The 126072-nt window shown below is 44.2% G+C and overlaps 4 protein-coding genes, 1 long non-coding RNA gene and 1 pseudogene across 14 annotated transcripts; 2 read left to right on the forward strand and 4 right to left on the reverse strand.

Annotated features, from left to right (window-relative positions):
• The first annotated feature begins 2562 nt into the window (after positions 1-2562).
• On the forward strand, positions 2563-41540 carry LOC112909334 (T-cell-interacting, activating receptor on myeloid cells protein 1-like). Of its 2 annotated transcripts, none has more exons than XM_072758526.1 (6): positions 2563-2692; positions 3652-3817; positions 38558-38848; positions 39118-39414; positions 40656-40841; positions 41213-41540. In XM_072758526.1, exons 3-5 carry the CDS (start codon positions 38602-38604, stop codon positions 40835-40837), a joined length of 726 nt encoding a protein of 241 aa, XP_072614627.1. In that variant the 5' UTR covers positions 2563-2692; positions 3652-3817; positions 38558-38601; the 3' UTR covers positions 40838-40841; positions 41213-41540. The 2 variants fall into 2 exon arrangements, with proteins under 2 accessions (XP_072614627.1, XP_072614619.1); XM_072758518.1 differs by lacking the exons at positions 2563-2692; positions 3652-3817 and adding exons at positions 35909-36030; positions 38392-38427.
• Positions 9555-26850, reverse strand: LOC112909395 (V-set and transmembrane domain-containing protein 1-like). 3 transcript variants are annotated; one of them, XM_072758541.1, is made up of 8 exons: positions 26685-26850; positions 20999-21034; positions 20587-20871; positions 16717-16755; positions 12996-13088; positions 12604-12631; positions 12421-12458; positions 9555-10048 (listed from the first exon to the last, which is right to left on the reverse strand). In XM_072758541.1, exons 1-8 carry the CDS (start codon positions 26716-26718, stop codon positions 10044-10046), a joined length of 558 nt encoding a protein of 185 aa, XP_072614642.1. In that variant the 5' UTR covers positions 26719-26850; the 3' UTR covers positions 9555-10043. The 3 variants fall into 3 exon arrangements, with proteins under 3 accessions (XP_072614642.1, XP_072614653.1, XP_072614631.1); XM_072758530.1 differs by lacking the exon at positions 9555-10048 and adding an exon at positions 11946-12316; XM_072758552.1 differs by lacking the exon at positions 12421-12458 and having other exon boundaries at positions 9559-10048.
• A 1696-nt stretch (positions 41541-43236) lies between the features above and the next one.
• On the forward strand, positions 43237-94543 carry LOC112909427 (uncharacterized). The gene is made up of 4 exons (XR_012001718.1): positions 43237-43412; positions 54117-54205; positions 81030-81139; positions 94393-94543. It is a non-coding gene; the product is annotated as an uncharacterized lncRNA (long non-coding RNA).
• Positions 54841-58383, reverse strand: LOC140596072 (T-cell-interacting, activating receptor on myeloid cells protein 1-like; annotated as a pseudogene).
• LOC112909418 (T-cell-interacting, activating receptor on myeloid cells protein 1) lies at positions 82013-92944 on the reverse strand. 3 transcript variants are annotated; one of them, XR_012001716.1, is made up of 7 exons: positions 92335-92453; positions 92146-92238; positions 91268-91558; positions 90702-90998; positions 86985-89457; positions 85648-85723; positions 85488-85569 (listed from the first exon to the last, which is right to left on the reverse strand). XR_012001716.1 is itself a non-coding variant. In XM_072758934.1 (5 exons), exons 3-5 carry the CDS (start codon positions 91515-91517, stop codon positions 89294-89296), a joined length of 711 nt encoding a protein of 236 aa, XP_072615035.1. In that variant the 5' UTR covers positions 91518-91558; positions 92335-92453; positions 92791-92944; the 3' UTR covers positions 84696-89293. The 3 variants fall into 3 exon arrangements, 2 of the variants coding, with proteins under 2 accessions (XP_072615025.1, XP_072615035.1); XM_072758934.1 differs by lacking the exon at positions 92146-92238 and adding an exon at positions 92791-92944 and having other exon boundaries at positions 84696-89457; XM_072758924.1 differs by lacking the exon at positions 92146-92238 and having other exon boundaries at positions 82013-89457; positions 92335-92473.
• A 5019-nt stretch (positions 94544-99562) lies between the features above and the next one.
• Positions 99563-115496, reverse strand: LOC112909415 (osteoclast associated Ig-like receptor). 5 transcript variants are annotated; one of them, XM_072758783.1, is made up of 11 exons: positions 115450-115496; positions 114698-114883; positions 111453-111488; positions 110520-110810; positions 109954-110250; positions 103189-103233; positions 102697-102780; positions 102566-102593; positions 102101-102165; positions 101583-101620; positions 99563-100008 (listed from the first exon to the last, which is right to left on the reverse strand). In XM_072758783.1, exons 2-11 carry the CDS (start codon positions 114738-114740, stop codon positions 99865-99867), a joined length of 1071 nt encoding a protein of 356 aa, XP_072614884.1. In that variant the 5' UTR covers positions 114741-114883; positions 115450-115496; the 3' UTR covers positions 99563-99864. The 5 variants fall into 5 exon arrangements, with proteins under 5 accessions (XP_072614884.1, XP_072614903.1, XP_072614890.1 ...); XM_072758802.1 differs by lacking the exon at positions 103189-103233; XM_072758789.1 differs by lacking the exon at positions 115450-115496 and having other exon boundaries at positions 114698-115160.
• Positions 115497-126072: the final 10576 nt, after the last annotated feature.

Here is a 126072-nt window from a genome sequence, read left to right on the forward strand (position 1 = left end):
TTATGTATGAACTTCGTGTAAACGGAATCTAACCATGTCTATTTTCCTGTGTCAAGTTTATTTAGTTATTTAGTTATTTATTTAAAAAGCCTGAAGAAGATTCAAACTCATGGCGAGAGGGACAGATAAGACCCACAGATGTATTTATTTCACCTTCGCGATGTTCACAAAGTTATTTACTTATTTAATCGGAGGGAAATTCATACAACGTAAGATTAACCATTAACCATTTTTTAAGGAATGTACTAAGTGCATTCTCAGTGTTGTTCTGAGACATTTTATGCTCCAAATGGAAACCCTGTCTGCACCAAACAACTATTCTCATCTCCCCCGTCTTCCTAGTCCCTACAGCCACTAATCTATTCTGTCTCTGTGGATTGACCAATTCTGTGTGTGTGTGTGTTTTAAGATTTTCTTTATTTAGTCATGAGAGACACACAGAGAGAGGCAGAGACACAGGCAGAGCGAGAAGCAGGCTCCCTGTGGGGAGCCGGATGCAGGACTCCATCCCAAGACCCTGGGATCATGACCAGAGCTGAAGGCAGACGCCCAACCACTGAGCCACCCAGGTGCCCCAGGACTGGTGTCTTTATAGAAGAGACACTAGAGCTCCCTCGCTCTTTCTCTTTCCCCTCATACAGAGAAAAGGCCACATGAGGACACAGTTGAGAAAGTAGTCATCTGCAAGCCAGAAGAGAGATACCATCAGAAACCAGCCCTGCTGGCACCTTGATCTGAGATTTTTAGCCTCCTGACCAATGAGAAAATAAGTTTCTGTTGCTTAAGCCACCCAGCTATGATACTCTATGATGGCAGTCTGAGCTAGTTAACACATATGTATATGCCACATTTTGTTTATCTATTTGTCCATTGTTGGATTGCCTCTGCCTTTCTGTTATCCTGAATAATGCTGCTGTGAACACGGATGTGCAAATATCTGATACAAATATACACATTTGAATCCCCTGCTTCTGATTCTTTCGGGCCTAGGCCCAGAAGCAGAAAGACTGAAGCGAACAGCAATTCTGTTTTATGAGTTGGAATCTGACGGTCTGAATTTTTGTTGTGTCAGTGAGGACTCACAGTGAGAGAAGCTGAGTGGGGGATGGCTTTTAGGAGTGTGATGTCGCAATAAACTATATCTCATTTCCTGAAGGGTCAGCAAAAGACCAACTATGGGGTAGAAGACAGAGCAGGGGAGAAAGTGTGGCCTCCCCGGCTTTGCTCCCTTTCTCAAGCTGTAGAACTAAACGGGGGTGGGGGGTGAGGGTGGGGGGGTGGCGTGGGGGGGTGTTTCTGGAACAGGACAAAAGGGCTCCCCCAAGTGTGGCTCTTGCTCTGCTTTGGGAAGTCTCCTGGGACTGGGCAAATAGCTTGAGGCTGAAAATGAGGGTATTGGTGTGGAGACATGCAGGATGGGATTGGGTTTCTGTAAGGAAATCACCGTTACAGTTCCAAGTGATGTCGTGTTGGACATTAGACTTCAGGCGAGAGCTACGAGTGCCTTGCTGCTTCTCCATCTTCCTTTGGCTGGAGACAATCATTGGCCGCCACCTAGCTGCAAAAACTGGCATCAACAACCTAGACATGGAGCCTAAAGAACATAGTTGCCTGCTCCCAGGGCTGATTCTCTGTTCAGGCTAGCCATTGATTTGTACCCAGCCATCCCAAACTTAGTGACATAAAACCACCGTCATTTTATCATGCCTGTGGATTATAAGGTTGGGAATTTGTGTAGGGCACAGTGGGAATGAGGGTATCTGCTCCACAACATCCCAGCCTCAGCTGGGAGGACCTGAATGGCAGAGAGAGAAGTGTCAGGGTATAGGCATGGGGCAGCATCATCCTCAACCTGCTCCCAGGCCCTGCACTCATGGTGCTTTCTCTCACCCTCTAACAAGTAAACTTTTAATTTAGTTTTAATTTGGGGGGATCACTTTTAATTTTAGATGGTTTTAGATTTTTAAACATTGCAAAGAGAGTACACAGATGCCCATTTATTCTATGACCTGTTACCAGTATTCTACATTGTGCGGTCCATTTGTCATAATGAACCAACACTGATACATTACTGTTAACTAGAGTCCATGCTTTGTTCAGATGTCCTTAGTTTTTACTTAATGCCCTTTGTTCTGTTACAGGATACATGCCACTGATACATCAGGCCTCTTCTTGACTGCAACAGTTTTCAGACCTCCCTTGTTTTGAGTGACTCTGATGATTTTTGAGGAGTGCTGGTCAAGTGCCAGGGTTGGGGTTCACATTCACTTGAAGGTTCAGAAAAGTGGTATTGGAATTAGAAGAGTTGTTTGGTTTTTGTGTGTTTGCTTCTAAGAGCTGTTTGTGCCATGAGTCCCCACATAGTTGGGTAGCAAGCATGCCAGTTTCTCAATTCAAGCTTCAAGATGGGGAAAGCTTCCACTGGATCACTCAGAGCACTTGGTAGGGGTCAGGGAGGTTCAGAGAGGAATGGGATCCAGCTCTTGTTTGAAACATCTCAAGGGCTCAAGATTGTGGCCAACAGCTCTGCAGACATTTAGGACAGAATGAATGAATCAGGTCTTTCTTGCTTTCCACCAGCGCCACCTGGAGGTGGAACGTGAGCCCCGCAGAGAGGCTGGAACTGTACAGATGGACCCCGCAGACAGAGCAAGCCAACCTTCCAGCTGTGCAGCTGGAGGAGGGACTGCAGGTGAGAACTGTGGGGGAGGGGAGAGGGAGAAGGGTGGAGTCCAGGGGGACTGCAGGTGAGAACTGTGGCCTGGGGATGGCAGGGGAGGAGCAGAAGTTCCAAGTGGGAGGAAATAAAGAAAAAGCTGACCATGCTCACTGCAGCTGCAGGCAACCTGCCAAAAGCATTTCAATTACTGAACTATTTTTCCCTTGCATGTGACTAATTGGACACCTTTATTACCTAAGATGACTATGAAGGGCATGAGGCTTGCCTTAGATGTTCCCCAGGGGCACAGGTAAAGAATGAGACCTGTGAGGCAAGTGTGGGAGGGTAAGGGGGGGTGCGGGAGGAAAAAGCCAACGTACTTATCACCCCCCCTTACAGCTCCTACGCTTACAACGAAGATGACAAACAAACTCACTCATTCCTGTTTGCCCAAGGCTTTCTCAATTTTAGCTCCCACATGGAGGGGCAGCCCCCGCCTCAGTCCCAGTCCTGGGAAAATGGGGATGGGGGGGTCCTACTGCTGGCAACAACCCCATCAGATATCTGTCTCTCTTTATGGTGATGACACGGAGTCCTGGCAATTTTAAGAAATCTTCCTTAGGTTCACGTAACCTGGACGTATTTCCAGTGCCATATGAAAACAAAGGACACCCCCTTTCCACAGCTTGCCCCACATGGAAGACATAAGTTAGGAAAACAGCCATGGGAGACCCTCGCTACTGCATATGGAAGTTAGAAAATAAGCCAAGTCGGGAATCATTTCATGGCAATGAAAGAGGTACTGTAGTGATTTAGGGTGAATACCGGAGTGGATGTCCATAAATGATATGTTAGGGCCGTTGATTTTAACAAGATTTGTCCAGACTCTCCTCAACACAAAATCTTTTCTTAGACAAGCTCTGACTTAAAAAACTTTTTTGGGTGTCATTTAATTTAATTTAATTTAATTTAATTAATTTTTTTTCTCTCAGAGGTTTCCAAGAATGATTGAACAAGAAAGCTGCATGGAGAGAGGGGGATGCTGAGTTTTGGAAGCAGTCAGAAGCAAGAAAACAAAAGCTGCAGGCACTCCATCTCCTCCGCGGATGCTCTGAGTCATCTTCTGGTTTCTTGTTAAAGACCTGCTTCCTCCACATGGTGAGACAGATGGCCACCAAGAGCTCCCAAGTTTTAAAGAGAATGATTTCCCCGACGAGGGAACAGAGGCACTGCTCCCCCATCCAGCTACTCCCTCCAGCACCTTGTCAGCCAGGGGGTGTGCAGGGAGTGGAGGGGGTGCTCCTCAGACGCAATGGTCCTGAGAGCTGCTGGCTGGAGCCGGGGTGCCAGCTTGGCCAGCTCTAAGGGCATGTAGGGCATGCAACCAGCAGGGCCTCACATTCTGCAGGGACCCTGTTCTTGGGGTTTCATGCTCAGCACTCACCATCTTAAAGTTCTTAACCTTTATCTTGGGAGCTTTGTGTTTGCTAATGAATTCCTAAGGGACAGTGCAGCATATGTCAGGGGGCTTACCTCCTGCTAGCTGGCCTCCTGCTACCTCCCTAGTAACCCTATAACAAAGCAGCAGAGACTAGGAGGGTTTAAACAACAGAAATCTATTATCTCATGGTTCCGGTTCTGGAGGACAGAAGTCCAGAATCAAGGTCAGAAGGGTTGGTTCCTTCTGTCTCAGGCCTCTCTCCTGGCTTCTGGTGGTTCGCTGGCAATCTTTGGTGCTTCTCAGCTGGTAGATACATCACCTCGATCTCTGCTTTCATGTGCAGTTGGTGTTTCCTCTGTGTGCATCTCTGTGCCCAACTTCCCTTTCTTTTTTTTTTAATTTTTATTTATTTATGATAGTCACAGAGAGAGAGAGAGAGAGAGAGAGAAGAGAGAGAGAGAGGCAGAGACACAGGCAGAGGGAGAAGCAGGCTTCATGCACCGGGAGCCTGACGTGGGATTCGATCCAGGGTCTCCAGGATCGCGCCCTGGGCCAAAGGCAGGCGCCAAACCACTGCGCCACCCAGGGATCCCCCAACTTCCCTTTCTTATAAGAACAGAGTCATATTGGATGAAGGGCCTGCCCTATTCCAGTACGACCTCAGCTTTTAAATTAGGTCTGCAGTGATCTCTCCAGATAAGGCCACATTCTGAAATACAGGAGGTTTAGGCCTTAAACATGAATTTTGGGGGTAGGCAAAGTTGAAGCCACAAGAGTGTGAGTTGGTATGTGTGACGTGCATGTGTAGAGGGTCTGTGTGACTCTCTGTGGATGTCTGCATAGAATAGTATGTGTTATGGACTGAATATTTGGGAGGTTTTTTTGTGTGTGTGTTTTAAGATTTTATTTATTTGACACAGAGAGAACACAAGCAGGGGGAGTGGCAGAGGGAGAGGGTGAGAGAGACTCTCTGCTGAGCAGGGAGGCCGACGCAGGACTCAATCCCAGGATCCTGAGATCATGATCTGAGCTGAAGGCAGACACCCAACCCACGGAGCTACCCAGGTGCCCCTGGACTGAATATTTGTGTTTCTCCAAAACTCATCATGTTGCAGCCCTAAACTCCAGTGTGGCTGTATTTGGAGATGGGACCTCTAAGGAAGTAATTAAAGTTTAAATTTAAACAAGGTCATAAGAGTAGGGCCCCGATCTGATAGTGTTAGTGTCCTTATGAGAAGAGCTACCAGGGAGTTTGCTCTGTCTCTTTCCACCCACTGAATGAGCACAGAGGGAAGGTCACGTAAAGATGCAGTGAGAAGGTGGCCATCTGCAGCCAGGAAGAGAACTCTAATCAGAAACTGAGTTGGCCCGCACCCCATCCTGGGCTTCCAGCCTCCAGAACTAAGGAAGTAAATGCCTTTGTTTAAATTACCCAATCTATGGTATGTTAATGTGGCAGCTGGAGGTGTGTGTGTGTGTGTGTGTGTGTGTGTGTGTGTGTGTATGTGTGTGTGAGAGAGAGAGAGAGAGAGAGAAAGAGAGAGAGAGAGAGAGAGAGAGAGAGACTCTTTGTAGAGTCTATACATGCATCCTGTGTGCCTTTCATGGAAATCCAGACTATTTCTTCTCTTTCCCTTCCTCCAACCTTACTGACCACTCACTCTCCTCTGCTTACTTTCCTCACCCCCACAATGCCCCCCTCAACCCACACAGAGGGAGCAGAGAGATGACACACCCAAAGGAGGTGTGAAAATCTGGGACAGGCCAGGGCCCCAAGATTCAAGAGGCCTCTCTGCCCTTGGACTGCTTCACTCCCTTCCCAACCCAGTTACCTTGACTGTACTTTACAGACTAACTCAGATCTATAAGGCAAAGCCACAAGCTTCAAAGTTCCTGGGAAATGAGCCCCATCCAAGTTGCAGGGTCTCTTCACAAAGAGATGTTGATTGGGCACCCCCTTAGGCAAGACCACAACTGTGGTAGGATGGATGACCCCAAAGGTTTAGCACATCAAGACAGAGAGGAACCCAGAAGCCATCCTATCCTGCTCATTTCTCACTTTTACAGATCTGAAAACTGAGGAAGGGGCAAAAAAGTCTTCTATTGCATCTTAGAACACATATTCCCTGGCTTAATTCAATTCTTACTCTGGTGATTCATTCAGATTTCAAAAAGCATTGGTCTAGGACAGGTGTTGGCAACAGGCCCATCACTTGTGTTTGTAAATAAAGTTTTTTAGAACAGAGATGCTATGGTCCACAGAGGCTGAAAATACTACCCTCTGGTTCTTTTCAGAAAAAGTTTGCTGACCTCTGGTCTAGGACTTGGCAGACGTGGGTTTTCTATCTACTGTGTAGATATATGGATGAAAGATGCTAAACTATATTCCCTGTTATTATTCCTGATAAGGTGGGCGTGCATCAGCTGAAGATAAGACCTTGAGGTTTTCTTCTTTATGTATTAGTTTAGTAATGTGTGAGTAGAAGCTTGGCCTTCTCAACTCTGTGGTTGTGCTGAGGCGTAGGTTATAAATGAAAGGCAAGATAAAGGCTTGATTTCTTTCCCCTGTGCTTAAAACTTTTGTGAGTGGGTTTCTAGAATGTTCCAAAGGTAGCCAGTAATATCTTGTTCTAAATTGATTCAGTAAGTGAAAACCCCCCTTACCTCTTTAGCTAAAAGTCTGCGAGGCTGTGAGCCTAGAATTGTCACTGTCAGTCCCAGACTCCTCAGGACATCTGGTCTGAATAATAATGATAACACAGAAATAGAAATAGGGATGAAAGATACAGAGAGGAAAAGTCTAAATGATATTTGAGCCTGTGGATGCAATTGTCTGAGATACCTCTAGCTCTGTATTTTCCTTAGTTAGGTTATATGACTCAATTTCTTTTTTCCTTTCCTCCTTTTCTTCTTCTTCTTTTTAAAAATGTGATCTCTAGGGGCATCTGGGTGGCTCAGTGGTTGAGCGTCTGCCTTCAGCTAAGGTCGTGACTCTGGGGTCCTCGGTTGGAATCCCACATCAGTCTCCTCTCAGGGAGCCTGCTTCTCCCTCTGCCTATGTCTCTGCCTCTCTCTCTGTGTTTCTCATGAATAAATAAAATATTTTAAAAAAATAAATAAATCTTTTAAAAAATGTAATTTATAGGGGCCCCTGGTATCTCAGTTGGTTAAGCATCTGCCTCTTAGTTTCGGCTCAGGTTGTGATCTTAGAGTCATGAGATTGAGACTCTATGCTCCTTAGGGAGTCTACTTGAGATTCTCTCTCTTTCCCTCTCCATCTGCCCCTCCCCACCCACTTGCATGTGTGTGCTTGCTCTCTCTCTCAAATAAATAAATAAATCTTTAAAAAAAATGTAATCTCTACAACCAAGGTAGGGCTTGAACTCATGACCCCAGGAACGAGAGTTACATGTTCTATCAGCTAAGCCAGCCAGGCATCCAACCTTTTTCTTTATTGTTTTTGAGTGTTTTCTTTTCTTTTTTTGTTTGTTTGTTTTTGAGTGTTTTCAAATTAGATTTCTCCTTTTGTTGTTTCCAACCAAGAGTTTGAACTATGCTAATTAATAATGGAAGGCAGTGTAGATGAAATAGAAGTGAGCCTGTTTCATCATATTGAAGAAACATTTTTTAAAAAGATTATTTATTTATTTATTTATTCATGAGAGACACAGAGAGAGAGGCAGAGACACAGGCAGAGGGAGAAGCAGGCCCCACGCAGGTAACCCCATGTGGGACTCGATCCCCGTCTCCGGGATCACACCCTGAGCCGAAAGTGGCGCTAAACTGTTGAGCCACCCGGGCTGCCCCATTGAAGACACATTTTGAGTGAATGAATATGAATGGGTCTTTCAATAAAGGGTACTAGAGTAATTGGTTATCCAAGTGGAAAAATTAGATCCTTACCTCACACCTTAGACAAAAATTAATATCAGATGCATTAAATATGAAAAACAAAATTAAAACAATTTTTAATTTAGAACATATAGGAGAGTATATTCATATATAAAGCTAGTCAAGACGTGGAGAAGTCCCTCAACATATAAATTAAAAGATGAATTACTTTGAGTAGCTAGCATTAAGAGATACAGAGGGAATGAAAACATGTCATAGGCTTCTAAGAGATGTTTGCAGTGTACAGATTATGAAGGAAAGGTGCACCTGCTATTTGTATAAAAATCAGAAAGGAAAAGACCAACAGTTCAGCAGAAAAGTGAACAATGGAATAGAAATCATCAATTAAAAAAAAAAAGAAATCATCAATTTACAGAAAAGAAACCCCAAATGGCCAATATAATATGCCTCACTCATAATCAGAAAATGCAAATTAAAGCAGCAATGAGATATCTTTATATAGGCAGCTTAAAGTGGGTTATGAGTTCATCTATTTTAATCAGCAAAAGTTATCAAGTTTAATATATTTCTGAATTGGCAAGGACGTGGGGAACTGGGAACTTATACATCCCTGGTGGAAGTATAAATAGGTAAAACTACCTTAGTTTTCAGTTTGGCTCTCCTAGTGGTATTAAAAGTGTGGACATCACAGAAGACAGATTTTTTACTTACTATGCCACCAATAGATCACACTTATCAACAGGAAAGCAGGTGTAAGATGTCTGTTGTGGTATTTTGCTGATAGTAGAGCCATGAAAACAGCCCAAACATCTAGCCATTAGGAAAGAAGGAAGAGAAGCTATGGTTTGTGCATACAACCAAGTTCTTTTAAAATTTTTGTTTTATTGAGCTATAACTCATATTCCATAAAATCTATGCTTTTTTGTTTTTTTATTTTTTATTTTTTTTTAAAGATTTTATTTATTTACTCATGAGAGACACACAGAGAGAGAGGCAGAGACACAGGCAGAGGGAGAAGCAGGCTCCATGTGGGGAGCCTGACATGGGACTTGATCCTGAGTCTCCAGGATCATATCCTGGGCCAAAGGCAGCACTAAACCACTGGGCCACTGGAGCTGCCCTGCTTATTTTTTTTTTTTAAGATTTTATTTATTTATTCATGAGAGACACACAGAGAGAGGCAGAGACATAGGCAGAGGGAGAAGCAGGCTCACTGCAGGGAGCCTGATGTGGGACGATCCCAGCACTCCAGGATCAGGCCCTGAGCCAAAGGCAGGCGCCCAATTGCTGAGCCACCCAGGTGTCCCAAAATCTATGCTTCTAAAGTGTACAATTCAGTGGGTTATTTTTATTTTTTTAGAAATATTTTTATTTATTTATTCGAGAGAGAGAGAGAGAAAGCATGAGCAAGGGGAGAGGCAGAGAGAGGAGAAGAAGGCTCCTCGCTGAGCAGGGAGCCCAATTTGAGGCTCGATCCCAGGACCCTGAGATCATGACCTGAACTGAAGGCAGATGCTTAACTGAGCCATCTAGGCGCCTCTCAGTATTTTTTTTAAAAGTATATTCACAAGGTTATGCAATCATCACCAGTTTATTCTTTTTTTCTTTTTATTGGAGTTCAGTTTGCCAACATATAGCATAACACCCAGTGCTCATCCCATCAAGTGCCCCCCTCAGTACCTGTCACCCAGTCACCCCAACCCCTGCCCACCTCCCATTCCACTACTGCTTGTTCATTTCCCAGAGTTAAGTCATCACCAGTTTCTAATTCCACATTTCCATCATCCCAAAAAGAAACTCCATAGTTGTTCTCCTTTCCCTCAGCCCCTTGGCATGCCTGATTCATGCATAAACTTAATTTTATACATACTATGGATTATGAGCTAAGGACACAGTGACCTGGTTTCCATGTGTCCAGTCATTCCCAGCATGTTAACCCATGTTCTCCTTCTCCAGGGGTCCGGCTGTTCTTCCTTCACCTGCCGCACTGCACATTCACAAGATCCTGGGGACTCCTCGGTGGGGCACAGAAGCTGCCTTAGGTGGTGCCTTGGGGTTTAGATCAGCATGGCTCACTCCCTGGGGGGGCTTTCAGTCTTTGAGGAAGAGAGACGGGATTTAGAGCTTAGCCGTCCAATATGGTACCTACAACCCACATATGGCTATTTACATGTAAGCAAATTAAAATTACATTTAATTTAAAGCTCAGGTCCTCAGTCACAGCAGGTACAGTTAGTGTGTGCAATAGTCACGTGTAGCCAGGGGCTGTTGTATCAGACAGCACAGCCGTAGGACACGTCCCTCATTGTGGGAAGGCCTACTGGACGTGCCATAATACGAATGGCTGTGTCTCAGGAGGATGATGGTTTTGGCTCTAGTTTTAATAATACATACTTCAAAAAAACACACACACACACACACACACACACACAAAAATAATACATACTAATAACTATGACTGGTATTAATAACAATCATTGCACATGTTTGAGAATGAGAACTACCATCCTGTAAGAATTCTATTATTTATGTAATATTATGCTATTTTAAAAACAATTTTATTGAGATATAACTTACATATCATGAAATTCCCCTAATATAGATATGCAATTTGATGATATTTAGTGAATTTGCAGAATGAGGTAGCCCTTGCCACAATAAATTTTAGAACATTCATCGCTAAAAAGTTCCCTTGTGCCTGAGTGCAGTGATAACTGCTCTCCCCACTCCAGCCATAGGTGGCTATTGATTTGCTTTTTCTGGAAATTTCACATAAACAGAGCAGTACCATAGGCAGTCTTCTGTATCTGGCTTTTTTTCACTTAACAAAATGTTTTTGCAGTGCATCCATTCACCACATGTATCTACCACTAGTTTCTTTCTTTCTTTCTTTCTTTCTTTCTTTCTTTCTTTCTTTCTTTATTTATTTATTTTTTAGTTTCTTCCTTTTTTATTGCTCAATAGAATTCATTGTATGGAGATACCACATCATAATATCATGTTATTATATTATTATTATTAACAATTTGCTAATCCATGTCATTTATCCAACATTTAAAATAGACCAGATTTGTTCATTGATGGCTCATTTGTGAACCTGTGAACTATATGTTTCCATACCTTTAAAAGATATATGTATCTAAGTGAATGCCATGTACATAAATATTTTTTAAATATGACAGTGAATAATTAGCATCTTTTGCTAATGCCACTTTTTGCTTGCTTTGGCATAAAGAATAAGCCAAAGAACCTTTGTGTCCTATGGAAAAATGTATAAATGTCACCTGGTAATTGCTCTTAGAGGTAATGCTAATTAATGTTGACTCACAAGTAAGCAGTATTTTAAATAGAAAAAAATGATTAATGTACATCGATTAACATTTGTTAATTGTTGCTTTCATGCCATCCATCCAACATTTAAAATTTGCCAGAAATTCCAGCAAACCCTTTATGTTTAGCCCATCACTGGATTCACACAGGCCTTTTCATGGGGGATTTTGATCCCCATTAGATATGGGAAGGAATGAAGAGTCCAAATCACTGGGTTTTGTGAGTTGTCTCGGATCATACTAGCCATAAATAGCAGCCATGGGGAGTTGGAACCCAGTTACTCTGGAATTCAAAGCACATGTTTCTTTGGTTGATTTATTGAGATATATTAACATATAACATTGTATGAGTTTAAGGTGTGCCACATATTGACTTGATACATTTATATGTTGCAACATGATTACCACAATAGTGTTAGCTAACACCTCCAACCCACCACATAATTATCTCTTTTTTGCAGTAAGAACAATTAAGATCTAGTCTCTAAGCAACTCTGAAGTTTATCGTATGGCAATTGTGAACTATAATCGCGATGCTGTGCATTACATCTCCAGGCCTTACTTATCTACTGGTTGCAAGTCTATACCCTTTGACCAACATCTCCCCAGTTCTCCCACTCACCGGAAACCACTATTCTACTCTGTTTTTATGAATTTGGTCAAAGCACATGCTTTTTTTTTTTTTTTTAAGATTTTATTTATTCATGAGAGACACAGAGAGAAAGAGAGAGAGGCAGAGACAGGCAGAGGGAGAAGCAGGGTCCATGCAGGGAGCCCGATGCGGAACTCAGTCCCAGGACTCCAGGATCACGCCCTGGGCCTAAGGCAGGTGCTAAACCTCTGAACCACTCAGGGATCCCAAAGCACATGTTTTTAGACACAATGTTATTGGCCTCCTGTCAGTTGTATGAGCTGGGGATATACTTGTAACTAGAGTATGGGCTGAACTGGGAGGCAGACAAGGTCAGCATATGGTGATAAGTGACCTTGTGGGGAGAACTCATGAGACACGTATCCTTTCCAGGTTGGATAAATCTGCATGTGAGTAAAAGGGGGAAAAATCAGCTCTCAGATTGCAGAAGTGAGACTTATTCTTTCTATCCCGTTGTTCCCCTGTGGTTTCTTCCCTTACCACTCACCTGCAGCCTCCTCCTTGGGAAATTTGGAATGTCTGGTTCTAAGAGACAGAAACACATTAAAGCATGGGATCTAAAGACTGGGGAGGAGAGAAGGGCTTTGAAGACTAGAGGCATGGGAATCATAGATGTGCAGTCAGGGTCTCTGAGGAAGGGAGAGGCACGAGATACATCAAGTATATCTACCTTTTGGTGGCTTCTTCATGTGATGAACCTACAAAACAAAAAAACAAAGGGAGGAATTTATATTTAAAAAAATTTTTTTTAATTTAAATTCAATTTCCTGACATAAAGTATAATACTCAGTGCTCATCTCATCATGTGCCCTCAGGGAGAAATTTATCTAATAAGAAAATCTTTCATTTCATCCCCCTTCCCCAGTGTTTAAAAACTGTGCTTTCCTAGGGTGCCTGGGTGGCTCAGTTGGTTAAGCTTCTGACAGTTGATCTCGGCTCAGGTCCTGATTTCAGGGTGGTGAGTTCAAGCCCTGCATTGGGCTCCACGTTGGGCTCCATGCTGAGGTCCATGCTGGGCATGGAGCCAACTTATTAAACAAACCAGTCCTTCCCCAAACTCACCATGCTGGGTGCATATGTTGATGAAGAAGATGGAGAGGAAGAGGAGCAAAATGGAAAGGCAGGTGAACGTAGCAGCAAAGATGAATCTGGTGGCTAGTGGGAGAGGAACAGGTAGGAGAATCAGTTTGGTTCCTGAGACACCCTGATCAAGCTTAGCAGACAGGTGCCAAGAACCAGATAACCTGGTTTCCAAAACTTTGCAGCTGCCACTTCTGAGCTGGAACTTCCAATTACTGCAGGAATTTCCTTCACCTCCCTGACCTTTTGTTTCCCTGTTCAAAGTGAGGACAAAAACAGTAGCTGCTGGACTGGATGGAGCTGGGGTTAACTGGGTGGGTCCTGGCAGAGAGGGCCTCACACAAGGGAAATCCCCAATAAGTGTTTTAGCCATAGTAATAATTCCTATTATTTATTGTGAGCCGCCCTGTGCTAGGCGCTTCACACATGTTCTTCTCATCCTGACAGAGGCCCATGAGATAGCTTTCCTGTTCCATTTCATTCCACCATGAATGAAGTATCCAGAAGTTAAGGGGATGGCCTGGAGTCACACAGCTGGGATGGGCTTTGTGTCCTGGTAAGTGTAACATTTTAGGACCGCCAGCCACAGGTCAGGCTAGCTTTGTGCTGGCCTCTGGGTATGGAAACACCAGAGAACTGAGCTCACCATCTGGGAGATGCACATTTACCTGAATAACTGATGCTGCAGAGGAAGCAGTAAGTCCCATCTCAGATGAATGAAAATTCAAACTCTCTCCCAGTTCAAGAGTCATTTGAATGGTATGTATACTCAGATATTATTCAGCCATAAAAAAGTAGAAAACATTGCCATCTGCGACAACACAGATGAACACGGAGGGCATTATGCTAAATGAGACGAGCCAGACAAAGACAAATACTACATGATTAGATTTCACTTATACATGGAATGTGAAACAAAACAAAATTAAAAACTGAACTTATAGAAGCAGAGAGTAGAGTGGTGGTGGCCAGGGGCCAAGGACAGGGGAGGTCGGGAGAGGCTGGTAAAAGGCTACCGGCTTCCAGTGAACCGATGAATTCTGGAGATCTGATGGATGGCATAGTGACAACAGTTGACAACACTGAAATTTGCTATGAGTAGATCTTAAGCATTCTCACACAAAAACCAAAGGCAAATATGCAAAGGGAGGATGTATTCATTAACTTGGTCCTTCTACGGTGTACACGTGCATCAAACCACCACATTGTATGCTTTTGTCAATTCTACCTCCAGAAGGCGGGGTACAGAGGAGAGGGGTGGGATGAGAATCCCTAACTTGAAGAGCTGGGTAACGATGGAAGACACTGGCTTCAAAGCACAGAGCCTGGATCTGACTCATGATGTAGGATAATGAGATTGCAGTGATAACGATTATTCTCTCTCGCGATATCCCACCCACACCTGTCTCCCTCTGTAACAGATGATGCCAGTGCGCCACACTGCTTGCCCAGATCCCTTTGCCATTTTAATGCGCTCTGGATCATGGTTTATTTCACCTTCCAATGCGGACACTTGCCTCTCTTTTTGGGGGACTGCCAGGAAGGACCCAAAATGCCTCGGGATCTATGTATTCCAGGGACATCTCTTTACCATGACTGCCATTTGTGGAAGCATGAATGCCTTAGTTCTGTTGGTCACCAGTTGCCAGGGTGTGTGACCTTCTATGTCTCCTCTACTTTCCCAGAACCATGCAAAAGATGCGGTGGAGGGATGATTGCTCAGTCCTTTACTTCTCAGCCCTCTTTCCCCTGTACCCCCTACAATGTTACATTCACATTAATACTTATTTGAGTCTTCTGGTGGCACTGAATCCAGGAGACCCTCAAAAGCAGCAAACTCTCTGCACATCTCCAGGGACATAAGGAAACAGGATGGGAGCAGCTGTTCCCAGACTAGTAGGACCCTCAATGGGAAGCAGAGAAACATTAGCCTCTGGCTTCTTCCACAGTGACTCACTAGAAAAGAGAAGTAGACTATTACAAGACTTTTCCGCCTTCATACGGCCCCACAACCTGCTGATCTGAGTTCACCCTGAGATGTCCACATTTCCTGGCCAAATTTCATATCACTCTTTACAAACTGCCAGAGTAAATTACAAAGTCTCAGGTGTTGATGTAAAGGAATCAGGCTGAGCAGTGGGACACAGCTTGACACGGGGTGTAAATGAAGTCACTGTCACTAGAGAGGAAGCCTGGCCTTGTGTGCACGGATACATCCGGATATGGGCCGGGGACATCATATCTGGGCTGAAAGACTTTATTCCGTTCAGAATTGCCGCAGTATAAATTTGAACTCAGAAAGTACATCTTCAGAAATTATATACACACCCACTAGGATGTCTATAATAAAATAAAAGGGAAATAAGTGTTGGCAAGGACGTGGAGATATTGGAACCCGCATGTATTACTGGTGGGAATGTAAAATGTTGGGGCCACATTGGAAAAACAATTTGGCAGTTTCTCAAAAAGTTAAACATAGAGTTACCATATGTCTCAGCAATTCTACTTCTAGGTAGATATCCAAGAAAACTGGAAGCAGGGACTCAAACAGGTACTTGCACACTGATGCTCAGAGCACTATTACTTGCCCTACCTGAAAGGTATGAACACCCTAGATGTTGTCATGGGTATGGGAATGGGGAGAAACTGCTTACAGGGTAGGAGATTTCATTTGGGGGTGATAAAAGTGTTCTGGAATTACACAGTGGTGACAGTTGCATAACCTTGTTATATACTAAATGCCACTGAATTGTACACTTATTTAAAAGGGTAAATTTATGGAATGTGAATTATGAGTCAATAAAAAAGAAAGAAAATAAATAATGCAAGAGCTAAAAACATGAATGCACCTCTTCCTCTTCCCTGTCTCACACAGCACTAGACTTCCTGCCTTATTTCAGATACTTCCATGCTCCTTGACTCTGTCAGATTTCAGGTCTCTCCAAGAAAACATTCCTGGTGTGAATTATGTTCATAAAGCTGAAGTAGAAATCATTTCCCAAGTCTGCTAATACTGAATAAAAACATTTTCAAAGGCTATTACTTATTTTGCAAGGACATTTTGGGAGATACCTTTGAAAAAAACTGGTTATGACAGCCTTGAACAATTTTGGCTCTTTGGAGTGGATTACAGGGAGGTTATGAGTTGCAGAAATTAAGGATGAGTAAGCAACTAGATGCCAACTTATGTTATATATTTGGCCATTAAAATCTGGATGAGCTCCCATTTTCATCCAAAGATGCCAAAAGCTCTAAATTTTACAAGCATCTCCCAGGATAGAATCTTAGTCAATTCCTCATTGAAAAGCAACACCAGAGAAAATAACTTAATATTCACCAGTTTTTTAGAACTTTAAAGTTTTAGCAAATCCTTGGTCAGACACATTCCCAAAGTACCTGGGCTCCATGGGTCCCTATCCTGCTGCCCAAACCAGACAGCACAATCTCATCCCCATTCTTCACAAAACTCCACCATCGTTTTTCATTATGTAAAATGATAAATGACGCATCTGTAGCTGTTTTACTCATCAGCTTTTCCTGAACCCAGGAGGAGCTTAGCGGTCATCTGCCAGAAAGGCAGTCATTCTCCCAGTCACATTGAAAAAGCAGGCATCAAGATTCCTTCTGTGCCTTTTAATCACAGGGGACTGCCTGCTGCATGAGGTAAATATAATTTGGAAAAACATCACTCAAATTATCTTACATTTTTTTGCTGCAGGAGCTCCACGTCCATTGTCGTTATCTAGGAAACAGGATGCAAGAAAAAATAATCATAATGATTGACTGAGTGGAGAACCTTGGGCACTTAGGTCCTCATGTTCTTCTTATGGACTTTAGCCCCTCTTTGGGAACTGGAGAATGTCTTTTCTACTCTTGGGATGTTCACTGGGTCCCCAAATCAGGGCCAGAACATTAGATAGCTTTTTAAAAAAGATTTTGTTTGTTTGTTTATTTATTTATTTGAGGGGGGGAGAGGCAGAGGGAGAGAATTTCAAGCAGACTCCATGCTGAGCAGAGAGCCTGACACCAGGCTTGATCTCACGACCTCGAGATCATTTTTTAAAAAGATTTATTTATTTATTTATTATAGACATAGAGAGAGAGAGAGAGAGAGAGGCAGAGACACAGGAGGAGGGAGAAGCAGGCTTCATGCCAGAGAGCCCGACATGGGACTCGATCCTGGGACCCCAGGATCGCGCCCGGGGCCAAAGGCAGGCGCCAAACCACTGAGCCACCCAGGGATCCCACGACCTCAAGATCATGACCTGATCAAGAAATCAAATGCTCCTGAGCCAGCCAGGTGCCCCCACATGACTCTTTTAATACCTCTGGGGTTTGACATTATTTTTAATAACAAAAATATTTATAAATGACCCAGCTAATTTCCCCCCTTCCATTCCTATTCCTTGTCAATCTTCCTGTTCCACCATTTTGCAAATATTTTCTCCCATTTCGTAGGTTGTCTTCTTATCTTACTGTTTCTTTTGCTGTGCAGAAGTTTTTAGCTTGATGCAATCCCACTTGTTTATTTTTGCATTTGCTTCTTGTGCTTTATGTGTCATCTCAAAAAAAAAAAAAAGTCATTGCCAAGATCATGCAAAGGAGGTTTTCACCTCTTTTCTTCCAGGAGTCTTATGGCTTGGGGGCCTACATTTAAGTCTTTAATGTATTTTGAGTTAATTTTTGTGAATGGTGTGAGAAAGGGATCCAATTTCATTCTTCTGCATGTGGTTATCCAAATTTTCCAAAATCATTTATTGAAGAGATTGTTCTCTCCCATTGAATATTTTTGGCTTTCCTGCCTAACAGTTGATCATGTATGTGAGGGTTTAATTCTGGGCTCTTGATTCTGTTCCATTGATTATGTGTTTATTTTTATGCCAGTACCATGCTATTTGGATTACTATAGCTTTGTAGTATAGTTTGAAATCAGAATTTGTGACACCCCCAACTTTGTTCTTCTTTCTCAGTATTGCTTTGGCTATTCAGGATCTATCAGTTTTTTGGTTGAGTCTTTAGGATTTTCCATATATAAGATTATCTGTAAATAAAGACAGTAGTACTATGTTGAATAGGAGTGGTGAGAGTGGATCTCCTTGTCTTGTTTCTGATCTCAGAGGAAAGCATTTGACTTTTCACCTTTCTTTCTTTCTTTCTTTCTTTTTTTTTTTTTTTGAGAGAGAGAATGATATATATATATATATATATATATATATGAAACAGAACCTTGTATGTATGTATATATATGTATGTGTATATATATATATATAGAGAGAGAGAGAGAGAGAGAATGAGTGGGGGAAGGGCAGAGAGAGAGAGAGAGAGAGAGAGAGAGAGAGGGACTCTCTGCTGAGCAGGGAGCCCCTTGAGAGGCTTGATCCCAGGACTCTGGGATCATGACCTGAGCTGAAGGCAGACACTTAACTAAGCCACCCAGGTGCCCCTGACCTTTCATCTTTGAGTACGGTGCTAGCTGTGGGCTTGTTGTGTACGTCCTCTGTTATGTTGATGAATTCCTTCCATAGCTTATTTGTGGAGAGTTTTTAATCTTGAAAGGGCATTGTATTTTGTCAAATGCTTTTTCTGCATCTATTGAGATGATCATATGATTTTTGTCTTTCTTTCATTAGTGTGGTTTATCATATTTATTGATTGTGTATGTTGAGCCATCTTTGCACCTCAGGGATAAATCCCACTTATCCATAGCATATGATCTTCTTAATGTGCTGTTGGATTTGGTTGCTAACATTTTGTTGAGAATTTTTGCATCTGTGTTTATCAAGGATATTGCTTTGTAGATTTCTCTTAGTGTCGCTATCTGGCTTTGGTATCAGGGTAATGCTGGCCTATGAAACGAGTGTAGGAGTGTTCCCTAGTCTTCAATTTTTTTAAAGTAGCTTCATGCCCATCATGGGGCTTGAACTTGTGACCCTGAGATCAAAAGTCACATGATCTACCAACTGAGCCAGCCAGGCACCCTCAGGTCTTCAATTTTTTTGTGAGGGTTTGAGAAGGATTGGCATTATTCTTTAAATATCTGGTGGAAATCTCCAGTGAAGCCATTTGGTCCTGGGCTTTTCTTCAATAGGAGATTTTTTATTATTGAGGCAATCTCCTTATCTGTTATTGATCTGTTCAGATTTTCTATTTCTTCATCATTCAGTCTTGGTTTATAAACTTCCACACAGATTTTCTTGTCATTGGTGATTGCCCAAGTCTCCAGGTGCTTCCAGACCACAGCCAACAGGGCCTAGAACTAATTTACAGTCTCCTGCAGGTTCCACAGCTGGCACTGAGATCTGTCTGCCTATTACTCAATGCACAGGCGAGTGAGACTCCTCTCAGGTCTCTTGCTGTACGGTGCCAGATCCCACACTTTTACAAAGGCACTTTTGTTTGTGGGTGTATGTCAAATTTCTGTTGTTGAAGTGGGGAAGGCAAAAATGAGGGATGTCTTATGGATTTTTCTTATTTTCTCAAATTGTAGTGGTTCTGGAATCCCTGTTTTCAGCAGAGCAAGAGCAATATATTTGCGTCTATTGTATGGAATCAGACATCAGAGTCTCGTACTGTGACCTGGAGTCATCTCGGGGTCTTTATTGAGTAAGAGGGAAGGTTTTAGGAGGGATTCTGAAGAGGACAAAGCAACAGGGGTGAAGAGAAGTACCAAGGCTTCCACATTTCCAATGCACCTGGGGTCATTCTTACCCATCTCTATATTAACCACATCTTTTATTTTCTGTATTCAACACTTTGATATCTTGGGACCTTGCTGACCCTAGAGATATCCCCTCTCAAGGTATCCACTTCCTAGAGAAAGGAGACAACTTTCCCTCAAGCACCCTTCTTTTTTTTTTTTAAGGTTTTTTCCCCCAAAGATTTTATTTATTTATTCATGAGAGACACACAGAGAGAGGCAGAGACAAGCAGAGGGAGAAGTGAGCTCCCCAACCAACGCCCCACCCATGCAAGGAGCCAGATTCAAGCACCCTTCTTAAGTGCAAAACAACCAATCCAGAGCTCATACTTCCAACCACCTCCTCTATGGCTCTCACTCTCTGGGCCAGGGTTCCCCTGCCCTAATCACTCCAGGGCCAGATACCAGACAGTCAGGGACAGCATCTATACCCCATAGCCAATCCTAAGCCTGTTCCTTCTTACAGAAACCACAGTAAAGGCTCTTGCCTAGTCTTATCCCTCCCTCTGCCTCCTCAGTGACCCTGATACTTCTCTATATGGCCCTGTATGGCATGGCATACCCCTCTTCTTGGGAAGTCTAACAAACTATCTTTTTTTCAATGACAGTCATCTCTTCATCTTTGACCATACTGTACCTCAAATTTTCTATTGGCATCTATCTTCTAAAACACTCTCCCACATCCACCTCATTGATACATACTCATAATGTTTGATGAGAGCCTGTCCCCACACTCACTTCCCATTTCTCCCATACTTTACACCCAAGTGGTCACACCTGTCTTTTTGTTTCCTGGATTCTTCTTTCACCAACCAGGCTCCATCACAAGAAAAGGACTATATGCCTCAAGAATAAACCTGAAGCTGCCTTTCTCACCTTTGACTTGCAGCCACAGGTGTTCACTCTCCTCTGACCACTCCTGGGAGACCATTGTCTTGTAGGCACAAAAGTACATCCCAGCATCCTTCGGTTGCAGGTGAGTGAGGAGGAATTCAGCCTCATGTCCTGTGGATCTCTGCTCCTGCCTGTACCCAGAGTCCTGCAGCTTCCCCAGCATGAATGTCACATTCTGGAAGTGAGACTGGCACCTGAGGCTCACGTTGCCTCTGTGTTCAACCATGTTGCTGGGCAAGGCACTGAGCGTGGGTTTGGGAAGCATTTCTGGCAAAGAATTCAGAGTTAGTCTGACTCTTCATCATGACATCCACCAATGCCCTCCTAGAATTCAGAGGATTAAAGAGAAAATATAGGATGCAGGAACAGATAGAGTTTATGCGAGAAAACTCACCATTCTTTTTCTCGTCTTCAAAGCCCAGGGAAAGCCCTGGAAGAGAAACCCTTATGAGACATAAATTACATACTCGTGTTTGAGTACGTATCAGGCAGTACGTATCAGGCATGACTAATTTGTTAAAGATCCATCTTATTTCTTTTTTCTTTTAAAGATTTTATTTATTTATTCATGAAAGACACACACCGAGAGAGGCAGAGACACAGAGAGAAGCAGGCTCCATGCAGGGAGCCCGATGCAGGACTTGATCCTGGGACCACAGGATCACACCCCAGGCGGAAGGCAGGCACTTAGCAGCTGAGCCACCTAGGTGCTCCATCCATCTTATTTCTTGAAGGCACTTCTTTGGGTTGATTTTTAAAACCTGTTACTTATGTCCCATTGTTTCTCATTTTGTATATTAATTTATATACAAAATTCCAGCAACCTTTTCTGATCTATCATGTTGCTTTCACGATCAGTCTTTCACCATCTAAATATCATCACATATTTACTTGTATTTTCCTCTCCTGCTTTCTATGACTGAACTTTTCACTTAGATAATGCAATGGTTATTTATTTTACTGTGGAGTGTGAGCAGAGGGTTTCCTCTCTGATTCAAATGGGGAGAAACCACTCTCTCTGCCCAGGTTCTTCTTTTCATGAAGAATTTGAGACATTCATGGTCCTAAATGCCCTTTCCATGTGGCTCTGATCTATATAAATGTTAGACCCTACTTCTCCTGTGTTCTGTTCTATGTATTTCATTCTGGAATAGAAAGGTCATCTCATGAATGGAAATATGGGAAACTAGTCTTGGGGTATGTCAAGAGGTGATGTTAGAATTTCTCTAGATGCGAGAGTGTCTCAGGATATCTGGCCTTTCTTTAAACTCAGGAGTCAACTCACAACATGGACCCTCAAACTTCACCAAGAAGGAAGGAGATGGTGGCCTGATGATGCACTGAGTCTGAGCTTGCAGTAATAATTGTGGGAATTTGTAGTTGGAAATCTTCCTCTGGGTGGTCAGGGGGTCGTAGGTCTCATGGTCCCTTTTTATTTTAATTTTTAAAAGATTTTATTTACTTGTTCATGAGAGACACAGAGAGGCAGAGACATAGGCAGAGGGAGAAGCAGGCTTCCTATAGGGAGCCTGATGCAGGACTTGATCCCAGGACCCTGGGATCACCACCTAGGTGTCCCTCATGGTCCTTTTTTAGTTCTTTCCTCAGAAACCTGCTTTTAGACTCATGTTGCCTCAGCTCTGCTATTAGCCAATATTCTGCACAGTGATTCCCTTAAAAAAAAAAAAAGCACACAGGTGCCTTGAGTTCATTTTGCATTGTGAAACCCTACTGGAGAATAGGTTGTGAAAGTGAGGGAGGAGTTCTCTTTCTTTGATAAATAAAACTGTATATATTTAAGTTACACAACAGGATATATAGAGAATATGATATATAGAGAAAATGATTACCACAATTAAGCCAGTTAACACACTCATCAGCTCATAGTTACCTCTGTGTGTGTGTGTGTGTGTGTGTGTGATGAGAACATGGAATTATTAACTACAATCTCCATGCCATGCATTGGATTCCTTAGAACTCATTCCTCTTTCCCAAAAAGGGACCACATTGGATATAGACAAGGAGGGCTAGCTGCACAGAGGAAACTTTAAGGGGAAGGCAGGATAACTTGAAAAAAGCACTTCTCAGGAAAGAAGTACAATAAAAACCCACCAATTGGGGCACCTGGGTGGCTCAGCCAGTTAAGTGCCTGCCTTTGGCTCGGGTCATGATCTCAGGGTTCTGAGACTGAGCCCCCGCATTGGGTTCCCTGCTCAGCAGGGAGCCTGCTTCTCCCTCTCACTCTGCCTGTTGCTCCCCCTGCTTGTGCTCTCTCACCCGCTCTCTCTCTCAAATAAATAAATAAAATCTTTAAAAAACACCCCACCAATTATCAAGAATCTGTCACTTGGATAACTCTTTACAGACACTGGCCACTTACATGTTTATATTATTTAGTAGATCCTTGGCAGACAGCTGTCATCTCCCCTACAGCTACCATGTTCGCCTGCTCTGCCAGATATCCTACATTTAACATTCAGAACAGTCTCACATGCATCAAACAGAGAGCCGGACAATGTCCAGCCTCATTAGGTGCTAGCACCTTCCACAGAGATAGGAAGGAGTGGGGACACTCGAAACCACAGCTCCCTAAAAACGAATGTGATACTGTGATTTATGATAAGAAATATACATTTGATCTTTGTCCTGGTTCCTGGCACACAGCTCCTAAAACCACATTTTCTTAACCACATTTTAAAAGTTTATTTATTTATTTATTTATTTATTTATTTATTTATTTATTTATTTATTTTAGTAGTTTCTACATCCATCATGGGGCTTGAACTCATGTCCCTGAGATGAAGAGTCCCATGCTCTTCTAAGTGACCCTACCGGGCACCCCCCTCTTGGAATTTTTCTAGGCATTGAATGCAATAAAAGTCTTTCATTATGTTAATGAAGTGACATTTGGACCACACTTAAGGATGAGGGCTGGTTGCCAGGGGAACCAACCATATGGTGACAAGGTTGGAACTTTCATTTCCATCTCCTTGACTTTTGGAGAGGGGAGAAAGGCTGAAGATGGAATCAATTGCCAATGGCCAATGGTATAATCAATGGTACCTATGCAATGAAGCCTCTATAAAAGCTCAAAAGGATGGGTTCACAGAGCTTCCAGTTTAGTGAACATATGGAGGCACAGGGAGAGTGGTGTGCCTGGAGAGGACATGGAAGCTCCCTGCCCTTTCCTTCCATACCTAGCCCTCCACATCTTTTCCATCTGGTTGTTCTTGAGTTATATCCTTTTAGAATATACTGATGATCTAGTAAGTTAAATATTTCTGTGAGTTCTGCGAGCCTCTCTAGCAAATTAATCAAACCCAAAGATGGGGTAATGAGAACTCCTAATATATAGCCAGTTGATCAGGTGACAATACGGACTTGCCATTGGCATCTAAAATGGAGTGGGGGTAGTCTTGTGTGACTGAGCCCTTACCTACAGGATCTGATGGTAACTCCAGGTAAATAGTGTCAGAATTAGTTAAGTTACAGAACACCCAACTGATGTTCAAGAATTGCTTGGTGGTGTCAGGGCCCCACGCTCACACATTGGAATTGGGTGCCAGAATTGGACCTCCAGATTACTGTTAAATTACAATTTAACAAGGGGCGCCTGGATGGCTCAGTGGTTGAGTGCCTTTTGCTCAGGTTGTGATCCTGGGGTCCTGGGATAAAGTCCTGCATCAGGCTCTCCACAGAAAGTCTGATGCTCCCTCTGCCTGTGTCTCTGCCTCTCTCTCTCTGTCTCTCATGAATAAATAAATAAACTCTTTAAAAAATATTATAATTTAACAGATCTTTTGAGCTCATCATCTGGAGAACTTAAAATTTTTACATAAAATATTAAGATTATATTGTATTATACAAAATATTATCCGATTCTGTTGTAGAAAGAAACATTGCAGTGATACATCATGATGGACCTTAAAAATATCATTCCAAGAAAAAGAAGCCAGATATGAAAGGTCACATGTTGCATGATTCCATTTTCATGATATACGCAGAATAACTAAATGGAGAGACAGGAAGTAGATTGGTGGCTACCAGGAACTGTGGGAAAGGGGATGGTGAGTGACTGCTTCATAGGTACAGCATTTCCTTTATGGGTGATGAAAACGTTTTATGGTGGTTATACAACACCGTGAATGTTTAAAATGCTAATAGATTGTATACTTTACAGTGTTTGCTCTTATGTGAATTGGACCTCAATACAATTTTAAAATCTTATGTGAGTTAGGTATGTTTACCTTCTGTACTAAAGATATATAAAGATTCAAATATTAAAAGTCTACCCAAAATAAGATTAAGTGGAAATGACTAGTTGTATTAGTTTAGGGAAGCAACCTCCGTTAAGTGCAATGGTGGTTCTGGCTTCCAGAGCAGCCTGACCCAGGGATTTAGTGCTGTTAGGGTCTTTTTTCTTAGCTGCCATGTGTCATTCCCTCTGAATGTTGTCAGGACAGGACCAGGAGCCTGGAAGCAGAGCTGTAGGCAGCTAAAGATGAGCATCTCTGGGAGATTACACTTATAGAGGACCAAAATTTATCTGTATCCCAATACCAGTAGAGAAATTTCTTGATAGAGCTGGACTGGCTTGCTTTGCAACATAGATCCATCCCTGGAATGATGATTATGGCCAGAGGGGAGGACGATCATATGGGTTGATTTGTGTCCCCAGAAAGATATGTTCAAGTCCTAACCCCAAATACCTGTGAATGTGTGAACTTATTCGGAAATAGTGTTATTTCAGAGTAGGCTGGTCCCATAATTCAGGATGGCTGGCATCCCCATTAGAAGTGGAGAGACATCGGGGATCCCTGGGTGGCTCAGTGGTTTAGTCCCTGACTTAGGCCCAGGGCGTGATCCTGGAGTCCTGGGATCGAGTCCCACATCAGGCTCCCTGCATGGAGCCTGCTTCTCTCTTTGCCTTTGTCTCTGCCTCTCTCTCTCTCTGTGTCTCTCATGAATAAATAAATAAAATCTTAAAAAAATAATTTAGAAGTGGAGAGACGTGGGGACAGACACAGAGGGAAGATGGCCACGTGAAGGCATGAGGGATTGCAGCAAAGTGTTTGCAAACAAGGAACCCAGCCCTGCCAGCTGTCCCCAGAAGTGAGGGGAGCTTGGAATGAATTCTCCCTTGGAGCCTCAGAGCACTCAAGAGGAATTAACTCTGCTAGCACCTTGATCTTGGACCTCTGGCCTCCAGAACTGTGGGAGAGTACATTTATGTTGTGTTAAGCCACTTGGTTTGTGGCACTTTGTCACAGCAGCCCTGGAAATGAATACGGGCAGAGTGAGGTGGTCTCTCGACTGCCCAGCTTATTCTGCTCTGTAGCTGGAGAGCTGGAGGTTTGGTGCATAGTGACTGACAGACACCCCTAAAGCTCAAATGTGTGTGTGGGAGGAGCATTACCCCAAAAGAAGGGCTGTATTGCAGAAGGAGGAAGGAACTAGGGCAAATGACAAGTCCTGATAGCCTCTACACAACCCCTCACCCCCAACTCACGAAAGAAGAACCAGAGTCTTGGTCAGGGGAGCTGCTGGTTCGTAGTCTAGGGCTCCTATGAGATCAAGCCAAAGTCATAATCCCAGGTCTTCATTTACAGGCTGAGGTCCCTTTGATTACATCATGTTCAAGTTAAGAACAGTTAAAAACCAATCTGAGGATAAGGCTGGTCAGAAAATTTTCTTTTCATTCATTGTCCCCAGACATAGCCCTTTTCTGTAGTCTTGGTCTGTACCCAAACCTACAGCTCCACACCCTATGTGCCCTACCCTCCTATATGCCAACAAACATTCATGGCAAGACTGATTTTGGACAAATAAAGTTTGGAGAACTCATGGGAGCTCTGCATTTCTCAGCTGAGTAAACAAGGGTGTCACCCCACGTCTCTGAACCTCACTTCTCCATCTCCGTGTGCGAGCACCAGAACAGAGGCATGTCATACTACAGCCCACAAAACTCTGACAGGTAGCATGTGTCCAGTACACAGAAGACATCATTTCACATCAACCCCCGCTTCACCGTGAATTTTCTCACCCACCCAAACCCATCTGTCCCAGTCCTGGAGACTCACCAAGGCAAAGCAGGGACAGGAATTCTGTGAGCATAGTGTCCCTTCCACCCAGAACAAGATCCCGTCTTCAGTTTTATAGTTCAAAGGAAGAAGGGGGACTGGGCGATCGAGGCTCCCTCTTGCCCACCTTGTCTCCAAGATGTGTGGGTAAAGGTTTTACCCTGACACTTGGTTCTCCACTGCCTGGTGTACAGTTTCCTTTTCACAATCAAGTCAGGAAACCATCGGTGACAACATCTCCCTCATAAATCCGGTGTGTATGGCTCCAGCTCCACCCACCCTGAGACCTGTCCTATCTCATTTGAAGTCTTGACCAAGACATTTTCTTTAAAAAAAGATAATAACTGTTTTGGAAAAAGTCTTAGAGTTGCAAAAGAATAGTACAGAGTTGCCACATACCCATCAAGCATCTTTCCCTGATGGTAATAGAACTACAGTACATTATCAAAAACAGAAAATTCACATCAGTGCAATATGATGGCTGGGTGAGTGCAGGTAGCATCTAAAATATAGGAGTCTCGGGCAGCCCAGGTGGCTCAGTGGTTTAGCTCGGCCTTCAGCCCCGGGCGTGATCCTGGAGACCTGGGATGGAGTCCCACGTCGGGCTCCCTGCATAGAAGCAGGCTTCTCCCTCCACCTGTGTCTCTGCCTCTCTCTCTCTCCCCTCTCTGTGTTTCTCATGTATAAATAAATAAAATCTTTAAAAAAAAAAAAAAAAGGAGTCTCTAGTACAAGCTGAGGACCCACTGCTCCTGAGAGCAGGGTGCTCAACAAGAAAAAAGAAATGGATGTCTGTCTTTGAGGCTGAGTAAGCTTCTCTTTTAGTAAATCTTGACAAATGGGTCACACAACATCAGATTTTTTTTTGCTGTGCTTTCTTTTACAGAAGAGAAAGTAATCAAGGAATCTTGATTGTAATCTCTCTTAGAAGAGAAAGTAATCAAGTAATCAAGGAAAGTTTCTATTCAAATTTTTTCTCAAACAGGAAAAGTGTAATCCCATTTTCCAGGAATGAAGGAGGAAATATTGATGAATTAAGGGAGCAAATTCCTCTCTAGAAGTACAACAACAATCTTTTCTTCCCAGCTACTCATTGCTCTCTGAGTCGTTTAAGAACTCTTGTTGATTAAAGATTATTTCATATAACTGAAAACACTAGGGTTGTGATGAGTTCAAGACATGAGGGGATCCAAATACTGAAATAATGGTACTGGGAATCTGTCTTTCTCCAAGTCTAAGTGCCACTTTCCATTGTGTAGACCTCACTCTCAGGCTGATTCTTTTCATGTGCTGGGAAGATATCCACCAGCATCTCTAGACAGAAATAATGTGCTTGCACTAACACTTGCAAGAAACTCATAAGGCAGACTCAACATTGCTTGATCTTGGTTTGGATGTCCATTCCTAAGTTGATTGATGTAGCCAAGGTGATGGATTGCACTAATTGGCCTTTCTGAGACATATGAGCACACCTGTAGCTAGAAAGCTAGATCAGTCTCATTTAACCAGAGAGTAAGGGATAGTTGGCCAATGTCCCAGTCAAGATAGTCATACTAGGATGTACTAGATATGAATAGTTGGACATGCAAAAAGTAAATACTGTTCACTATGTGTCTTCATCCACCCATGTCAGGCAAGATTTTGTCTCCATCTAAGAACTAATCTATGATTCTTCTTTCTCTTAACCACGTCTTTAACCATGAGATTGCTGAAATCATGTGCAGATGCCATAATGGCTGGATCAGTTTTCTAGAACTATTTTTTAAAGATTTTATTTATTTATTCATGAGAGACACACACACACACACACACAGAGGCAGAGACACAAGCAGAGGGAGAAGCATGTTCCATGCAAGGAGCCTGACGTGGGACTCGATCCCGGGTCTCCAGGATTAGGCCCTGGGCTGAAGGCAGTGCTAAGCCGCTGAGCCACCTGGGCTGCCCAGTTTTCTAGAACTGTTAAATCCCCTGTCTGGAGGTATGAGAGGTGGGAGGAAACATGGTTATCTGCTGATACACAATGTTGCAAGGGTTTAAAAATCGTATACTGCATCTCAAAACAGATGCCAGCACTTCAGATACACAATACCCTAGCAGAGGTAACACACAGCTGAGCAAGAAACTGAAAGTAGATTCTCATACATTCTCTGAGAAGGCAAGATAGATCAAGTACCTCAGGTGGGATTAAAATAATTGGAGATATTAGGACTGGAAGGGAAGACAGAGTAAGTGGGGAAAAGCTTCAACTCTGGACCTCTACATGTCTATTAAAGACACTTTGTTTGAAGCTCATCACCTTGTGATTCAACCTCAACCTTTTCCTGCAATTATTTTTTAAGCACGACTTTTCAGAAGTTAAGTTTCCAATAGAACACCAATGGGAAGTGAGTCCTGATTTTTATTAAAGTTTGAAATCACTAAGATTCAACCCTACCTAGTAATAGGAATGTGTGTGAATGCACATTGTGCACACATGCTCTCCATATCTCTCAGATCCACTTATTTCTTTATTTAAAATAAATTTATTTTTTATTGGTGTTCAATTTGCCAACATATAGAATAACACCCAGTGCTCATCCCATCAAGTGCCCCCCTCAGTGTCCATCACCCAGTCACCCCCACCCCCCATCTACCTCCCTTTCTACCCACCCCTAGTTCGTTTCCCAGAGTTAGGAGTCTCTCATGTTCTGTCTCCCTTTCTGATATTTCCCACTCATTTTTTTTCCTTTCCCCTTTATTCCCTTTCACTATTTTTTATATTCCCCAAATGAATGAGACCATATAATGTTTGTCCTTCTCTGATCCACTTATTTCTATCCAGTTTTTTCTGCATTAAGATGGGGTAACGTGGCTCCAGTTCACATGTCCTTCATCTTCCCCCTGAGAACAACGTGCTAGCCCTCACATATTCTTTTCATGGAAATGGAAGATGCATAGGGGCTAAATCAAAATATGCCATGCCCCCTGAAGACCTGGGCTGGAGTTAAAATATTACCACTCGCACCTTATCCTGTTGACCAAAGCAAATAACATGGCTGAATCTATAATCAAAGAGCTATTAATGATCTATTGCATTACAACTTCTTGGCCACAGTATTCATATCCATCCCATGAACTAAATATGCTCATTCCCATCCCAGGATCTGCCCCCTCAAATTTCCATCCAATAATGGCCCCAGGCTTTAAATCTAGATCTAGTGATCATTATCAAGTCTATAGGTGGCTCCTTTTGACCCAGGACTCATGAACTAAAAAACAATGTAGCTTCCCCATACATCTATGATGACAAAAGAGAAGTGTGATAACCACAATACTCTCACTTCAAAAAGTTTCTTCTCTGTGTGTGTAGAAGATGTACAGCAGTTACTGGTTTACAGCAACTTCAAAATCACTCTGGGAAAATGCTGCTAGAAGCCACAATTATGGGAGTGGAAATGTTCCTTCATAAAGTTTCAGTTCTGTTCTCTATGAGGGGACATGTCTATGTCCCATGCCCAGCCCACTGTCCTGTGAGGTTTTTTTTTTTTTTTTAAGATTTTATTATTTTTTTAAAAAGATTTTATTTATTTATTCATGAGAGGCAGAGAGGGAGAGAGAGAGAGAGAGAGAGAGAGAGAGAGAGAGAGAGGCAGAGACACAGGCAGAGGGAAAAGCAGGCTCCATGCAGGGAGCCCGACGTGGGACTTGATCCCGGGATTCCAGGATCATGCCCCGGGCCAAATGCAGGCACCAAATCGCTGAGCCACCCAGGGATCCCCTGTCCTGTGAGGTCTTGCTTCCTCCCTGTGAGATGTCTTTCATCAGCTTTCCTGTCCACATCTGAAGAGGACCTTGGAGAATATGACCCTGTTGGTTGGATGGCCCAGTTTCTCAGCTTGCTTTCTGTACATAGAAAGTTGAACCTTTAAGTCTTTGTATAATTTCTTTCTTTAAACAAAGATTTTATTTACTTGTTTGACAGGGAGGCAGGGAGAGTGCAAGCTGCAGGGAGGAGCAGAGAGAGAGAGGGAGAAGCAGACTTCCCACTGAGCAGGGAGCCCAATGTGGGGCTCAGTCCCAGGACCCCAGGATCATGACCTGAATTAAAGGCAAACCCTTAACCTACTGAGCCACCCAGGCTCCCCTTTATAATTTCTTTAAGCTCATGCTGGCAGCAATTTTGCCAGCGTAGCTCTCAAAACCATTGTGGCTTTTGGGACATCTGGGTGGTTCAGTTGTTTAAGCCTTGGAATCTTGATTTCGGCTCAAGTCACGACCTCAGGGTTTCTGGAGCAGAATTCAGTGATTTCTTACATACAACACCTAGTGCTCATCACAACAAGTGCCCTCCTTAATTTCTATCACCCATCCAGCCCATCCTCCACCCCCTTCCCTCCATCAACCCTGTTTGTTCTCTATCATTAAGAGTCTCTTATGATTTGCTTCCCGCTCTCCTTTTTTTCTTTTCCCCATTCCCATATGTTCATCTGCTTTGTTTCTTAAATTCCTCATATGAGTGAGATCAAACGATATTTTCCTTTCTCTGACTAACTTATTTCACTTAGCATAATACACTCTAGTTCCATCCATTGCAGATGGCAAGATTTCATATATATATATCTCCAGGTGCCCTATTCTTAACTTCTTGAGGAACCTCCAAACTTGTCTATGGAGTGGCCATACCAGTTTAAATTCCCACCGACAGGGGATCCCTGGATGGCTCAGCGGTTTGGCGCCTGCCTTTGGCCCAGGGTGTGATCCTGGAGTCCCAGGATCGAGTCCCACATAGGGCTCCTGGCATGGAGCCTGCTTCTCCTTCCTCCTGTGTCTCTGCCTCTCTCTCTCTCTCTCTCTCTCTCTCTCTGTCTTTCATAAATAAATAAATAAATAAATAAATAAATAAATAAATAAATCTTAAAAAAAATTCCCACCAGCAGTGCATGAAGGTTCCCCTTTCTCCATATTCTTGCCAACATGTTGTTTCTTGTGTTGCTAATTTTAGCCATTCTGGCAGGTGTGAGGTGGTATCTCATTGTTGTTTTGATTTGTATTTCCTGATGATGAGTGATGTTGAGCATCTTTTAATGTGTCTATTGGTCATCTGTATGTCTTCTTTGAGAAAATGTCTATTCGTGCCTTCTGCCCATTTCTTAACTGTATTATTTGTTTTTTGGGTTTTGAGTTTGACAAGTTCTTTTTTTTTTTAAGATTTTATTTATTTATTCATGAGAGAGAGAGAGAGAGAGAGAGTGAGAGACAGAGGGAGAAGCAGACTCCATGCAGGGAGCCCGATACGGGACTCGATCCTGGGATTCCAGGATCATGCCCTGGGCCAAAGACAGACGCTCAACTACTGAGCCACCCAGGCATCCCGACAAGTTCTTTATAGATTTTGGATACTAACCCTTTATCATATATGTCATTTCAAATATTTTCTCCCATTCTGTAAGCTGTCTTTTAGTTTTGTTGACTATTTCCTTCACTGTGCAAAGCTTTTTATCTTGATCAAGTCCCAAGAGTTCATTTTTGTTTTTGTTTCCCTTGCCTCTGGTGACATGTCTAATAAAAATTTATACAGCGGAGGTCAAAGAGGTTGCCGCCTGTGTTCTCCTCTAAGATTTTGGTAGTCTTACAATGTCCTGTCTTACATTTAGATCTTTCATCCATTTTGAATTTATTTTTGTGTATGGTATACGAAAGTGGTCCAGGTTCATTCTTCCGCATGTGCCTGCCCACTTTTCCCAACACCATTTATTGAAGAGACTGTCTTCTTTCCATTGGATATTCTTTCCTGCTTTGTCAAAGATTAGTTGACCAGATACTTATGGGTCCATTTCTAGGTTCTCTATTCTGTTCTGTTGATCTATGTATCTGTTTTCGCCAGTACCATACTGTCCTGATGGTTACAGCTTTGTAATACAGCTTGAGGTGATGCCTCCAGTTTTGTTTTTCTTCTTCAGAATGGCTTTGGCTAGTCAGGGTCTTTTGTGGTTCCCTACAAATTTTAGGATTGTTTTAGCTCTGTGAAAAATGCTAGTGGTAGAGATTGCATTAAATTTGTAGATTGCTTTGGGTAGTACAGACAATTTAACAATATTTCTTCTTCCAATCCTTCTGGATCTTTTACCTCTTTAGTTGATTTATTCCTAGGTATCTTATTGCTTTTGGTGCAATTGCAAATGGGATTAATTCCTTGATTTCTTTTTCTGCTGCCTCATTGTTGTATAGAAATACAACAGATTTCTGCACATTGATTTTTTATCCTGTGACTTTGCTGAATTCATGCATTAGTTCTAACAATTTTTTGGTTGAGTTTTTTTTTTTATTTCTACATAGAGTATCATGTCTTTTGCAAATAGTGAAACTTTGACTTCTTCCTTGCCAATCTGGATGCTTTTCTATTTCATTATGTGGTCTGATTGCTGAGGCTAGGACTTCCAGTACCATGTTAACTCGTAAGGGGATATCCCTGTCTTGTTCCTGACCATAGGGGAAATGCTCTCAATTTTTCCCCACTGAGGAGGATATTACCCATGGGCCTTCCATATATGGCCTTTATGATGTTGAGGCATGTTCCATCTATCCCTACTTTATTGAATGTTTTTATCAAGAAAGGATGCTATATTTTGTCAAATGCTTTTTCTGCATCTTTTGAGATGATCATATGGTTCTTATCCTTTCTTTTTATTAATGTAAAGCTCATCTCCTTTAGGAATGTTTGGGGTGATATATAAGAAAAATTTCTGATATATGTATATAATATATGTATATACATATATATGTATATAGCTCCTATACTGTTATCTTCTTTTGTCACAAACCAATACATTTTATTTTATTTTTTTTTAAAGATGTGTTATTTATTCACGAGAGACACAGACCGAGAGAGAGAGGCAGAGACATAGGCAGAGGGAGAAGCAGGCCTCCTACAGGGAGCCCAGTGTGGGACTCGATCCCAGATACCAGGATCACGGCCCAAGCTGAAGGCAGGCGCCCAACTGCTGAGCCACCCAAGTGTCCCACAAACCAATACATTTTAAAGAGTTCCATGCCAATGAGTACTTTCTCACAACATGGTTCTAAATTGCTTCCACAGTGTGATTTATTTTTTAAACTTTAAAAAAAATGTTGAGGCTCTTTTTTTTATATTTGTATTTGTGTATACACACACACACACACAATATATATAATCACATCTTTTTAGAAAATTGATATTTTATTTTTAAGCTCCATAATGTGATTTAAATTGATGCATAGGCTTCCCCTCTATGGAAGTAAGAACTTGTAACTAACCAGTCCTACTTCTGCACATTTATATTGCTCCCAACTCACTTGCTGATATAAACATAATTAAAATTAACAACCTATAAATCTTTTGGATAACATTAATTATTCCTCAGAGTAAACTACTGAGATTTAAACTTCCAGATGGAAGGCTATAAATGTGTGTGGCGGGGGGGAGGCAGATTAGCTTCATAACCTAGTTGCCATTTAGTAAAGAATATTGATTTATCATTCTGAAAACTGATTATGCATATGAAGTTTTCCCAGATTCTAATCAACATTACATGTTAGCATTAAAACCTTTTTGTAAAATAGAGAGTGAAATGGCATCTTTTCTCGTTCCTGGGTTTGATTGCTTAGAATAGTGAAAGTCTTTCTTTCCTTTCTTTGTTTTGACTTGTATTTTTTTTCATGTGGAATGTAGTCACTGAGAAAGATCTGTTAAAAGGTAAAATGTGATTATAGGTTTATTTAAATCTAATAGTGTCAACAATTGTTTTATGGATTTTTTTGTATCTGTTAGTAGATGCATACAAAGTTAGGATTATTATGTATTTCCCTTGCATTGACTATTTTATCATTAGGAAGTATTCCTGTGGGACCCAGGAAATTGAACAAAATCCCCTACCCCTGGACAAGCAGAGCAGGACTGACTCTATTTTGGGCTGCACCCGCCTTGTGCTGACCTGCTTATTACTTAGGGCACTGCCCTGCCCTAGTCAATGACCAGGACACACCCTAACCGGAAATCCGACTCAGTGGACCAGCATGTCTGTGCAACTTTCTGCGATCCCATTGGCCACTGGCCCCTATAAAGTTGCTAAGCCTCTTAGTCTCGGGGTTCTCGGGGTCCAAGTCCCTGCTCTGCTGCTTCGGGTATACTTGGTCCCAGGCTCGAGCTTGTAAATAAACCCTCGTGTGATTGCATCGGTGTCGGCTCCTTGGCGGTTTCTCGGATTCGTGATCTTGGGCACAACATTCCTCTTCATATCTAATGCCATTTCTTGCTTTAGAATCTACTTTATGTGATACTAATATAGGCCATATCACCTTTTCTGTTGCTGGTGCTTGCATGTTATATCTTTTTGTTTTTTTTTTTTTTTTTTTTTTTTTGCTTTCAACTCATCTATGCATGTATCTAAAGTATTTCCCTTTATTTTAAAAAAGTGTTTATCTTTAAAAAACAGTATATATTTAGCTCTTTTAAACATCCAGTCTAATAGTATTTTAAATGATTTTGAACCCATTTACATTTCATGTAATTACTTATTTGTAGGATGTACATTTATCATCTAGCTAATCCTTGTATTTGTCCATCTTTTTTTTAAAGATTTTATTTATTTATTCTTGAGAGACACAGAGAGAGAGAGAGTAAGGCAGAGACACACAGGCAGAGGGAGAAGCAGGCTCCACGCAGGGAGCCCAACATGGGACTCGATCCCAGGTCTCCAGGATCAGGCCCTGGGCTGAAGGCGGCACTAAACTGCTGAGCCACCGGGGCTGCCCATGCGTCTCTTTTATGTTTCCTCATTTCCAATCTTTTTTTTTTTTTTTTTGAGGGAGAGAGTGCACGTGCGTGTGAGTGGGGTGGCAGAGAGTGGCAGAGGGAGAGGGGGAGAGAGAGAGAATCTTAAGTAGGCTTAGTGTGGAGCCTAATTCAAAAGTAGTCACTAACACTGACTCCTTCGTTCAGTTCCAAAGTCCAGTGTCTTTCCTATAGGCCAGAGAATCTCTCGTAGTCTCTGCACCAACCTGTTTCCATCTCCTCAGTGGAGTCATTTGGGTCCAGGTTTCTAGCATGTCTGGCTCTTCTAGGTGGGTTAGAGTTTGAGCCCTGAATTCATTCTGTTTGCAGTGTTTTAATTATGACCTGGTGGAGCATTCTATTCTTTCTTGTTTCCTGAATGTGGTTGGAACACAAAAACCTGTGGGTTACATGAGAGGAAGGAAGGGAAGGGTTGGCCAAAGATGCCACCGCCCACATCCAGCTTCCCTCCCTGTTGTGGATGAAACCAAAGAGGGGCCCATAAAGCAGGCTGCAGGGCCAATATGATCCTTGAATTCCTTTGCCTCCTCTGCTTTGGTAAGTTTCTTAGGCTCATATAGTGGGATTAGAGGTGAAGGTGGGTGGAGAAAGACTGACCACTAGAACTGGAAAGAGAAGTAATAATATCTGCTTGTCTTTATTGATCTGCTTCATGTGTGTCTGGAACCTTGGGAGGCTTTGGATACATCTTACCCATCAAATGTTTTCCGGTATGCAAACACTTACATTCTATGCTCATGATCTGTCCTGTATGCTTGTATCATCCCTACTTATTGAAATTTTACTGACTCAATAGCCTTATTTTATCTTTCTTTATTTTTTCAATATCTTTGTTTCATTTTTATTAATCTATTTTAAAATATTTTTTATTCACTTGAGAGCTAGAGAGAGAGAGAGAGAGAGAGGAAGAGAGATAGTGAGAGAGAGCATAAGTGGAGGGTGGAGAGAGAGAATGTGTCATTTGATCCCAGGACCCCCGGATCATGACCTGAGCCAAAGGCAGACTGAGCCACCCAGGTGCTCCGATATCTTTATTTTAAACAAGCACATTCATTTGAAGATGGAAACTTTATGCCAAAAGCTTAAGTAAAAAGCAAAAATTTAAAAGAAAAGCCAGGGTCACTTACCAAAAATAGAAGGTCATCATAAATACATACACACTATAAAGGAAGACATTAGGACATTGTATCTGGGCTGTTGGCCATCACATTTATGAGCCCATGGCCAGCTACTTCCTTATTTTTATTTATTTATTTTTAAACATTTTTTTTTATTTACTTGAAAGAGAGAGAGAGAGAGAGAGAGAGAGAATAAGCAGGGAGAAAGAGACTCCCTGCTGAGCAGCGAGCCCAATGTGGGGCTCAATCCCAGGACCCTGGGATCATGACCTGAGCCAAAGGCAGATGTTCAACCGACTGAACCACTCAGGAGCACCAGCTACTTCCTTATTACAAAGGGCAGTTGGCCAGAGTCAGTTGTTTTTTTTTTTTAAATATTTGAACTCTGGTTTTCCTCTCTTGTGTCACATGTTTTTGTGATCTGGGATTTTTTTTTTTAATTTTTATTTATCCATGATAGTCACAGAGAGAGGGGCAGAGGGAGAAGCAGGCTCCATGCACCGGGAGCCCGACGTGGGATTCGATCCCGGGTCTCCAGGACCGCGCCCTGGGCCAAAGGCAGGCGCTAAACCGCTGAGCCACCCAGGGACCCCAGAGTCAGTTGTATAAGGAGATTGATCTCTAGCTCAAGAAATTCTTTGTTGTGATTAAAGGAGTAGAAGTGATTTGAAAGGGTAATGCCGTTCTGATGTTCTGATCAATGCTATCGAATACTACGTCACAGCAAAAACCATCTGTAGAGCCCCGCGGTTTGTATCCCATTATGTGAGAAATACTGCTCTGACCCTTGCCAACAGTACTGCATGATGGAGACACACTCAGGGACTGACAGTTCAGGGATCTTGCTCAGGGCTATACAGTGAGTGAGCAGAAACCTCAATATTCAAACCCAGGCCTGTCTGGCTCCAAAGTCACAATTGCTTTCACTTGGTCATATGGAATATGAAGAGTGAGGCGTAGAATCTTCATAATGGTAAAGTTCTTGAGGTGTGTGAGCAAATGCCAGGTTGGGATCATTGAGGCCTGAATTCAAAGAGATGAAGGAGATGAAAGAAGAGTACTTTGGAGTGTCCAGGGACGTAGAGCTGGGGGCATCTCAGGCCAGCCATTTGCTGGTGCTAAGAAAGCCTGATTTCCACAAATAGGGACAGTATGGGTCTTAGCTTGATTGGGTCCCAGTGATGTGATTGGTCTTCACAGTAGTCTCTGATCCCTAGATTCTAGGGTAATCCATGGACTTTCATTGCCTTTGGGCTGGTCTATCTGGTGAAATGAGGAAAAGATGTTACTATGACTTTGAATTTTTCTATCATCCTTGAAATATCTGAGCCACGCTTAAATTAGGGCATCTCTTCAGTTGGCCAATGTGCATTTGTTTATTCTTAACTAGGTTCCAGGATTGTGTAGACACTGCAGATACTAAGGTGAACAATACAGAGTAGCTACACCCCCCCCCCCCCCGGTGTTGATAGGACAGTAACACCTTGTGTCTCCCATAGGGTGACTACATAAGCTCTCTTAAGAATTACAGGGTTTGTGGAACATCTGTGGAACCAGGACCAGTCCTGGGGCCACCTGAGGTGAGAGCCACACAGGAGACCTTCCTGGAGAAATGGGGCAGGAGCTGAGAGCACAGCTGCAGCCACAGTCCAGTGAGGGGAAGTGAGAACCCATGTGCATGATCTCCAGGGTCCATTCTCAGCAGCAGCCCCCGGCCAGGAGACCCCTCGGGACGGGCCTCCAGGCGGGTGCTCGTGTCTCATGGACGGTTCTCTCACAGGGCTGTGTGTTGGCCAAAGTAGCTGGATGACTGATGGTGAGTTCCTTCAGTTAGACCCTCTCTCTCCTTCACTCCAAACTCCCCATGTCCCTTCTCTTTCCTTAAAGGGACTTCTTGAGAGCAGCTCAGGGCACCAAATCCCATCCCCAAATCTGCTTCCTTCCAGAGACCCTTCCCAAGCCCTTCCTCAATGCCTGGCCCAGCTGGATAATGCCTCCCAAGAGCAATGTGACACTGCAATGCCAGACTTCCACCAAGAACATCAACTTTGTTCTCAGAAAGGGAAGAAATATCTTAGAGTCCTTGCAATCACTGGCTTCCACAGAGGGCGTGGCTGAATTTCACCTCAATGACCTAAAAACCCGTAACGCTGGACCGTACACCTGCGAATACTATAGACGAGAGCTCCCACAAATAAGTTCACAGCCCAGTGACGTCCTCCTCCTGCTGGTGACAGGTGAGGAGGGTGCTTTGGAGTAATAGGGACAGGTGTGGGGGAGGAACCCCCGGGAGGTGGGGGGGGCGGGGGGCGGGAAGGGGAGATGGAGAAACACAGCAGCAGAACGACTTGGCTGGGCATCACCCAGGGCTTGTAGTCAGAGTCAGAAGAGAGTGAGACCAGGGATCTGTCATCTCTCCCACTTGGCGGGACCCCTGCCAGGAGAACAGGGTGGGTGGGGGATCTCAGGCTTCTCCCCGTGACCTTGGAGCCCTCTTCTCTTCCAGGAGAGTTCCCTAAACCTTTCCTCCAAGCCCACCAAAGAGGTGTGGTGACCGCAGGAGAAACCGTGACCCTGCAGTGTCAGAGGCCAGACAATATTTTCATGCCTATAAAGTTCGCTCTGCTGAAGGCAGGAGCAGCAGAGCCCATACGGGTCCAGGATCCAGCAGGGAAGGAGACAGACTTCTCCCTCAGGAGTGTGACAGTCAGTGATGCCGGGAACTACAGCTGCGTGTACTTCCAGATAGGGGCCCCTTTCTTGACCTCACAGCCTAGCAATTTTCTGGAGATCCAGGTGAGAGGTAGGTTTTGTATGATTCTTAGGACATTTTAAAGTTTTAATTAATCGATTAATTTCTTTTTATTTTGGCTATTTTATTTGTTTTCTCTGGTTCTGTTGACCTATATTGACTCATCACATTGCATCCATTTCAGGTGTGCAACATATATATTTTTTAACTGGAGAGCATTTCTTCTGTTATTTTCCAATTCCTGTTTCTCCTTTGTTTTCACGGTCATCTCCTTTTTAAGTCTCTCCTTTCCTACTTTCTAGTCTTCAGCCTTTGTTGTTTTGCCTTCTTGGATAACATCTCAAGTTGTTCCTCCAAAGGATCCATCCCGCCACCACCAGGGCCCCTTCTGCCACCTGTGTGTCATCCCGGTGATGGCAACGTCATGGTGGTACCTTTGTCATTCTTAGAATGTGGTGTTTTCCCACTCGCCTGCTTTTGTGGCACAGATGTGGTGTCTTTTAAACTGATCTTCTGTGTTTGGCAGAACGTTACTTCGTTGGAGGCCATGCCATGCTTCCTGGGTGTTTTAAGTGTTTGTGTGTGTGCCATGGTCCGCAAACATCCTGTAGTTAACAAGCAAGGTCCGGGTGGGCAGCCCTGAGAGGTGCAGAGGGCATCACGGGGGTCTCCCTGCAGACTCTGCCTCCAGGGAACATTGCTGCTGATGGTCTTGGACAGGAGCTCTGCACTCATGGCATGTGTGGGTTGGAAGATGCAAATGCGGGTCCTCTCTAGGAACCAGGGCCAATGCCGAGCCCTGGCTCTTCTTGGGTGAAGCTGAAATGAAATGCATGGTGGTCCTGATGCTCAGCCTCTAAGCTTGAGTCTCCTTGAGCTCCCTGGCTGCAGTAAGTCTTGGCAGGAGGAGGGGAGCAGACGCAGCCACTGAGGTACTTCAGCGCTCTGTGCAGCAACTTGGGTTGTGGGGGTTCCTCCTAAGCCTGATTCCTACCACAAGGAGGGAGAAGGGGAAATGGCAGTGTGGGAGGGTGGAAATGAGATGAAGAGCAAAGAAACACAAGAAGAGGGGTAAAGCAGAGAGAACACAGAGGGAAGAAGGCAAAGGAAGACCCCACTACAACTCTCCTGAAGTCTCACGTTGTGTTTTCAGTGATCCCGACGTCAGGGAAGGTACAGCTGACCACTGGCCAGGAAATACAAGCAGGTGCAGAGAGTCACACTGGGCAGATCCACTTGAGAAGGAAGGATGCTCCTCTCCTGGCTGGCGCTCATCCTCTTCTCTCTCCCAGCTCCTCCAGGTGCCACGTCGGGGGATTACACCACGTCGGGGGATTACACCAGGTCGTCGGGGGATTACACCACGGACAACCTCATCCGCCTGGGTCTGGCTGCCATAATTGTGGTGATTATGGGGGCTTTCCTGGTGCAAGCCTGGTGCAGCCAGAAGGAGCCTCCACGTGGATCCGTGTAGAACAGCTGAGTGCTTCTCTTGTTCATGGGTGGTATAGCGGCACGGGGTTCTCGAAACACCACTCTGCTGGGGGGACTTCTTGTGTTTCTCAACATGGATACAAATGGCATTTTTGGTGGGGTATTTCTTCACCATATGGGACTGTCCTGTTCATTGTGGGAACATTTAGCACGCTTTCTCTTTCCCATGAAGAAACCCCAATTAGTGCGGGAGAAGATAACAAGCGAGGACTACTGTACTTTTTCCAACACCTCTAGATGTGGAGGATGGGGGTGGGGTGATGTTCCCCAGTGGAGAACCTGTGTTGGGAGGCCAGGAGAAATATTCCTTCTCTTTTACCTTTTTCTGATCTCAGGTCTGTCCTTCCATGCATAGGCTCCTGGTGGAATGATGAGTCCTTGATCAAGTTGACAGCTTATGAGATCTTCTGGCTCTCCTCCTCCCTGGGACAGAAGGCACACCAAGGAGGAGATTTGGGAAGCTTGCAGATGAGATGTGATCTCACTTATTTCCTGACATTACCTAAGTCGCAAAGTGGTCCCTGCATCTTCTGAGAGTATCATCTGGGAGAGAGTGACCGGAAACTGTGCTCCATATTAATGGCTTCTTGGTCCTCAGGATGACATAAATAAGATAGAATCATTTGGTTGTAAAATTTTTTTTCTGTGTCAAATTCAAAATTAATAAAGTATATGGCACCAGGCTCCTTTTTACTGGTACTAGGATATGGAAAAGGTGGAATTTAAATTTCACAATAGTTAAGTGTGATATAGCATTCCACAGTGTTTTAGTAAAAGTAATACAGCATGACTTCCAGGTGTTCCATGACCTTATAAACTTGAAAATAACTATCTTTTACTTAACTGTGATCTTAGTTTCTGAAATCAAAAGCTAAGAACAAATGTCCTGGAAAAGAACTTTCTGAACTGTTGGTTTATGTCTAATTCATTGAAAGCCATCAAAACCATTCTCATAAATCATCTGTTGCTCTCGAGACCAAACCCCAAAGCATCAACATACTCCCTTTAGGTCAAGAAAGATTTGGGTCCTCTTCCCTTGAGACTTCTGGTATACAGAAATTGAATAAATGCCAAAATAATTTACAAAATAGTATCATTTTGAAAGCTTATATCTACTCACTAGTTAATGATAAGATTTATACCAAAGTGTATCGATTTTTAAAAATATTTTATTTATGTATTTGAGAGAGAAAGTGAGAGAGAGAGAGAGAGAGAGAGAGCAGGAATGGGGTGGAAGGAGAGGGAGAAACAGACTCCCTGCTGAGCAGGGAGCCAGATGTGGGGCTTAATCTCAGGACCCTGGGATCATGATCTGAGCTGAAGGCAGATGCTTAAGTCACTGAGCCACCCAGGCGCCCCCAAAGTGTATCCATTCTTAGAGTAACAGGCCATGAGGTCCAGAAATTGCAAACCAGCCGTGAGATGTTTCCTTTTATTGAAGCCTGAAGATGCATCTCCCTGCTGTGGAGGGAAACTCCAAGCGGAGGTCACTTCTGAAAGTGAGGCCCAAAGGCACTGGTGACCACTTCCCCACCTGGTTTGCTCCCTGCTCTCTGACATAAACCTTTCAGTACAGCCAGACCACACTCCTTTATACTCCCTGCCACCTCTGCCTCATCCAGAACATTCAATTTTTCAAAACGTGATTGGAATCCCACATCCTCCGGGAAGTCCTCCCCCTCCCCCGCCTTCTCTGCCCTTGTGTGACCTTTAAGGGCACTTCCAATTTGTGGGTTTTCTTCCTTACGTTCTTCCTTGCAAGGTCATCCTTCTGCTTAAGCTAAAGTGGGTGCATGTCGGGCTCCCTGCATGGAGCCTGCTTCTCCCTCTGCTTATGTCTCTGCCTCTCTCTCTGTCTTTGAGTGTCTCTCATGAATAAATAAATAAAATATTTAAAAAAAATACAGTGGTTGCGAGCTCACCTGCTCGCCACCAGTCCCAGCAAGGTGTTCAGCATACCGCATGCACTCAGTAAGACACGTGCACCCAGATCGGATGCAAATGAAGCACTGCTCTCCAACGCTGTGAAACAGAGTGATCCCCAACCCTACTGATTCCCAGAGGGGGTGGCTGATGCGTCGGCCCCGCCCTGGGGAGTACAAGTTCCAGCGGCCCCGCGCGGGCCTGGCTCTGTTCGCGGGGGTGGAGAGTAGGGGGCGCAGGTTTTTCCCACTGAGCAGACCTCCAGCTGGACTAAGGACTGGGGCCTCTCACAGGGCGGGGTTCGTGAGGGGCAGTTCGACATTCCCCTGAAGGCGCTGGTACTGTTGCTGAGTCTGGGCAGGGGACGCGACCGGGAGAGGCACCTGCGGCCCGACCCGCGCACCGCCCTCCGCGCGCGCCCGCCCTCCCTCCGCAGGACCGCAGGGGTGGGGGCTCGCCCCGGCGCCCCTCCGCGCGCAGCCCCAGCGTGCGCGCCGCGTGCGCCTTGGGGAAGCCTCGGGGCGCTCCATCTGCGCCTGGAGAGGCCTGACCGCGGCCGTCCCGCCGGCGTTCCGGTGCCGTGGAGCGGGTTGCGGGCCGCGCCCCGGGAGGACGAGCGGTGTTCCCAGCGGGTGAGTACGGGCCGCGAGCTCCCTGGCGTCGCCGGTGGACGCTCCCGAGCCGGCCCTAAAGAGCGCTCCCCGCGCCCTGCGGTGCGCCCCTACACCCGGGGTCCTCCGCGGGGCCCTCCTGCGCTAGCGCCCCACCCCACCGCCGCCGCCTCGTAGCAGAGGAAGGAGGGTTCCTGGATTTCAGGCGCTGTGGGTGTGGCATCTCAAAGAGCGCCCTAAATATGCAAGGGGGTCTTTTTCTCTCCAGGGCTTTCCATTAGTGTAACCAACTTAATACTTTGAAGCCTTAAAATAGGGCATGCCAGGCATTTTTGTATTCTTACTGAATACGTTTGACGTGTAACATTGTGCAAAATTAGGGTGTACAGCTGTTAGTTTGATACATTGATATGTTGTGCCATGATTGTCGCAGCGACATTTGTCACATTGTGTACTTATGATATTGTCTATATTCATTATGCTGTGCATTAGATCTCTGTGGTTTATTTACTACTCCTTACAGGTTTGTACCCTGAAAAACCTTAGTCTAATCCCTGCATCCTCTGCTAATCACCACCTACTCTCTGTTTTACAGGTTTGACATTTTTAGATTTCACATATAAGTAATACCAAACATTACCTGTCTTTACATTTGACTTATCTCACTTAGTATAACGTGCCCAGGGTCCATCCATGTTGTTGTAAATGGCAGGGTATCGTTTTTTAACATTACGTTGTGTATATTGTATTCCTTTTTTTTTTTTTTTTTTTTTTTTAGATTTTATTTTCAAGTAATCTCTACACCCAACAAGGGGGTTGAACCCAAAATCTGGAGATCAAGAGTCACATGTCCAGGGACAGCCAGCCAGGCTCCTCTGTACTACATCTTTTTATCCATTCATCAGTTGATGGGTATTTGGGTTGGAAATATCTTGGCTGTCATGAATAATGCTTCAATAAGCACGGGTGTGCAGAGATCTCATTGAAATCCTGTTCCTATTTCATTTGAGTATATTCCCAGAAGTGGAATTGCTAGATCATTTTTTAGTTCTATCTTTAATTTTTTGAGGACTCTCCATATTGTTTCCCATAGTGGTTGGACCAATTTACATTCCCACTACAGCGAACAAGTGTTTGTTTTTTGGTTTTATTTTTTTTCACCACATCCTTGCCAGCATTGTCATCTCTTGTGTTTTTGACGACAGTCATTCTGACAGTACGAGATGACATCTCATTGTGGTTTTGATTTTCCTTTTCCTGATGATGAGTGTTGAGCATCTTTTCATGTATATGTTGACCATCTGGATGTCTTCTTGGGAAAAATGTCTACTTTTGCCCATGTTTTGGGGTAAATCGGGTTGTTTTTGTTTTGTTATTGTTGTTACCAAGTTGTGTGAGTTCTTAATCTACTTTGGATGTTAATTCCTTGTCTGATAATTTGCAAAAATTGTCTCCCATTCTGTAGGTTGTCTTTTCATTTTGTTGATTGTTTTTTTTTTTTTTGCTTTGCAAAAAAGCATTTGAGTTTGATGTAGTCCTGTTTGTTGATTTTTGCTGAGAATTTTTGCATCTGTATTCATCTGGGATATTGGTCTGTGGTTTTCTTGTGGTATCCTTATCTGGTTTTGGTATCAAGGTAATGCTGGCTTCATAGAGTGAGTTTTGAAGTATTCTGTGCTCCTCAGTATTTTGGAAGACTTTGAGGAGGGTTGGCATTAATTCTTCTTTAAATATTTGGTAGAATTCATCAGTGAAACCATCTGGTCCTGGAATTTTCTGTATTGAGAATTTTGTTTTTTGTTTTGGGGGTGTTTTTTTATTACTGATTCGATCTCTTTACTCATTATGGGTCTGTTCAGATTTCCTGCTTTTTCCTGATTCAATTTCTGCAGGTTGTGTGTTTCTACGAATACATTCATTTCTTTAAAGTTATATAACTTATTGGCGTATAATTATTTATAGTAGTCTATGATTCTGTGTATTTCCGTGGTATCAATTGTAATGTCTCCACTTTCATTTCTGATTTTGAGTCTTCTCTCTGTTTTTCTCTGTCTAGCTAATGGTTTGCCAATTTTGTTTATCTTTTTAAAGAACCCAGTCTTAATTTTATTGCTTTTCTGGTCTCTCTATTTCATTTACTTCTGTCCTGATCTTTATTAATTTCTTTCTTCTGTTCGCTGTGGCTTAATTTGTTTTTTTCTAGTTCCTTCAAGTGTAAAGTTAACCTGACTATTTGCGATCCTTCTAATGTCTGAATATATGCATTTATTGCTATAACTTTCTTCTCAGAACTGGTTTTGCTGCATCCCACAAGATTTGATATGTTGTATTTCCATTTTCATTTGTTTCAAGCTAATTTTTAATTTTCTCTTGATTTCTTCTTTGACCCATTGTTTAGAAGTGGGTTGTTTAGTTTCCACACATTTGTAGATCTTCCTGCTTTCTTCCTGTTGATTTCTGTTTTATAATCACTCTAGTCAGGAAAGGTGTGTTTTTGATCTTCCTAAATTTGCCGAGGTTTATTTTGTGGCCTATCACATGATCTGTCCTGGAGAATGTTCCACGCGCACTTGGGAAGAGTGTGTTGTGCTGTTGTTGGACAGAATGTTCTGTATATGTCTGTAAAGTTCATTTGTTCTAAAGTGTGGTTCAATTACACCATTTCCCTGTTGATTTCCTGTCTGGATGATCTATTCATTGCTGATGGAGGGTACTGAAGCCCCTTGTTATAATTGTACAAGGTCTATTTCTCCCTTAAAATCCATTAGTATTTGGGGCACCTGGGTGGCTCAGCCAGTTAAGCATCTGCCTTTGGCTCAAGTCACGACCTGGGATCAAGCCCACATCATGCTCTTTGCTCAGCAAGGAGCCTGCTTCTCCCTCTCCCTCTGCCTGCTGTTCCTCCTGCTTGTGTGCTCAGCACACACTATCAAATAAATAAATAAAATGTTTTTAAAAAGATGTTAAGGGATCCCTGGGTGGCGCAGCGGTTTGGCGCCTGCCTTTGGCCCAGGGCGCGATCCTGGAGACCCGGGATCGAGTCCCGCGTCAGGCTCCCGGTGCATGGGGCCTGCTTCTCCCTCTGCCTATGTCTCTGCCTCTCTCTCTCTCTCTCTGTATGACTACATAAGTAAATAATAATAAAAAATTAAAAAAAAAATAAAAAGATGTTAATAGGGCAGCCTGGGTGGCTCAGCGGTTTAGCGCTGCCTTCAGCCCAGGGCCTGATCCTGGAGTTCTGGGATCGAGTCCCACATCAGGCTCCCTGCATGGAGCCTGCTTCTCCCTCTGCCTGTGTTTCTGCCTCTCTCTCTCTCTCTCTCTGTGTGTCTCTCATGAATAAATAAATAATCTTAAAAAATAAAAAAGATGTTAATATATGCTTAATGTATTTTGGTGTTTGGGTGTTGGGAGCATATATATTTATGAGCATCTATCTTCTTGATGTACTGACCTCTATCATTATATAATGATCTTCTTTGTCTGTTGCTAACTTTTTTGGCTTGAAGTCTGTTTTGTCTGACATTAGTATGGTTTTGCCTGCCATCTTTTGGTTTCTGTTTGCTTGGAATACCTCTTTCATCCTTTCACCTTGAGCCTGTCTGTGTCTTTAGAGCAGCAATGAGTCTCCTGAAGACAGCATAGTGTTGAGTGGGTTTTGTTTTGTTTTGTTTTAATCCAGCCAGCTGGTCTGTGCCTTTTGATTACTGAGTTCAATTGATTTACATTTAGAGTGATTATTGCAATGTAAGGACTCACTACTCTCCCTTTATCTTTTACCTTCTGGTTATGTTGTCTCTGTTATTTCTTTTCCCTCTGTCTACCTTTGTAAGTTGGTGGCTTTCCATCATGATTTGCTCAGTCTGTGCATTTTTTCCACATGTCATGTCTTTGCTCTAGATTTTTGCTCTCTGGTTACTGTGAGGTTTGCATCAAACAGCTCATAGATAAAATAGTCCCCTTTATACTGATAGCATATTATCTTCCTTTGCTTGTAAAAGTCCCATCCTTTTACTCCTCCTCTCGTATATTTTTGATGCCACAATGATCTCTTCTTATGCCATGATTTCATTACCGAATTGCACTGGATATGGTTTTTTTTTTTAAGATTTTATTTATTTATTCATGAGAGACACACACAGAGAGAGAGAGAGAGAGAGAGAGAGACATAGGCAGAGGGAGAAGCAGGCTCCCTGCAGGTAACCTGATGCGGGACTTGATCCCAAGACCCTGGGATCATGACCTGAGCCAAAGGCTGACATTCAACTGCTGAGTCACCAGGTGCCCATGGTTATGGCTATTTTTAATGCTCTTTTTCTGTAACCTTCATGCTATATGTAAATTTTAAATATACTATTCTGAAAAAGTTATACTTTTCTAATGCTGACTGTTTAACACCTTAATCAGAATTTTGTGTATTTATGTCTTTGTGGTGCAGCTTGAAGAACTCCCTTCAGCATTTCTTGTAAGGCACATCTAGTGGCAACAACTCCTTCAGTTTTTGTTTGCCTGAGAAAGTCTTTACTCTCCTTCATATCTGAAGAGTCGTCTTGGCTGGCAGTTTTTGTCTCTCGATATTTTGAATGTGTCATTCTACTCTCTCCTGACCTATAGACTTTCTTTAAGAAACCTGCTTATAACCTCAGGGAGGTTCCTTTATAGGTTACTACCTTTCCCCTCCTGGCTGCCTTTACAGTTCTGTCTTTATTACTGTCTTTTGACACATTGTTGTAGTGTGTCTTGGAGAAGGTCTTTTTGCCTTGAGATAATAAGGTGTTCTGTTAGCTTTGTGGATGTTTATGTCTAGTTTCTTCCCGGGGTTTGGGGAGGTCTTAGCTTTTGTTTCTTTTTTTTTTTTTTTATTGCTTTTGTTTCTTTAAATACACTCTGTACTCCCCTTTCCCTCTCTTCTCCTTCTGATATACCCGTTAATCTTGTGCTGTTTCCTCAAATGGAGTCTGGTCATTCTTGTAGGGTTTCTTTTTTTTTAAGATTTTATTTTTTTAAGTAATTTCTACACCCAACGTGGGGCTCAAACCCACAATCTCCAAGATCAAGAGTTGCACACTCCACCAACTGAGCCAGCTAGGTGCCCCTCTTGTAGGGTTTATTTGCTTTAAAAATCTTAGTTCCCTCTCATTTTCCACCTGAATCATTTCTAGATCCCTTTATTCGGGTTCCCCTGTTCTTTCTCCTAGGTGATCTGCTCTATTCCAGCGCTTCCTAATGTGTTTTCCATCTTATTTATTGAGTTCTTCAGCTCCAGAATTTCCATTTTGCCTTTTTTTAGAATTTCAGTCTCTTTGGTAAGATACTCCTATTCATTAATTTTATTCCTGAGACCGTGGTACTGACTTTCTGAGTTTTCTTGTAGTTCATTGAATTTCTTCATAGCAATTCTTTTGAATTTTTTTTTAAAGATTTTATTTCTAAGTTGACTACACGTCCAACTTGGGGCTCGAACACACAACCCCAAGATCAAGAATTGCATACTTAATCTACTGAGCCAGCCAGGTGCCCCAGCATTTTGTTTGTTTGTTTAGGAGAGAGAGAGAGAGAGAGAGAGAGAGAGAGAGAGAGAGAGAGAGAGAGAGAGAGAAGTGGGCAGGTGGGGTGGTGGGGGTGGGAAGGAAAGGGGCAGAGGGAGAGAGAGAATTTTAACCAGGCTCCATACCCAGAATGGAGCTGGATGCAGGGCTCCTTCTCAAGACCCTGAGATCATGACCAGAGCTGAAACAGAGGGTTGGACACTTAACCCACCCAGCCAGCCAGGCCCCCTGCCCCAACTCTTTTAAATTCTTTATCAGATCTCAATATTGTGTCTTTGAGTTTGGTTGGTTGCTGGAAAGTTGTTATTTGATTTTTATGATGCCATACTGTTATGATTTTTCATAGTGTTTGATGAGAAGTATCCGTGCCCCGGCACTTGAAGTAGCGAGTGCCTACTGATTTGGGTTAAGTTCTGTTCACTTTGATTCTAATCTGTTGGTTCAACAGGTGAGTCAGTAGGAGCTTTTCTTTTCTTTTCCAGAAGGTGGCGCTAGGGCACAATCTTGGTTTCTCTTGCTCGCGGTGTCTCCCAGCTCGCCAAGCCTCCCACGTAAATTCGAATATGCACGTTGGGGGAGAAGGTGGGGCCGGGTGGTGGTGGTGGTGGTGGGGAGCTATGCGCTTAGCACTGCTGCTTCGGGTCTATCTCTGCTGGAGGGAGTCCTTGAATAGGGGGGAGGGGTCCCACTGCTGCTCCTGGGCAGACAGGGAGATTGTTCCTTCAGCTCTGCCTGTTCCGTCTTGGAGTTCTCTTCCTCCAAAATAGGGGTGTTGCTGAAGAGCGGGGGAAGGGGGCGTCCCCCAGCTGCAGTCAGGCATGCAGACTTTCGCACCCGCCCTACACTGTCCCCCACCTCCACTGTCAACCCTGTAGTGCTGTAGCGGCCTGCGGGTCCCAGCCACCCACCTTCCACACACAGAAGGATGGCTCCCTGGTGTCCTGTGGGGCTGTGCAGAGGTGTTTTTGTTCAGGTACAGGCGTGGATTTGTTGTGTTTGAAAGGCGATAAGAAAAGGAATGACACTTGTCACCATGATGCTAATATCACTCTGGTATAAGATCTCAAACAAGTTTATAACAGTGCATGTACTTCATGCCACGGGAGACCAGATGTCACTCGCCCCCAAAGCACCTGGGCATCCCTCTGTGTACACAGGTCCTGGCACATGGTAGTGCCTCAACAAATGCACAATGGCTCACTGACAAGATGCCCAGTGTAAGCACGACTCACAAAGATTTTTTTCAAGGATGTGAAAAGATGCAAACTCACCATAACTCACCGTCTTCTTCCCACCCAGTGAACACGTCTCTTCCAGCATCACACCGTGGTCACCCACAGCCACCTGACAGGATAAGAGCTGGCTCGGAGATGGAGAAAACCTTTTCATTGCAGAGACCTACATGTGACAGCCTTAGCTCTAGCATTGAAAGTTTTTGAACCAATTTTTGCCATCGTCTCTTTTCATTCCTTGATACTCCAAACTGGACGAGGTTGTAAAACAAACCTCAAAATTCAAGTGGATATACCAGAAGAGGGAAGGCATTCCTCCCCTGAACCGGTTGCTGGTGAATTTGGAGGTGTCGTCGTTAGCTCAAACTGCTTTAACAGAACACCATAGACTGGGTGGCTCAACCAGCAAGTGTTTTTATTTCCCACAGTTCTGGAGGCCGGAAATCCTCAGATCAGGGTACTAAGTTTGGATTCTAAGCGAGGGCATTTTTCCCAGTTTACAGACTGCTGCCTTTTCCCCTGGATCCTCACATTGTGAAGAGAGATCATCTTTCTTGTGTATTTTATAAGAAGAGGCTAATCCCATTCATGAAGACTTAATCCCTTATGACCTAGTTATCTTCCAAAGGCCGCACCTTTGAACACCATCACATTAGGGATGCAAACTTTTGGGGAACACAAGTATTCAGTCCATAGAAGGAAGATATTCCAACTCAAGTGTTCTTATTCTTGGCTCCTCACTGGCTCCCGTGGAATTAAAAATAGTTCAGAATTCTAGTATGCAGAACTGACAACTCTGGCCCCGAGGATTTTTCTTTTATTTTCTTTTTTCTAAAAGATTTTATTTTTATTCATGAGAGACAGAGACATAGGCAGAGGGAGGAGGAGCACGTTCCATGCAGGGAGCCTGACACAGGACTTGATCCCAAAACTTCAGGACCACGTCCCGAGCTGAAGGTAGATGCTCAACTGCTGAGCTACCCAGGCGTCCTACTGAGGATTTCTTTTTTAGAATCTTTTAAAACTACAAATTCAATTTTTAGATAGAGTTACAGAACTAGTCAGGTTGTTTCATACTGGATGAATCTTGGTGGTGGGCTTCAAGGAAATAGTCCACTTTATGTATTCCCTTGTTACCCATTGCATGGCTGCAGGATTTGTAGTGATAGTCTCTGTTTCATGCTGAGTATTGTCAGTTTGTGTCTTCTTTCTGTTTACCTTCCTTTGTATTGCTAGAGGTTTGTCAATTCTCTTGATCTTTTCAAAAAATCAGTTTTTAGTTTCACTGATTTTTGCTGTTTTTTCCAACTCTATTGACTTATTATGCTTCTATGTTTATAATTTTTCTTCCATTTTTGTTTTAGATTTTTTTCTTAAGGTGTGAGCTTAGACCATCCTTTCTAACATGAGCAGTGAATGTTCAGCACTGATTTCTCTGTATCCCATTGTTTTATGTTGTATGTTTATTTTAATTCTTTTCATTGCATTTTAAAGATTTTTTTGAGACACCCCCCCCCCCTTGACCCATGGATTATATAGAAGTATGTTGGTTTAGTATGCATGTTTTGAGCTTTTCTTGTTGCTTCCTGTTACTGATTTCTGGTTTGATTCCATGGCAGTCCGAGAACATCCCCAATGTTATGTCTGTTTTGTGACTCAAGGTACAGTCCATCTTGGGGAGGACCTCAGGGCACTTGAAAAGAAAGTGCATCCGAGTGCTGTAGCAGGTGTTTTACATGATATCAGTCAGCGTATTGGTGGATAGTGTCATTCAGTTCTCATATGTTTGCTCATTCTCTGCCTGGTAGTTCTATCCAGTATGGAGAGAAGTATGTTGAAGTCCCCAAATACAATTGGGGATTTGTTGAATTCCTCCTGAAGTTCTTTTTTCCTTTCTTCAGGTATTTTGAAACTCTGTTGTTTGGCATATCCACACTGAGGATTGCTCTATCTTCTTGGTGGATTGACCTTTTATCATTATGTAATGTCCTTGGTTATTTTCCTTGCTCTGATACCAAAAGATACTTTACCTGAAAGCAGTGTAGCCACTTCTCTTTCTTTCTTTCTTTCTTTCTTTCGATACATATTTATTGAAAACACTGTAAGGGAGCCGCAGGTAAGACAGCAAAGGAGAGACATTTTTCTGATACATCTTTCAAAAATGAGGGCAAGGTATCTTCTCAGAAAAACAGAAAACTGAGATTTCCTACTCATGGGTGGAAAATCTGCACTGGGGGTGCCTAGCTGGCTCAGTCAGTGGAGAATGTGACTCTTGATCTTGGGTTCCAGCCCCACATTGGGCACAGAGGTTACTCAAAGAAATAAAATCTTAAAACACAGTTTCAAGTTTATAAAATGGAAAAAAAGAAAAACAAAAAATTACAGTCAATACAGTATGCTGTAGATGAAAGGATAGACAGGTCAGTGAAATAGCATAGAGTCCAAAAATCACCTGTTAGCCTATGCTAAGTTGATAGTTTTTTATTTTATTTTTAAAGAATATTTTATTTATTTTTAGAGAGAAAGAGAACAGACGGAGGAGCAGAGGGAGAGGGAAAGAATCTCAAATCTCAAGCAAACTCCTTGCTGAGCGCAGAGCCTGCTGCAGGGCTCAATCCTACGACCCTGAGATCATGACCTGAGCCAAAAGTGAGAGTCAGATGCTTAACCAACTGAGCCTCAGGTGCCCCTAAATTGATTGATTTTCTTTTAAAAATGCTAAGATATTTCAATGAGGGAAAGAATAATTTTTTCAAGATATGGTGCTGGAACAATTGGGTATCTGTCTGTTGTTAAAAATGAACAATGGGTGGCTGGTGGCTGAGCCTGGGTGGCTCAGTTAGTTGTCTGACTCTTGATTTCAGCTTAGGTCATGATCTCAGGATCGTGAGATGGAGCCTCCATGTTGAGCTTCATGTTGGGCATGAAGCTTGCTTAAGATTCTCTCTCTGCTTCTCCTGTGCCCCTCCCTCTCTCACATGCCCACATGCTCTCTCTCCCTCAACCTCCCACAACATGAACCCTGACTATGATTATGTTGAAGTAGATTAAGACCTAAATGTAAAATCTAAAACTATAATAGTTATATAAGAAAATGCAGAGAAAAGATCTTTGTGACCTTGGGTAAAGCAGATTCCTTAAGACACAAAAGCTCGATCTGTAAAAGAAAAAAATAATTCAGGGACTCCTGGGTGGCTCCTGAGATTGAGTCCTGCATCGGGCTCCCTGCATGGAGCCTGCTTCTCCCTCTGCCTGTGTCTCTGCCTCTTTGTGTCTCTCATGAATAAATAAATAAAATCTTTTAAAAAAGAAAAAAAAAAAAGAAAAAACGTATTTGGTTAACTTAAGCAAAGTTTACAACTTTTGCTCTTTAAGAAAGGTTTAAAAATAAAAGTCACAGACTGTAAGAAAAATACCTGTAAAGGAGATATTTGTTAACAGACTTGTGTCCAGAATATGTATATATTCTTACAGTTCATTATTAAAAAGATAAACAATCCAATTAAAAGCAGGCAAATATTTAATCAGATACTTTATCAGGAATTAAAATAAATGTTGTATAGTGACAGATGGTGACTGTGTATCATGGTGTGTATCCAGTAATGGACAGAATCATTGAATCAATATGTTGTGTGCCTAAAACTAATACAACACGCTTCTCTGATTGTGTTTTGATAAAAAATCTCAAAAAGACCAATAACACATGAGAAGGTGCTCAGCATCATTAGCCTATCAGAAAAATACCAAATCAAGACACACCAAATAACTATAAGAAACAGGTACATTCATACATACATTTATGGAAATTCATACATTTATGGAAATTCGGGGTATGACCCAAGTGACATGTTGTATCGGTGTAACAAAATACAGACTGTTCAGCATTGCATAAAGTAATAATTTGTTGGATAAATTTTTATGCCCTATCCTGTCCTCTGCCCCAGGTGAGGAGTACAGAAGAGGAAACCATCATCTTGTCCTGAGTGGTTCTCAACAGAGGTGAGAATGCACATTCCACTGGAAACCATTCCAGGTCAGTGGGTTCAGTGTCTTCAACACCCATCATTCCCCTCAGCAACTGTGAGACCTGTAGGTGGAGACGGATAGAGAAAGGTCAGAGGAGGGAGGAAGAAAAGGTTATTTCTCCTGGTCTCCAAACATAGGTTCTCCATCAGGGGAAGTCTACCCGCTTCTCCTTCTCCATATCTAGGGGTGTTTGAGAGAGTGTGGAAGTGTTAGTTTGTTTACATGATGATTGGGGCTTCAGCTGACTTAGTGAGAGATGAAAGAGATGCTGAATGTTCTTGCAATGACCAGACAGTCCTACATGATAAATATCCCACTGGAAATTCCAGTCAAGCCACTGTTGAGAAACATAGGAGGTGGGGCACTTGGTGCCTCAGGGGTTGTGGTTGTGTGTCTGCCTTTGGCTCAGGTCGTGATCTCAGGGTTCTGGGATGAGTCCCACCTCAGGCTCTCTGCAGGGAGCTTGCTTCTCCCTCTGCCTGTGTCTCTGCCTCTTTCTCTGTGTCTCATGAATAAATAAATGAATCTTAAAAATAAAAAAAGGAAAGAAAAGAAACACTGGAGGTCCCCAGAAAGAAAGTTTGGTATTTACAGTGCCCCCATACTAGGACAGCCCATGAAAAAGAGATGTGTTTGGTTGTTTTACTTGGCTCCACTTAGAGACTCGTTGTGGCTATGCCAGGTTTTAGGCAGGACACCCACCATAATAACCAGAAACGAGGCTGCCAGACCCAGTCAGATGAGGTTAACCTTGGTGTGATTTCCTGGTGCCATATCTGAGGAACCTGCAAGAGACAAGTGCTCAGCGCTGGCCACAGAGCACCCTCACTCCTCCTAGTCTGACTGTCATGAAGTCAAGGCCTGCTTGTGTCTCCCAGTCAGTGGATAGCCGAAACTCCCAAGCTCAGTAATCAGAGAAGAGACACAGAAGCACCTGGACGCAGATTACACTGTGTCCCATTGTCTCTGGGCGCGACGGTTTCTTAAAATTCCTAATCAGGGCAGCCCTGGTGGCGCAGCGGTTTAGCGCTGACTGCAGCCCAGGGTGTGATCCTAGAAACCCCAGGTCGAGTCCCATGTGGGGCTCCCTGCAGGGAGCCTGCTTCTCTCTCTGCCTGTGTCTCTGCCTCTCTCTCTCTCTGTCGCTCATGAATAAATAAATAAAATTAAAAAAAATTCCTAATCAGTTGACAAAATATAAACGCACATTAGTGAGGGCCAGGGGAGAAACCTACACGTGTGATGCGTCAGGACAAAGAAGAAATAATGCGAAGAGGAGAATGGATGGGGACGGAGGGGAATCTTAAAACCCCCAAAGACACAGATCACTGCTAGTCACAGGTTAGGTCACGTGGGGGAGAAAGCCACTGTTCTGCCTCCCAGTCTGTGCACAAGCCTTCCTTCTGATGTGATTCTCTGCTCTTGCCAGCTCCCAGGGCCTCAGTTCTGTCACTGTGACATCGAGAACGGCAACTCTGTAGAGAGAGAGTTGCACACATCGGCGAGCACTCTGATGCTGGAGTCCCTGGTCCCTGTGTAAGGCCAGGTCCCTGCTACAAGATTTCCCCAGATCAAAATGACAAAGTTCTTGAGAAGATTGGGAAGTCCCCGATCTACAATAATAGTGAGTAAAAGTCCTGTAATTCTTGTTAGATTTGAGATGGAAATGAGGTCACTCATTTCAAACTGGAGAGGCCAACCCATGAATACAGAGAATCACAGCCTTCCGGAGTAGAAACCCGCAAGCCAAAACCTCCATGGGAATTGGTGCTGGGTGGGCATGTGGGGTTTGGACAAGTCTGAGAGCTAGAAACTCTGGGGAGCTGATAATGGGGGCCTGGTCATGGGGTCTGAGAGTTTCACCTCCAGGATCTCCTTGTGAATAGCCAAGAAAAATCCCCTCCTGCTTCTGGCAGGGGAAGAGGAAAGGAAATAGCGCTCTGGTGAGCGCTGTGTTCTTTTTAACAAGGCCAGAGAAAACTAGTTAACTGAGCCTGACCTGCTGGGGTTTTTCAGAGTCTAACTGACCTATAGAAAGAGAAACACTCAACCCCAGCCAGCTCTGACCACCCTTCCCACCACGGCAGGGGGTGCTGAGAAACCCTGTGAGGGTCACACTCTGGGGGCACAGGCTCCCTGCAAGCTGGAGCCCTGATCCTGGGACCATAGGAAGCTCCCACCCCTTCACTACCAAGTCACTACAGGCCATTCCTTTGCCCAGCACATCGTGGCTGGTCATCAAGCACAAAGTACTGGGTGTGCCAAAAGCCAGAAAAACCCAACAAGCAAAAAACAACAACAAAAACCACCAGTTTGAAGAGACAACAGCAGCAAAATCAAATGTAGAGATGGCAGAAATGTTGGAACGATCAGCTCAGGAATTTAAAACAATTGTGATTCACATGCTGAGGCTCTTGCAGCGAGCAAGAACAGATGGCAATGTAAGCAGGAAGATGGAAATCCTACAAATGACTCAAGAAGAAGCTCTAGAGACTGAAAACACTGTGGCAGAAATGAAGAATGCCCTTCAGTGGGCTTGTTGGTGGCCTGGACATGCCGAGGGGAGAGCCGCTGTGCCTGAGGATTTGTCCACGGAAGCCTCCAAAACCATATAGCAAACAGAAAACAAGACTGGAAGAACACAGAACAGGGTATCCAAGGGTTGGGGACAGAGGTGTAACCTGTGTGTAATGGGATTAACAGGAGGAGAGAGAAACAAAAGAAATTTAAGAAATAACAACTGAGATTTTTCTCCAAATGAACATCAGACATAAAACCACAGATCCAGGAAACTCCGAGAAGAGCAAGCAGGATAAACATCAGAAACAAGACAAAAACTACCCCTATGCGTGTCATTTTCAAACTAAAAAGTAAAGATTCAGAAAATCCTGAAGGAAGCCAGAGGAGAGAGCACCTCACCTGTAGAGGAGAACCAGTAGGAATCCTATCCGACTTCTTGGAAACCACGTGGGCCGGAAGAGAGTGAGCGAGATGTTAAAGCATTGAGAGAAGAAAGCCACCGACCTGACACCCCGAAAAATTATCCTTCAAAAGCTAATAAGTAAAGACTTTTTCAGACAGACAAAAGCCGAGGGAATTTGTTGCCAGTGCACCTGCCTTGCAAGAAATGTGCAAGAGGGAAGGTGACACATATCAGGACCTCGGATCTGCGTGGAGAAAGGCAGAGCATCACAGAAGGAATAAATAAAGGTAAAGATAAGCGCTTCTCTTTTTCTTGCTCTTCAATGATCTAGCAAGTAACTGTTTGAAGTGACCGTAGCTACACTGTATCTGACTGGGTTTGTTCTGTACACATATGTGTGTATGTGTCTATGTGTCTATGTGTAAGTGGAATGAACCCTGGCGAGGCTGCAAGGCATGCAAGGGGGTTGGGGTTATTTTATTCTAAAATCGTCTCAGTTGTTACCTGTCACCCACAGGTCTAAGCTGTTGCTGGGCTGTGAGGCCCAGAAAGGAGCGTTGATTTGGTAGTATACACATCTGTAACTGCCATTGTCCCCGACTTTCACAGTCCAGAAGGTGAAGCGAATCACATCCCCTAATGATCTCTGGACATCTACAGGTTCAGGGGTTCCCTGCTTCAACAGAGCAAACACGATAAATGCAACCATGAGGTCTGTCTTCTGGTACTGCAGAGTCACAATGTCTCCTGGTCTCACCGTAAGCCTCATCTGAGCCAGGAAAGGAAGGTTTAGGTAAGCTTCCTGGAAGAGAAAGAGGGTCAGACATCATGGGGAGAAGCTCAGGGTGCCCTTCATCCCTGGTGTCTTCGAAAAGTCTTTTCTCGGGGCGCGTGAACCCAGGGGGTACCAGGCCCACCTTTGCCCAACTTTGTGAGCAAAGTCTTGTCGAGGGATCAGGATTTCCCTTTCATTCATTCCTGATAAGACTAGTGCCCTCAGACTGCTCCTGCCATTGTTGAGCCCTATGTGGGAGAGGAGACAACCTAATGTCCTCCCTTCTGAGTCCCTCTTGAGCCTCTTACGCAGGAGGGGCAGATAGATCAAGCCAGACTCTTTCTGGGACACTTCCTTCCCATCTGTAAACACAAGAAGGATGTCACTGGCTGGGGAACACTGGTGGGGGAGCCTCTGTCTGGCAGTATTTGCAGCTGTATTTCCCAGAGTCTTGCTGACTCAGGTTGACCAGGTGGACTTCAGCCATTCTACTCAAATGATCCATGGACATCCAGGGTAGTTGGATTCACCCCTTGCTGAGAGTAAACTCTATGTTCCTGACAGGAGTCCAGTGTCTCAGGGTCACATTAATCTTGGCAAGTGCCAAAAAGCTGGATGAGGCACTAAGGAAGGGTTTGCAAAGCATCTGTGAAAAGAAGAAGAGCCCAGGGCTGGATTTGATGAGCTTGTCATCAAATGACAAGGGCTTGTCATCAAATGAGCCCTTGGAGAAGAGCTCATGAGGTAACTGTCAGAACGGCGCTTGGCCAGAAAACAAGAGACAGACAGCAGGTGTTGATGAGGATGGGAAGAGCAGAGATCCCTGTGGGCTATTGGTGGGAATGTAAGTAGGTACAGACACCGTGGAGAACAGTGTTGTGGTTCCTCCAAAAGCAACAAATAGAACTGCCTTGTGATCCGGTGATCCCACTTCTGGGAATATACCTGAATGAAGTAAAAACACTATCTCATAAAGTTATATGTGCCCCCATGTTCTCTGCAGCATTATTTACAACAGCCAAGACTCATAAACAATCTATGTGTTCACTGATGAGTGAATGTATAAAGAAAATTTGGTGTGTGCATCTATATGATGGAATATTATTCACCCACAGAAAAGAAGGAAATATTGCCACTTGTGTCAACATGGATGGATCTGGAGATCTTATGCTAAGTGAGATGAGTCAAACAGGGGAAGACAAATACTGTGTGATGTCATTTATATGTGGAATCTAAAAAAAGGAGGGGGGAAGGGAAAGAAATCATAGATACAGAAAATGGATGGTTGCCAGAATAAAATGGGTGAAGGGGTCAAAAGGTACAAATCTCCAGTTATAAAGTTAGTCCTGTGCAGCAGGGGGGACTGTACTTAATACTGTGGTGCTTATTTGGAAGTTGCTAATAGATCTTAAAAGTTCTTGTAACAAGAAAAAAAATGACCAAAAAATTGTCAGCTGTGTGGTGGTGTTAAGTACATTTATTGTGGTGATCATTTCCCAATATCTACAAATCTTGAATCATGTTGTGCACCTGAAACTAATATGATGTTATATGACAATTATATCTTTAAAAAAAATGGGGCACCTGGGTGGCTCAGTGAAGCATCTGCTTTTGTCTCAGGTCATGATCTCAGGGTGCTGGGATCGAGCCCTTCATCGGGCCTCCTGCTCAGTGAGGAGTCTGCTTCTCCCTCTGTCCCTACCCTCTCGCTTGTGCTCTCTCTCAAATAACTAAATTAAAAAAAAAAAAAAAGAGGACAAAGCCTCTGCCCCTTGATGAGACCTGGAGAAGCAGCATCGATGCTGCAGAATGAGGGCAAAGAGGATACCACCGAGCAACACTCACCATCGGTCATCTTGCTTCCTTGGCCAGCACACAGCCCTGTGAGAGAACCGTCCATGAGACATGAGCACCCACCTGGAGCCCCGTCCTGAGGGGCCTCCCCGGGGCTGCCGCTGCGAACAGACCCTGGAGGTCATGCACCTGGGTTCTCATTTCCCCACACTGGTCTGTGGCTGCAGCTGTGCTCTCAGCGACTGCCACGTTTCTCCCAGAAGGTCTCTTGCTCGGCTCACTCCTCACACGGCCCCAAGATCTGCCCTGGTTCCATAGAAACCCTTCTGTTTTCGTCTTCTATCCAAACCACCCTTATTCTTGGCATTTGCTACTTGAGTCCGTGTTCTATTTCCTTGATTCCCCATCCCCCAGGGAAGAAGGCAGGACCACGCAGGAGATTGGTGAGCCTGCACTGGGCAGTGCTGCCGGCTTAACTCCTGATGATGTCTAGACCCTGAGCGGATTTGGGAGCCCCCAGACAGTCTCTCCTCTGCGATAAGAGTAACCCCTGTAATGAAGGTTTTTCGATGCCCTGGGTGGCATGAATTAAGACAGAAATGATTTGGTCATAAAAGCTGAGAGTTTGTAAAAGTCTGCATCTCATGGCACTGGAGACACAGGATGTCAGCTCTAAGCAGGTGGAAGCCAGGGACTCTGTGTCCTTCACCTCAGCATCCCCAGCGTCCATGCAGGTCCTGAAGGTACTAGGACCTCAACGAATGCACACTGACTGGCTGACGAGATGCCCAGTGTAAGCACAGCTCAGCGTTTATCAGGACAGTAAAAAATGCACTCTTAGGGCTGTTTAAGTCATATCTTAATCCTCAAGGACCAATGACAGGACGTTCCAGATAGACACTGACTCCATTTGTGAATCTTACTGATGCTGGGTCCTCTACTAAATCATAATCTTTTTTTTGGAACGCTGTGTTTGTAGGATACTCCAACACTGGCTACACGTTGGGCTCCCCGGGGGGACTGTGGGAACTCCCAGAGCTGATGGTGACATCAGCAAGACGGTGGGCTGCAAGGGCCCCCACAAAACCCAGTACAATAAAAAGACAGCTACAGATTGATGGCAATAGCTCTGTGAAATCTCTGGACTGCAGCGAAGTAGCGGCAGAAATGCTAAGAGCTCAAAAACCAGGCAGAAGTAGAGAAGCAAGGGCAGCCTTTGACCTGCTGCACTGCATCTCTTAGTCCAAAGCAGCTTGGGACCAGGGGGGATCCCCTCAGAGGGGTTGCACCCCACGGGGAAGGAAAAGCAGGAGAACCCCAGCAAGCCTCACCCTGGGAGCCTGTACAGGCTTTGCTTCCAAGAACCCCATAGTATTCACCCGACACTGCTCCTAGCTGACAGTGGTCCACAGTCCTGGCCACTGGGGCTCCCTGGGGCTAGAGCTGTCACTGCAGTGGGACCTGCTCCCAGGAGCCCCTGTTGCTGCTGTGCCCAGTCTCTGTGACTGGGACACCACGGTGCCTGACCAGGGACACCGCTGCTCTGCGCCCGGCCCTTCAGTACAAAGTTGAGGTTTGCCCACTCATCCTGTCCTCTGGGTCCTGAATTGCTCACACGGTTACCAGGTGATGCCTGCAGCTCTGGGTGCTCCTCCCTGTGGGTCTGGAGTTGGGAATCAAGCCTGCCATCCCCAGAGTGTGCCACTGCTGCTGCACCCTGTCATCCTTGTGCCACTGCTGTGTCCCCTCCCTAGCTGGAGCTACTAAGGCTGGTTTGCAAGACCCAGACCCCACTCCCATGGGAGACCCGTACATGTCCACTCCTCAGTCACTACTGCAGCTGCCTTAGGGGGAAAACCTCCCCACCAAAGCCAGACCAGAAGGGCTGGAAGAGGTGACCACTCTGCCAAATGTGCAGATATCGATGCAGCGCCACTGGAAGCATGAAAAAGCAAGCAAATGACCTCACCAGGGAACACAGTAATTTTCTAGGAGTGGACTCCAAACAAACTGAGAACGGTAAGCTACCTGAGAAAGACTTTAAGGTAATTATTTTAAGGAAGCTCCTCAGGATTCAAGAGAACATGTGTTGGTAACTCCGTGAACTCAGGAAAGCAATGCATGGACAAAACAGATGTTCAACAAGAAGAAAGACCCCCGATTGGACAGACCTTGTCTGTGCATCAAAGCCCTGAGGCCTAGACCCTTGTATCTCCTGTCCAGTCCCTGCAGAGAGGTGGAGCCCCCAGGACAGACCATTCCCTGCTGTAATGACCACACCGGATGGGCAGGATATACGCCGCTTCAGCTGTTGCTGTAATTCTGCGTAAAGGTGGAGGACCCACAGCACACATGGAGCAAAGTGAGCAGTTAGGGTGGTGAGAACAGGCTGCTCTTTGCCCAGAGCTGGTGGAGAATCAGGGCAGAGAAGGGATGGGAGAGTGAGAGTCCAGTTCATCTCAGTTAAGAAAAGTTTGTCAGCATCATGAAGCAGATCCTACGGGATTCCCACTGGAACTCAGGGCCCTTGACCTGCCATCTCCCGACTGAGGACCACGCGGCGTTCTGAAACATTCATATCTCTTTGGTTCCTACCTCCTCAACACCCACCCTCACTCAACCCCGCAGACACTGCTGGTGGGACTCTCTGCCTGCCTCCCGCCTGGGGTATCCCTCTGAGGCTTGAGGGCTTCACTCTACCTGTTGGAAGAACATGTTGGTTGGATACAGACTTGCCCACCTGGCTTCTTAGCACACTGGCATCTCATGGCCATCCTGCACATCACCCACACAGTGATAAGAGGAGATGTTGTCAGAAGTCTTATCTCAGAGTGGGTGCCTCACAGCCTGATAACAGCAGCTCATGTTCTGCCAAGAGCAGAAGCGAGCAGGGACCTGCTTTCTTCACTGACAGACGATGAGAGTTTTCTGTGAGGGATTTCCAGCAGAGAGAGCACCTGAGCCAGGGAGAGGACAAGGGATGATAGAAGGATTCATTCCCCCACGGAAGTAACAGCAATCTTCCTATGCATACACAGTCTGTAATCAGTGTGAGGGCCCTGCAGATGGTCATAATTATTCTTATTGTATGGATAAGGGAATCAAGCCCCAGCACCATGTGATGTATTTCAAATGTAATCAACCAGCATGTGCAGGAGTGGAAGTTCCAAGCATGTACTGAATTCACTCCTTTCCTGGAAAAACAGTTGGGTAACTTACAGTGTGGACCCCTTTTACCTTCCCAGGATCAGGCTCTTTAGGGAATAGTCTAGGGTATTGGAATCAGAGGAATCTAGTGAAGACAGAGGTAAGCCATGGTGACCACCACAAGGCAGGGCTTACGCCCACCCTCCTTGTGGACACCAAGGGTGTCATGGCACCTGCAAAAGGACATTCTGGGATGCACTTCCTCCCCACACTTGTTTGAACCTCACCTCCTTAGATTCCCCAACCTATGTTTGTATACTACCCCTGAGGACATGTATACTCTGAAGACCCTGTGCACACATTCCTCTTCATATCCCTTTATAACTGGGCAAAAACAGCAGTGCATTTGGAGCCAGACAGGTCTCGGTTTGAATGTTTACTTTTATGCTGCTTCTCTGTGTGGTCCCAAGCAGGAACCCTCAGCTTTTGGTCTCAGGGCCCTCTTGTATTCCTGTGGGCCTAATTCCTATCACAGAGGATGCTTTGCATTGCCCAGAGTAGTATTTCCCATGGCATGAAATAGTTCTGTGGGATGATTTTTTTAAAAAATTTTTATTGGAGTTCAATTTGCCAACATATAGCATAACACCCAGTACTCATCCCGCCAAGTGCCCCCTTCAGTGCCCATCACCCAGTCACCCCAACCCCCTGCCCACTTCACCTTCCACTACCCCTTGTTCATTTTCTGTGGGATGATTTGAGGATGCAGTGACCTAGCATCTTGTGCTTTACTTCAGTGACTTTCAATCACATTAAGCCCTTTTGATCATATCAAGGATAAAGGCTCAATGTAGGATGGGCACTTCTATGTCTTGCTAATCATCCTTCTAACAAGAAGTGAACCATCCTGAGCTCAGAAACCTAAACAGCAACCGCACATGGCTAGAAATCCCAACCTTTTCCTTCTGCATACACTTACAGGAACCTTCTGTTTTTAGTAAGTGAATCTGGATTGTTGTTGAAAGTATTGCTTGAAAATTTCCATCCTCTGATAAATACAGTTAAATAAAAAATATTGAGTTACTAAAAATAAAATGTTAAGTAGATGTAGGCACAGAGCATAGTCATGGGTATGGGATGTGAATTTTTAAATATTGACATCATTTGTTGGAGGAAGCCTGTCTAAAGTCGCTAACAAGACCCTATACGTGTGAGTGAATACAAATTGATTGTATTCCCTTCCAACTTCATTACCTCCCCTACATCTCTTACTCAGTCCACCCCCATCTAGAGTCCCAATATAAGCAGTCCAAGAAACTTGCCCAAGCAGACGAGGCAAGGAATCCAGGGATCATACTGGCCCTGAAGCCTTTGCTATAAATGCCCTGCTTTGGTGTTGCAACCATGAAAGAGAGGGAAGCCCCTATGGTGGCACCTTTGGCCATTCCTCCCCTTCTTTCTTCTCCTGGGACCCGTGGGTTTTGTGACTCACCCACATTCTTGTGGTGAGAACCAGGTGGTGTGCATGAACAGCCCCACAAGCAGCTGCTGCTTTTGTCAAAATCCTCCTCTGAACACGCCCAAGTGCAGGTTCCAGTTCTAAGTTAGAAAAGCCTGAGGCCTGGGACCAGAGGATTCTCTTTGAGGAGACGGAAACAGGTTGATACTGAGAAGATTGCTCATTCCCTGGTTCGTGGGAAAGATGCTGGACACTGGGATGAGGTGAGGTCATCTGCGCTGCTGAATACACTTTTCGAATGGCTATAGCGAAACACTTCATTGATGTCCTTACAAATGGTGAAACAGTGCCACTCATCCACCCAAACCCACGCACAAGGGTCTTCCTTCCTTCCATCATGGAAGGTTTATATCTGCATAGTTATTGATGAAACAAACCAAAATATCAGTTAGGCCAAAGAAGTTGGAACAATGTGATTGACCAATTTGACCCAATTAATATTTTTAGAATACTGCTACACCCAGCAATTGCAGAGTGTACATTTCTGTCAAATACACATGGAACATTTACCGAAATAGGTCATATGCACTGTTGGAGCAAGAAGAGAGGAAAGCAGGAGGAAGGGAAGGTTTGTATCTCTCCAAGTGGGAGCTCTAGATCCTATTTAATATAAATGGAGGCGATTTCAGCCTGTGTTGATTACCTTGGACTTAGAGTGGTTTAAACATGCCCGTATATTCTTTTCTATTCATCACATCAAAAATCAGAGTCAGGGCAGCCCCGGTGGCCCAGCGGTTTAGCGCTGCCTTCAGCCCAGGGTATGATCCTGGAGACCTGGGATCGAGTCCCACGTCGGGCTCCATGCACGGAGCCTGCTTCTCCCTTTGCCTGTGTGTGTCTCTCTCTTTGTGCCTCTCATGAATAAATAAATAAAATCTTAAAAAAAATCAGAGTCAAGTTCTCCTCTCCTTGAACATGGGCCATTTTTAGCAGCTTCTTTCTGACAACTGGAATGCAGGTAAGTGTGCAGAGAAGGGTGAACTCAGCTGGCCTGCTTTGCTCAGACACCGCGTGTCACTAAGAAAAGCCTGTCTTCCCATCAGGGCTTACCTTCGGCAGCTCCTGGAGGATGAGCTCTAAGCCCTTGGAGTATGCTGTCTGGTCACCGCAGCAGCGAGGGTGGTGTCCCCCTGCAGTCCTGGGCAAAATCTCTGTAGATAATTACATGCTCTGGGAGAAGTCCGTTTTTAAGGCAATCTTTAGGGAAAGCGAAGAGGTGTTAAACATCCATCTAACCAGACAAGTCGAGATGGTGTGCCACTTGCTCGGAGGTAGTGAGAACCCAAGATCATGTTTGTGAAGGTCCTGTTGAAGATGCACAGATAATCCAAACCCAAATGTGAGGAGAAAGAAGACGAAGCCCACTGAGACCTGTTCAGAAAAGTCACCAGCCTATAATCTCAGGCCATGAAAATCAAGGGAAAACCATTCAAGAGTGAAGAAGATGAAACGTGGCCATTAAGTGCAAAACCGTGATCCTGTCCTGGAACATCTCACTGCAAAAGGAGGTCCTGGGACAATTGGCAGAACTCGGAGGAGCTCTGAGTACTAGAAGGCAGTCGTGTGTTGGTGTGGAGTCCTGACTCACAGAGGTGTCCTGTGGTTGGAGAAGAGCACACCAGTATTCATAGGGATCACACACTGGATTGTGGGAGTGGATGTTGGAGCAACACTGTAACCCACTCTTGATTGGTTTGCAAATCAGAAGACTTTCATGCTGTACTTGGAAACTATGTGTAGGTCTGAAGTTGAAAATGAATTATCTACAAAGTGTATTTTTCTTTAAAAGGATGTTATTTGTATGTTGTGAAATTATTATTATTATTATTAAAAGATTTATTTATTTAATTTATTGATTTATGATAGAGAAGAGAGGCAGAGACACAGGCAGAGGGAGGAGCAGGCTCCATGCCGGGAGCCCGACGCGGGACTCGATCCCGGGACTCCAGGATCACGCCCTGGGCCAAAGGCAGGCGCCAAACTGCTGAGCCACCCAGGGATCCCCCTATTGTTATTTTTAAGTAGGCTCCATGCCCAATGTGAGGCTCAAACTCACACCTCTGAGATCAAGAGTTCCATATTCTGCTGACACTCCATGAGATTTTAAAAATAGATTATTAAATTATTAAAGAGTATTTTTTAATCTTTTTAAATATTATTATTAAAGATTATATTAATCTTTTTTTCTTTGAGATTTTATTTATTTGAGATAGAGAGAGGGAGAGAGAGCACAAGGAGGAGGGAGAGGAAGAAGCAGACTCTCCACTGAGCATGGAGTCTGGCACAAGGCTCAATCCCAAAATCCCAAGATCATAATTTGAGCCAAAGACAGGCACTTAACCAACTGAGCCACCCAGGTTCCCCAAGATTATTTTAATCTTAATTTTCTGCATTTTCTAATTTAATATACACTCATTTTAATTCCATTATATGGGTAGGAAATATCAGAAAGGGAGACAGAACATAAAGACTCCTAACTCTGGGAAACGAACTAGGGGTGGTGGAAGGGGAGGAGGGCAGGGGGTGGGGGTGAATGGGTGGCGGGCACTGAGGGGGGCACTTGACGAGATGAGCACTGGGTGTTATTCTGTATGTTGGCAAATTGAACACCAATAAAAAATAAATTTATTATTAAAAAAGTTCCATTATATAGATGTCATTTAGGTTTTCCTTAAGAATCAATAGAGGAATGACCCAGCAATTGCACTGCTGGGGATTTACCCCAAAGATACAGATGCAGTGAAACGCTGGAAACACCTGCACCCCAATGTGTATAGCAGCAATGTCCACAATAGCCAAACTGTGGAAGGAGCCTTGGTGTTCATCGAAAGATGAATGGATAAAGATGTCGTATATGCATACAATGGAATATTCCTCAGCCATTAGAAACGACAAATAACTGCCATTTGCTTCCACGTGGATGGAACTGGAGGGTATTAGGCTGAGTGAAATAAGTCAATCGGAGAAAGACAAACAGTGTATGTTCTCATTCATTTGGGGAATATAAAATAGTGAAAGGGAATAAAGGGGAAAGGAGAGAAAATGAGTGGGAAATACCAGAGAGAGAGACAGAACATGAGAGACTCCTAACTCTGGGAAACGAACAAGGGGTGGTGGAAAGGGATATGGGCAAGGGAATGGGATGACTGGGTGACGGGCACTGAGGAGAGCACTTGATGGGATGAGCACTGGGTGTTATGCTATATGTTGGCAAATTGAACTCCAATAAAAAAATATACAAAAAAAAGGAATCAGTAGAGGAAACATTCCCATTATTAATAGATTTCATGAACTACTATAAGCTAAATAAATACAAAGAAAGCTCAGTGCATTTTACATCTTTTGTAATGCTCAGTAGCTGAAAATTGTGGCTTCATAATAATTCTTAGTTCAAAAATTCAGTAGTAAAGACTAGGTAAAAATTCATGTCCTAATGTTTGGTCCTCTGACTACCCGAAAGAATAAGAACTTTATTTCATGAATGGAAATATCTCCAGGGGATCCCTGGGTGGCGCAGCGGTTTGGCGCCTGCCTTTGGCCCAGGGCGTGATCCTGGAGACCCAGGATCGAATCCCACGTCGGGCTCCCGGTGCATGGAGCCTGCTTCTCCCTCTGCCTGTGTCTCTGCCTCTCTCTATCTCTCTGTGACTATCATAAATAAATAAAAATTTAAAAAAAAATTAAAAAAAAAAGAAATATCTCCATTCTGCAATATACTTTCTTTTTCTTTTAAGAGAGAGAGTGGGGGTGGGGACAGGGGCGAGAGGCAGAAGGAGAGGGAAAAAATCTTAAGCTGAGTGCAGAGCTCAACGGGGGGGGGGGGGGGGGGGGGGGCGCTCAATCTCACAACCCTGAGACTATGACCTGAGCTAAAATCAAGAGTCAGATGCTTAACTGACTGAGCCACCCAGGTGCCCCCTGCAATTTACTTTTCACACACTTTGCCTTTAAGCATTGTTTTCCATAATCTGATAAATAGGATCAAGTAGAGAAGTAGTTATAACAATTCCAATCAAGGATATACAAGCACTTACTTAGATAATGGGGGTAGACAGGCAAGCCAACCATCTCCTAAATGGGTTAGTTTGTGGCCTCCCAAAAGATGTGGAACTCCAAACCACCAGTACCTATGCATGTGGCTTTTTTTTTGTTTTTTGGAAATAGAGTCTTTGCAAATGTACACCTGTTCAGATGAGGTCATTAGGGTGCGTCCTGATTCCATATCACTTGTGTCCTTATAAAAAAGAGACACAGGGGATCCCTGGATGGCTCAGTGGTTTAGCATCTGCCTTTGGCCCAGGGTGTGATTCTGGAGACCTGGGATCGAGTCCTGCATCAGGCTCCCTGCATGGAGCCTGCTTCTCCCTCTGCCTCTCTGCCTCTCTCTCTCTGTCTCTCATGAATAAATAAATAAAATCTTTATATATATAAAAAAAGAGAGACACAGAAGGAGTAGACCAGTGACAAGAGAGGCAGAAAGGGGAGTGATCTGTTTACAAAGATGTGGCAAGGCCAGAAGCTAAGAAAAAGGTAAGGAGCAGATCTCCCCAAAAGCCCTCAGAGCCTGGCTTTTCCAGACTTCTACTCTCCATACTGCAAGAGAATAAATGTTTATTGTTTAGAGCCACCAAGTTTGTGGTACTGTTACAGCAGCATCAGGAAATGAATACAGCCACTTCTGCTGATTACATCATTCCATACCAATATCTAGCAAATTTTTGATTAACCAAAGAATTCCCATTCATCTCAGTACCAGCCTCAGTCAGATCTTTTGGCTTGTAGGGATTTGGGGTCTGTATGTTCGTGCTGGAGGCCGGAATCCATGAATCTGACCACGCTTGGCCACTGATTTCACATGAATGAAAATCTTGTGTGTTGGAGAGGGGTGGTCTACATTAATGGGATAAGACAACTTGTGAGTTTTTGAGATTGGGTTTTTTTCATTAAGAAAATGCCCTTGAGTTTAGCGCTGCCTGCAGCCGGGGGCGTGATCCTGGGGAACCGGGATCGAGTCCCACGTCGGGCTCCCTGCATGGTGCCTGCTTCTCCTTCTGCCTGTGTCTCTGCCTCTTTCTCTCTAGCTGTGTCTCTATGAATAAATAAATAAAGTATTTAAAAAAATAAAGTTTAAAAAAAAAAAAGAAAATGCCCTTGATATCTGTTCAAATTGTTGTATGTCTCAGTCTCAATAATTTGTTAATTTTTATTCCTGAGCAGTAGCCCACATGGGTGTGTAACTCTCCACCTCCAAAAAGACATTGTGGATGTTCCCTGGCTTTGGCTATTGCCAGTAAAGCTCATACAAACACTTATGTACAAGTTTTTGTGTGGATGTAAAATTCCATTTCTCTTTTTATTTTTAAGATTTTATTTATTTTTTCATGAGAGACACAGAGGCAGAGACACAGGCAGAGGGAGAAGCAGACTCCCTATGGGGAGCCCGATGCAGGATTCGATCACAGGACCCTGGGATCACAACCTGAGCCAAAGGCAGATGCTCAACCACTGAGCTACCCAGGTGCCCCATGATAAGAGACTCTTAACAATAGAGAACAAACTCAGGGTTGATGGAGGGATGTGGGTGGGGATGGGCTAGATGGGTGATGAATCACTGAATTCTACTCCTGAAACTAATATTACACTGTATGATAACTAAAATTTAAATAGAAATTTAGAGGAAAAAAAAGAATCATGTACCCTACCAACTGAGCCAGCCAGATGCCTTGCCATTCTCTAATTTTTTCCCAGTACTTTTATCATGGTAAAGTACATAAAATGCAAAATTTAGTACCTTGACCATTTTGAAATGTACAATTCAGTGGTATTAAGTACGTTCACACTGTTGTGAACCACCATCCACTTCCAAAGCTCACTTTTTTCAGAACTGAAACTCTCCATTAAACCACTCCCCAATTAAAAAAAATATTCCTTACTGTTGGTATTTGAGAGTTCTTGATTTATTCTAAATAAAAGGCTTTTGTCAAATGATGTGAGCCAAGCTACTCATGCTATTTGACAAAGTCCAGGCATGAGGGTTAATCCTGAAAAATTGGGAAAAGCCACAGCCGGCTCCCACTGATTCCTCTCACTTTGTTTTTGGCCATCTTCAGCATCATTATAATATTATTGGGGAATTTTTTTAAAGATTTATTTATTTATTTATTTATTCATGATAGACACACACACAGAGAGAGAGAGGCAGAGACACAGACAGAGGGAGAAGCAGGCTTCATGCCGGGAGCCTGACGTGGGACTCGATCCCGGGACTCCAGGATTGTGCCCTGGGTCAAAGGCAGGCGCCAAACCGCTGAGCCACCCAGGGATCCCCCCTATTGGGGAATTTTCACAAAATAAATATGGAAGTCTAAAAATAATAAAAATCTCTAACATGCTTCTTAGAATAAAACCCAATGCCCTACTCCCCCCACCCTTGCTCTATAATTCCTCTAATATGAGTAATGCTGAGTTTTTGATCAGTTAAAGGTAAAAGAAATCCGGAAACTAGCCCAATTAGAGCTATCATTGAAGAAGTCGAATATGAATAAAATGGTTTAAGATTAATGGAAAAAAGGTTTTAGCTAGTTCTGTGTCTCTGTGGGAAAGAATCAAGAGGTCTGGACCTCTTGATGGTGTCTTTTGAATAAGACAAAGAGATGACAATTAATTAACCAATGGAACAAATATTTTGATAAAATAGGTTGTAGGTATTGTAAACTGATGGAGGAAAGTTCCATCCATATTTCTGCATATAACCTTTGACTATAATAACCCCTTTCATGTAACCATATTACCATAGACTTGTTTTTCCACTAAAGTAGGTTATGCTCTGTCTAGCACCTTTGTCTTTTGTGTCGCATTCACTGCTTTCTCAAGAAATCAATAAAGGTGTTAATTATAGCAGTAGAAGCTGAAAGGAAAAACATTTCGTATGAAAAAGATGTTTCTTAATCTTTAGAGTGATCTAAGATGCTTGCGATAAAATGTAAAATGTAATTATCTATTAAAAAAGAAACTGGAAAAACAAAGAAATGTAAAAGGATATAAATAAAGCCCCTCCAAAATGATCAGGAGGAGATGTATGCACCCTGACTCTGTGTGTGTGTGTGTGTGTGTGTGTGTGCATGTGTGTGTGTCTCCTCATTTGCCAACATCGTCCTTTCCTTTGAGAGACCCACCCCAGCTGGAGCTGGACTCCAGCAGTCAAATACAGGATTTGCAAATATTTTCTCCCAGACCGTAGCTTGTCTTTTGAATCCTCTGTCTTTGGCAGAGTGGTAGTTCTTAATTTTGATTAAATCTAACCTAATGCATTTTTCTGTATTGGTCATGGTTTGGTGTCATGTCTGATAACTCTTCACCAAGCCCTCGATTCTGATGATTTTCTGCTATGTTTTCTTTCCAAGGTTTTCTAATATTACATTTTAAATTTAATTCTTTAATCCATTTTAATTTTGTTTTTATGAGGTTTGATGTTTCAGCAAACCAGGAATATAGAACAGAACATCCTCAGACATACAAAGGGCATCCATGAAAAATGTACAAGTAATCGTATATGTAATGGTGCACAATGAATGCTTTCACTATAAGACCACGTAGAAGGCAAGGATATTCATCCTCACTAATTTCCTCAATAGCATTTTGGATATTCTATTTAGAGAAATTAGGCATACAGATTAGAAGTGGAAGAAGTAGAACTGTCTCTAGTCACAGAGAATATGATGAACTGTGTAAAAATTTCTAAGGAATCTACAAAAAAACTTATATGAAATAATGTCTCACCTTGGCAAGGTAGCATGATGTCTCAGTAACAAAATTTTAAAAATTGTTTTTACATGCACATCCAGGGAACCACTGTAAGTGATAATTCAGGAGGCAGTATCATTTCTATCACAGCAATGAACATGAAAAACTTAAGGATAAAATGTAGTTGACATATGTTACACCTGTACAGTAAAAAAGGAATGCACTGATGACGGAAATGAGAGAATGAGAGAAATATAAAGATATAAACTGTGCCCCTGGATCAGAACACTCAATATTATTAAGATGTCCATTCTCTCCGAGTTGATATATAGTGTGAACACAAGTCCAATCAGTATCCCAGTAGCCTTGGGTAGAAATTGACAAGGTGATTCTAAATTGTATATGGAAATTTAAAAGATCTAGAAGAGCCAGCATAATTTATTTTTTATTTTATTTTTTAGTATTTATTTTTTATTTTGTATATATATATATTTTTTAATTAATTTTTATTGGTGTTCAATTTACCAACATACAGAAAAACACCCAGTGCTCATCCCGTCAAGTGTCCACCTCAGTGCCCGTCACCCATTCCCCTCCAACACCCGCCCTCCTCCCCCCTTCCACCACCCCTAGTTCGTTTCCCCGAGTTTGGAGTCTTTATGTTCTGTCTCCCTTCCTGATATTTCCCAACATTTCTTCTCCCTTCCTTTATATTCCCTTTCACTATTATTTATATTCCCCAAATGAATGAGAACATACACTGCTTGTCCTTCTCCGATTGACTTATTTCACTCAGCATAATACCCTCCAGTTCCATCCACGTTGAAGCAAATGGTGGGTATTTGTCGTTTCTAATCGCTGAGTAATATTCCATTGTATACATAAACCACATCTTCTTTATCCATTCATCTTTTGATGGACACCGAGGCTCCTTCCACAGTTTGGCTATTGTGGCCATTGCTGATAGAAACATCGGGGTGCAGGTGTCCCGACGTTTCCTTGCATCTGAATCTTTGGGGTAAATCCCCAACAGTGCAATTGCTGGGTCGTAGGGCAGGTCTATTTTTAACTCTTTGAGGAACCTCCACACAGTTTTCCAGAGTGGCTGCACCAGTTCACATTCCCACCAACAGTGTAAGAGGGTTCCCTTTTCTCCGCATCCTCTCCAACATTTGTTGTTTCCTGCCTTGTTAATTTTCCCCATTCTCACTGGTGTGAGGTGGTATCTCATTGTGGTTTTGATTTGTATTTCCCTGATGGCAAGTGATGCAGAGCATTTTCTCATGTGCATGTTGGCCATGTCCATGTCTTCCTCTGTGAGATTTCTCTTCATGTCTTTTGCCCATTTCATGATTGGATTGTTTGTTTCTTTGGTGTTGAGTTTAATAAGTTCTTTATAGATTTTGGAAACTAGCCCTTTATCTGATATGTCGTTTGCAAATATCCTCTCCCATTCTGTAGGTTGTCTTTTAGTTTTTTTGACTGTATCCTTTGCTGTGCAAAAGCTTCTTATCTTGATGAAGTCCCAATAGTTCATTTTTGCTTTTGTTTCTTTTGCCTTTGTGGATGTATCTTGCAAGAAGTTACTGTGGCCGAGTTCAAAAAGGGTGTTGCCTGTGTTCTCCTCTAGGATTTTGATGGACTCTTGTCTCACATTTAGATCTCTCATCCATTTTGAGTTTATCTTTGTGTATGGTGAAAGAGAGTGGTCCAGTTTCATTCTTCTGCATGTGGATGTCCAATTTTCCCAACACCATTTATTGAAGAGACTGTCTTTCTTCCAATGGATAGTCTTTCCTCCTTTATCGAATATTAGATGACCATACATTTCAGGGTCCACATCTGGGTTCTCTATTCTGTTCCATTGATCTATGTGTCTGTTTTTGTGCCAGTACCACACTGTCTTGATGACCACAGCTTTGTAGTACAACCTGAAATCTGGCATTGTGATGCCCCCAGCTATGGTTTTCTTTTTTAAAATTCCCCTGGCTATTCGGGGTGTTTTCTGATTCCACACAAATCTTAAAATAATTTGTTCTAACTCTCTGAAGAAAGTCCATGGTATTTTGATAGGGATTGCATTAAACGTGTAAATTGCCCTGGGTAACATTGACATTTTCACAATATTAATTCTGCCAATCCATGAGCATGGAATATTTTTCCATCTCTTTGTGTCTTCCTCAATTTCTTTCAGAAGTGTTCTATAGTTTTTAGGGTATAGATCCTTCACCTCCTTGGTAAGGTTTATTCCTAGGTATCTTATGCTTTTGGGTGCAATTGTAAATGGGATTGACTCCTTAATTTCTCTTTCTTCAGTCTCATTGTTAGTGTATAGAAATGCCATTGATTTCTGGGCATTGATTTTGTATCCCGCCACGCTACCAAATTGCTGTATGACTTCTAGCAATCTTGGGGTGAAGGCTTTTGGGTTTTCTATGTAGAGTATCATGTCATCGGCGAAGAGGGAGAGTTTGACTTCTTCTTTGCCAATTTGAATGCCTTTAATGTCTTTTTGTTGTCTGACTGCTGAGGCGAGGACTTCCAGAACTATGTTGAACAGCAGTGGTGAGAGTGGACATCCCTGTCTTGTTCCTGATCTTAGGGGAAAGGCTCCCAGTGCTTCCCCATTGAGAATGATATTTGCTGTGGGCTTTTCGTAAATGGCTTTTAAGATGTCGAGGAAAGTTCCCTCTATCCCAACACTCTGAAGTGTTTTGATCAGGAATGGATGCTGTATTTTGTCAAATGCTTTCTCTGCATCCAATGAGAGGATCATATGGTTCTTGGTTTTTCTCTTGCTGATATGATGAATCACATTGATGGTTTTACGAGTGTTGAACCAGCCTTGTGTCCCAGGGATAAATCCTACTTGGTCATGTTGAATAATTTTCTTAATGTGTTGTTGGATCCTATTGGCTAGTATCTTGTTGAGAATTTTTGCATCCATGTTCATCAGGGATATTGGTCTGTAATTCTCCTTTTTGGGGGGTCTTTGTCTGGTTTCGGAATTAAGGTGATGCTGGCCTCATAGAACGAATTTGGAAGTACTCCATCTCTTTCTATCTTTCCAAACAGCTTTAGTAGAATAGGTATGATTTCTTCTTTAAACGTTTGATAGAATTCCCCTGGGAAGCCATCTGGCCCTGGAGTCTTGTGTCTCGGGAGGTTTTTGATGACTGCTTCAATTTCCTCCCTGGTTATTGGCCTGTTCAGGTTTTCTATTTCTTCCTGCTCCAGTTTTGGTAGTTTGTGGCTTTCCAGGAATGCATCCATTTCTTCTAGATTTCCTAATTTATTGGCATACAGCTGTTCATAATATGTTTTTAGAATCGTTTGTATTTCCTTGGTGTTGGTAGTGATCTCTCCTTTCTCATTCATGATTTTATTAATTTGAGTCTTCTCTCTCTTCTTTTTAATAAGGTTCGCTAATGGTTTATCTATCTTATTAATTCTTTCAAAGAACCAACTCCTGGTTCTGTTGATCTGTTCCACAGTTCTTTTGGTCTCGATATCATTTAGTTCTGCTCGAATTTTAATTAACTGTCTTCTTCTGCTGGGGGTGGGGTCCATTTGTTGCTTTTTCTCTAGTTCCTTTATGTGTAAGGTGAGCTTTTGAATTTGAGTTCTTTCCAGTTTTTGAATGGATGCTTGTATTGCGATGTATTTCCCCCTCAGGACTGCTTTTGCTGCGTCCCAAAGATTTTGAACGGTTGTATCTTCATTCTCATTAGTTTCCATGAATCTTCTCAATTCTTCCTTAATTTCCTGGTTGACCTTTTCATCTTTTAGCAGGATGGTCCTTAACCTCCATGTGTTTGTGGTCCTTCCAAACTTCTTGTTGTGATTAAGTTCTAATTTCAAGGCATTATGGTCTGAGAATATACAGGGGACTATCCCGATCTTTTGGTATCGGTTCAGACCCGATTTGTGACCCAGTATGTGGTCTATTCTGGAGAAAGTTCCATGTGCACTTGAGAAGAATGTGTATTCAGTTGAGTTTGGATGTAAAATTCTGTAGATATCTGTGAAATCCATCTGGTCCAGTGTATCATTTAAAGCTCTCGTTTCTTTGGATATGTTGTGCTTAGAAGACCTATCTAGTATAGAAAGAGCTAGATTGAAATCACCAAGTATAAGTGTATTATTATCAAAGTATTTCTTCAGTTTGGTTATTAATTGGTTTAAATATTTGGCAGCTCCCACATTTGGGGCATATATATTGAGAATTGTTAAGTCTTCTTGTTGGATAGATCCTTTGAGTATGAGATAGTGTCCCTCTTCATCTCTCACTATAGTCTTCAGGGTAAATTTTAATTTATCTGATATAAGGATGGCTACCCCTGCTTTCTTTTGAGGACCATTTGAATGGTAAATGGTTCTCCAACCTTTTATTTTCAGGTTGTAGGTGTCCTTCTGTCTAAAATGAGTCTCTTGTAGACAGCAAATAGATGGGTCCTGCTTTTTAATCCAGTCTGAAACCCTGCGCCTTTTGATGGGGTCATTAAGCCCATTCACGTTCAGAGTTACTATTGATAGATATGAGTTTAGTGTCGTCATATCTATTCAGTCCTTGTTTTTGTGGATTGTTCCACTGAACTTCTTCTTAAAGGGGAGTTTTAAGAGTCCCCCTTAAAATTTCTTGCAGAGCTGGTTTGGAGGTTACATATTCTTTCAGTTCCTGCCTGTCTTGGAAGCTCTTTATCTCTCCTTCCATTTTGAATGAAAGCCTTGCTGGATAGAGTATTCTTGGTTGCATATTCTTCTCATTTAGGACCCTGAATATATCCTGCCAGCCCTTTCTGGCCTGCCAGGTCTCTGTGGAGAGGTCTGCTGTTACCCTAATATTCCTCCCCATAAAAGTCAGGGACTTTTTTTCTCTTGCTGCTTTAAGGATCTTCTCCTTATCTTTGGAATTTGCAAGCTTCACTATTAAATGTCGAGGTGTTGATCGGGTTTTGTTGATTTTAGGGGGGGATCTCTCTATTTCCTGGATCTGAATGCCTCTTTCCCTTCCCAGATTCGGAAAGTTTTCAGCTAGGATTTGTTCAAATACATATTCTGGCCCTCTGTCCCTTTTGGCGCCCTCGGGAACCCCAATTAAACGTAGGTTTTTCTTCCTCAGGCTGTCATTTATTTCCCTTAATCTATCCTCATGGTCTTTTAATTGCCTGTCTCTTTTTTCCTCAGTTTCCCTCTTTGCCATCAGCTTGTCTTCTATGTCACTCACTCGTTCTTCCACCTCGTCAAGCCTGTCGTTAGGACTTCTAGCTTGGATTGTATCTCATTTAATTGATTTTTAATTTCTGCCTGATTGGATCTCAATTCTGCAGTCATGAAGTCTCTTGAGTCCTTTATGGTTTTTTCTAGAGCCACCAGTAGCTGTATAATAGTGCTTCTGAATTGGCTTTCTGACATTGAATTGTAATCCATATTTTGTAACTCTGTGGGAGAGAGGGCTGTTTCTGATTCTTTTTTTTGAGGTGAGGTTTTCCTTCTAGTCATTTTGCTCAGTGCAGAGTGGCCAAAAACAAGTTGTATTGGGAAAAGGAGAAAAAGAGAGAGAAGGAAAGAAAAGAGAAAAAGAAAAAAGAGAAAGAAGAAAAAAAAGGGGGGGGGAAGAGAAGAAAAAGAAAGAAAGGAGAAAAAAGAAAAAAAAGGGGGGGTGGGGGACGCAATCAGAAATCAAGAAGAAAGAGAGAAAAGAAAAAAAAAAGCACAAAACAAAACAAAACAAAAAAAAAAAAAAAAAACAAAACAAAAAAAAACACGGGGGAGTATCTTCCGATTCTGTGTTCTTTAAGTCCCTTGACTTCCCTTGGAACTTGTCCCTCTAGCTGGTCTTCTGGGGGAGGGGCCTGCTGTGCTGATTCTCAGGTGTTAGCACTTGGGGGAGCTGCTCTGCCCCTGCCTGGTGCAGGGCTCAGTGGGGGTTGTTCACCCCGTGAGGCCCCGGGAGGAAGCCACAGTGGCGGGGGCAGCTCTGGGACCCTGAAGTCAGCCCCCGCAGTAGCTCCGGGGCTCTCCGTCTGCAGGGCCTGGAGGCTCCCATGCGGGGCCGCTGATCTGCTCAGTTCCAGGCAGGAGCGTCCTCGCTGTCCTGGGCCCTCCCGGCCTCTGCCTGTCCCGGGGGGAGGCCGGATCCTGGGCTGTGTCCCGGCGCCCTGTGCTCCGGGGCCTGCGCTGTTGGATTCGCGCTCCCGGCGGTGCAGCCCCCTCCGCGGAGCCGCCACCCGAGCCCCTCCGAGCTGTTCCCAGAGTCGCGCCGCCCCCTCCGGGCTGAGCTTCTTCCTCCGCCCGAGCCGCCGCTGCCGAGCTGTTCCCGGAGCCGCGCCGCCCCCTCCGCGGAGCTTCTTCCTCTGCCGGAGCCGCCGCCGCTGAGCTGTTCCCGGAGCCGCGCAGCCCCCTCCGCGGAGCCGCCGCCCGAGCCCCTCCGAGCTGCTCCGGGTCCCACCGTGCGCGCTGCAGCCCTTAGGGAGCTCGGCGCATCTCCCGGGGCGCAGTTCGTCTGTCACTGTCCCAGGGAGCCCGAGGGCATCCCGCCTTTCTGGGGATCCTGCTCCAATTCCCCGGGAGGCCTTTCCGCGGGGAAGGTCGGTGCAGCTCCTGCTCCTCCGGGACGGGGCTCTCCTGTCCTGGGGACACTCGCCCCGGCCTCAGCCCGGCTCCTCGCGGGGCCCCTCCCCCTTGGAGGTCTTTTGTGTCTTTATTTCTTTTTCCCCGTCTTCCTACCTTGATAGAAGCGCGAACTCTTCTCACTGTAGCATTCCAGCTGGTCTCTCTTTAAATCTCAGGCTGAATTCGTAGATTTTCAGGATGATTTGAATGTTTTCTAGGTAATTTGTTGAGGACAAGTGACTTGGAGACCCTACTCTGCCGCCATCTTGCCCCTCCCCCTCTATTTTGTATATTTTTAATTGGAGTTTGATTTGCCAACATATAGTATAACACCCACTGCTCATCCCATAAAGTGCTCCCCTCAGTGCCCGATTTTTTTTAAAGATTTTAATTTATTTTAGAGAGAGTGAGGGGGAAAGAGAGAGACCAGGAGCAGGGGAGGGGGGAAAGGCAGAGGCAGAGGGAGAAGCAGGCTCTCCACTGAGCAGGGAGCCCCATGTGGGACTCAATCCCAGGGCCCTGGGATCATGACCTGAGCTGAAGGCAGATGCTTAACCAACTGAGCCACCTAGGGACCCCTAGAATAGCCAGAATAATTTAAAAATTATTGATAAACCAACAGCCTCTGTTTTCAGGATGTAAAAAACTACAATAATCATTATAGTGTGGCATAGGCAAAAGTATAGAAAAATAGATCAATGGAACAACATAGAGTTCAGAAATCAACTCATTAAATTTATGGTAAACTGGTTTTTAAACAAAAATCCCAGAGTAATTCAGTAGAAAAAGAACAACCCTTTCAAAAGATGGTGCAGAAACAATTGGGTAAATCTGTATGTTAAAAGAATGAACATTGAGAAATGCTAATTCAAAGAGAGTTCTGAATGGGAAACAGAATGAAGGTGGCTACTTGCCGAAAGGACTAGCTTGAACATCTGACTTTGGCAATAGCTCACCGCTAAGGAAGGGTATAAGAGATTCACCTAAAGGCAAAAAGCCTGTTGTTTCTTAGTACTCAGGCTGACTGAGCAGAAGGGCTCTGGGGATGGACTGAAGACAGAAGCTGGGTTGGTGATTTGTGATTATGGGAGATGGATGCAGGAACAGAAACAAAATGTTACCTGGAGAAGCCACACTTCTCAGGCAGTCAGATGAGAGGAAGATCTGAGCTGGAGAGAGCTGAGATCTGGCGGTGATCCACAATAATCTGGAGCTAAAGAAGTCCTTGGTATCTCCAGTGCTGAACCTAAGGCCTGGAACATAGTATGTATTCAATTTTTTTTTTTTTTTTTTTTTTTTGTCGTATAAACAAAGCTGGACCAAATTTTTAAAAAAAAAAAAAAAGAAACTTGACTTTTACCTGATACCATCCATAAAAATTTTAAAAAGATAATAGACCTAAATGTAAGGGGTAATACTGTCTTACAAAAGAAAACAAGGACGCACAATCTACGTGTGGCAAAGATTTCCTAGATAGAATACAAAAGCTCTAACTGTGAAAGAAAAACTCTTATAATTTATAGGCTTCATGAAAATTCAAAACTTTGGCTTTTAAAAAGATGCAAGTTTCATTTTAAAGTGCAAGGTGAAGGAGCAGACTGAGGTAAATATTTGCAATACTTATCTGTTAATAATGGACTTGTACCTAGATTATACATATTCTTACAACTCAGTATCAAGATTAACAACCTTATTTATTTATTTATTTATTTATTTATTTATTTATTTATTTTAGATTTTTATTTATTCATGAGAGAGAAGGGAGAGACATAGGCCGAGGGAGAAGCAGGCTCCCCACACGGAGCCTGATGTGGGACTCAATCCCAGGATTCTGGGATCATGATCTCAGCCAAAGGCAGACACTCAACCACTGAGCCACCCAAATGCCCCAGCAACCCAATTTAAAAATGGGCAGAGTTGGGATGCATGGGTGGCTCAGCCAGTTAAGTGTCTGACTCTTGATCTCAGCACAGATCTTGATCTCAGGGTCGTGAGTTCAAGCCCCACATTGGGCTTCATGCTGGGTGTGGAGCCTACTTAAAATAAAATGGGCAACATATTTAATCAGATACTTTATTAGGAACATATGTATATATCCCGTAGTACATGAGAAGATGTTCAGTGACATTAGCTGTCAGGAAAATGCACGGTAAAGCCACATTGACCAAATAAATAAGGATCCCAGAAACAGATCCACACACTTAATGGAAGTTTGCTTTATGGCAGAAATGGTATATCATTAGGGAAAAGATGTTCTGTTGATTTTAATTAATTAATATTAATTAATATTTTGTTGGATTACTCTTTATGCCCAGGTCTGTCCTCTGCCCCAGCTGAGGAGTACCGAAGAGGAAACCATCATCTTGTCCCCTCAAGTACCTCTCAACAGGGGTGAGAATGAATGTTCCACTGGAAGCTGTTCAAGGTCAGTGGGTTTAACTTGATCAACACCCATCATTCCCCTGGGCAGCTATGGGGCCTATAAGTACAGAAGGACAGAGAGGTCAGGGGAGGGAGGAAGAGAAAGATTATTTCTCCTGGCCTCCAAACACAGGTTATCCACCAGAAATACCCTGCTCCCCATCATCTATATCTAGGGATGTCTGAGAAAGTAAACAGTACTTGTTTTTTTTTTTTTCCTTCCACCTTTATTGTCGGTTTTAGTTGGTGTTTTACAGGGAGAGAAAATAGATGCTAAGTGTTTCTATAACCAATGGGACAATCAAACATGGTAAAGAAATAATCTCACCTAAAGGCCATTGGCTCTTCTACTGAGAAACAAAGTCTCCATGATAGTTCGGTGCTTAAAGGACCGTATCTCTACAGAAGCCCAAGGAAAAAAAAGTACTTAGCTGTTTAATGTGGATCCTTGTGGAGACTCCTCCTGGCTATACCAGGCTTCAGCCAGCAAAATCCCAGTGATAATCAGAAACATGGTAATGAGACACAGTGGGATGAGGTTAACCTTGGTGTAATCCCCCAATGTGGCACCTGGAAAACTGAGAGAATGAGATCATCACTGGTATCCCTTCTTCTCTAATAGGTCTACCGAATGTGACTCTCACACACCCACTTGTGTTTCCTGGCCAGTGATCAGTTGTACCTTCACTGAAGTTTTATTCACTGAAAACGTGATAGAAGATTTAAGGAGAGCTGTAGTGGTCCTTCTTTTGTCTTCTTTCCTTTATATTCTCTCTGCCTTATCTCTCCTTTCTTCATTTTTTTTTTTTGTTCTTTATCTCATTTCCACCCTCCCACATTTCTTTCTCCCTGCATATATTAGGAATTAGTCTTAGGAGCACACAAAAGACTTAGAGGACTTTTATTGCCAAACAAAGTCCTGCAAATGGTTGGCCTGATATAACAGAAATGTATTATTTCACAGTCTGGAGGTTAGCAATCTAAAGTTAGAGTGTTGACAGGGCAATACTTTCTCCAACGACTCTAGGAAAAGATCCTCTCTCTTTGCATCTTGCAGCTTCTGGAAGCTCCAAACATTCATTGGCTTGTGGCAACATCACTCGAATCTCTGCCTCTGTTTTCACATGGCCATCTTCCTTCTTGTGTCTTTGTGTCTTTACTTTTCATGTTTTAATGACACCAGTCATATTGGGTAAGAGTCTTCCCTAATCCAGTGTGACTTCATGTGAACTTAACAAATGATTATCTGCAAAGACCGAGTAATGCTGTTTCCAAAAAGATCACAAACACATGTACCAGGAGTCAGGAAGCCTCAAACATATCTTTCAGGGGATGAAAATCAACCCAATATAGCACCAACAGAGTGTTGAGATCTAGTATCTGCCCCAGAATCCTCCTCAGAGCCTTAACTTCATACAAGGAGTGAGCTCAGGAATCTCAGAATTCAGCAGCTAAGGATCTGGGCCAGGGTGCATTTCGTTGCATCAAAAAGTGCTTGAGATTGGCAGTGGCTCTGGTTCCTAATGAGAAGCCTGCACATGTGCCATCCCTCCCAGTAGAGCTGGGCACAGCTATTGCATATGAACAGGGAATGTCTCACCTCATGCATCCCAGTTACTGCAGAGTCTGTCTCTAAATTCAGTAGTAATGGACACCTGGGTGGCTCAGTGCTTGAGCATCTGCCTTTGGCTCAGGTTGTGATCCTGGCATCCTGGGATCAAGTTCCGTGTTGGGCTCCCCACAGGGAGCCTGCCTCTCCCTCCGCCTATGTCTCTGCCTCACTCTCTCTGTCTCTCATGAATAAATAAATATCTTTTAAAAATAAGTAAATTCATCAGTAACAATATTCCCTGAGGCAAGGCCCACGGAGAGAAATTCGTAATGATGCTACCATATTTAGAAAACCCCCTCCACCTCTCATTACCGACCATACAGACCTTTACTTCTAGTTATAAAACATTCAATTCATTGACTACAAGAAGAATGAGTAAGACAAAAAACAAAGTTATAAACTGAGAAATTAGTGTTTAGCATCCAAGGTAGCAGAATTATAGTAGGAAACAAAAGATAATTTTAGAAGGTGATGAGTAGTATGGGCCAGGAGACACAAGTAGGTACTACACGCATGATGCAGTCTGCTGGGGAAACACGATATCTGGAAAACAAGACAGAGTTATCAGGAATGGAATCACTAATGCCAACATAAACCAAAATTGTAATAGCTGCAGACAATAGTAGATGACTAGCTTAATAATCTTAAAGAATGACATGAGAAATCATCCAAGAAGGCACAAAAAAAGACAAAGAAATGGAAATGATGAAAGACTTAAAAAGGACATAATGGACATGATGGAGAAATGAGAATCAGAGACTAACAGAACACTCTCTGATATATATACATTTTTTTCCTTATCATGCAAAACCTTACCTGTTACCAAGATTTCAAGGTGGTTATTGGGTGTGAGGTCAAGAAAGGAGCCTTTATCTGGTGGTAGACACCTCTGCAGTTTCCAGTATCATTGACTGTCACGTTTTGAAGAGAAAAGTCTGCCCGTTTTCCTTCAGGTCTATGGTGCTGTACATGCTTTCTAGTACTTACTTGTCTTCAGGAGAACCAACATCACATGTTCAAGCATATTCTGGCCTGTGGCACTACAGAGTCACATTTCTTCCCTGGGTCACCTTAGGCTTGGAGAGAAGGTTTGGGCAAACTTCCTGTAAGAGAAGATCACTTCCTGCAAGGGAAGATTAATTCCTGTAAGGGAAGATTACTTCCTATAAGGTAAGGTCACTTCCTGTAACAATGTCAGAGGTAGCCTGGTTTCTCTCCTTCTCTTGGCCTTCTGGGAGGGAGCTCTCACACAGGAGAAAAATGGAAGATCCTTGATTTTGGCCCTCTCTCAATACCAGGGCAGTGATTTTGCTTCCACCAAGGCCTGGATTCAATCAGCTGACTCTGAATTATTCTGTTTTTCTCAGTTGGGGACATGGAGGGTGAGAGCCCCTTATCTTCCAGTCTTTTGTTCTTCCGTATTCTCTGTGCCAAGGAAGACTGTGTGTCAGGCCAAGACCAACCTCACCTGTAACCACCAGCTGGAGAGTTTCTGAAAGGGGCCTTTTCCATGGAGTATTTGCAGGTGTACTCCCCAGCACCACTGTGAGTCAGGTTGAAGAGCTAGATTTTAACCTGGATCCCTATAGAACTGAGTAGCTGCATGGGATCCACGAGTGGCTTTCCTTCCTTTCTGAAAACAAATTTTACCTTCCTGGTAAGAGTTGAGCATGTCAGAATCACATTACTTTGGGAGATACCACCCAACTGGGTGAGTTGCTGAGAGAAGGCTTGGGAAGTGACCCTGGAAAGTAGTAGAGTTCAGATCAGAACACATTCACCTTACTTTCCATCTAAAGAAGGGGAAGGAAAGGATGGAGAATTTGGGATGAAAAGGCAAGCTGCATTAGTTAAAAAAGCATTCACCTATTCACCTACACATTCATCTATTGCGTCTCTTTGGCCAGCACACAACCCTGTAAAAGAATCACCTATGAGATATAATCTGTTTTTTTAAGATTTTATTTATCTATTTGAGAGAGAGTGAGACAGGGAGAGCACGAGTGGAGGGAGGGGAGGCAGAGGGGGAGGGAGAAGCAGACACCTTGCTGAACAGGGAGCCCAGCACAGGGCTAGATCCCAGGACCCTGGGACTATGACCTGAGCACAAGGCAGACACTTAACCAACTGAGCCACTCAGGCACCTCAATATAAGCCAGACATGTGTTTCTAAGAACGGAAATTTCCTTTCTTTTTCCTGTATGGAGGAACAGTTTAATGTTTCAGGGGAAAAGTGAGAAGTTATTAGGACTTTTAGGTGTAAACACATGCATACATCAAGAAAATTAAATCTGCAGTCTGTGAAAATGGAAGATAGTGGACATGTTCCAAGGTATGTGAAGGAAAGCTATTGAAGTCAGAGGAACCCAGGAAATGGAGGAAGGACAAGTGTAGAGATAGCAGAGGCCTGTGGACACCTGAATCCACTTGGAAGTTGCACATGGGAAACAGCATTGACCCCCACCTCTGGATGGAGCCTGGTCCCTATGCATCAAAGACGTGGACCTTTGTCCTTTCTGCCCAGTCCCTGCAGAATGGATGGAGCTCCCAGGACAGACCCTTCCTCATTGTAATGGACCACCCTGTATGAACAGGATACAAGCCACTTCAGATATTGATGAAACTGAGTAGAAGGTGAAAGACCTACATCACACAACTTCATGTAATAGCACAGAGCAAAGTGAGCAGATTTAATGAGCCTCTAGAATCTAGAGGTCAGAGAAATGTGGTAAGAACTTACATCTAGTCATGGTGCGCAAAACAGAGCTGAGAACCACATGCTATCCTTGTCTGAGGAAACTCGGGGTTTTGGCACAAAAATCCTGCAAACAGACATCCTGAGCTGTACCCCATTCCACACCCAGGAAATTTTAAAACAACTTTATCAAGATGTTATTCACCTGCTGTATAGTTCATCCATTTACAGTGGACAATCCTTTGGGCTTTCCTGTCTTCACAATATGGGCAAACTTCACACTGTCAAATTTAAAACACTTCCATGACTTCAAAATGACACTGCATTACTCTTCAGTTTTTGTTGCTTTTCCCTACTTCCACCATCTCCAGCCCTAAATAACCACTAACCTACTTTTTCTGTGGGTTTCCCTATTCTGGACTTTCATGTGAATGGGACTGTGTGTAGCATGGGTCTTTCATGACTGGTCTTTCACTTACCATGTTGAGCTATTCCTCTTTTGTCTTTAGAATTTCCCCTATTCAGCATCAGTTTCGTTACTCCCAAGGACATTTCTGTTTTGAGGATGCCATACTTGTATCCACCCAAATTTCCTATTTTAACCCACTGGAAACAGTAATGACTTTAGAGACAGACAGGCTGGACTTGTGTTTTAACTGTTCTGCTCATTCTATGTGTGGCCTTGAGCAGGATCCCTCAGAGTTAGTCTCAGGGTTCTCATTTATCCCTGCAGGCCTGATTCCCACCATGCAGGACTGTTTGCAAGGGTCAGAGTGGTATTTCCTGTAGGGTGGAATATGAACCATAGGTTGTCAAAGGAGATTATTTTAGGCAGTGTAGTGACACATTATCCTGTAGCTTTGATCCCAGCATCGGAAAGTTATTACCCATTCAGCCAGGCCCTTCTGATCACAACGAGGAGAGAAGATCCATTTATGGATCTTCTTTAGAACAACTTTATCTCTGGCTCATTGCCCTTTATAGCTAGGAAGTGGTTGGCCATGGGCTCAGAGACCTGACAAGAGCATGAGGCTAAAATGTCCTAACGTTTTCTGCCTTTCATGGTATTATATATTAATTCTCCTTTATCAAGTGTGTGACAGTGCATTATTAAACTATTGCTAAGTAGCTTCCATTTTCAAGTAAGTATTTATTTAAAGAAAAAATGTTGACTCACTGTTAGTAAATTATTGAATAAGTAAAGGTGGTGTAGGCATAGCATACCCTCATGAATGTGGAATGTACAAATCTGAATATTGGAAAAAACTTAAGTGGTGGCTGTGTGTAAAGCCTCCAGTGCACGTCCTGACATGTGTGAAGCAGTCAGTAAATACAAGCCCGTGTTACCTCTTTTGTATTCTTCACACCTCTCAATCTGTTATCCCACCCTCATCTTGAACCCCGGCACACGATCCTAAGGAACTTACCAAAGCAGAGGAGGGAAAGGAGTCCCAGGATCATACTGGCCCTGCAGCCTGCTCTACAGGCCTCTCATCAGCTTCACAACTATGGGACAAATGGAAGCTTGGTGTGGGCACTGACCTCTGTCCTCCAGCTTGTTCCTTCCTTCTCACGTGATCCATAGGTTTTGTGTTACACCCCACTCAGGAAATAAAGACCAGGTAATATGACATAAAGCATACTGGGAATGACGAAACCTTAAAGATAGAGAACAAACTGGTTGGCTGCAGTGGTTTTGGGAAGAGAGGTGGGTGTGACTGTAAGGCACACTGCAAGAAACATCTTTATGGGGATAGACTACGTGAGTATGTTGACTGTGCCAGTGGCCAGATGAATCTGAACGTGATAAAACAAAGAACCCTGCACACCCATTGTACTAGTGTGTCAGCTTCTTGGTGTTGATATCGTCATGGACAATAATGGAACCATTGGAGAAACCGGGTGCAAGGTGGAAGTATCTGTACTGAGTTTGCAACTTCCTGCAATTCAAAGGATGTGAAAGTAAAAGTAGATTCTGATTGAAGACGAAACATAGCCTAAAGCAGACGTGGGCAGCTGCACATTAGGGAGCAGGAACATCACAAAGGCTCTTCCGTGCATGGCCAAGGCAGAGACTGCAGCAAGAGGTGGTTATGTAGACTGAGTAGCTAGTGTATGTTTGATGTGCCACACCCGTGCTGGCTGTAAATCCCGAGTTCTGTCCATTTTGACCACTCTTGACCAGAGAGCAATGAAAGAGGTCTGTTCTCAGGAGGAACCATGAGTTTTAAATGTTGAGTGGAAGGGACAGAAACATTCTCCTGTTGCCTGAGCCTACCAGAGCATCCATATTGAGAAAGCCTGCCACAACATACACAGCCCAGGAAAAGCACCTGTCTGCCTCCAGCACCCTGAAGCAAGACTCCTCCATGATCTGATGAAAGCCAATGTAACAAAAGGAAGCAGATGAAATGAAGAATTGCTTTGGCAAGAATTGCTTCTCTGATCAGAACTAGGTTTTTATAAATGTATCTCCTGAGTTATAAGAGAAGAGATAACAGTTGTAAAGTATGAATGAGGGCTGGTGCCTGGGTGGCTCAGTCAGTTAAGCATCTGCCTTCAGCTCAGATCATGATCCCAGGATCAAGCCCGACGTCTGGCTCCTTGCTCAGTGGGTAGTCTTCTTCCTCTCCCTATGCCTTTCTCCCCTGCTCATGCTCTCTTGCTGTCTCTTAAGTAAATAAATAAATAAATTTTAGAAGATTTTATTTATTCATTCACGAGAGATGCAGAGAGGGGGGGGGCAGAGACACTGGCAGAGGGAGAAGCAGGCTCCTCACAGGGAGCCTGATGTGGGACTCGATCATGAACCTCAGGATCATGCCCTGGGCCAAAGGGAGACGCCCAACCACTGAGCCACCCAGGCGTCCCTAAAATCTTTAAAAACATAAGAATAAGTATTTGTGAAAAAGATCAAGAGTATTAACAAACAACAGGCCTTGAAAAGCAAATATCATGGGTAATATTTCACACGTGCACAGGAAGATGAAAAAATTCTGGGGACAACTCATGAGCAATTTGATGCTATGAAGCCAAGAGGAAGTCTCCCCAAATTAGGTAAAATATTGGGGCTTTGTTAATTAAATGTAAAAGGCATGTGTGATAAGTACATAAATTTAAATTGTTGACTAATTGCTGGTCCAAAAGCCCAGAATGGAGAATGGAGAGGAGTCAATAACTATGCAGGAAGCACTGTTTTCCCCACTTTTCAATGGAATAAAAGTTCCTGCAGAAGTGACTGCACAGGCTACACAGCTTGACTCTGAAGCTTTAAGTATTTTTTCAGGTCATCCAAATTTATCAGGCATGTTTTTATGCTCCAGCCTATTCTCTGCCCCAAGTGAAGCTACAGCAAGAGGGAACCCTCTTGTCCTCGAGTGGTTCTTCATAAAACTAAGAATGCAGGTTCCACAGGACAATTAAGAATCAGCAGGTCTCTCCATCAACACTCATCATTCCCTAGGCAGCCAGGGGCACGTGAGTAGTATAGACATGAGGTCAGAAGAGGGAGGAAGGGGAAGAATATTATTTCCCTGGCCTCCAAACACAGGCTCTCCACGAGGGAAAACCGCCCCACTCCCATCCTCCACATCTAGGGGTGTTGGAAAAAGTACAGTAGTCCTCGCTTGTTATCTTCTCCCACAATAATTAGGGCTTCTTCATGGGAAAGAGAAAGGGTGCTAAATGTTCCCACAATGAACAGGACAGTCCCATATGGTGAAGAAATACCCCACCAAAAATGCCATTTGTATCCATGTTGAGAAACACAAGAAGTCCCCCCGGCAGAGTTTGGTGTTTCGAGAACCCCGTGCCGCTATACCACCCATGAACAAGAGAAGCACTCAGCTGTTCTACACGGATCCACGTGGAGGCTCCTTCTGGCTGCACCAGGCTTCCACCAGGAAAGCCCCCATAATCACCACAATTATGGCAGCCAGACCCAGGCGGATGAGGTTGTCCGTGGTGTAATCCCCCGATGACCTGGTGTAATCCCCCGACGTGGCACCTGGAGGAGCTGGGAGAGAGAAGAGGATGAGCGCCAGCCAGGAGAGGAGCATCCTTCCTTCTCAAGTGGATCTGCCCAGTGTGACTCTCTGCACCTGCTTGTATTTCCTGGCCAGTGGTCAGCTGTACCTTCCCTGACGTCGGGATCACTGAAAACACAACGTGAGACTTCAGGAGAGTTGTAGTGGGGTCTTCCTTTGCCTTCTTCCCTCTGTGTTCTCTCTGCTTTACCTCTCTTCTTGTGTTTCTTTGCTCTTCATCTCATTTCTACCCTCCCACACTGCCATTTCCCCTTCTCCCTCCTTGTGGTAGCAATCAGGCTTAGGAGGAACCCCCACAACCCAAGTTGCTGCACAGAGCGCTGAAATACCTCAGTGGCTGTGTCTGCTCCCCTCCTCCTGCCAAGACTTACTGCAGCCAGGGAGCTCAAGGAGACTCAAGCTTAGAGGCTGAGCATCAGGACCACCATGCATTTCATTTCAGCTTCACCCAAGAAGAGCCAGGGCTCGGCATTGGCCCTGGTTCCTAGAGAGGACCCGCATTTGCATCTTCCAACCCACACATGCCATGAGTGCAGAGCTCCTGTCCGAGACCATCAGCAGCAATGTTCCCTGGAGGCAGAGTCTGCAGGAAGACCCCCCGTGATGCCCTCTGCACCTCTCAGGGCTGCCCACCCAGACCTTGCTTGTTAACTACAGGATGTTTGCGGACCATGGCACACACACAAACACTTAAAACACCCAGGAAGCATGGCATGGCCTCCAATGAAGTAACGTTCTGCCAAACACAGAAGATCAGTTTAGAAGACACCACATTTGTGCCACAAAAGCAGGCAAGTGGGGAAGCACCACGTTCTAAGAATGACAAAGGTACCACCATGACGTTGCCATCACCGGGATGACACACAGGTGGCAGAAGGGGCCCTGGTTGTGGCGGGACGGATCGTTTGGAGGAACGACTTGAGATGTTATCCAAGAAGGCAAAACAACAAAGGCTGAAGACTAGAAAGTAGGAAAGGAGAGACTTAAAAAGGAGATGACCGTGAAAACAAAGGAGAAACAGAAATTGGAAAATAACAGAAGAAATGCTCTCCAGTTAAAAAATATATATATGTTGTACACCTGAAATGGATGCAATGTGATGAGTCAATATAGGTCAACAGAACCATAGAAAACAAATAAAATAGCCAAAATAAAAAGAAATTAATCAATTAATTAAAACTTTAAAATGCCCTAAGAATCATGCAAAACCTACCTCTCACCTGGATCTCCAGAAAATTGCTAGGCTGTGAGGTCAAGAAAGGGGCCCCTATCTGGAAGTACACGCAGCTGTAGTTCCCGGCATCACTGACTGTCACACTCCTGAGGGAGAAGTCTGTCTCCTTCCCTGCTGGATCCTGGACCCGTATGGGCTCTGCTGCTCCCGCCTTCAGCAGAGCGAACTTTATAGGCATGAAAATATTGTCTGGCCTCTGACACTGCAGGGTCACGGCTTCTCCTGCGGTCACCACACCTCTTTGGTGGGCTTGGAGGGAAGGTTTAGGGAACTCTCCTGGAAGAGAAGAGAGCTCCAAGGTCACGGGGAGAAGCCTGAGATCCCCCACCCACCCTGTTCTCCTGGCAGGGGTCCCGCCAAGTGGGAGAGATGACAGATCCCTGGTCTCACTCTCTTCTGACTCTGACTACAAGCCCTGGGTGATGCCCAGCCAAGTCGTTCTGCTGCTGTGTTTCTCCATCTCCCCTTCCCGCCCCCCGCCCCCCCCCACCTCCCGGGGGTTCCTCCCCACACCTGTCCCTATTACTCCAAAGCACCCTCCTCACCTGTCACCAGCAGGAGGAGGACGTCACTGGGCTGTGAACTTATTTGTGGGAGCTCTCGTCTATAGTATTCGCAGGTGTACGGTCCAGCGTTACGGGTTTTTAGGTCATTGAGGTGAAATTCAGCCACGCCCTCTGTGGAAGCCAGTGATTGCAAGGACTCTAAGATATTTCTTCCCTTTCTGAGAACAAAGTTGATGTTCTTGGTGGAAGTCTGGCATTGCAGTGTCACATTGCTCTTGGGAGGCATCATCCAGCTGGGCCAGGCACTGAGGGAGGGCTTGGGAAGGGTCTCTGGAAGGAAGCAGATTTGGGGATGGGATTTGGTGCCTGAGCTGCTCTCAGGAAGTCCCTTTAAGGAAAGGGAAGGGACATGGGGAGTTTGGAGTGAAGGAGAGAGAGGGTCTAACTGAAGGAACTCACCACCAGTCATCCAGCTACTTTGGCCAACACACAGCCTTGTGAGAGAATCATCCATGAGACACGAGCACCCGCCTGGAGCCCCATCCTAAGGGGTCTCCCGGGGGGGGGGGGCGCTGCTGCTGAGAACAGACCCTGGAGATCATGCACCTGGGTTCTTACTTCCCCTCACTGGACTGTGGCTGCAGCTGTGCTCTCAGCTCCTGCCCCATTTCTCCAGTAAGGTCTCCTGTGTGTCCCTCACCTCACATGGCACCAGGACTGGTCCTGGTTCCACAGATGATCCACAAACCCCTCTTTTCTCAGTTTCTATTCTGCCTGAACTTCTCTTAATCTTGCATTTCTTTCAATCTGGTGTTATAGTTGGGGACCCCCCCACCTCACCCCACAGAGGAGGAATGGGAGGTAAGAACCATGAGAAAGATAGGGGAGCACGAGGCTTGAATGTGACCTTAGCCCACCTCTGAAGCTGTTTGTGATTCTGAGTGGACGAGAAGTTCTGCTGATGGTCTCATCGAGGCCAGAAGAACCCCCGTGCCGAAGGCTGCTCTGTGCTTTGAGTAACAAATTAAGATGGATATCGTTTGTAACTAAGAGAACTCGTGGGTGTTCATGGACCTAATACCCCGGAAGATGCAGGATATCACTACCTGTGAGGAGGTGGAAGCCAGGGAGTCTTGTTCTTCACCTCAGCATCCCCAGCATCCACTCAGGTCGTGGCAGATAGTAGGACCTCAGCGAGTGCTCACTGATCGGCTGACGAGATGGCCTGTGTAAACACAGCTCAGCTTTTATAAGGATGTGAAAAGAGGCAACCTCACCATAACTTCCCCATTCTCATCCCACCAGGCCAGCTGTTTTCACAGCTCCCCAGGTCACCCATGTCCTCTTGTGAGTAAGGTTTGGCTCAGAGACGGATCCAGCTCTGTCCCTGGAAAAGGCTAGTTAAGTCAACCTCAGCCTTTAATCTGAGGGCTTTCTGATCCCATCTTTTCCATGATCTCTTTTCATCCCTGTATACTCCAACAGGACAGAGTTTACCACTTGGTCCTCTGAAACAAGCCTCAAAGAATCCACATGGATATTCCAGAAAGGAGAAAACATACCTTCCTTCCTTGCCCCCCACACAGGTGCATCTGTGAGGTACTCCAACTCAGGTGTTCTTAGCCTTGGCCACACATTGTGCTCTCCTTGGTGTGGAGACTGTTAAAGATCCCAGGGCACAGACCAAACCACAAAAGCCTTGAGTCAGAATCACTTGGATTGAACTCAGGCACCAAACTTTTGAAATCTCCCAGGTGATACAAGTATTCAGCTGAGTAACCAAACCTAGATAAACATTTCTCAAGATTGCATCATAGATATTTGGAATATGTTGGTGTAGAAAAAACTTGCAAGTGACAGTAGTTATGTGCATTTCTGACCATCACAGGCATCCTGCCATTAATGCCCAAATGTGGTATATACCGTTTTGCCTGAGTTCTAAGATCTCTTTAAAAATAACATCAAGCCTGCTTACAGAATTTATTGGAAGAGAGAGATTGTTCTAACTCAGCAGATACTGGTTGGACCTGTGTTTCTAAGAGATTTGTTTACTCTTTTTCCTTTTTGCCTATGTTAATGGAACAGTTTTGTGTCTTAGTAGTGAAAAGGGGAAAGTTACCAGGCCTTTGTGCTAAAATTCCATGGGCACTCCAAAATATTACATTGCACGGTTTGCAAAAGGAAAGTGATAACTGAGGGGGGCACTTGACGGGATGAGCACTGGGTGTTATTCTGTATGTTGGCAAATTGAACACCAATAAAAAATAAATTTATTATTAAAAAAATAAAAATAAAAAAGGAAAGTGATAAATAGCCAAATGGTGAAAAGACCCAAGCATCCACCAAAGGATAAATGGATATAGAACAGATATGTGGTCTGTACAACAGAGGAATACTATTCTTCTATAGAAAGAAGTGGAATTCTGATAAATGCTACAGCATGAGTGGAGTTGGAAAACATTATTCTGTGTGAAATTAGCCAAACATAAAAGGACAAATATTTATGACTCCACTTACCTGAAGTACCTAGAATAGGCAAATCCATGGAGATAGAATGTGGAACAGAGGTTATCAGGAGGCCAGAGAGAAAGAGAGGAAAAAAAGCTTATTGATTAATGAGTACAGAATTTATGTCAGGGATGTTGAAAAAGTGGGTTGAGGGCTTTGCACAGCTCGGTAGATCAGTGGACACACCCTCAGGTTAGATTGGATTGGTCATACATTCCAGACCCTAGGACATCTCATCTGATCTCATCTCCGTCTTCAGCAGGGCAGCTGCTCAGGGGCCTGGTAACTTAGGGGAGCAACAGGAAGTCCACTAGGAGAGACTCATTGTCTCTCAAAGACAAACACGACAAAGAAAAGGTTGATCTCATTGACGTGAGGAAGATCAGGAACATTTGAAAGGTAGAAACAAGCCAGGTGTCCACCAATAGGTGGGTGGGTAAACAAAACATGATCCATACATAAAACTGAATTGTACTCAGCCATAAAAAGAAATGAAAATTTCATACAAGTTGCTTGGGAGGATCTCTGGAAGGGATGCTGGTAGAATCAGTGTCTAAATCAGGCAGAGGAAAGTGAATGAAGTAAGGAATTAGGAACATAAAAAGATCATTTTTTGAGCATGGACTGATCATGTGTGCTTGAACCTGATTTTGAAGGTAACTGTGAAAGATGAGGGAACTTGTAACCATGGACGTGTATTCCTCAAGGCCCCACAAGGACTGTGTGCAGGATTGGAATCCTCAGAACTATGCTGTGTTCATCACATCCCTGCGTTCTCTCGCATACAAACAGGTGTGTCCTCCCAAGGTGAGTCTTTGACGGTAGGGGTGCTCCAGGGAGGAGCCTGGAGCCTGGGGATCAGAGAACTGTAGTGGTAGCAGGAAGCTGAGTGCAGAGGGCCATGCAGAGGAGGGTCCTCCTCCCCTAACTTTTTCTGAATAACAAGCTTTGTTGGTGTCCGGAAACCAGTTTATTCTGAGGTACAGTTCTAGCTCCATAACCAGGGACATTCGGAACCACTCTACCTCCTCAGGCTTTTTCCGAAGTCCTTTCAGACATGCCTAAGGTGCTGCATACCACAGACCCCACGTGTGTGTTCCTCTTAATTTGACATCATGGCTGAGTGGAAACATTTTTGGAGCTGAGCGGTTCTGGGTTGAGATCTGGCTTCCTTACCACCTGTGCAATCTGAGGCAACTCGCTCACTTTGCAGACTCAAATTTGATGCCTGATCTATAAAAATGTACCTCATTCTCTCTTGCAGGGTTTTTCTTTTTTAAGGGGGGGGGGTAGATCAGAGTGATATTTCCCAAATGTAGAACACATCCCATCAGTTTTATGTGTGATGATTTTAGGTGGAAGAAAGGACAATCAGAGCGTTACATGGGGGTGCCTGGGTGACAGAGTTAAGCATCCAACTCTTGGTGTCCACTCAGGTCGTGATCTCAGGGTTGTGGGATGGAACCCTGCCTGGGGCTCTGCGCTCAGAATGGAGTCTGCTTGAGATTCTCTCTCTCCCTCTCCCTCTGTCCCTCACCCTCACCCTTCTGTGTGCATCCACTCTCTCTATCTCAAATAAATAAAAAGAGAGAGCATGTGAGAGAGAGCATGAGTGGGGGGAAAGGCAGATGGAGAGGGAGAGGCAGACTCCCACCGAGCAGGAAGCCCAGTGTGGGGCTCAATCCCAGGACTCCGGGATCATGACTTGAGCCAAAGGCAGATGCTCAACCAAATGAGCTACCCAGGTGTCCCTCAAATAAATAATCTTTAAAAAAAAAAAAGCACTATATGATTGCATGCAGTATGCAGTCCAGGAGAGCTGATTATATCACCAAGGAAACTTCCTTGAAGCTAGCCTCTGATATATGTGGATCGTGGCTTATTGCCTTTAGAGCAAAGAACTAGCAGGTCTCAGGCTCAGAAGCTTGATGAGGACCAGTGTATAGTTACATTATCCTAACATTGTTTCCTTATCACTGGATTTACTTTATAGTCCTTGTATTTGACCTGGATTTTTCTGATAGTATCAAGATTTTTGCTGATAGTATCAAGATTTTTTCTATTGTAAGCACTTTTCTTTAAGGAAAAAAGGTTGAGTCTATATTAAAAACAAAACACATTAAGCCAATAAAGTACAGGTAGCAAAGGCATTCAGCAGAAACCCTGAACTTGGAACAAGACTAATCGAAATTTGTAAAGCACCGGCTTACATTATGTAGCATATGCATTGCACTCAGCAAGATTTCTGATATATAGTATGCAGCCGATAAACCAAAGCTGATGTTTTATTTTCTCTTTCCATCCCCAGTCCAAATCTCTTACCCCACTTGATCTTAGCCAAGAGGCCGAGAAGCGATACCAAACCTCTTACCAATTCTGTTGTTTTCTGTGGTCCCAATGTGTGCCCTGTGACACTTACTGAGACAGAGGAGTGGGAGTAGTTGGGAAATCATGGCAGCACGTCACTTTCTGCCTGTCCAACGCCTACTTTCAGTTCTGCAGTCCACGGGTGGGCGAGGAGCTGGGGTGGCCATGGCCTTGCCCTGAATCCACAGTGTCGAAGTAATGATTTTTCTCAGACTTTTCAGTTCCTCCTTCCATGCCGCTTTCTGAAAATGTTGTTCATGCTGCCGATTGCAACATACTCTTTGCACGCTTGGCTTCAAAGACTTGGCTCACAGAAAATCCTCATCTGTCACAGATTTCAGGCATCAAATGTGTGCCTCCCCCTCCCCCCAGATGCCCAAGGCTTGAGCCTGAAGAGTTCCTAAGAGGAGATAAAGGTACCTCACTGTTGAAAATATTGGAAAATCCTGGATACTCAGGTTGCTAGACATTTCCCCACTGTCTTAAGAGCTAAGGACTATAGCCAAATAGTTCTTCTTCTTCTTTTTTATATTTTAAGATTCTATTTATTTATTCATGAGAGAGAGAGAGAGACAGAGGCAGAGACATAGGCAGGGGGAGAAGCAGGCTCCATGCAGGGAGCCTGATGAGGGACTCGATCCATGGATCAAGGATCACAACCTGAGCCAAAGGCAGACTCCCAACCGCTGAGCCACCCAGGCATCCCTTTCTTTTTTTTTATAAGTAAATTCAGTGCCCATCATGGCGCTCAAACTCACAACCCTGAGATCAAGAGTCCTATGCTCTACTGACTGAGCCAGCCAGGTATCCCACCAAATAGTTCTTTTACTAACTATGCCATGAGGTTCAGTTGCTAAAGCAGACTGATAGAACCCACATGTTGTGTGTTGTAGGGGAAGGATACAATATAGAAGCTGTAGAGCATTACAACGAGAGTGTGCATCCCAGACAAAAAAAGGATTTCTCTCCTCTCAGCTGCCTAGATGGACTTTCTCTCTTGGGTCAGAGGGTCACCAGCATGTTCACAAAGTGTCTCAGAACAAGGAAACCCAAAATGGGTGTTTGGCTGGGGTTTCCTATTCCATGGCAGGCATGTTGGCCGTCCCAGTGGCAGAGGCCTCTGGAGGGTCTCACAGGACCCAGTGTGAATCATCCTTCTCACATTGACCAGTAAATAGCACTGAGAAGCTGGCACAGACCTCTCCAGAACTGCTTGGACCTATTGTTGCAGAGAAACACTATTAATCATTAGACCTCATTCCATGACCAGAGGTCCCTGTCATGAGGTACACGTGTGTCAGCACCATGCTTGAAGAACCATCATGCGTGGGCACAGTGCCACGTTCTTCAGGATTTGCAGTGATTTTGGTGAAGCCATGGTGTCTACACCCACAATCGTTTTTGTCTGCTGGGAAAGCTGTGTGTGACTCACAGGCTCTTACTTAGCCAAGAAATGAAATTATCAGAAGATCTGAAATGGCAACTTTCCATTCTTTTCCACCACCCTCACTGATTTGTCTCTAGATAGCAAAATGTGTCTCTGCAACTTAAAAATGTAAATCCCGGTTTACCTACATTTTTACCAACTTGCTGACTTCATGGTACAGGTGAACCAGTGTGCTTCTTGCCAAATCATATTTGGTAAAATTAGAGTGCCAGGGGAAGATTCACTGGAAATACGTAAAGTGAGGGGCAGCAGGGCAGATTCCCTTGTGCAAAGACATAGACATAAAAGGGGCAGGTGCAGGAGTTGGAACCCAGCTCTGTGTCAGAAGCCCATTCCCTTTCCAGAAAACCATTTGAAGCCCCACCACCAACAACATTGTGTCAGCCAAGGCTGGGGTCTAATCTGAGAGTTCAGCTGAGGAAGGGTCTGCTTCCGAGCGCCAATGCAATTCTGACACAACCCACCCAGAGTTAGCACAGACTTCACAGGCTGACGGTGCAGCACCCACAAGACTGTCCTCACTGCAGACACAAGCTAAAGATGTAGGTATCCTGAGTCACCTGCACTTCTGAACCAATGACCTACAATTTTGGAGGTTCCTGCTTCTGTCAGATTCAATAACTTGCTAGAACTACTCAAAGAATTCAGGGAAGTACTGTATTTATGTTTATAGTTTTTATTACAAAGGACACAAATCAAGACCACCTAGATGAAGAGACACACAGGGGGACGTCTGGGAGGGCCCCCAAAGCAAAGCTTCCTATATTCTCAGGATGTGTCACCAGCCAGAAAGCTCCCCAAGTGGTGTCCAGAGTTTTCATCAGGATATCCTCACATAGGTGTGATTTTGATTGAATCACTACCCACATAACTGACTGTCTCCCCCTCTGATCCCCAGAGGTCAAGGTTGTAACCCTGTAATCATATAGTTGGTCTTTCTAGCATCACCACCTCCATCCCGGGTCATCTGACTGGCATAAATGCAGCTGTGGTACAAAGCACCCACTGTGAATAGCAAAGATTCTCCTGTTTCTCGAGAGATTCTGAGCACTTAGAGATTACCTCCCAGAAGCCAAGGAAAAAGACCAGCCATATTCTTTATTACACAACACATACCACATGCTTGTTGGCAGGAGTCAGTTCCTTACTGGCTAGAGACTATTCTTGGTTCCTTGCCAAGTGGGCTTCTCCAAGCTGGGGAGCTCACATCATCAAGCAAGTGCACAATCCTAGAAGGCAAGAGAGAGCCTGCTGTCTAGGTGGTAGTTGTATTCTTCAGTAATGCAAGTGCTGAACTGACATCCTGCCTTCTTTGCCTCATTCTGTAGGTTAGAAACAAGTCTCCCAAAGCCAGGGGAGGGCATTACATAGGGGCACGAAGACCAGCAATGAGGGTCATTGGAGGTCACAAGCCACAGTGAAGGCTGGCTCAAGTCCACAGACTTGTGTAAGGTTATGTGGAGAGAAGGGAGTGGGAACAGAGTGTGGCCACTAAGAAAGGCACTGGGCACTTGTCAAGAAGGAAACAGGAAGTGGTACAACCCCTCTGGTAAACTGTTCAGAAGTGTCTAATGAAATGAAGCACACACCTGTTCTTTGACCCAGTCATCCCACTATTTACAATCCAGGGAAAGGCCTGCGTGTATGCCACAAAGACACAGTTAAGAGTGTTCATGCAGCCTGACCCATAGAAACGTCAGCCTGGAAGCAACCCAGATGTCCATTCACCTGAAGGTGGATCAACAAACTGTGGCATGACCATGCAACAGAGTAATACTCAGCAGTAAAAAGGGAAGAAGATATGGATATGAGTAACATCAGGGATGAGCCTCAGAAATAACATGCGTGTGGAAGCAGCTGATGCAGAAGAGTACGTGTGGTGTATCGCAGGTGTATGAGTGCATATGAAGAACGGGCAAGTCATCCAAGGTGACCCAAGTCAGAGAAAGGAATGATCTCAGCGAAAATGGTGGTTAGCTAGAGAGTGGTGCAAGGAAACCTTCTAGAAGGAGTGCTGGAAATGCTGTTTTTATTTGGACAGTAGTTATACCAAAGGGAATAGGTAGAGATCTATCACTGAGATCTCTATATATACACACGCACACAGTCACTTGGCTATGTAAGGTTTGTGCATCTTACTCTGTGCAAATGATACCTCTCATTTGAAAACAAATTTTTAGAAGAAGGAAACAAGTGTTCATTGAAGATTTGGGGGAAGGGATCCCCATTTGCCTAGTGTCACAAGGGTCCTTCCTCTCTTTATCTTCCATCTCCGTGCTAGAAGTTCTTTCCTGGGCTACAGGTGCCCTTCTGGCTATCCCTTAAGGGTCGAATACACGCAGGTTTCCAGGGGCTGCTCCATCTGCCGGGAAAGACCCTCTCTTAGGGCTCTGGTGTTCAGCTCAGCATAAGTCACTGTGTGGGGTTCCTCAGCTCTTGACACCTGGGATGCTTTATCCTGAAAGGGAAGCAAGGAGAAAAGGATCAAGTACTCCCAGGAGGGATCCCTGGGTGGCGCAGTGGTTTGGCGCCTGCCTTTGGCCCAGGGCGCGATCCTGGAGACCCGGGATCGAATCCCACATCGGGCTCCCGGTGCATGGAGCCTGCTTCTCCCTCTGCCTGTGTCTCTGCCTCTCTCTCTCTCTCTCTCTCTCTCTCTCTCTCTGTGTGTGTGTGTGTGTGACTATCATAAATAATAAATTAAAAAAAAAGTACTCCCAGGAAGAAGTGTTGGGTTGTGAAGATTGAGCATTTGGGACAAGTTGTGGTAGATAACTGTGTTAGAGCCTCCCACTCTTCAAGTCTTGCTGTGTTCCCCTACCCTCTTGAAGTTTGATGGAATCTAGGGATGTGCATCTGTCAAACAGAATAAGCATTAAGGGTGGGCTGTTGTATGTCATCATGTCCAAGACTAGGTTATGAAGGACTGACTTCCATCTTGTTCACACTGGTCACTTGCTCACGCTGATCAAGCCAGCTGCTGTGTCATAAGCTGTCCTATGGAAAGGCCCATATGGTCAGGATGGTCTCTGGCCAACAGCCAGTGAGGAACTGAATTCCACCAGCCACCACCTGAGTGAGTGGATGTGGAAACACATCCTCTCTTCATCAAGCCTGAATCCCAACCTGTGAGACCCGGCACGAGCCACACTCAGATTCCCAACCTGCGGATACTGTGAGATCATTAAGTGTTGCTTAAGCCACTATGTTGGGGATGAATTGTTATGAACCATAGATAATTAATACCCACAGCCATCAGAGTGAGTGTTAATATGAAATGTCCTTAGGGTCAGAAAGCTAGTGGTGGTCAGGGGCTTGGGGTGGGGGTGTGGGCATGTGGAGAGTGCTTAAAGGCTGTGGGGTTTCTTTGGGGCACCATGAAAACATTCTGGAATTAGATATTGGTGATTATTGTACAGCATTGTGAATATTCCAAAAGTTGCTAAATTGTATGGGTTAAAATTACGAATTTTATGTGATGTGAATTTTGCTGTAATTTTTTAAAAATTTAACTGTAAAAAAATAAGGGTGACTATCAATAGCTGCAGGATGTACTATGGATGTATTTCATGGTAGGTGCTTTACAGGGGATCTTACCATATTTTCACTAAGAGCACCAAGAGGTGGGCTGTATTATCCCCATTGTCCAGATGGAGAAACAGAGGTTCAGGATGGGAAGGTCGCTGGCCCGAGATTCTAACAGTTTATAATAATAGTACGTTCAGGGGTATTGAACACAATGCCATGCCTGGGATCTGACGATCATTGTGTGGCTCTGAGCTCATTAAATCATCCCATTAGTTCTAGAGAGAAGGTGGCCTGCATCCCACGCCACATGGGGAAATGTCCCCAGAAAGGACAAGTCATGGGATGAAGAGTTCAACCCAGATTCCTCTGGAAAGTTGAGTGAGGGCTGGGGTGGGGGCAGTGAGGAGGAATGCAGAGGCCCAAACCATTGACAAAACCAGGCAGAGTGACAGAGAACCTGGGACAAGGAGGGGTGATGCTGGGGTGGCCATAGTGGGAACTCACCAAGGCAGGAGAACAGCTTGTGATAGCCATGGACAGATCTGGGAAGGAAAAGAATCTGCTGTTGCTGCGCCCCCAGGCTCCCAGGGTGAAATCTCCACACACACCACCACTCACACGGACATTCATCATACACACCCTCACATGCACACACCTATCCCTGTATATCCTCTCACACACACACACATGCACATATATGTGCACTCACAAGTACTCCTACACACACACACTCGCATATGTACATTCACGGACACATGAACATACAAACCACACACAAACACATGCAACACAGACTTACACAACCACACACATCTACAAACACACACTCACAGACACACGTACACACACATTTGTGCACTGTTACATGCATACACATGTTCACATGCATGCATACATCCCTGCGCACCTACATGTGCAGACTCACATGTACACACTCAAATACACATGCTTACATGGGCACAGGCAGCACGCAAATGTGCACACCCTGCACACGTACAAATACACACACACAGGGGACCCACCATCACTTTCTTTCCCAGGCTGAACACTTGTCCTCTGCTCTTGAGGGTCCTTAGAAGAGCGGGAGCTGAAGGAGAGAAACATCGAAGCGTTGGAGGTGAAGGAAATTGGAGTGAGACACTGGGATCATGGTGGGTGGGCGGAGGTGAGGTGGCAAGCAAGATTGTGTGTAAACCAAAGTCCCCCCACCTCCTCCACACTCATGTACCACTCCCTGGGGTCCCCAGGCTGTTCGGGTGCCCAGCAGAGTCTTGTGAGAGGAGGGGGGAGGGGTTGGGGGCTGGGTGGTCCATGAGGACAGGCTCCGAGGAAAGAGCGTTGGGTGAGAATTGAAGGGTGGTCGTAAGAAGAGAAGACATGGAGAGATGCTTGGGGTGGTCACTGGGGTAAGAAAGGTGCTGAGGAATCAACGCAGCAGTGGAGGAGGAGTTAAGTATGGGCTGATGGGATCCTCCAAGTAGCCCTACCATTTGGTCATCTTGTTAGGAGCTGCCCCTGGGGATGAAAGAGAGACAGCATCAACCCTGTGGTGTTAACTTTCCCATTCCATTTCTTCCATTTCCTCCCAAATACTTAGCGGTTGCTTTCCTGAACTCACCACACCGGGTGTATTTGTAGATGAGGAAGACTCCGAGGATGAAAAGAAGGATGAAGATCACAATGAGGGTGAGCTCCACGGTCCCTGGGGAGAGGAGAAGAGGTGAGAGCGCCCTCCATTTCCTGAGACATGTTCTGGTGCCTCAGTGTGTCTACCATCAATTGAGTTCCTGCTGCGTGCTGGAGATCTACCTCACTACGTTTTTCTCATACTGGGAGGGAGACCAAGTGATGCCCCATTGTGCAGATGCCGAAGCTGAGCGTCAGAGAATTGAAGTACCGTTTCCAAAGTGGCCCAGCTACTGAATATGCAGAGCTGTGCCTCTGATCCTCCCCACCTCAAAAGACCTAGCACTGAGCCACAGCTTTCAGGCATCACTGAAAGATAGACATCTTCCAGAATTTTCCCAGAGGTGGATAACTCAGGACTTCACAAGGATGTCCCATCCCACGGGTGAATGACCTTTTGTCCCAGGAAGCTCTACTGTCTTACCTACTCCTGTTTCTGCCATCTTGGGAGATTCTCTTTGAGTTTTATCTAGAAGACAGAATTCTTGAGTTTAAATTTAAACAAAATTAAATAAAATTTAAAACTCTATGCATTATTTACAAAGGCATGCCTATGTAGTAGAAGTATAAAAACATGCACAGAAATAACACTAACCACAGGGTGGAGGGTTCTACTGGGAAGGAGAAAAATAATGTTGAGAGGGAAAGAGGACTCTTTAAATCTTTGTGTGTGTGTGTGTGTGTGTGTGTGTGAGTGTGTGGAAAGAAAACAGTTTAGAGCAAATACGATGAGCTGTGAGCAAGTATAATTCTGGGTGGTGGATATGTAACTGTTATTTGATGGTTACTTCTATTAGGTAGTATTTTTCAGATTTCTCAAAAGAAAGGAAATTCCTATCAGTTCTCTTGCTGGTTTGTGGGACGAAGGTTTTCTGAGTTTTAGATCTATCCAGGGAACAGAATTAAGTAAGATAGGATGCAGAAAGAAAAAGCGAGTGTACTCCAGGAATGTCCGGATCCCATTCTGGGACCCCAAGCCTCCTGTGTAGGCAGGTGTGATGGTTAGATTTATGTGTCGACTAGGTTATGGTACCCAGTTATTTGGTAAAATACCAGTCTAGACTGGTTGCCAGGAAGATGGCACCTGAAACTAATATAACACTGTATGTTAACTACACTGGAATTAAAACAAATGCAGTCTTAACCTAAATTCATTTTTAAAAAAGACGTGATTAACGTTTAAGTCTGCAGAGTTTGAGTGGAGCAGATTAGTCTCCGTAATATGGGTGGGCCTCATCCAATCAGTTGAAGGCCAAAAGAGAAAGACTGATCTCCTTTGGGGATGAAGGAATTCTTCTTACAGCTACCCCCTCTAGACTCAACATCAGCTCTCCCCCAGGGTCTCTAGCCTGCTGGCTACGTGAGTTGCCCGGGGTCGCACAGTTAGTGAGTAGCAGAACCAGGGTGGGACCAAGCTTCATGAAGCTCTGCTGATATGATACTCACCATGTCACTCTTCATTGCCTTTACCACCCACAGCTTTGCTGGCTCCATCTCTAGGAGCTGACCACAGCAGAAGAAGTAGACCTCTGAGACCACCCGAAGACCCCACCTCCTCCCAGCCCTGTACTTCACCCCAGGCCACTGTTTGTGCTGTTCTCTATTGGACCACTCGTAGTTGTTCACCTGTGTGTCCTAGGGAGCCACAGTGTCAGAAAGGGGGGCACTGTTTGTCTCAAACACCTCCTGTCTACTCACCCTCCCCTCCCACCCCCTGCCAGCTGCATTTGCTCTCCTCCTGACCAGAGACTGCTTTGACAGTTCTGACTTCAGAAACGATGAGTAAACCCCACGAACCATCAAGCTTCTAGGGTCTGGCTCCAAAGAAATCACTGGGAAGCTGGACACAAATCACACTTTGGAATAAAGGGAGAAAAAAACCAAACACCTCAAGTGACCTTGAAGGAAGACAGGACCACAGGAAAGGTGGTTGAGCCAGTATTCTGGTAAGTAGCTTCTGAAGCAGCTTACTGGTCCGGGGCACATAGTTTAAGTAATTAGAGGCTTTAGGAGTTGGAGGAGAGTATGGTCTCCACCTGTAAAATCCCTGAAGGAACTGTGGTGTCGACCTGGAAATGAGACAGTAGGTCTGGAGCAGAGTTTCTCATCTTGGGCACTACCGATATTTGGGGCTGGATAATTCTTGGTGGGGAGGAGTCCTGTGCATCATCGGCTGTTTTGTGGCCATCCATGGTCTCTACCTCCTAGATGCTATGAGCATCGCCTATCCCCCATCCCCAGCCACAACCACCAGAAATGTCTCAGACATTGCCATATGCCACTGAGTAGCAAAATCGCTGCCCGTGGAGAACCACTGGACTGGAGAAAATAAGAGGGGAGCCTAAGATGAGCAACTTCTCTTTCCTTGTCCTCTGTCAGAATGCCTGCTTCCTGCCTTGGCCAGTCAGGTGACCCTCTCATCCCCACAAGTTAAACAGGCTGGTGTGTAGCAGCTGGTTTGGGGGGTCTGGCCCTGTAAGAACTGCGTTAGACTGTAAGGGTGTACAAAAGGCTCTGGCGAATCCCTAAGGAAACTCTTGGGCTCCATTGCTGATAATCTGTCCATGCACCTGGATCCAGTCATCCACCTGCCAACTCCCCCCACGCCCCCATCCCTCTGCAGGTGACATCTTCCTGTCTTCTTCAGCCTGTTGCCCTTGGTTACAGTTGCCCGGATGTGAACAGTGGCTGAAAGAACACAGGAAAGGTGGTTGAGCTTATCAATAGCCTCCAGGTGAGCCGTTCTGTTACACGTATTCACACCAGAAGAAGCAGTATGTGTGACCATCACACAAGAAACTCAGAAGGTTCCTTACATGCCAAGGATAAGGGAGAGGGAAAAAAATGACTCACCAGTTGTTGAATAACCCCAAATTATTTAAAATTTCTCCCTTCTACAGAAAGCAAATCCAGCCTACAATATTTGTCTTCCAGTTTTGTCTCCTTGAGCATCACATTTTGAAAAGACTGTCTCATCTGTGCTTAATGCTTGTACCTTGTCACGTGCAGTTGAGCTGAGTTAGAGACACAGACGTGTACCCTTGGCCTTTTTAGAACCTGGAAGATCTTGAGAGGTCATGCAGCTTTCCACTAATATTTATAATTCATTGTAACCATGAGGATATTTATTGTTATCATTTGAAGGATAAGTACCTTCTCTGTTTCCTAGAAAGTCTCCCACTAGGAGTGCAGTTCTTGATAAAGCTGTTTCAACATGTAAGGGAGAAATTTGGGATGTTGATAATGATAATAATAGTAAATACTTAGATGATATTTGCTGTCCACCAGACACAGCTTAGAAAGGATTTAGGTAAATTATTGTTTTTTTAAAAAAACTTAATTTTTTTAAAGATTTGTATTTATTGATTCATAGAGACACACACACAGGGAGAGAGAGAGAGGCAGAGACACAGGCAGAGGGAGAAGCAGGCTCCACGCAGGGAGCCCGACGTGGGACTCGATCCCAGGCCTCCAGGATCACACCCCAGGCTGCAGGCGGCACTAAACCACTGCGCCACAGGGGCTGCCTGGATTTAGGTAAATTAACTCCTCAAAATCTCACCTCAAGTCCCTCATGTAGGTACCACTATCAACCCTGTTTAACAGACAGAAGCTGAGGCAGACAGGGGCAGAGTAATCTTTGGCCCCAACCCAAATCCAAACACTTGTAATTAATTTGCAAAACAAGAGTAGGTACACACCTTCCGGATAGTAGGGCCATCTACCTAAGTGACAGATGGGTGGTTACCGTTGCTGGAATGTTTTTTCCTTTCACCCAGTTACCTTACTTATGCCCCTGGGGGGAACGCCCTTCACACTGACCTAGAAATCAATGGAGCAAGTGGATCTTAGATACAGGAAAGGTGTCCCTAGGTCTGTGAATTCCCCACCTCACTCCCTGGCCCCAACCTGGGGTAGAGATAAAACGCCTTTACCTGGTGCTGCCAGATGGTCTCCAAATCAGCATCAGGACCTTAGAATTTTCTTGCTCTGTCCAGGGCTCTATAATTCTGGAGCAAACACCTTTACTGAGCAAATACCTCACCCTCCTTAGCTGTCTCAGTCCATTTGGGCTGCTCTAACAGAATGCCACAGGTCAGGGGGCTGGTGAACAACAGACATTTTTTGCTTACAGGTCTGGAGACCAGAAGTCCGAGATAAGGGTGTCAGCATGGTCCAGGGATGTTGGGGCTCTTCTAGGTGGCAAACTTCGATAGCCTCACCCAGTGGAAGGGAGGGCTCCACTCTTAACTGAAGCACCTCCCAAAGGCCCCCACCTCCTGATGCTGTCACATCAGGAGTTAGGATTTCAACATGAAATTGCAGGGAGGAGGGACACAACTTTCAGACCCTAGGATCAGAAGGTATCACCTCTCCTCTTTTTTAGGAACTGCTCATTGCCTCCTACAATCAAGTCACCCAGGATGGACCTGAGTTTTTCTTGCACAGCATCCTCCTGAGAGAGCGTTTTCTAAGATCAACCTAGAGGCTGAGCTGACCAGACCTGTTCACAAACCTCCACCCCATCTCCCAATCCTCTGCCCCAGGTCCCTTTGTCTGTGTGTGTCTGTTTTGAACTGGGTCTGGGAAGGAGAGTCGGATGGTTCTCCAGGAGTAGAATTTTTTGTTTTTTTTCAGGAGTAGAATTTATGAGCTGCAAACTCAGCTCTTAAAAGTCATGTTCTCTGCCCAAAAGAAGGAGCTGGTCCCCACTAAAAGAGAATGAAACCAGTCCCTCATTCTAGTTTCTTTTCTTTTTTTTTTTTTTTCATTCTAGTTTCTGAAGCCAAGTGGCATCCACGCACTTCCCACGATTTCCTGGCCTGTGATCCCAGTGGTTTCCAGCCAGGCCTGGCCTCGCCTTGCCTCCGTGGCACATTGGGCAGTGTCTGGAGACCTTGTGGGTGTCACAGCTGGCAAAGGACACTTGTAGCAGGTGGAGATCAGAGATGGGGCTGAACATCCTATGATGCACAGGATGCACTTTTCTCCCCACCCCACCCACACACACACAAAAAGAATTATCCAGCAAAAAAGTGTCAGTAGTGCCAGGTTAGGACACCCTGAATGACCTCTTTAATTCCAAAGGCTGATAGATTCCCCTAACTTTTCCTAGGTCACTTCAAAGTAGGTGCAACCTTGTCTTGACTAATACAATCATGAAAACTGTCTGTTATAATTGATCAGCTATATTCCCTCTCCTTCTCATAGAAGTTGTATGGGTCTGATGTGTGCATTGCTCCCCCCAGAAAGGCATACAAAGAAATGAGTTGCAGGATACTCACAGCGAGTGCCAGAGCTATAGTTTTAACTCAGGGCAGCTGACTTCTCTTCTCATATACTGTATGACATTTCTCAGGACCTCTGAATCCCTGCCCCATGAGCTTTTAGGAAATTCTGGTCCTTGTATCAATACAGGGGAACTCAGCCCCCATCCAGGAGGATGCCTGGTTCCTACTGGCCTCTCTTCCTACCCTCATCCTGGACAAACTCACAAAATAGCCCTGGTGCACAAGGGTAAAAAAAATCCCTTTCCTGGGATGCCTGGGTGCTCAGAAGTTGAGCGTCTATCTATCTTTGGCTTAGGGTGTCATCCCGGAGTTCCGGGATTGGTCCCGCAGGGAGCCTGCTTCTCCCTCTGCCTATGTCTCTGCCTTCTCTCTGTGTCTCTCATGAATAAATAAATAAAATATTTAAAAAAACAAACAAATAAACAAAAAAAATCCCTTTCCTGAACAGACCTACAGAACCCATATGCACTGTAGGTAGCAATGTAGAATGGTGTGGCCACTATGAAAAACAGGATGGTGGTGGGTCCTCAAAAAATTAAAAGTAGAACTCTCCTGTGATCCAGCAATCCCATTTCTGAGTATACATCCAAAATAACTGATACCCAATAGGTGGCCAGCAGGTGATGGGCCAGTAGTCAAATAGGTGGAAATGACCCAGATATCCATCAGTGGATGAATAGGTACATGAAATGTGGTCCGTTCATAAAGTCAACCTTGACAAGGAAGGAAATCCAGCTATCTGCTACAATATGCATGAACCTTTAGACATGATGCAGAGTGAGAAAAGCCAGTCACAAAAGGACAGGGACGGTATGATTCCAGTTACGTGAGGTTCCTGGATTTGTCAGATGCATTGAGACAACATAGGATGGAGGGTGCTGGGGGAGTGGGGTGTGGAGAGGCTGTTTGATGGGGACAGAGTTTCGATTCTGCAAGATGAAAAGCATTCTGGAGGCAGGTGTTGGTGGTGGTGGCAGCAGCTAGGCTACAGTGCAAGTGCACTTGACACTTCTAAGCTGTGCACTTGAAAATACTTACAATGGTAACTTTTATGTTAGGCACTTTTGCCATGGTTTTTAAAAAATCATTCCCCTTGGGCACCTGGGTGACTCAGTTAAGTGTCTGCCTTCGGCTCAGGTAATGATCTTGGGGTCCTGGGATGGAGCCCCACATTGGTGTCCCTGCTCAGCAGGGAGTCTGCTTCTCCTTCTGCCCCTGCCCCACTCATGTGCACTCACTCATGCACACACAGTCTCTCTCAAATGAATATTTTTTAAAATAAAAATAAATTAAAATCATTCCTCTCCAAAAGAAAGGAAGGGAAGAGAAAAGCTCAACTCAGCTGAGCTAAAAGGCAAGAGTGCTAGAGTCCCAGTGAAAATGGAACACAGATCTTCCTTGAGTCTCTGAGTCTTTCTCAGAAAGATGCTCCTGGGCTCTCTGTTATTCTCTCCCTCCTCATCCACCATTTTTCTAGAACCTCCTCCTGCCTAATCCCAGGAGGTGTCATTAACATGTTAGTCTAAATGAATTGTGCCTGCCCAGGATATATGTGACAGTTTTGTGGCTACTTCTTATTTTCTTAGTGGGGGTCAATTGCAAATCCCCCCTCACCCACACCTGGCGTCCTCAGAGCATATTTGGCCACCTGCACCGGGAAGCCCACACCCAGCCTCCTTTTATATGATTCTCCACCATTTGCACTCCTTCCTTGGCACAAGATCCTCTACACTATTCCACAGAATACTGGCCCTCACTTGGATTTTCCTAAATGATTTCTCCAAGTTGCAGAGTCTTGTGGAGACAGACTGTGTCCACACCTCACTCTCTCAGGTCCCAGCAGCTCAGCAGGCAGGCAGGTAATCCATCTGCCGTCCTCCTGACAGTAAACACCTCACCTTTCACTGTGATCTCAAGATGGTTGCTAGGCTCCGAGGCCCAGAAAGGAGCCTTCATCAGGAAGTACACGCAGCTGTAGTTCCCAGCATCACTGACTGTCACACTCCTGAGGGAGAAGTTCATCTTCTCCTTTGCTGGACCCTGGACCCTTATGGGTTCTGCTGCTCCCGCCTTCAGCAGAGCAAACATTACAGCCTCGAAAGAATTGTTTAGCCTCTGACACTGCAGGGTCACGTTTTCTCTTGCGGTCACCACACCTCTTTGGTGGGCTTGGAGGGAAGGTTTAGGGAACTCTCCTGGAAGAGAAGAGGGCTCCAAGGTCACGGGGAGAAGCCTAAGATCCCCCCCCTCCCCGTTCTCCTGGCAGGGGTCCCGCCAAGCAGGAGAGATGACAGATCCTTGGTCTCACCCTCTTCTGACTCTGACTACAAGCCCTGGGTGAAACCCAGCCAAGTCGTTCTGCTGCTGTGTTTCTCCATCTCCCCTTGCCACCACCACCCCCACCCCGCCTCCCTGGGGTTCCTCCCCCACACCTGCCCCTGTCACTCCGAAGCACCCTCCTCACCTGTCACCAGCAGGAGAAGGCTGTCACTGGGCTGTGAACTTATTTGGGGAGGCTCTCGTCTGTAGTATTCGCAGGTGTACGGTCCAGAGCTGCTGGTTTGTAGGTCAGTGAGGAGAAAACGAGCCATGCCCTCTGTGGAATCTGGTGATTGTGGGAACTCCACAGGAACATTTCCCTTTCTGAGAGCAAAGTTGACATCATTGGTGGAAGTATGGCATTGCAGTGTCACATTGCTCTTGGGAGGCATTATCCAGCTGGGCCAGGCACTGAGGGAGGGCTTGGGAAGGGTCTCTGGAAGGAAGCAGATTTGGGGATGGGATTTGGTGCCTGAGCTGCTCTCAGGAAGTCCCTTTAAGGAAAGAGAAGGGAGTAATATTCCATTGTATACATAAACCACATCTTCTTTATCCATTCATCTTTTGATGGACACCAAGGCTCCTTCCACAGTTTGGCTATTGTGGACATTGCTGCTATAAACATCGGGGTGCAGCCATTAGAAACGACAAATACCCACCATTTGCTTCAACGTGGATGGAACTGGAGGGTATTATGCTGAGTGAAGTAAGTCAATCGGAGAAGGACAAACATTATATGTTCTCATTCATTTGGGGAATATAAATAATAGTGAAAGGGAATATAAGGGAAGGGAGAAGAAATGTGTGGGGAAATATCAGAAAGGGAGACAGAACATAAAGACTCCTAACTCTGGGAAACGAACTAGGGGTGGTGGAAGGGGAGGAGGGCGGGGGGAGGGGGTGAATGGGTGACGGCCACTGAGGGGGGCACTTGACGGGATGAGCACTGGGTGTTATTCTGTATGTTGGTAAATTGAACACCTATAAAAAATAAATTTATTATTAAAAAAAAAGTAAAGAGAAGGGACACGGGGAGTTTGGAGTGAAGGAGAGAGAGGATCTAACTGAAGAAACTCACCATCAGTCATCCTGTTTCTTCGGCCAGCACACAGCCCTGTGAGAAAATCATCCATGAGACATGAGCATCCGCCTGGAGCCCTGTCCTGAGGGGCCTCCCTGGGGCTCTTGCTGAGAATGTACTCCCGTCATCACACTCAGTGACAGTCTCAGCCTCCTGCAGGAGAGCCCATCTGGCATGGGTGCTGGTTTTCCCCTCACGTTAATTTCCTAGGGCTGCTGGTGTCACAAATTGTCACAAGTTTAATGGCTCCTGACAACACAGATTTATTACCTTGCAGTTCTGTGGGTTACAAAAATCCAACAACACAGGTTCCACTGGCTAACACCAGGGTTCTTTGGGGATGATTTCCTTCTGGAGGCTATAGATGAAACCCATTTCCTGGTCTTTTCCATGTCTAGACACGCCCACACCCTTTGGTGGTGGTCTCCTCCTCTGGCTCTAAAACTAGCAATGGTTGGTGCATTGACACCTCTTATACCTGTTTTGCTACACTCTAAGGATCCTGTGGTTACACTCTGACCACCCAAATAATTCAGAAGCAACTCCCTACCTTAAGGTCAACTGATAAGCAACTATAATACTACCTGCCACTTGGATTTTCTTTGCCACATCCAGGAATGTACCCACAGCTCCAGGGAGTCAGGACACAGACATCCTTGGGAGTCTATCTCAGTCTCTCTGTCATTTCTCATGTTGTCCCACTTCACCATCCCAGGGTCCTCTCTCCTTACAATGGCCCCAGGACTTTAGATGGCCTTGCCATTTTGCCTCAGAGTCCAAGGATTTCCCCCACCCTTTATCCATCCACCCTACTCATCTGTTGTATTCTGTGATGTCCTCTTTAGATTTCATGGTGGAAAAAAAAAAAAAAGATTTCATGGTGGAGGGCATGGTGAAGGACATGGGGCACTATGCTTGGCTCCTGATTATCCCTGTTATGCTAAGTGTGTCACTCAAGCTGTCTCCTGAGCATGTAAACATTGTAGAGGGCACAGGATCTACTCTTCCCCTCATACCATGGCTTCTAGAGTGTGAGAAAGATCTTAATTATGACCCAAACCATTTGACTGAGGGGAAATCCAACCACTTAGGTTCTAGAGACACCTATTATTCCTGATGCTATTGGGTCCTGAAGAGATTTGGAGTCACTAGAATTTAAGCTCCTTGAGGGCAGAGAATACATCCTCAGTACCTAGAACACAGTGCAGACTTTGGCAAATATTCAATAAATATATGATTACCAATGGAGTCTGAATCTTATGTAAAGAGAGTCATTTGCAAAGATTTCTGAAGTCCCAGAAATTATTTCCCAAATTCCCTCCCAACACAATAGCATAACCATCTGCGTCAACTGAGAGCAGGGGAAGGAGGTGGGGAGATCCCTACCCTATGATAAGGGACATGTAGCTGCTGAGAATGCAGTCCTTTGTGTGAAGATACTTGTCTGCCCTTGGGGAATAGCCTAAATGCATCCCTGGTATGATGGTTGGCATGAGTCATCTCCTTGGTGCCCCAGAGTAAATCTCAAAAATATAAGATCGGAATTGCTTGCAAGGGTGAAGTGTATGTTCCCCATCTACCCCCTCTGGTGGCCTTACTTTCAGATCTAGACCAAACTGATCCTAAAAGTGAGATCATGCAGTATTTGTCTTTGTCTGACTTGTTTCACTTCATGTAAAACCCTCAAGGTCCATCCATGTTGTCACAAATGGTGGGATTTCCTTCTTCCTCACGGCTGAATAATATCCCATTATACATACAGACCACATCTTCTGTAGTCATTTATCCATCACGGACCCTTAGGTCATTTCCATGCCTTAGTTGTTGTTAATAATACTGTAATAAACACGGAGGTGCAGACATTCCTCCAATTTCCTGTTTTCATTTTCTTCAGATATGTAACCCCAAAGTGAGATTGATGATCATATAGTAGTTCTACTTTTAGCTTTTAAAAAATTTTTATTAGAAAGAGATTGTGAGTATGTGGGGGAGGAGCAGAGGAAGGAGAGAAAGAATCCCAAGCAGGCTCATGCTCAGTGTAGAGCCCAACATGAGGTTCAGGCTCATGACCCTGAGTTCATGACCTAAGCCAAAATCTAGAGTCAGACACCCAACCAACTGAGCCACCCAGGAGCCCTACTTTTAACTTTTTGAGGAATCTCCATACTGTCTTCCACAGTGGTTGCACCCGTTTGCATCCCCACCAGCAGTGCGTGAGGATTCCCTATTCTCCACGTCCTCACCAACACCTGTTGCCTCTTGTCTTCTTGATGACAGCCATTCTGACAGGTGTTGAGTGGTAGCAGCAGAGATCATGCAGCTCACAGAGCCTGTCTATCAGGCCCTATACAGGAGAAGATTGCCAACACCTATTTAGATCACTGGATCCAATGTTCACTTACCTTCTTGAGGTTTTTCTAGCCACAACTCCCTTCACTCACCCTCCAGACATTTCTACCCCTAGACCCCCAAATTAGGACCTTTTAAATTCCTTCATATTGCCCAATAGAAAATTATGGCTTTTGGTACTGTGCAGACCAGAATTTGAATTCACCTTCTTCACATAGTAGCTGAGTGGCCTTGGCACATACTTCAGCTGTGAGTTTCAGATTATTTGAATGAAGTATGGGGAAGAGAAATATTTGGGGGAATTTCTCTAAGAGATGTAAGGTCATGCAATGACAGGAGAGTATCGCTGAGCCTGCGTGAGAAAATCTCTCTCTTCTGGGTTCCTGGTTCTCTCTCCGATCCCATGGAGGAATACCACAGCCCAGTGCTGGTCTGCAGCCAGCTTCTCGCATTTACTGCTACCTCTCAGAAACAGAAAACTGTGACCCAGGGACCAGAGGGTCTGTTTTTGAGGATGGACACTGATTTTCCATTAATAGAAGTATTCTACAGATTTTCTTTTAAGATAGAGTTGAGTACAAAAATAATAACATTAAAAATCTGGGGAATTTGAAGAGGAAGATAACATAGGAAAGAATACAGATGCCACGTACAGAGGGAAAAATGTCATTAGGAAATTCAGGGTTGACTGAGTGGGGAAACAGGAAAATGTGTGTAAAGCCCCCAACATGTCCTGTGTACAGAATTTGTATTCAGGGTTCTAGTTTTAATAAAACTTCTGTAGAAGGTTCTAGTCTGTGTTTCCACACCCTGCCCTGCAGGCCCTGCCAGCTCCAGCTGCTGCCCCAGACCAGCCCCACCTCCCATAGTGACTGCCCTTCCCCAAGACTTACCAGTATAGAGCACAACCAGGAGTTGGGACATCATGGCAGCCATACAAGCCTCTTCCAAGGATCTTCCTTCAGTCTTGCTGTTGGTGATTAGCCAAATGTTCTCGACTCCAGGACATGCAGGAACAGCTTGGCCTCTGGTTTTTCAGCCCTCCACTCTATATGCCCGCGGTTTCTGTCTTCTAGTCTCTATCAGGAAATGACTATTGCAATACACTCTCAAGTCACTTCCTACAGGCCTGACCCACTGAGTCCTCCAACAGCACAGAAGTCAGTCACCCACTTCTAAGGCATATCCATGAATATGCAAAGCATGGGAGAAACTGCTAGCTGAATTTCCATCACCATCGTCCCCTTCTGCACAGTGACAGCAAATAGCTGGGCTCCCAGCAATCCAGAATAAGAACTACATTTCTCTAAGGGCACCTCAGTGGCTCAGTCATTTGAGCATCTGACTCTTGGTTTCAGCTCAGAGCATGATCTCAGGGTCATGAGATTGAGCCTTGTGAGCCCTGCATTGGGCTCTGCACTCAGCAGGGAGTCTGATTCTCTCTCTCCCTCTTCCTCTGTCCCTCCCCAATAAAATAAATAAAATCTTAAAAACAAACAAACAACGTTTCTCTGCCTTAGGAAATTGTGGGTTCTTCTGCTCATAGGATGTGAGCAAAGTAATGTGAACAACTTCTGGATTGTGTCCCAGGAACCCTAAAGGCAAGAGCAGGGCCAGGGCGGAGGGCAAAGAGATGAGAACTCACAGGGCATCAGGGAAGGGTCAGGATCCTGGAGAACAAGAGAACAGGCCCTATAAAGAAAGGGTAAGACAAGAACACTTACTGAAAGGCAGTATGGCAGAAAAGGAATTTGAAGAAGGAAATGTCTGCGGTGGGTTTGTAAGTTGTTTGCTATGGAACGTGATGTGAACTACGTTGTGGGTGAAATCTCTTCTGTGAAATCTTCTGTCATTAGATCTCTGGTGTAACGAAGCCCTTCAGAAGAACTCAGGGAGTCATGTTCCACATCTGGTTGAAGTGTAGACAGAACAGGAGACAATCCAGACAGTGGACCCAGGCAATGGGCAGGAGCTGACTTGCACATGGAAAAATCTAGAAGGGTATATCTAGTATTTTTAAAGTGTTATTTTCTGAGTAGTAGAATTGTGCTCAGTATTTTTTTTCCTTTGGTTATATATGTTTTCTAAATTGGCTGAAATTGATATGTGAATTTTAACCCTTTAAATATTATTGAAATTTAAGGTTTTCTAAATTTTAAGTGAAGTGCTGTGAATGAGAAAAACTCAAGGTTGAAAAAAGGAGTGAACTTGGGATACCTGAGTGGCAGAGTGGTTGAGCGTCTACCTTCAGTTCAGGTCACAGTCCTGGGTCCTGGGATCGAGTTCTGTATCCAGCTCCCTGTGAGGAGCCTGCTTCTCCTTCTACCTATGTCTCTGCCTCTCTCTCTGCATCTCTCATGAACAAATAAATAGAATCTTTTTTTTAAAGTGAACTCTTGTAAAGCTTAGAATTATGGTGGCACCAGGGTGGCTCAGTGGTTGAGCGTCTGCCTTTGGCTCAGGGTGTGATCTCAGGTCCTAGGATCGAGTCCCGTATTGGGCTCCCTGCAGAAAGCCTGCTTCCCCCTCTGCTTATGTCTCTGCCTCTCTCTGTATGTCTCTCATGAATAAATAAAATCTTAGAAAATAAAATCTTAGAATTTGGGACTGCTGAATTTAGGGACAGATAAAAGGACTTTCACATAAACATGCCAATGGGACATAACACATTTCTTCCCAAAATTTCATTGAAAGGGGATTTATGAGGAGGATATAAGCTGAGAAGCAAGAAAGGCAATGAGAGGAGCAACTGTAGGATAAGAAATGTTGATACAATTATGGAAACTGCATGTGTGTCCTTGTAGCAGGGCACCAAGAAGAAAAGTCATGTCCCCTGACTCTCAAACTGCATAGCCTAACATTAGGCTCCCTGCTAAGTGGGGAGTCTGCTTCTCCTTCTCCCTCTGCCCCTCCCCCTGCCACCGTGCTCTCACATGCACATGCGCACGCGGGCGCATGCAGGTGCTCTTGCTCTCTCTCTCTCTCTCTCTAAAATAATAAAACAAAGAGACTTGCACCAGATTGTGGTTACCTTTAGGGGTGGAGGGGAATGGATAGGGCCATGCTTATGCCTGATATATTATGATTATAGTAATTGCTATTGCTTTGGCTATATTGGGATCTTTTGTGATTCCATATAAATTTTAGTATTATTTGTTCTGGTTCTGTGTAAAATGCTGTTGCTATTTTGATAGGGATCACATCAAGTCTGTAGATTATTTTGGGTAGTATGGACATTTTATCAATATTCTTCCAATCCATGAACATGGAATACCTTTCTATTTCTTTAATTTCTTTCATTCAGGGATGCCTGGGTGGCTCAGCAGTTGAACGTCTGCTTTTTGCTCAGGGCTCAAGGCATAATCCTGGAGTGTCAGGATCAAGTCTCACATCGGGCTCCCTACATGGAGCCTGCTTCTCCCTCTGCCTATGTCTCTGCCTCTCTCTCTCTCTGTGTCTCTCATGAATAAATTTTTTAAAAAATTTCTTTCATTCATGTTTTATAGTTTTCAGAGTACAGTTCTTTCACCTCCTTGATTAAATTTATTCATAGGTATTTTATTCTTTTTGGTACAATTGTAAATGGATGGTTTTCTTAGTTTCTCTTTCTGCTACTTTGTTATTAGTCTATATGGGAATGCTACCAATCTCTGGATATTAATTTTATATCCTGCAACTTCACATAATTCATTTATTCTTATATTTTTTTGTGGAGTCTTTAGGGTTTTCTTTGTGCAATATCATATCATCTGCAAATAGTGAAAATTTAACTTCTTCCTTACCGATTAGATGCCTCTTATTTCTTGTCTGATTGCTATAGCTAGGACGTCTAGGATGATTTTGAATAAAATGGATGAGAATGGACATCCTTGTCTTGTTTCTGATCTAAGAGACCTGAAACCATAAAAATCCTAGAAAAGAACACAGGCAGTAATTTCCCTGACGTGAGCCATAACAACATTTTTCTAGATATGTCTCCTCAAGCAAAGGGGAAAAAGCTAAAATAAACTATTGAGACTACATCAACATAAAAATAAAGAGCTTCTGCATAGCAAAGGAACCATCAACAAGACAAAAAAGCGACCTACTGAATGGGAGAAGATATTTGCATATGATATACCTGATAAGGAGTTAATACTCAAAGTATATAAAGAATTTATAGAGCCCAACACCAAAAAAACACCAACAATCCAATTTTTAAAATGGGCAGATGATCTGAATAGATGCTCTTCCAGAGAAGACATACTGATTGTCAACAGACACATTAAAAGATGATGAAAATTGCTAATCATCAGGGAAATGCAAATCAAAACCATAATGAAGTACCTGTCAGAATGGTTAAAATAAAAATACAATAAATAAAAGTGTTGATAAGGATGTGGAGAAAAGGGAACCCTCTTGCACCGTTGGTGGGAATGCAAACTGATGCATCCATCATGGAAAGCAGTATGGAGGTTCCTCAAAAAATTAAAAATAGAAATATCTTATGATCCAATAATTTCACTACTGGGTGTTTATCCAAGAAGATGAAAACTCTAATTCGAAAAGATACATACACCCTTATACTCATTGCAGCATTATTTACAATAGTCAAGATACGGAAGCAACCTAAGTACCCATCAATAGATGAATGGATAAGGAAGAAGTGACACACACGCAGAGGAATATTATGCAGCTATAAAAAGGATGAGGTCTTGTCATTTGCAACAACACAGATGGACTTAGAGGGTATTGTGCCAACACTTGGTAAGTAGGTAAGTCAGTAAGTAAGTCAGACTAAGAGAGACAAATACCATATGATTTCATTCATATGTGGAGTCTAAAAAATGAATAAATAAAAAGCAGAATCAAACCTAAAAGTACAGAAAACAAATTGATGGTTGCCGGAAAGAAAGGGGGTAGGGATGGGGAAAATAGGTGTAGGGGAGAGAGATACAGGTGTCCAGCTATGGAGTAAGTCATGGGAATATAAAATGCAGCATAGGGAGTATGGTCCATGAGATTGTGATAGTGTTGTATGGTGATAGATGGTGGCTACACTTGTGGTAAGCACAGTGTGACATATAGAGAAGTTGAATCACTCTTTTGTACACCTGAAACAAAGTGATATTGTGTGTCAACTATACTAAAAAAAAAACTTTAAGTAATAGTAGCTATTAAATAATTAGATTTTACTGAGTAAATTTCTTGTGAACGTATCTTTTTAATCCCAAAATATTTTAGTACATAGCTATCTTTATCAGATGAGAATCTGTTTTAAAAAATATATAATAACCACTAAAGCAATATCATAGTAGTATCTTTGCTACCATCTCATAATCCAGCCAGTATCCATATTTCCTCAATAATATCAAATATATTCTTTGGTCAGTTTTTTTTAAAGATTTTTATTTATTTATTCATGAGAGATACAGTGAGAGAGAAAGGTGGAGACACAGGCAGAGGGAGAAGCAGGCTCCACACAAAGAATCCAATGTGGGACTCGATCCTGGGAATCTGGGATCATGCCCTGAGCCAAAGGCAGATGCTCAACCACTGAGCCACCCAGGCATCCCTGTCAGTTTTTTTTTAAAAATCAGGATTCAAATCTACAAGTCGAGAAGCTGTATTTGATCCATAGGCCAATTTAAGACAAAATTCCCAATGTCTTTGTTAAAATAAGAAGCCAAGCACATCATAGGTTTTTATGATCTTTTCCACCATTAATTTGGAAGAAAAGCAACATGCCCCTGAGACTATTGTCTTGACAGAGCTTACTTATCTTTCTGTTCAGTAATATAGAAAAATCAACAAGGCAACGAATTATCGGGGAGAGAAAACAATTATAATCACAGGAGTTTCTTTGAAGGTGATCTCCAAAAGATATGGCAATGATTTTTAAAGTCTTGAGATTCAAGATGCCTGGGTGGCTTGGTGGTTGAGAGTCTGCCTTTGGCTCAGGGTGTGATCCTGGGGTCCAGGATAGAGTCCCGCATCAGGCTGCCCACCGGGTGCCTGCTTCTCCCTCTGCCTATGTCTCTGCCTCTCTCTCTGTGTCTCTCATGAATAAATAAATAAAAATCTTTAAAAAAATAAAATCTTTTAAAAAAATAAAGTCTTGAGATTCTTATGAGACCCTTTTGTTTAAATAACACTTCTCTGTGTAGATTTATTTCAACAGAGTAGAGAACAATATACTAAAATGAATTATTTATGTGATTCTCCTAATTGCACCGGAAAACAACACTGATACTTTTGGCAAAGCTTACACCTCAACACTTTAATCAGATTGAGTGATTGATTGATTGACTTTAAGTTTGAGCCCAGCATGGAGCCCAACACAGGGCTTGAACTCACAACCCTGAGATCAAGACCTGAGCTGAGATCAAGAGTCAGATGCTTAACCGACTGAGCCACCCAAGCCCCTGTAACCAGATTTCTTTTTTTTTAATATTTTATTTATTTATTCATGAAAGACACACACACACACACACACACACAGAGGCAGAGACACAGGCAGAGGGAGAAGCAGGCTCCCTGTGGGGAGCCTGATGTCATACTCTATCCCCAGACTGAGATCACGCCATGAGCTGAAGGCAGATGCTCAACTGCTGAGCCACCCAGGTGTCCCGTAACCAGATTTCTTAAATAATTTGTATGACTTAGAAAGATCTTTCTTCTTCATCACGTGTTTTTTATGGAAGTTCCACTATGAGGCATGATTGATTAAATTATTGGCCATTGAGTTAATCACTCAATACCCAGCCTCTTCCCCTCTCCCCAGAGATGAGGATGGTGCTGAAGATTCCAAGCTTCCAGCCACATGGCTGGTCTTTCTGATGATCAGTCCCCATCCTAAGCTACCTAGAGGCTCACCAAGTGTGGCCTCATTAGAACAAAAGATGCTTCTGTCACCCTGGTCACTCAGTAAATCTCAAGAGTTTTAGGAGCTCTGTGCCAGGAACCAGAAATAAAGGCCACGTCTCTTTCTGCAGACCCACAAGAGCCCAATCTAGACTGCAGCTGAGCATTTTTGTATTCTGGAGCTGCAGTCTGAGGGGAGCAGGGCAGAAAGCATCATGCCTCATTGGAACCTGAGAAGCAATGAGAAGCTGTCTGGCCAAAGTCTCCCGGGGGGAAGATAAGGTGAGTGGGAGATGGGCTCACAGCAGCTCCTCACAAACCTCCCATCCTTGCGTGTTCCAGTGGGATCATAAGGCATTGTGCCCGGACTCAGATTAGCTGCAGTTCAAGCCTCTGACTGTGTAGCCACGTGAAGGGTTTCCAGGATGCCATAGCAGAGCCCACCACCACCTTCCCGTGGCATGAACTTTCCATAGTTCTTTAAAAATAAGCAATGGGTACAAGATCTCCAGAAGGATGTTGTTACTGGCTGAATGTCTGTGTCTCCCCAAAATTCTTATGTTGAAGCCCCTAACCCCTAGTCTGCTGGTATTAGGAGGTAAGACCTTTGGGGGTGATTAGGTTTGATGATATTATGAGGGTGGAGCCCACATGGTTGGGATTAGTACCTTTATAAGAAGAGACATGAGAAGAACCTCAGGTCTCTCTTTCCCTCTCTCCCTCACCTCCCTCCCTCTCCCTCTCCCTCTCCCTCTCCCCCTGCCATGTGAGACAACAAGAGGGCACCTGCAAGCCAGAGAGAGGGCTTTCACAAGAACCATGCTGGCACTCAGCTGCCAGGATTGTGAGAAATAAGTTTCTGTTGTTCAAGCCACCCAGCGTATGGCATTTTTAAAAAGCCCAAGTTGACCAAGACAGGCATACATAAAGATGGTAATATTGATTGGCTCCTAGGAGGAGTGCCTGGAGCCAGGTAGGGCAGGGAGACTCTAGTAGGAGCAGCTGGTGGGGGGGGGGGGGTCTGGTTCATCTTTGTCCCTCATGCACCCCGACCAGTGGAGCAGCCACCATTTCTGACATTGCTGGTCACTCTGTCTAGGAAAAGAGGGAGCTAGGAGTGGGGAGGAGGGAGTCCTTAAAATTAAACACTCCAGCTTGGAAGTGACACTGGTCACTGCCATTCGCAACTCAGTGTCGAGCCAGAATAGACAAGGATGGCTAACAGTCCTATGATGTGCCTGTTAGGGAGTTCAGGGATTGCAAGGAAAAAGGTGTGACCACAAGGTGGCAGGAGCACACAATTTTGCATCTCTCAATCCCAGTGCCCTCCACCCGGCATTGGGTGGGGGTGGGGGAGGGGGGACTTTGCACATGCTCTTCCCTCTGCTTAGGACACCTTTCCAGCACCTTTACCTTGTTAAAATCTGCTCACCTTTCAGATCTCACCTCTTCACTTCAGTAAGCCATCAGCGAGCTCCAAGATTAGACCAAATCTCTCTCTTCTGTTTTGCTATAGTTGTACTGATGAAGATGGCTAATGGTTTCCTAGCATCCAAATTTCCCTTCTTCCTTTAAGTAATAGAACCCACCTGCCCATTTTTAGAAGGTCACATGCTAGAGCCCAGCCACTTTTGCAGCTAGACCTGGCCATAGAACTGAGTTCTGGGATGAGAGTAGAGGAGACATGTTCAAATCCTGGGTCTTATTCTTTAAAAATGATTGTTTCTCTCTGTCTCTGTCTTTCTCTCTTCCTCCTTTCATGGTGCCTCAAAACCACACCGGAAAGCTGCATGTTGACAAGAGCAAAGCTGTTGGTAAACAGTCCCAGACTGTTTCAACTATATAATGTGAAGTGAAAGAGACATAAAATTATATAGTTTTTTTTTTCCTTCTCTTTTTTTACAGCAGCTCAAAGTGCTCCCTCATCAATACAGTGAGTAGCAATTCGGTTAATGCTTTTCTCAGTGAGCATCATGAGAGTAGGGTTTATGCCTGCTGTCATTCCCCGCTTGTCCCCAGCACCCAGCACAGTGCCCCCCCCCCCCCCCCACGTGGAGGGCATTGAAAAAATGTGTGCCAAGTGGATGAATGGGGACCTGGGGGAAGCAAGATTGGGGACCGAAGTGGAAGTCCTAAGGGTGAACATACCTGGGTTTGTGGGAAAAGGAAAGAGGTCTCATTGAAGCTAAGAGTATTAGTTTTGCTATTGCTGTTGTGACAAATTGTCACAAACTAGTAGCCTGAACAAAAATGTTTTCTCTCTCTGTTCTGGAGGTCAGAAGTCCAAAATGGGTTAAGAGTCTGCATTCCTTCTGGAGGCTCTAGGGGAGAATCCAATTCCTTGACTTTTCCAGCTTTAGAGGAGCCTGTATTCCTTGGCTCATTACCCTGCATCACACTGGCCTCTGCTTCTGTCTCTACATTCCCGTCTCTGACTCTGACCTCTTCCTTCTTATAAATAAGGACCCTTGTGACTACATGGAACCTACCTAAATAATCCTGCATAATCTTCCCACCTCATGATGCTTAATTTAATCACACCTAGGAAGTCCCTTTGGCCATGCACAACATTTTCACAGGTTCCAGGAATCAGGACATCACTTGTTGGCAGGGGCAGCAGGGAGCAGTTTTGCATCATTCTGCCCACTGCACAAAGGCAAAAAAAAGTACGGAACTCACTTAGATCATTGTCAGGGTGCTGAGCCTCATCCAGATACACTGTGCACATTTCCTAAGACCTATGCCAGGCTCTGGAGACACAGAAATGAAACGGCCTGGTCCCTCTTGGGAGGAGCTTGTGGTCTATTGGGTGGCAGGGAGAGAATCAGAATACAGTGTAAATACTCAGGGAACTATGGGAACACAGGTGGGCCAGGCAAGCTTGCAGGGGAAACAGCATCTAACCTGAGACCAGAAGGATGAGTGCAGACCCAGGCAAGGGCAGATAGAAAAGGAGAGCTGGTAGAGCTGGTAGCAGATGTGTCACAATCTCACTTCAAACACCTTGTGAGCATTTGTGGGTGACAAAGAAAAGGAACCACTGCCTGGGGGCCCCTAAGGGTGTCGTCGGTTGAGCGTCTGACTCTTGGTTTCTGCTCAGGTCATGATCTCAGGGTCATGGGATCAAGCCCCTCACTGGGCTCTGCACTCAGCATGGAGGCTGCTTGAGATGCTCTCCCCCTCCCTCTGTGCCCATTCCCCCTTCTAAAATAAATAAATAAATCTTAAAAAAAGAAAAGAAAAAAGAAAAAGGAACCACTGCCTCAGGAATGGTGAATTGCTTTGCAATGGTTAAATGTAATAATGTTCCCCTTTCTCTTCCTCATTCAAAAGTGGAAGTGACAGGAGCACCTGGGTGGCTCAGTTGGTTGGGTGGCCAACTCATGGTTTCTGCTCAGGTCGTGGTTTCAAGGTCCCGAGATCCAGGCCTGTGTCGGGCTCTGTGCTTAGCGAGGAGTCTGCTTGAAGATCCTCTCTCCCTCTCCCTGTGCTTCTCACCCTGCTCACACGTGCTTTCTCTCTAAATAAATAAATAAATACATATTTTTTTCTTTTAAAAGATTTTGTTTACTCATGAGAGACAGAGAGAGAGGCAGAGACACAGGCAGAGGAAGAAGCAGGCTCCCCACAGGGAGCCAGATGCAGACTTGATCCCAGAGCGTGGGATCATGACCTGAGCAGAAGGCAGATGCTCTACCACTGAGCCACCCAGGTGCCCCAATAAATAAATATTTAAAAGTAAAAATAATAATAGTCTATTTATAATATTATTTATCAATAACGTTCTAGTTTTCATCTGGCTAACCTTTATTCCTTTCTCATTCTCGTACACACATTTTCCGCCTCAGAGCACTTCTAACCACTCAAAACTCATGTGTTCCATTCCTGATTTATGTCTAATTTTGGTAGAGCACACATCCTCTTCTGTTGTTATTAAAATTTCCAATGTCCCTTCCCCCTCTCCCCACTTACTGAAGAAGAGACCTTCAAGTTTTTGGATAAGTAAATGCATAGGTTGGTTGATGGATACTGAATAAGTATAATAAATAGGTGAGTGGATTAATAAATTAACTGATTAGTAAAGGGAGGAATGGGTGAATGGATGTGAGAATGAATGAGTGATGGGTATAAGGGCAAAAGAAAGGACAGATATTTAAATAAGAGCAAGAAAAAAAACAAATAAGAGCAAGAGGAAAGGGGATGGGTGGATGAATAGAAAGAAACTAGGATGAGAATCAATGAACAAAAGGATGGATGACAATGAATGACTGGGATAAGTGGTTGAATAGTAAAGGAACTAATGAATGAATAGATGGAGCCTCCTGGTGTGACACTGACTTCCTGTATGACTAGGGGAGCTCCATGCCACCCTTCCATTCCACCATTTTCCCATCCATAAAATGAGAAGATTGGATTTGATGACTTTGCAGCCCCATCCACATCTGGTTCCTTCATGTGAACCTGGGTCTCTGCTTCTCCCTTGACTTCCGATATCCACACGCAGTTCACAGAGAGATTGCCCAGGGCATGCTCCACAGGAGTCCCCATTGGTACTAAGTGCAAACCCAGAAAGTCCTGCTTGGAAGTCCCTCCTCTTGTCTCTTCAGCAAAAGTCAATGAACCCAGGTGGCTACTTTGATTCCAAAATTTCAGTGCTGCTGAATTTCAGTACCCAAATCTCAACTACTAGGAGAACTGGGTGTTGAAATAGCATCATTTTACACTGTTTATCCATATTTTGAATTTACTGGTCTTTATACAAGTCCAGAAATCAGTTTCTGTAACCAAAGAACAAATATTGCTCAACTTCTTAAAGTCATGTCTCACCGTGTATGTTAGGCATGTGAGCTGTTGTATCAATGAAAGGAGTCGTGATCAGCATTTTAAATAAAACAGATTATAATAAAATAGTGGAAGTAGATATTGCTTCATAGAACTTGAATTCTAGTTTATAGATGTAAGTGGATGCATGTACAGGGCTGTGATGTAAGCTTTGCTTCCTACTCAATGTCTCCCCAAAACGGAGTGAATAGGTTAAAACAGCTGATCTGCGCTTTTATGATCTCTCTCCACATGTTGGGAACATGTTTGGTTCTCTTGAACCAAGAGGGTAGATATTTTTAGTTTCCTCTTTCACAGACGACAATTCAAGAGACTCTAGAGATTGCTCAAGGCTATCCCACTAGTGAGTGATGGAGCTGGGGCTGTCCAAAAAATGGAATTTATCCTCTCCTTGATAAAGTGGGGAGAGAAGGAGGGGAAGGTGGAAAATTTAGTAACAAAAGAAGAGGATGTATGCTCCATCAATATTAGGCATAATGCAGGTGCCTGGGTGGCTCAGTGGTTGACTGTCTGCCTTCAGCTTGGGTCCTGATCCTAAGGTCCTGGGATTGAGTCCTGCATCAGGCTTCCCACAGGGAGCCTG

The sequence above is a fragment of the Vulpes vulpes genome, chromosome 1 (genome assembly GCF_048418805.1).
Source record: "Vulpes vulpes isolate BD-2025 chromosome 1, VulVul3, whole genome shotgun sequence".
Classification (NCBI taxonomy): domain Eukaryota; kingdom Metazoa; phylum Chordata; class Mammalia; order Carnivora; family Canidae; genus Vulpes; species Vulpes vulpes.

Excerpts from the sequence above, each read along its gene's own strand:
- LOC112909334 (XM_072758518.1), top strand. The coding sequence starts at position 35,997 with ATGATCCTTGAATTCCTTTGCCTCCTCTGCTTTG. Across the intron at positions 38,428-38,557 it reads AAGTAGCTGGATGACTGATG|AGACCCTTCCCAAGCCCTTC; the intron begins GTGAGTTCCTTC and ends GCTTCCTTCCAG. Across the intron at positions 38,849-39,117 it reads CCTCCTCCTGCTGGTGACAG|GAGAGTTCCCTAAACCTTTC; the intron begins GTGAGGAGGGTG and ends CTTCTCTTCCAG.
- LOC112909415 (XM_072758783.1), bottom strand. The coding sequence starts at position 114,740 with ATGGCTGCCATGATGTCCCAACTCCTGGTTGTGCTCTATACTG. Across the intron at positions 102,594-102,696 it reads CTACAAATACACCCGGTGTG|GGGCAGCTCCTAACAAGATG; the intron begins GTGAGTTCAGGA and ends TTTCATCCCCAG. Across the intron at positions 102,166-102,565 it reads CCTAACAAGATGACCAAATG|CTCCCGCTCTTCTAAGGACC; the intron begins GTAGGGCTACTT and ends TCTCTCCTTCAG.
- LOC112909395 (XM_072758530.1), bottom strand. The coding sequence starts at position 26,718 with ATGCTCACAGAATTCCTGTCCCTGCTTTGCCTTG. Across the intron at positions 20,872-20,998 it reads TGAAGACGAGAAAAAGAATG|AAATGCTTCCCAAACCCACG; the intron begins GTGAGTTTTCTC and ends ATTCTTTGCCAG. Across the intron at positions 12,459-12,603 it reads CATGAAGAAGCCACCAAAAG|AACCAGACATTCCAAATTTC; the intron begins GTAGATATACTT and ends TCTGTCTCTTAG.
- LOC112909418 (XM_072758924.1), bottom strand. The coding sequence starts at position 91,517 with ATGATGCCTCCCAAGAGCAATGTGACACTGCAATGCCAGACTTCCACC. Across the intron at positions 90,999-91,267 it reads CCTCCTCCTGCTGGTGACAG|GAGAGTTCCCTAAACCTTCC; the intron begins GTGAGGAGGGTG and ends CTTCTCTTCCAG. Across the intron at positions 89,458-90,701 it reads TCTGGAGATCCAGGTGAGAG|CTCCTCCAGGTGCCACGTCG; the intron begins GTAGGTTTTGCA and ends TCTCTCTCCCAG.